The following is a 144179-nucleotide window of genomic DNA, read 5'->3' as shown; positions in this document are numbered from 1 at the left end:
AAGGATCCCCACCCCACCCACCCCACAGCCCCAGACCAGACAGCAAACAAACAGGACACAATTAAAGAACCAACCAGAAAATCCCATAAACTCCCCTGGGAACACACCCCTCCCGCTGACCCAGTGTGGGACGTCTGAGCGGGGAACGACCTCAGCCCACAGCTCTGAAGTCAGATACACCAGGCAAGGGCCTCTCGGGACACGCTCCAAAGGATGACGCCAAAGGAGTTCTAGACAGTGCTTTTCCACCCAAAGACTTCCGAGTCCCTGATGTCACAGAGCAGGATCCAAAGCCAGCTCAGCTGGTGCTTCCAGGTCTCCTCAGCTCCCAAAGACCGCTTCTGGCCTCAGTCCGGGAGGTTTCCCTGTTACCCAGGGCTCTCCCCAACTCAGGGTCGGACACTGCCAAGCAGCAAGGTCACAAGCTGTCTGCAGGCTGGAGTACGCACCACTGCCTCCAGGCACGGGCCCCACTTCCCCTCTACCTGGGGCTCCCCATTCCGAGACAAGACACTGAGCCCTGAGTACCAAGCCCAGGAATCTTCGCTCAACCACTGCCACCTGGGTACAGGTAGACAGACGCTGCTGCCAAAACAGTCACTTCCTGAAAGGACCATGTCGAGAGCCAGGAGTCCCCGCCAGACCCACTGCATCACCGTGCTGCTCAAAGTCCATCCCACATTTGTCTGCCAAGCTCCATTCCATAAACAGCCAGCCCCTTCCACGGGCATGCCATCTCACAGTTTACGAGCCCCTCGACCTAGATTATCTCATCTGACCCTTACCACAGCCCTGCATGGGCAGCGTCCTGCCCTCATTCTACAGAGAAGGAAGTGACAACACTTCAGAGTCCAGTGACTCGCCTAAGACCCCACAGCTACCAAACCCCCACCACAGGTGTAGATGGAGCCACTTGATAGTAACAGCAGGCGTGCCTGCCACCTGCCAGGCACTGTGCTCCACACTGAACATCCATGACTGCTTCTAACGTCCTGGTGCAGTCTGCTCAGGCTGCTATCACAAGAGAGCATAGACTGGGTGTCTTAAACAACAGACAACAATATCTCCCAGTCAAGAGGCTGGGAGTCTGAGATCAGGGAGGCGCATGGTCAGTGTCTAGTGAGGGCTCTCTTACTGATTTGCAGATGGCCACCTTCTGGATGTGTCCTCACGTGGCAGAGAAAGATGGAAGAGAGAGAGAAGGCTCTCTAATGTCTCTTCTTATACAGGCACTAATCTCATCATGGTTCCTCTCCAGGTAGAGCAAGAGTAACTCTGCCTGCCAATACAGGAGATACAGTTTCGAACCCTGGGTCGGGAAGATCCCCTGGAATAGGAACTGGCAACCACTCCAGTATTCTAGCCAGGAAAATTCCATGGACAGAGTATCCCGGTGGGCTCCAGTCCACAGGATCACAAACAGTCGAACCCAATTGAGCACACACACACACAGTCTCATTATGAAGACCCCATCTGCATGATCTCATCCAAACCTAATTTAGGTGAGGCTCTATCACCACCACACTGGGAGATCAGAGCTTCAGCACATGAATTAGAGAGGGGACACAATTCAGTGCATAGCATGCCTACCACAACCCATGTCTACTAAAGAGGACACTGAAGCAGAGAAAGATTGAGTCATCTGCCAAAGGTCACTCAGCTAGGAGAAGAGTTGGCAGTCAAGTCTGGGCCTCCCTGACCCAGAGCCAGCACTCAGAGCTGGTGCTGCCTCTATCAGGTGATGGCATAGCCCAGCTTCATGCTGACCCATGACCTTGGCCCCACCAGTGTCCAACACTTCCCCAAACATTCTGGAATGCCTACAGAGTACAAGGCACTCGACCTGGAGAAGCCAACACACGATGGAGAACTCAGATGCTCTTGCTCTTGGTACCTATCCCAAGCCACGCCCACTCTCATTTCCCCCTCGCAAGAGTCCTGCGCTCATAGAGTCCACCCTCCTCACCTTCAGGTTAGGAAACTGAGACTCGGAGGAAGGGGCGTGAGTGGGAAAATGCAAGGCTCGGTGGCTCCAAAGCTGTGGGTTTCTTCCCAAGATATCATCTCTGAAGTGCTGACTTCCTGGCCCAGACAGCCTGCCAGGGGAGAATGGCATGGAGAACCAAAAGAGCCCAGGCTTGGCTGCACCACGTGTTACCGCCTGGAGCACAGAGTGAGATGTGACCCCAGAGTGGGTGGAGGGCTCACATCAGGGAGGAGTTTTGTTTCTCTTATTTGTTTTTTAAAAATTGAGGCATCTTTTACTTTTAATAAGCATAAAATCTTTTTAGTTAAAAAAAAAATAAATAAGCATTATTAGTAATACTTGGGAGAGTGAAAAAGCTGGCTTAAAACTCAACATTCAAAAGACTAAGATCATGCCCTCATGGTCCCATTATTTCATGGCAAATAGTGGGGAAACAATGGAAACAGGGAGAGACTTTATTTTCTTGGGCTCCAAAATCACTGCAGATGGTGACTGCAGCGATGAGATTAAAAGACACTTGTTCCTTGGAAGAAAAGCCATGACAAACCTAGACAATGTATTAAAAAGCAGAGACATTACTTTGCTGACAAAGGTCCGTCTAGTCAAAGCTACTGTTTTTCCAGTAGTCATGTATGAATGTGAGAGCTGGACCATAAAGAAGGCTAAGTGCCAAAGAATTGATGCTTTTAAACTGTAGTGTTGGAGAAGACTCTTGAGAGTCCCTTCGATTGCAAGGATATCAAACCAGTCAATCCTACAGGAGATCAGTCCTGAATATTCATTGGAAGGACTCATGCTGAAGCTGAAACTCCAATTCTTTGGCCACTGATGGGGAAAGTTGACTCATTAGAAAAGACACTAATGCTGGGAAAGATTGAAGGCAGAAGGAGAAAGGGATGACAGAGGATGACATGGTTGGATGGTATCACCGACTCAATGGACATGAGTTTGAGCAAGCTCCAGGAGATGGGAAGGGAAGCCTGGCGTGCTGCAGTCCATGGGGTCACAAAGAGTGGGATACAACTGAGTGACTTAACAACAAAATTAACACTTTTAATGTGTATTATTGGTGGCTTCAGTATATTTGCAGAGCTGTGCACCCATCACCTCCATCTAATTTCAGAACATTTCCATCAGCCCAAAAAGAAACTCATACCTATTAACAATCACTCCCTATTTTCCCTTCCCTTAAACCCCAGGCAACCACTCATCTATACATTCTATCTTTATATATTTGCTTATTGTGGGCATTTCCTATAAAGGGAATCATATAATATGGGGTCTTTTTTGTCTGGCTTCTTTAACTTATCAGAACATTTTCAAGGTTCATCCATGTTGTAGCATAATCAGTATTTCAACCCTTTTTATGGCTGAGTAACAAGCTAGTAAAGTAATGCTCAAAATTCTCCAAGCCAGGCTTCAGCAATACGTGAACCGTGAACTTCCTGATGTTTAAGCTGATTTTAGAAAAGGCAGAGGAACCAGAGATCAAATTGCCAACATCCGCTGGATCATGGAAAAAGCAAGAGAGTTCCAGAAAAACATCTATTTCTGCTTTATTGACTATGCAAAGCCTTTCACTGTGTGGATCACAATAAACTGTGGAAAATTCTGAAAGAGATGGGAATACCAGACCACCTGACCTGCTTCCTGAGAAACCTGTATGCAGGTCAGGAAGCAACAGTTAGAACTGGACATGGAACAATAGACTGGTTCCAAATAGGAAAAGGAGTATGTCAAGGCTGTATATTATCACCCTGCTTATTTAACTTATATACAGAGTACCTCATGAGAAACGCCGGACTGGAAGAAACACAAGCTGGAATCAAGATTGCAGGGAGAAATATCAATAACCTCAAATACGCAGATGACACCACCCTTATGGCAGAAAGTGAAGAGGAACTCAAAAGCCCCTTGATGAAAGTGAAAGTGGAGAGTGAAAAAGTTGGCTTAAAGCTCAACATTCAAGAAAACAAAGATCATGGCATCTGGTCCCATCACTTCATGGGAAATAGATGGGGAAACAGTGGAAACAGTGTCAGACTTTATTTTGGGGGGCTCCAAAATCACTGCAGATGGTGACTGCAGCCATGAAATTAAAAGACGCTTTCTCCTTGGAAGGAAAGTTATGTCCAACCTAGATAGCATATTAAAAAGCAGAGACATTACTTTGCCAACAAAGGTTTGTCTAGTCAAGGCTATGGTTTTTCCTGTGGTCATGTATGGATGTGAGAGTTGGACTGTGAAGAAGGCTGAGCGCAGAAGAATTGATGCTTTTGAACTGTGGTGCTGGAGAAGACTCTTGAGAGTCCCTTGGACTGCAAGGAGATCCAACCAGTCCATTCTGAAGGAGATCAGCCCTGGGATTTCTTTGAAGGAAATGATGCTGAAGCTGAAACTCCAGTACTTTGGCCACCTCATGGGAAGAGTTGACTCATTGGAAAAGACCTGATGCTGGGAAATATTGAAGGCAGGAGGAGAAGGGGACGACAGAGGATGAGATGGCTGGATGGCATCACTGACTCGATGGACGTGAGTCTGAGTGAACTCTGGGAGTTGGTGATGGACAGGGAGGCCTGGCATGCTACAATTCATGGAGTTGCAAAGAGTCGGACACGACTGAGTGACTGAAATGAACTGAACTGAACATTTCTTTGCATGGACAGACAACATTTTGCTTGTCCATCCACCAGGCAGAGGACATCTGAGGTAGCTTCTGCTTTGGGGCTATAATGAATAATATTGCTATTAACATTCATGTACAAGTTTTGTGTAGATGCATGTCTTCAATTCTGCTGGGTCCTAAGGTCAATCTATGTTAAACTTTGGAGGAACTGCAGACTCTTTTTCACAGCACCATTTTCCATTCCCACCACACCAGGGTATAGGACTCTGGTTTTTCCACATCCTCCTTGACACTTGTCAGCATCTGTCTCTTTTATCAGAGCCATCCTGGGGGTATGCCATGGCACCTCATTGTGGTTAGGCAAGGCTGTGGACTCCTGACTCAGGGATAGTCCTCTTCTCCCAAAAAGAACAACTCTGGGGATGATCAGAGCCTCCTGAAGTCTGCTCCACATCCTCTCCCTCCAGTTCCACACCCCCCTCTCCTGCCAAAAGTCACACTTACTGAGAGAGATCACAGTGTGCCATGTACTGTCCTAAGCCCTCCTATTATCCCCATTTTACAGACACAAAAACTGAGGCACAGAAAGAAGTGATTGCCCAAGCTGGTAACTGGTGGAATTGAGATTCAGAGCTAGGAGTCTGGCTCCAGAGATCTGGCTGGCTCTTAACCAGCAGGATCTTCTATCTCCTCAGTCAAAAAAGACAGCTGGGAACACCCTTGGCTTGAAAACTGAAGGACTGCACCACTACCAGCACTCACCGCTACCAGAAAGCTCAGCTCCCTTCCAGTCAGCCTAGCGCCCCAGCCCCTGACACAATTCCCAGTACAGGAAATGCTTACAGGAGACGGGCAGGCAGGCTTCATCCATTTCCCGCTCCCTGCATTCGCTCCTGGAGCTCTGCTTCTACCTCAAATTCCTCCCCACGGCCTTCCATCGTGGGCAACAGGGTGCTAAAGGGTCAAGATAGGACAGGCGCTCAACCTCCGACCTGGCTCCAAGGTCACCACACCTCCCCTCATCAGGGTGTCTCTCCAAGGGGATGTCTAGCCTCTCTCCTCCCCTGAAAAATGGGCTAACAATAGTACCCACGTCACAGGTTCACAGGTACGGTGAAGACTGCGCTAACACTGAGTGAGAGCTTAGAAAAGGGCCAGGCTCAGGATGAATGTACAGTAACCATTGGCTCCCACAAGGGAGGCTTCCCTTGCACCAGCCTCCTCTCCGAAGCGTGGGGAGCAGTCTGGCGGAGGGTGGCAGGGCCTCCCAACTGTAGTAGGAACAGAGGGGAGGGAGATGGACCCCGAACCACCTGGCGGTGGGCCAGCCTTCTTCTCGCCGCTCCCCACCCCAAGTCACACTCACAGCCCAGACGAGGGCACCCTGCTGCTAGCAACCCCAGGCAACCCAGTGGTGCAAGGGGGTTGCTGCTCCCCACTTGGCAGTCTGCCCTAAACAACTGATAAGGAACAACTGGGTCAGTGAGGGACTGTGGGCCTTGGGACTTCAGCCATAGAAGATTCTGGCCATGTTCTCTGCGTGGCCATAAAACTCTAAGCAAAGTGCCAGTCCTGACCAGTCTGCTCAAGCCCTCCCATGGGGATCCTGCCCTCAGGAGCCCAGGCGGTCCACAGGGCTCATGGGAGAAGAGGAACTGGAGACGGAACGTCCCGCATCGGGGGGGCTCCTGCACCCAAGACGCATCGTGGCATTGAAGGTCTAGTCTCCCAACAGACGTTCTCTGGCTTTGAAGTCAGCTAGACCCAGATTCACACTCCTGCTCTGCTGCTCACCAACACGGGCAAGTCACCTCACCACTGTCAGATTCAGCCACGTTCAACGTAAAAAGTAATTCCATATAAACCGGTGCAGCTACTATGGAAAACAGTATGGAGGCTCCTTAGAAAACTAAAAGTCAATCAGCAATCCCACTGTTGGGCATACAGCCAGAAAAAGCTATAATTTGAAAAGATACACGCACGCCAATGTTCGTAGCAGCACTATTTACAATTGCCAAGATATAGAAGTAATCTAAATGTCCATCAGCAGATGAATGGATAGAGAAGATGTGGTCTATATACAATGGAATACTATTTGGTCATTAAAAAGAATGATACAATGCCATTTGCAGCATCATAGGTAGACCTAGAGATTATCATACTGAGTTAGAAAGACATATATCTATGATATCACTTAGATGTGGAATTTAAATATGACACAAGCGAACATATTTATGAAACAGAATCAGACTCACAGACATAGAAAACAAACTTATGGTTACCAAAGGGGAATGTGGATTCGGGAAGGATAAATTAGGTGTTCGAGATTAGCAGATAGAAACTACTCTACATAAAATAAACAACAAGGTCCTGCTGTATAAAACAGGAAACTACATTTAATATCTTATAATAAACCATAATAGAAAAAAAAAATTCATTTCATCGCTCCTGGCAAGGTCCTCACGGGAACTGATGTTACTGTGCATTTACCCTGTGCCCTGCATGTTCTGAGCTCTATGCATTAGTTCACTTTACCTTCACCACCACCCTACGAAGTAGACACCGTTAGGATCCCCACTTTATAGAGGAGAAAACAAGACAGAGATGTGTACAGGAGATGCATATGCAGGGCACCTGGAACTGGCCGTGGCATCCAGAGCCGCTCAAAGTATGAATCCTTTCTCTTTGAATGGATGGGGGCAGGCCTTGGGGTCCCTGAGACCAACAGGACAGCCCTTGCCCCAAGGAGTCCACACATCAAACTGGTCCCCACACAGCCCTCAACACAAACCTCCCGATCCCAGGCATCCAGAGCCAGGGGTGGTGCTGTGGATTCTGCCTGCCCAGGGGAAGGCTCCCCAGTTCCCCATCGGGCTGCTGGATGCTCCGATCACTGTCTCAGGCCCTCTGCAGCCTCTGATCCTACGACCACGGCCAGGGAGACCCAGGGCAGGGAAGGCACTCCGGATCCCTCCAAACCACACACGTTTAAAGCCTCTTAGATTTTCCGATTTTAATCAAGCCTAGCCCCGAGCAACATTCTACAATAAGGAGGGATTTGTTTAGCTTGTTCTGAGAATCATCGTTACCTACTAAAGAAACAAAATCCTTTGCCACCCCCCCACCCCACCCCGCCAGCCCAGTCTCACTTGTGCATTTAAGACCATTCATGGCCTTTAAAAATCCTTCTCCACCCACTTGTTAGAAATGCCTGCTCACAACCAAGGCTGCAAATCTTGGGCCTTCTCCCAGGATCGATGTGCCATAAGGACACCCTATGCAACAACTCCTTTACCTGGGCCCACCTGCTCACTGTCCTCAGCACTACTTTTAACCCATTGGAACAGATCTGCGGCAGAAATAAAGCAGATATTACCAATCCTATTTACTGATGGAGAAATCAAGGCACAGAGAGGGGAAGTAACTTGCCCAAGGACACACAGAGTTAGCAGCCATACACAGAGTTTTTAATTCAGTGGACTCACCATCTTGCACCACTCAGTCACATCACCCTAAACCTGGGTGAGTGGGTGGACTATGGTGAAGAAGGGGGAGGGGAAAGGATGAGAAAAGAGGAGGTGGGAAGGGAGAGCTCATTGAGGATGGAGAGAACCAGAGGAGCCTCCTGCTTAATGAGCCATTCCAACTCCAGTAGTGCAGGGCCCCTCCAAGAGGGGGCTTCAGAGTGGGGATGGAGCAGGCCTGACCTGCAGTGGGACAGGTCTCAGGTTAGCTCCTGGCTCTGTGGGACCTCGTAGCCCCCAAATCTTGAGCAACTCATTTCCCCCCATACCCCACCCCCCAGCACCGCCTCATAGTGAGAGAGATGACAGTAGCCCTGGGGGAGTGCTGTCAAGTCAAAGGAGAGGCTGCTCTCTGTAACTTTCCATGGGAAGCACAATCACTGTTATCATTATTTTATTTATAGGGTCTGCAGTTTTCCAAGGGCTCTCATAAGCACTGTCTCTTGGGAGGCAGAAGGGGGATTCTCGGCCCGATTCTGCAGATGAGTAAAAGGAGGCCAGGGGAGGGGAATGAGCAGGGGGAGCTTGCACTTACACCCACTCCCTGCACACACCTAATGGCACTGGGCAATGAAGGAAGGAGGCTTTGGCTCCTTGGGGCTTTCCTAGGTCCCTGCTGCCTCCTGGGAAGATCTGCAGATTCTAACTTGGTGTCGGCCCCAGTTCAGAACCTTCATATCTACTGTGGCATCTGACTCCCATAACAACTATTTATCCTACGAGGATACTGAGGCCCAGAGGGAGAAAGCGACCTGCCCAAGATGCCCAGCTGGCCAGTGACAAGGCCAGGGGGTGAATCCAATCTGGCAGATTTCAGAGCCAGCCTCCCCACCACTCCACAGATCCCTGCCTTACCCCTTCCTTGAGATGAAAATCAGATGTCCAGTCTCCAGGGAGAGGGCAGATGAGGGTCCATAAAGGCTTTTGCACAGAGAGGAAGTCAATGTTTCCAAGAGCAAGCTTTTCTATTGTGGGAAGTGGAGAGGGGCTGGCATTTGTCCTTCTCTCCTCCTTGTCAGTCTCTGCTCCTATAAAGCAGCTAAGCTAGTTAGAGGTCTTAAGAAGAAATTTTAAATATGAAAAATATCCAATCCTACTCTCAGTCATTCTCAGGCCACCTGCCATCAGGTGTCCCAAAAAGGGAAAAAAAAAAACAAGTGAGTCTCCTGGCTGTGCTCAGCCCCATAGGTCAGTAGCACCCCAACCCCCACCCCATCCCTTCTGAGGCAGAAGCAGGGAAGGAGCAACGGAGGGAGGAGGAGAGGAGGAGGGAGATGGGGGTAGGGAACGCCTTCCATCCCAAGCTGTTTCCACTTTTTATATTTACCCAAATCCTTTAATTGACCTCCATGGAAAGACTCCCGATTAGGCTAATCCTGCCTACCGAGCTTTCCCATTAATGCTCCTGGGAAGTCTCAGGAAGGCCAAGGGAATACCCCACGTGCCGGCACAGGAGTCAGCAGGCGGGCCCTGGCTGGCCATCGGCTGCCCAGCACAGCCCCGTCACAGCAGCATCCGGGAAGGCTTTGGAACCTGAAGGCCTGTACTCTGGCTGCAGTATCCTACTGGCAGTGACCTTGATAAGTCATCCTCGCAGTGCACCTCCATTGATAACACTGGCTCGTGGACTATGGAGCACAGACAATGATGGTATTACTGGCCCCGCTTTACAGGGGAAGCAACCGAGGCTTAGTGACATAGAATGGCAGAGCTAAGACCTGAAAGTGGTCCCTGCAGGCTGCAGCCAACATCCTCCATGCCATGCCTTTCGGATGCCCCTCAGGAAGGCAACAGCATCAGAGTTGTGAGGTTCAGCTAGACTGCAGGAAAGCATTTCTACAAGAACGCCTGGCACACAGTAGGTGCTCCAAAAAGGATCGCTCTTTCCTTTCCTTCTTCCCCAGTTGGTTGAGAGTAAGAAGGACTTGTCAAGACCTTTTTTTTTCTGACCCCTAGGTGGGAAATCCCCACACACGGGTCCCACCCTTGCCAAAGGACTGCTACCTTCTGCATTTCCTGCAGCCAGCTGAGGGGCAACTCCACCATCCAGACCCCATCAGAGACTGCCTCCTCCTCTCTGAACCTGGCCTTTCAAAGGGGCTTTTCATTTATCGGACTTTAATGTCTCACATGATTTAATCGGAAACACGTGCCTTGTAAATATCATCTGTCATGTTCCATTAGGTTCACAGAGAAAAGTACAAGTCAATAAACAAAGGTTGCAGCATAAATCTACCTTGAACACATAATACCTCAAATAAGAAAATCAAAACATGTGTGGCCTCTGACCCATGGAGTTTCACAAGCGGGAACTCTGGGTAGAGTCAGGAACATTTCTAAATGTTCGTAATTAATAGGGAGATTGGAGTTGGTCCTGGGCATAATATAAGTGCACGCAGGGCCCTTCACAAAAGATTCTGCGTCTGCAGCACCTGTTAGATCACAAAGCACCTCTCAGATCAGATCAGATCAGTCGCTCAGTCGTGTCCGACTCTTTGCCACCCCATGAATCGCAGCACGCCAGGCTTCCCTGTCCATCACCAACTCCCGGAGTTCACTCAGACTCACATCCATCGAGTCAGTGATGCCATCCAACCATCTCATCCTCTGTCATCCCCTTCTCCTCCTGCCCCCAATCCCTCCCAGCATCAGAGTCTTTTCCAATGAGTCAACTCTTCCCATGAGGTGGCCAAAGTACTGGAGTTTCAGCTTTAGCATCATTCCTTCCAAAGAAATCCCAGGGCTGATCTCCTTCAGAATGGACTGGTTGGATCTCCTTGCACCTCTAGTTGGACCAAATACTGTCTATCTCCACTGCAAAAAGACTCTCAGAGACAAAAAGCTTTTTTTTTTTTTTTTTTTTTTGAGGAAGGAGCGTTACTCCCCATTTTTCTCATAGGGAAGATACAGGAGAGGATGGTAGGGTAAAAACCTTCCCCCTTCCCTCTCAGTCTCCTTCCTCCCTGGCACTCTCCCAGTCTGTTTTGAGAGCCCTGAAATGGAGACAGGGAAAGAGGACGAGGCTTGGTGAGTCAAACAGCCTTGGATTTGAGCCCCAGCTCTCACTTAGGGCCAAGTGACCTCTGCCAGCATCTTGTCTGACCCTCATCTAATAAGAAAGCAGTTAATTACAATATGTTCTGTTCCAGGGTTCCTGCTATTAAAGATATCAAAATCATGTATTGACTTTTTCCCTCAAAAATAAACAAAGAAGCATTTGCCATCTTCAAAGATGATGTCCACAGGATGAAGACAGAGCTCTGAGACCCTTAACACATGCCCCACTCAGGGCTGGTGCTTCCAGACACACATGTCTGTCCATCCAGCAGTAGACTTCCCTGAAGCTTTGAAAGGAAAGCAAAGGCTCAAAGTGGCCTTGATACAAAGGTTGCAGCATAAATCTACCTTGATACAGTAGGAAGCCTCCATTTTCTCATCTGCAAAATGGGGGCAGCACCTCCTCCCTTACAAGATTGTTACAAGGATTATTACTCGAAATGGTATATTCAAGAATGCCACCATAAAACATGACATAACTATGTCTCCCCTACTAATTAAATGCATAGATCTCAAAGCCATGGTTCAAAAGACTTTATAGCTCATCTCATCCCACCCCTTCATTTTGTGATTCTAGGCCAGGAATTCAGACTGGGCAATGCTCTGGCTTCAACCGGCTAATTTAGTGAACTGAATGCTGGCTCCAGGCATTGAATGGTCCCTCATCTGCATATTTCAGCAGATCCCCCAATACTGTGAACTCCCAGGCTGAACTCTGGCTTCCCTTCCCTGGGAGGTCCTCCTCAACTATCCCTCTGACCACCTGGAGTCCCTGCTGTACAGGCGCACTCCAGTTTGGAACACAGCCCACACCCACAGAGTCTTGGAGTCTCATCTTTGTCCAGACTTGTCTCACTACCAACTAGACTAGCAACTCCCCGAGGGAGCCTCGCCCACACCCGGCACGCGGAGGCACTCACTGCAATTTATTACTCCTTCACTGTCTGTCTCCTTCACTAGAATGCAAGCTCCACGAGGTCAAGGATTGTCTGTCTTGTTCACCACAGTATCCCAAGAGTCTCAGAGACTATCAGGTACACAGTAGGCATTTAACAACTGCTGAACATGTAGATCTGTTGAATAAATGAGAGCAGGATCCCTGTCTTGTGCTTCTATGTATTACAGAATATCAGAGTTGGAAAAGCAAATCTGAGTTTAAAAAGCAAATCTGAGTAATTCTATTGACACAGGGAATTTATCAGGCTAGTTTTCCAGAATCTAATACAGTGCCTCATACATAAATAATGAGATCATGCAAATATATTTGTTGATGGTATAAAGGTGAATGAGTTAGTATGTGGTTGGGTGGCCGAGTGGGAAGCAGGATAGTTGGGTAGTTGGTGGCAGTTAGATGGCTTCATGGTGGATTATACAGATGGGTGGATGAGTAGGCAGGTGGGTGGATAGATGGTAAGATGAGTGGACACATGAGTGAGTAAATGGGTGAATGGGTAAACAGACAAGTAGGTGGAAGGGAGAGGAAAGGTGGAAGGAAGACTCACTCAGATTTACTGTCTCATGTGATTCATCTTTAAAGGAAGGTCAAGGAGTTTATGGTCTTCTTTGATGTCAAAGACAGAAAGCCACACCCACCTCCAGTGATTCCTCACAGAGGCAAGTCTGATTCATCCCATGCCATCTAGCGCAGAGAAAGAGCATGGCACGTGACAGGCCTTGGTAAATGTTGGCCAATCAGTGACTAGCTGGGTGGATACAAATACTAACGGGTATTCATACAAAGAGGTGGATGTGGGGCTAGGTGGGCAAAAGAACAATGGATACCTGAAAGCCTTACTGTCAGCAGACAGACACAGAGGCACACAGGGGCACCCACAGATGTATAGAAGGATGGAAGGGGAGTCCTTGGACAGAGAACAGAGAGGCTGGACAGGAGCACCTTCTTCCTGAAGCACCGAAGAGCCCTGGGTCCTGGCCCTCTGTGCAGCCAAGACACACAAATGCCAGGCCTATCCACCTCCAGGGGGCGCTCTGAATCATACCCAGCCAGAAGGTTTCTGTCTGACCCAACACTAAAGGAAATAAACAGCCCCACAGCTTCCCAGGTGGCACTAGTGGCAAAGAACCCGCCTACCAATGCAGGAGACATAAGAGACGGGGGTTCGATCCCTGGGTCAGGAAGATCTCCTGGAGAAGGAAATGGCAACCCAGTCCAGTATTCTTGCCTGGAGAATCCCATGGACAGAGAAGCCTGGCAGGCTACAGTCCATGGGGTTGCCAAGAGTCGGACACAACTGAAGTGACTTAGCACACAGGCATGCACCGCCTTGTACATGCCACACGCACAAGCTATGTGTGGCCGCAGAGGTTGTGCAGTCTCATGAACGTGGAGCCCGGGCAAGCTGTGAGATACGGCGACCCTGATCAGACCACAGTTCAAGTCCTCTCACGTGCTTTATCTCATCTTCCCAACAAGCCTGCAGGCCAGACGGTCTGAGACAAATGAAGAAACCAAAATTCAACAAGGGGAAGGCACTCGCCCAGGCAGGGTCGGGCAGTGAGAGAACCATTTGCTGACTCCAAGTCCCATGCTCGGTCGCTGATACCTACTTTCCAGGCTCTGTCTCACCCCTCCTGGGGACAACACCACCTATTTCACAGGGAGGATGAGAGGTTCAAGACGAGCTCTCCTCTACAAGCAAGAGCCTAGAACAGTCACTCCCCCTCCTCTGCCTGCCAGGCTCCTCGAAGAACTCCCTGAGTGGGCTCTGCAGGGTCCCTGTGCCCAGGCGGCAGCGCTCGGACACAGAGGCTTCATGCTCGTGCAAACGCGGTGCCTCCCCGCAGACCCCCAGCACATGTGGGAAGCCAGTGCCAGGAACCCTCCCACGCATGTGAATGTTCCTAAACAGAGTAATTAGAGCACTGTTTAGGTAACTTTTACACAGGCCCCCTAATCAGAATCACATGTGGAATGGAGTCGGCGATGGTGGCCGAGTTGGAGGAGGCTGGTCAGTCTCCCCGCTGCACAACCGCCACCCTTTCTGTGTTTCTCTGACTGCACACGCTCCCCCCTCCCCCACCTCCCACCCCAGGACTGAAACGACCCACACACTTGTAGAAACCAGGGCCAAGCCACCCACCAGCAAGCAGCTCTGCAGTCACTGCCTGACATACCCAAAGCCAGACTCAGAACGGACCTTCGAGAGCCTCTCCTAGAACGTGACTGGTGAGGACGCTAAGAAGGGGCTCACTCACCCAAGGCCACGCAAAGAGCCCAGGGATCACCACACTGGTGTGATCATCCCCAAACCCAGGTCTGACCAGGTCCTCCCCCTGCTCAAAAGCCTCTGTGACGTCCCATCACCTCTAGGATAAAGTTCACAACATCTCTCTGCCTGTCCTCCAGGTGGGCAGAGCAGCAGGCCCTGGAATCAGCCGCATATCAGTTCAGAGCCCAGCTCTGTCTCTCAAGCCCCTTGTCGTTAGGCAAACGACATTACCTCTCAGATCCCTAGTTTCCCATGTGTTAAGTGTAGGTTACAATAGGGAAATGAACTATCATTAAGCCAATGGGAAGCTCTTAGCTGTACGCCTGGCCTGTAGCATGACCTTATTAAGCAGTAGTCATTATAAGCAAACAAATTCCCAGAAGAGTCTGAGAGCTGTGGAGTCTGAAACCCATGATTTCTCATCCCATCCCTCATCTTACTTGCTGTGTGATCTTAAACCAGTTACTTGGTATCTCTGGGCTTCAGTCTCCCCATTCATCTTATAAAAAAACAGGATCTGATGATCCCTAAAATCCTGTGGGTCTGGCAGTTACCAGCAAGTTAGCAAGCATGGCCCCAGCTCCATCCTCTTCTTTAGTGGACTGTGTAAGGCCCAGCACACCTTGAGTCCATCTTCCATTTATAGTTTCATTCAGGCCACTTTCAGCCAATTTCCTGCAACAGTGAATTCCTCCCCATTGCCCAACACACAGGCTCTCTCCCATCAGCCCTTAACACACTTTTGGCTGGTGTATGGACCTTCAGCTTTGGTGCACATGAATCACCTGGAATCTTGTTAGAAAGCAGACTTTGGTTAGGCAGGTCTGGAGTGGGACTGAGATTCTGAATTTCTATGAAGCTCCTAGATGCCCATGCTGCTGGTCGGCAAAGCACACCTTGAGAATCAAGCCTTCTCCCTGCTCACCACCTAGTAAAGCGATGCCTCACCCCTCAAAGCCTACTCAAGCAAGCCCTCTGCTGAGATACCTATACGCACAGCAGGATTCATAAAGCCCCAGCGGCAATGCTCATGACAAACAGCTTCCCTATCCATGTCCCCTGGTGCCCAGCACAGAATGTCAGGATGTGCACAAAGGGAGAGGCAGGAGAGTCCCCCAACTTTGTGCATAAGGTCATGGGCAGCAGGGTCGTTCTCAGACGTTCCCACTGGAGCCAGTTTCTGGGCAGTTCAAGCACAGAGAAGAGCTTCCATGGCCGTGGGCCACCACATGGATTCTTTTCGGACATAATTTGTCAAAGAAGCACTTTTCAGAAATAGCAGATAGCAGGAGCCTAAATTTGAGTATGGACCCAGGAAGGCAGCACCAGAGAGAAGGAAGGAAAAAGCACAGAATGTGGCGCAGAGAGAAGCCTGGATAGAAAGACATAGAAGGATGCAGAGAGAAAGAAAAAGGGAAAGTCAGAAATAGAGACAGTATAGAGACACCAACAAGTGGGGAAACAGAGATAGAAACAGAAAGAAGAGGCGACCGAGTACATAGAGAGACAGAGAGCACACGCTCGGAAGCAGGAGAGAAGAGAAAGTGGGGAGAAGAGAATTTTGAACAGCGGGACACGGCCTCTAAGATTATAACTAATTTATCCCCAAAAGACATGAAAGCTCAGGCTGTATGACAGCCTCCCCACAAAAGGGCACCTGGTCCCCTGAGGGCCTCAGCCTCTTCACGCTGAGATGGGCTTTGGGGTGTGTGGCTGGATGGGGCAAGTCCTAAGATCTCCCCATTTCCCTCTACCTTCCCCTATCCTCCTCCTTCCACATAAAGGAAGAAAGAAACTGAAACAGCAATTTGAATTTTTTTTTTGGTTTATAAACAAAGTTCAAAACTAGTAGGAAACTGAGCCAAGCCTAAGAAAACAGAGGCATCACAAACTCCACAAATTACCAGCAAGTCATTCATCTTCTCCAGGTCTCAGCTTCTTCAGATGCAAAATCACCAGGATCCTCACAGGAGTGTTGAAGATTAAATGAGCTTTGTAAACATGAACATTCCCTTAGGAGAGCACGCTCTAGGTGCTTCATAAATGGTCACTGCATTTGAACAGCAGGATGAGTTATACAAACGCCCTCTTTTTTAGGTTTGTTTTTTTTTTTTTTTTTTTTTCAGTCTTTTCCTACCCTGTTTCTCCCCTAAGCTTCACAGGATCCCAGACACGGTTTATCACCCATTTCACAGAAGAGAAAACTAAGAGACCTTACATGGCTCAAGACAGTATGGAAATTCAGGTCCACAATGGTCCACCACCTTTTCTACTCTACCAGCTGCAGGCAGCATCAAAACCAAGGCCTACACAAGATGAACAAGAAATGCAGTTTTTTTCCTACAAAAAATGGCCATGCCTCTGCAGAAGCTGTGCCAGGCCCCATGCAGAGATGGGCCCAGAGCTGGATGGAGCATGGTCCTGCAACCGCCCCCTGCCCCCACCCATCCTGGAGACAGCCATCACAATGTAACCACTGTCCAGATGGACAGGAGTGGCAAGAGGGCCACCTGTGCTAAGCCCTGTGAGACCCCTGCTTCTGGTGGAGTCTTCATTCTGGAGAGCAAAGGATGACCCTGAACTAGAAAACACTGAGTAATAACAAGTGCTCTGATGAAAACCCAAGAGGAAAATAAAACAAATGAACTGGGTGATCAGGGAAGGCCTCTCTGGAAGGTGACCCTTAAGTAGACACCTGGGTCTGCCGTGCAAAGATGAGCTAGAAAAGCAAGCCAGGCATCAAGAACAGGCCATGCAAAGGCCCCAACAAGAGGACAAGCTTACCATGTCCAGGACAGAAAGCTCAGTGTGGTCAGCGTGAGCTAAGAGAGGCAGAGCGGACGGAGAGGATGAGGCCAGATGTCACGTCAGCCTCATGAGCCTGGACAGGAGAACAGAATGGAGGGCTTTAAACAGAGAAGTTCGGTGGCGTGATTTGCATTTTAACTCCAGCTTGCACAGACTACAGAAGGGTGAGTAGCAGGAGGTAGCCCAGTGAGGGAACTGCTGCAATTCCCAGGAGAGCAGTGCCGGGGAGTGGCACAGACAAAGTGGTGGAGAGGCAGGGCTGAGCCCGGAGCCCAGCGACACTGGAACTTGGGCATTGCTGGTGGAGAGGCCGGCAAGGGCAACGAGAAGGGGCAGCCAGTGACCAGGACTGGTCACTGCACTGATGCTGCTGCGCAGGCAGTAAGAGGGAGACAGACACAGAGGTTAGCTGAGGCCACGGGAGCCTTGACACGAGCAGTCTGCAGACAGAGGAGGACAGAGACTGGGAGGTGATGAAAGAAAGGCTGTAAACCGAGGCGACTCCTTCTGGAAGTTTACACCTCAGCAGAAGCAGAGAAGTGAAGCTGCAGCAGGAGGGAGTGTGAGCTCAAGGAAGCCACATTGGCTCTGCTTTTAGGCTGGAAGATTCTGGAGCAGTTTTATATGCTGATGGGAATGAGCTCCAGAGAGGGGAAAGTTCACACTGCAGGAGAGGGAATGCAGGAGCGATGTCTCAGAGGAAAATGAGAGAGTGGGATGAGAAGAACAAGACAAAGATGGTTTGGCTTTGACAAATGCAGGGACACCTGTGTGCACACAGCAAGAAGCAGTGGGCAGCCAGGCTGTGGAGGTGATCCACTAGAGCTGACCTCAGATATGGATCAGATGGCTCAACATGGCCATCTCTGCTGGCATGTCAACAGGCAGGCCCAGATGGTCCTGTTTGAAGCAGGCTTGGAGCCTGACATGAGAGCTGCTTGGAAAGGAGGGAGTGTAAGATGGATTCTAAGTCGGGCAAGGAGGGCAGGGCGCACACCAGGGCAACAGGTAGAGAAAAGGCAATAAAATTAGTAGAAGAGATGGCTTCCCAGGGTCAGATCACTGTCACAAGCACGGGAGAAAAGCCCCAAGCTGACAGAATGAACCCAAACGAGGACAGACGGAAATCCACAAACAAAAAACAGGAACACCGAGGATAGAAGAAAAGATGTGTTAGATACTGCATCCATAACCAAAGACAAAATACAAGAAAAGGAACCTTTGGAGACCAAGAAAGTGCTTCTGCAAATTAAAAGTAACAAAAATCTTAAAATAATGTGGGAAAGTCAAGGACATTCTCAGAAAACTGAACAAAAAGACAAAGAGCTAGATATGAAAGAAAGATAAGAAAATTGGAGGATCAATACAGAAAGCCAAACATGCAACTAATGGGATTTCCAGGAAAAGAAAAAGATAAACGGTACAGGGAAAAATTCCAGGAACTGCTACATAAAAATGTCTAGAACTGAAGGCCATGGATCTCCAGAAACAAAGGACACAGCAAGCACTCACTTCAATTAATGGGGGAAAAAACCCACATCAAGTCACACCACTGGAAACTTTCAGAATACCAGGGATGAAGTGAATATCTTGAAAGCCAGAAAACAGACTGGAGATGGGGAAGGGACCCATGTGGGGTTTCAGGCATCACTATGACATTGGCTGCTCGACAGCAATGAGGGGAGCTGAGAGACAATGGGACCGTATCATAGAAGTTGGCTCATAGATTGGCTCTGAGATGGCCAGAGTTCAAATTTCAGCCAGGCCACTTACTAGCTGTGTGACCACGGTCAAATTACTTAACCTCACTGGGTCTCAGCTTCCTTGTCTGTAAAACAAGCATAACATTCAACGAGTTGTTGTGAGTATAAATTAACTGATGTAATGCACAGAGAACTATGCCTGGCACATGGTAATAAGCATTAAAAGGTTAGTTATTATTATTAAACTTCCCCAGCCAAACTATTAATCAGGAATGAGACACTTCTCAGACAAATACCCTTACTTACCTTTCTCACAAAGTGGCTGGAGGATGGACTCCTACAAATTATGAGGCTAAACTAAGAGAAAAGGAAATACAATGCAAAGGACATTTGACTTTCTTTTGTGTGCTCAGCATCTGAACAGTTTTCTTCTACTGGGAAAATCACTCCCTTTATAAGGCAAAAAAAATAAAAAATAAAAAACCCACTTCAGCCCAACACACATACATGAGCTGAAAACGTCAGATGCCTCACAGATCTTGTGTTTACAGTGTCACACTATCATGACCACACTTGAAAACAGCAGTTCCCCTAACTCCCTTCCCTGCTTTTTCTCCAAAGTATGGACCATCATTTGGTAAACGTTATATCTGATTGTTTATTTGATCACTGTATTTCCCTCCTCTGAAATGAAAGTGCAGAGCTTTTTGCCTGGTCTCCCAGCATCTAGAGGGGTGCCGAGCATGTGCTCAATGAAAACATGTTGAGTGCAAAGATGTGCCTCCCCAGCCACCCTTGCAGATGAGGCATGGGCACGTGCCCAAGGCTCTGTCCACCTGAAATATCCACCAAGGAGGACGGCTCAAAGCTACCTGCACTGGCAAAAACAGGGATTCAGTGAGAGCCAGTGACCGAGGACAGTGGCTCAGCTGCCAGAGTCTGGCACCCACTGTTTTCACTGCAAGCCCTGTGGCAGAATCTGGGGTAAGGTTCTGGCTCATCAGATGGTGAAGAATCTGCCTGCAATGCAGAAGACTCAGGTTCGTTCCCTGGGTCGGGAAGATCCCCTGAAAGAGGAAAGGGCAACTCACTGCAGTATTCTTGCCTAGAGAATTCCATGGACAGAGGAGACTGGTGGGCTACGGTCCCTGGGGTCCCAAAGAGTGGGACACAATGGGCGACTAACACACTTCTTGGCTATGTAGCTTCCAAACCATAATTAGAAATTCTGAGAGTCACCCAGCATCCTTTTAATAAAATCTCTTCTCTGCTTAAATCAGCCAGAGAATGTGATACGTGTGTGGGGCAGAAATTAGGGATTCCTACAGCATCAGTTTTAGAAAAGGCAGAGGAACCAGAGATCAAATTGCCAACATCCGCTGGATCATGGAAAAAGCAAGAGAGTTCCAGAAAAACATCTATTTCTGCTTTATTGACTATGCCAAAGCCTTTCACTGTGTGGATCACAATAAACTGTGGAAAATTCTGAAAGAGATGGGAATACCAGACCACCTGACCTGCCTCTTGAGAAATCTGTATGCAGGTCAGGAAGCAACAGTTAGAACTGGACATGGAACAACAGAGTGGTTCCAAATAGGAAAGGGAGTACGTCAAGGCTGTATATTGTCACCCTGCTTATTTAACTTATATGCAGAGTACATCACGAGAAACGCTGGACTGGAAGAAACACAAGCTGGAATCAAGATTGCCGGGAGAAATATCAATCACCTCAGATATGCAGATGACACCACCCTTATGGCAGAAAGTGAAGAGGAACTCAAAAGCCTCTTGATGAAAGTGAAAGAGGAGAGTGAAAAAGTTGGCTTAAAGCTCAACATTCAGAAAACTAAGATCATGGCATCCGGTCCCATCACTTCATGGGAAATTGATGGGTAAACAGTGGAAACAGTGTCAGACTTTATTTTTCTGGGCTCCAAAATCACTGCAGATGGTGACTGCAGCCATGAAATTAAAAGACGTTTACTCCTTGGAAGGAAAGTTATGTCCAACCTAGATAGCATATTGAAAGCAGAGACATTACTTTGCCAACAAAGGTCTGTCTAGTCAAGGCTATGGTTTTTCCTGTGGTCATGTATGGATGTGAGAGTTGGACTGTGAAGAAGACTGAGCGCAGAAGAATTGATGCTTTTGAACTGTGGTGCTGGAGAAGACTCTTGAGAGTCCCTTGGACTGCAAGGAGATCCAACCAGTCCATTCTGAAGGAGATCAGCCCTGGGATTTCTTTGGAAGGAATGATGCTAAAGCTGAAACTCCAGTACTTTGGCCACCTCATGCGAAGAGTTGACTCATTGGAAAAGACTCTGATGCTGGGAGGGATTGGGGGCAGGAGGAGGAGGGGACGACAGAGGATGAGATGGCTGGATGGCATCACTGACTCGATGGACGTGAGTCTGAGTGAACTCTGGGAGTTGGTGATGGACAGGGAGGCCTGGTGTGCTTCGATTCATGGAGTCGCAAAGAGTCGGACACGACTGAGCGACTGAACTGAACTGAACTGAACAGCATCAGTGAGACTTGTAGGAGGTCAGCAGTTACAAGAGAAATGCTCCCTACTTCTTTCAGTGCAGCAGAAATGGCACCAAGATAACCTCACACATTTGAGCATTTAGGAAAGTATGACTGACAGATGCCTGACAAACTGATGGAACATTTAGGAGAAAATGATGATAGATAAATACAAAACTAAGCAACTTTTTAAATGATTAAAAAAAAAGATTTCCCTATTTAACCCCAGGAAAACCAAACATTATACCACAAAGAAAAAGTTTCCACGGTGCATGCAAAAGTGGACTTCAGATGGCACTACAGAAACAATACTACCTTCATGCCACCCCATCCCCTCTGGCCCTTTTAAAACCCAATCAACAGAGGACCTCCCTGGTGGTCCAGTATTTAAGACTTCATCTTCCAATGCAGGGGCTACAGGTTTGATCCCTGGTCAGGGAGCTAGGATCCTACATGCCTCATGGCCAGAAAAACAAAATGTAATACAGAAACAGTATTGCAACAAATTCAATAAAGACTTTAAAAATAGTCTACATAAAAAAAAAATTTAGAAAAAACAAAAACAATCTGCAGACCTGTTTGTTCCTCATCCCCACTCCCTACTCCTCTGAAGTCTCTAGAAGTTACCTTAACTTTTTGGATCATTCTTAGATCATAAAACATTTTCCAGACACTTTTAGTCCCAAGAACAGTCTCATCTTAGTAATTAAGATGTCCCGTCCAGATTAATAATCCAAACCCTGAACTTCTTCATTTACAGCCAAGCTCCTCCCGTCGCCTCGCTTGGGCCTGTCTCGGCTGGGGGCCCTGAGCAAGGTAGAAGGGCAATAAGGTAGCCTTCCTTTGTCCACAGGAATGGCAGGAAGGGGCTCAATTATCAGGTACCAAAAGAGCTCTCTGGACATAGGTGTTCAGTGCCCACGTCCACGGGTTAGCGGGAGAGCACTCCACTGTTCCCATGGAACACCGCCAGTCTCATCTCTGCCTGGCAAGAAGCCCTCTTGGGCAGGGTGGGTCAGTCTGAAAAGGACCCCTGGAACACAACCCTCTGCCCATCACAAGAACAGCGCAGCCTCCCCCTTCACTCTGCTACTGGGCAGGGCCTCCAACCACAGCTTTCATCTCCCAACACCTTCAGGCACAGAGAAGCACGTTTGTCCTCTGAGTGGGCCTCTCAGAGCCCTTCTTACCTGAGTTGTATGAGGAGAAACTAACTCCCTCCCTGCCCACTTCTCCAAGAAAATGTGCTCTCTCACATCTCAACCCTTCGACAGCCTCAAAGTGGGTACCAGGGAAGAATCTCCAAACCAAGTTAAGTTTAGGTACCTGAAGTCCTGCTCCAGAAGGTAGAAGCAGACAGCAGTATTATCAGTACTTACTGTCCTGGGGCTCAGCCAAAACCAAGGGAGCAAAACCCCCACAGTGGCCTCCAGCTCCCCACAGTCCCACCTGTGCATGGGCTGCCCCACTGCAACCAGACACGCTGCAACCAGAGTGGGCGGGAGGAGACAGCCAGTGCAAGCGGATGAAAACTGGGTGGAGGGGGAGCTTCAAGAGAACTAGGTCCTCAGCCACCACACAAGAAGCCAGCCGACAGTGAGTACAGCTGATCTAGAAGCATCAGCCTAGGCTACCATCAAAAGTCCACAAACAATAAAGGCTGGAGTAAGTGTGGAGAGAAGGGAACCCTCCCACACTGACGGTGGGAATGTAAATTGGTACAGCCACTATGGAGAACAGCATGAAAGTTCTTTAAGTAACTAAAAATAGAGCTACCTTTTGACCCTGCAATCCCACTCCCTGACATATATTCAGAGAAAAACATGATCCAAAAAGATACAGCACCCAGCGTTCACTGCAGCACTGTTACAACAGCTAAGACAAGTTGTTGATGTTGTTCAGTTGCTAAGCCACGTATGACTCTTCGACCCCATGGATTGCAGCACACCAGTTTCCTCTGTCCTTCATGATCTCCTGGAGTTTGCTCAAACTCATGTCCATTGAACCGGTGATGCTATCTAACTATCTCAGCCTCTGCTGCCCTCTTCTCCTATTGCCCTCTATCTTTCCCAGCATCAGGGTCTTTTCCAGCCAATCAGCTCTTCACACCAGGTAGCCAAAGTACTGGAGCTTCAGCTTCAGCATGAGCCCTTCCAGTGAATATTCAGGGCTGATTTCCTTTGGGACTGACTGGTTTGATCTCCTTGCAGTCCAAGGGACTCTCAAGAGTCTTTTCCAGCACCACAATTTGAAAGAATCAGTTCTTCAGCACCCACCCTTCTTTATGGTCCAGTTCTCACATCGTACAGAACCAACCTAAATGTTCATTGACGGAGGAATGAATAAAGAAGATGTGATACATATATACAATGGAACATTAGTCCTTCATTGACAAGAATGAAATAACGCCATTTGCAGCAACATGGATGGACCTAGAGATTGTCATACTGAATGAAGTGAGTCAGACTGAGAAGGAGAAATATCGTATGAAATCCTTTATATGTGGAATCTAAAAAGAAATGATACAAATGAACTTACTTACAAAACAGAAAGAAACTCACAGACTTGAACAAATTTATGGTTGGTGGGGGAGGGGAGGGATACCATAAGGGATAGTTGAGGAGTTTTGGAATGGACATGTACACACTGCTATGTTTAAAATGGATAGACCAAGGACCTTCGTAGAGCACATGGAACTCTGCTCAATGATGTGTGGCAGCCTGGATGGGAGGGGAGTTCAGGGGAGAATGGATATTTTTGTATGTGTGGCTGAGTCCTTTCACCGTTCATCTGAAACTATCACAACATTGTTAATTGGCTACCCCCAATACAAAAGAAAAACTAGGGAAAAAAAAAAAAAAAGAGTGAAGTTGGTGAGCCTCTAACTTGAGCCAAAGTCTCAGTGGAGTCTGAATTTAGTGGGAATATCATTACCAGTTAAAAAAAAAAAAAAAAAAAGGAAAGAAATAGCAGCCTAAGTCTCACTTAAAGGCTAAATAGAGCATAGCAGTTAAGGCTTCACCTCTCACTGTTATGTAACCCTGAACAAATCACTCCCTCCTCTGGATCTGTTTCTTCATCTGCAAGTCCGGGGAACAGCAGTAACTCCTTCACGGGGTTGTTGGGAGAATCAAAGGAATAATGCTTGTAATGCGCTCAGAGCATCACTGGACCATGGTAATAAGCACCATGTTTAGCTATTATTGTTTTTATTTTTGCAACCGAGACAAATGGAAGGAAATACTAGAAAATGAAAACTAAGTAAGTTGAAGTCAGGGCCCCTGTGGTGCAAGCTCAAGGAGCACTGTCCACGTAGATGGGGGTGAGTGGTGCCCCCTGGAGGTGGCCATCCCCACAGCTCTGGAGGAAGGCAGCTAGCTGCCTTTCAGCAATGCAACGAGGAAGGCAAGGGACTGACTCCCTGTGGAGTCTGAGAGTATTAGATGGTTTAAAAACTATGTTAGTATTATTTTGCTGAAAATAAAAATTCATTTTCAGGATGTTAATAAAACAAGCTCCCCAAAATAGTAATAAGAAAAGCAATTAAGGAAATAAAGGAAAATCTTGGAATTAGGATTATATAAAATTTTTAAATTTTTGTTTCAAAATCATCATTAAAAAAAGTTCCCTAAACAGCAGGCTCATAAAAATATTAGCAACAAATATGAAGAAAATATTAACTTATTGAGCTAATTTATTGAGCACTTTAAAATATGTAAGGTTTTTAATTTTACAAATAAAATATTTAGACCCCAACATACTTGCAACAACTTGCAAAAGAGGAGCTATGGACTATAAATCAATACACAGTATATATTCCACTACACCAACAATCAAATAAATGTAAATGAAACTATAACCAGATGTCACTTCCACCTTCCAATTTGGAAATTACTTCCAAAACAATGGTGAAGATAAAGAGAAGTAAGTTCTCTAAGACACTGCACGCAGCTGTGAAAATCCATGCACCTTCAAAAGAGCTATTTGGTAATATGTGGGTCAAATATTACTAGCCTTTGACTCAGTCATTTTCAATTTGGGAATCTATCCTAAGAAAAAGGCAGCTGCGACCGGTGCACTAAGCGCAGTCGGGAAGCTGAAGTTGAACGGTTCTATGAAGACCTACAAGACCTTTTAGAACTAACACCCAAAAAAGATGTCCTTTTCATTATAGGGGACTGGAATGCAAAAGTAGGAAGTCAAGAAACACCTGGAGTAACAGGCAAATTTGGCCTTGGAACACGGAATGAAGCACGGCAAAGACTAATAGAGTTTTGCCAAGAAAATGCACTGCTCATAACAAACACCCTCTTCCAACAACACAAGAGAAGACTCTATACATGGACATCACCAGATGGTCAACACCAAAATCAGACTGATTATATTATTTGCAGCCAAAGATGGAGAAGCTCTATACAGTCAGCAAAAACAAGACCAGGAGCTGACTGTGGCTCAGACCATGAACTCCTTATTGCCAAATTCAGACTTAAATTGAAGAAAGTAGGGAAAACCACGAGACCATTCAGATCATAATCCCTTATGATTATACAGTGGAAGTGAGAAATAGATTTAAGGGCCTAGATCTGATAGAGTGCCTGATGAACTATGGAATGAGGTTCGTGACACTGTACAGGAGACAGGGATCAAGACCATCCCCATGGAAAAGAAATGCGAAAAAGCAAAATGGCTGTCTGGGGAGGCCTTACAAATAGCTGTGAAAAGAAGAGAAGCGAAAAGCAAAGGAGAAAAGGAAAGATATAAACATCTGAATGCAGAGTTCCAAAGTATAGCAAGAAGAGATAAGAAAGCCTTCTTCAGCGATCAATGCAAAGATATATAGGAAAACAACAGAATGGGAAAGACTAGAGATCTCTTCAAGAAAATCAGAGATACCAAAGGAACATTTCATGCAAAGATGGGCTTGATAAAGGACAGAAATGGTATAGACCTAACAGAAGCAGAAGATATTAAGAAGAGATGGCAAGAATACACAGAAGAACTGCACAAAAAAGATCTCCACAACCCAGATAATCACAATGGTGTGATCACTCACCTAGAGCCAGACATCCTGGAACATGAAGTCAAGTGGGCCTTAGAAAGCATCACTACGAACAAAGCTAGTGGAGGTGATAGAATTCCAGTTGAACTATTCCAAATCCTGAAAGATGATTCTGTGAAAGTGCTGCACTTAATATGCCAGCAAATTTGGAAAACTCAGCAGTGGCCACAGGACTGGAAAAGGTCCGTTTTCATTCCAATCCCATAGAAAGGCAATGCCTAAGAATACTCAAACTACCACACAATTGCACTCATCTCACACGCTAGTAAAGTAATGCTCAAAATTCTCCAAGCAAGGCCTCAGCAATATGTGAACCGTGAACTTCCAGATGTTCAAGCTGGTTTTAGAAAAGGCAGAGGAACCAGAGATCAGATTGCCAACATCCGCTGGATCATGGAAAAAGCAAGAGAGTTCCAGAAAAACATCTACTTCTGCTTTATTGACTATGCCAAAGCCTTTCACTGTGTGGATCACAATAAACTGTGGAAAATTCTGAAAGAGATGGGAATACCAGACCACCTGATCTGCCTCTTGAGAAATCTGTATGCAGGTCAGGAAGCAACAGTTAGAACTGGACATGGAACAACAGACTGGTTCCAAATAGGAAAAGGAGTACGTCAAGGCTGTATATTGTCACCCTGCTTATTTAACTTATATGCAGAGTACATCACGAGAAACGCTGGACTGGAAGAAACAAAAGCTGGAATCAAGATTGCCGGGAGGAATATCAATCACCTCAGATATGCAGATGACACCACCCTTATGGCAGAAAGTGAAGAGGAACTCAAAAGCCTCTTGATGAAAGTGAAAGTGGAGAGTGAAAAAGTTGGCTTAAAGCTCAACATTCAGAAAACTAAGATCATGGCATCCGGTCCCATCACTTCATGGGAAATAGACGGGGAAACAGTGGAAACAGTGTCAGACTTTATTTTTCTGGGCTCCAAAATCACTGCAGATGGTGACTGCAGCCATGAAATTAAAAGACGCTTACTCCTTGGAAGGAAAGTTATGACCAACCTAGATAGCATATTGAAAGCAGAGACATTACTTTGCCAACAAAGGTCCGTCTAGTCAAGGGTATGGTTTTTCCTGTGGTCATGTATGGATGTGAGAGTTGGACTGTGAAGAAGACTGAGCGCAGAAGAATTGATGCTTTTGAACTGTGGTGTTGGAGAAGACTCTTGAGAGTCCCTTGGACTGCAAGGAGATCCAACCAGTCCATTCTGAAGGAGATCAGCCCTGGGATTTCTTTGGAAGGAATGATGCTAAAGCTGAAACTCCAATACTTTGGCCACCTCATGGGAAGAGTTGACTCATTAGAAAAGACTCTGATGCTGGGAGGGATTGGGGGCAAGAGGAGAAGGGGACGACAGAGGATGAGATGGCTGGATGGCATCGCTGATTCGATGGATGTGAGTCTGAGTGAACTCCGGGAGTTGGTGATGGACAGGGAGGCCTGGTGTGCTTGGATTCATGGGGTCGCAAAGAGTTGGACACGACTGAGGGACTGATCTGATCTGATCCTAAGAAAACAATCAGAGATGCAAATGAAGATTAAAGCATAAAAATAGTAACCGCAGCATTATCTATACTAAGGGAAAAGATGAAAAATTCTAAGCATCACGCACATGCAAGTAATATATATATATATATATATGTATTTGTTTGTACCCACATCAACTATCTCCGAGAGGCTAAATAAAAATGCGTAGGGTAGGGGGTATTACTTGGAGAAGGCAATGGCACCGCACTCCAGTACTCTTGCCTGGAAAATCCCATGGGTGGAGGAGCCTTGTAGGCTGCAGTCCATGGGGTCGCTGGGAGTCGGACACGACTGAGCGACTTCACTTTCACTTTTCACTTTCCTGCATTGGAGAGGGAAATGGCAACCCACTCCAGTGCTCTTGCCTGGAGAATCCCAGGGACGGCGGAGCCTGGTGGGCTGCCGTCTATGGGGTCGCACAAAGGTGGACACAACTGAAGCCACTTAGCAGCAGCAGCAGCAGCAGCAGGGGGTATTACTAGTTGTTTCAGCAAAGGGAACTGGGGGTGGGGGAAGAAGAGGAAGGCTTTTCCTAAGAACCCTTTTTGGGTCTTCTGAGTTTTGAACTATTTTCATGTTCTGCAAATTCAAAATAATTTAAAAACTGTAATAAAATACAATACATTTTTGAATGTTTACAAGAAATTTTAATAGCTTGGGAAAGTTTTATTATGTTACTAATAGAATGTTAAGTTTAAAAATAAGTACATAAGACTTTATATTCAGAATGATACCAATGATAATAAAATTATTAATACAGAGATAAGTATAGAAAAAAGACTGAAAAGAAATATACTAAAACATAAATGGTGATCACAGCCCAGGGTAGGATTATTTTCATCTTTAAATGTTTTTAGGGACCTCCCTGGCAGTCCAGTGGTTAAGACTTCATGCTTCCAATGCAGGGGGTGCAGGCTTGATCCCTGGTCCGGGAGCTAAAATCCTACATGCCTCCCAGCCAAAAAAAAAAAAAAAAAACATAAAAGGGAAGCAATATTCTACCAAATTCAATAAAGATTTTTAAATGGTCCACATAAAAAAAATCTTTAAAAATTAAATAATGTTTTTTATGGTGGTCCATTTAGAGTTTTGCCAAGAAAATGCACTGCTCATAACAAACACCCTCTTCCAAAAACACAAGAGAAGACTATATACATGGACATCACCAGATGGTCAACACTGAAATCAGATTGATTATATTCTTTGCAGCCAAAGATGCAGAAGCTCTATATAGTCAGCAAAAACAAGACCAGGAGCTGACTGTGGCTCAGACCATGAACTCCTTATTGCCAAATTCAGACTTAAATTGAAGAAAGTAGGGAAAACCACGAGACCATTCAGGTATGACCTAAATCAAATCCCTTATGATTATACAGTGGAAGTGAGAAATAGATTTAAGGGCCTAGATCTGATAGATAGAGTGCCTGATGAGCTATGGAATGAGGTTCATGACATTGTACAGGAGACAGGGATCAAGACCATCCCCATGGAAAAGAAATGCAAAAAAGCAAAATGGCTGTCTGGGGAGGCCTTACAAATAGCTGTGAAAAGAAGAGAAGCGAAAAGCAAAGGAGAAAAGGAAAGATATAAACATCTGAATGCAGAGTTCCAAAGTATAGCAAGAAGAGATAAGAAAGCCTTCTTCAATGATCAATGCAAAGAAATAGAGAAAAACAACAGAATGGGAAAGACTAGGGATCTCTTCAAGATAATCAGAGATACCAAAGGAACATTTCATGCAAAGATGGGCTCGATAAAGGACAGAAATGGTATGGACCTAACAGAAGCAGAAGATATTAAGAAGAGATGGCAAGAATACACAGAAGAACTGTACAAAAAAGATCTTCACAACCCAGATAATCACGATGGTGTGATCACTGACCTAGAGCCAGACATCCTGGAACGTGAAGTCAAGTGGGCCTTAGAAAGCATCACTACAAACAAAGCTAGGGGAGGTGATGGAATTCCAGTTGAGCTATTCCAAATCCTGAAAGATGATGCTGTGAAAGTGCTGCACTCAATATGCCAGCAAATTTGGAAAACTCAGCAGTGGCCACAGGACTGGAAAAGGTCCGTTTTCATTCCAATCCCATAGAAAGGCAATGCCTAAGAATGCTCAAACTACCACACAATTGCACTCATCTCACACGCTAGTAAAGTAATGCTCAAAATTCTCCAAGCCAGGCTTCAGCAATATGTGAACCGTGAACTTCCTGATGTTCAAGCTGGTTTTAGAAAAGGCAGAGGAACCAGAGATCAGATTGCCAACATCCGCTGGATCATGGAAAAAGCAAGAGAGTTCCAGAAAAACATCTACTTCTGCTTTATTGACTATGCCAAAGCCTTTCACTGTGTGGATCACAATAAACTGTGGAAAATTCTGAAAGAGATGGGAATACCAGACCACCTGATCTGCCTCTTGAGAAATCTGTATGCAGGTCAGGAAGCAACAGTTAGAACTGGACATGGAACAACACACTGGTTCCAAATAGGAAAGGGAGTACGTCAAGGCTGTATATTGTCACCCTGTTTATTTAACTTATATGCAGAGAACATCATGAGAAACGCTGGACTGGAAGAAACAAAAGCTGGAATCAAGACTGCCAGGAGAAATATCAATCACCTCAGATATGCAGATGACACCACCCTTATGGCAGAAAGTGAAGAGGAACTCAAAAGCCTCTTGATGAAAGTGAAAGTGGAGAGTGAAAAAGTTAGCTTAAAGCTCAACATTCAGAAAACTAAGATCATGGCATCCAGTCCCATCACTTCATGGGAAATAGATGGGGAAACAGTGGAAACAGTGTCAGACTTTATTTTTCTGGGCTCCAAAATCACTGCAGATGGTGACTGCAGCCATGAAATTAAAAGACGCTTACTCCTTGGAAGGAAAGTTATGACCAACCTAGATAGCATATTGAAAAGCAGAGACATACTTTGCCAACAAAGGTCCGTCTAGTCAAGGCTATGGTTTTTCCTGTGGTCATGTATGGATGTGAGAGTTGGACTGTGAAGAAGGCTTAGCGCCGAAGAATTGATACTTTTGAACTGTGGTGTTGGAGAAGACTCTTGAGAGTCCCTTGGACTGCAAGGAGATCCAACCAGTCCATTCTGAAGGAGATCAGCCCTGGGATTTCTTTGGAAGGAATGATGCTAAAGCTGAAATTCCAGTACTTTGGCCACCTCATGGGAAGAGTTGACTCATTAGAAAAGACTCTGATGCTGGGAGGGATTGGGGGCAAGAGGAGAAGGGGACGACAGAGGATGAGATGGTTGGATGGCATCACTGACTCAATGGACGTGAGTCTGAGTGAACTCCGGGAGTTGGTGATGGACAGGGATGCCTGGTGTGCTGGGATTCATGGGGTGGCAAAGAGTCGGACACGACTGAGCGACTGATCTGATCTGATGGTGGTCCACTGGTAAAGAATCTACCTGTCAATGCAGGAGACACAGGAGACTGGGGTTCAGTCCCTGGGTGGGGGAAGATCCCCTGGTGTAGGCAACAGCAACCCACTCCAGTATTCTTGCTGGGAAATCCCAAGGACAGAGGAGCCTGGTAAGCTACAGTCCATGGGATCACAGAGAGTCAGATCCAACTGAGTGACTGAGCATGTATGCACACATCTTATAATTTCCAAATTTTCTACAATAAGTATACACTTCTGACACAAGTGAGAAAAATAAAAATTATTAAATTACCTTTAAAAGGTATCTTTAAATCTATATCTGTATCTTTACCACTTCAGCCACTTCCCAAAGAAGGATGAGGAGTAAGATCAAGTAATTGGCTGGAAGTTAATGAGAGCTGGACTGTAAAAAAAATGTTGGAGTGCCAAAGAATTGATGCTGTAGAACTGTGGTGCTGGAGAAGTCTCCTGAGAGTCCCTTGGACAGCAAGGAGATCAAACCAGTCAATCTTAAGGGAAATCAATCCAGAACGTTCATTCATTGGGAGGACTGATGCTCAAGCTGAAATTCCAGTATTTTGGTCATCTGATGCAAACAGCTGATTCATTGAAAAAATCCCTGATGCTGGGAAAGATTGAGGGCAGAAGCAGAAGGGACTGGTCATCAGAGGATGAGATGGCTAGATGGCATCAGCAATGCAATGGACATGAAATTGGGCAAACTTCAGGAGATGTTGAGAGACTGAAAGGCCTGGGGTGCTACAGTATATGAGGTTGAAAAGAGTCGGACGCGACTGGGCGACTGAGCAACAACAGGGGTGATTCCTATCTAAACATCTATACAAGATGTCATCAGGGGGCCATGTGCATGATTCCAGCTTCAGAGGTGTACTTGCATGAACCACCTGCCCTCTCTGGACTGCTTCCTGGGGAATCAGCAGAACACACCCACTACAGACGGGCCATTCAAACACTACTTTTCCAGGAAGGCTGCCCTGATCTCTCTCTTGTCAGTGCTAGCCTGTGAGCTCTCTGAGAGCCAGCAGACCCTAGGATTCATGTCTGCATCCTCAGTAGGAGCCAGGCCTGGTAACCAACATGCTGGCCCCACCTCCAAGCTGTTACGTTCATCTGCCTGTCCTCTTGACTGGATGCTCCCAAAGCTGATGCTGAGCTTGGGTTATACCCACTTCTCCAGAGTCTAACAGAGAACCTAGCATATGATAGGGTTCTAGGAAATGTTTGCTGAACAAATGAATAAATTAAAGAAAGATACTCTAAACTAGCACTATCCAACCGAACTTTCTCTGGTGATGGAAATGTCCTATATTTGCTGTCCAATAGGGTAGCCACTGGGCTTACCAGGTGGCCATAGTGAAAAAGAACCTGCCTGCCAATGCAGGAGACACAAGAGATGAGGGTTTGATTCCTGGGTGGGGAAGATCCCCTGGAGGAGGGCATGGTAACCCACCCTAGTATTCTTGCCTGGAGAAGTCCATGGACAGAGGAGCCTGGTAGGCTACAGTCCATGGGGTCACAAAGAGTTGGACACGACTGAACGACTAAGCACGCAGCACACACACATGGTAGCCACTAGCCACACGGGTAGTGAAAGCCACTGAGCACTGAAATGTTGCCAGTAGTCTCTTTTATTTAATTGTAAATTAATTTAAATAGCCATAAATTCTTCCATACGAATGCTTACATACAGGATAATTATAAGATTACAGAGATGATCCATTTTAAAAAAGAGAGATGACCCAACATCTTATAGCACTCAAAAGATGATCATGGCAAGATACTGAAAATGAGGAGGGGGAAGAGAAAGAAGGTCCCCAACCACCTCCAAGCCTGCACCTACCTGGCTGATATCACACAACGGGAACCTACTTGTCTCCATAGCTCCCTGGCCAACAGCTCTACTGTATTCTGGGTACAAAGCAGCCAGAGTCATTGAGAGAATAAAAGACTGAGATGAGTGAGAAGGGAAGGGTGTGGGTCTGGGAGAGGAAAGACTCTGAAGGGGTTGCAAAAGGTAAACTCTGGCCTTTTTTATCGCCAGAGATAAGAAGAGAGGGTATTCCCTCCAAGAAAAAGCTTATGCAAGAAGGGACTAGCAACAGGTGCAGGAAAAGAGCTAGCAAAGGTGTCCCCAACCCCAGGACTGGGTAATCCGTGTGGCTCCACCACCAGTGTCCAGAGCAGAAGGCTGCTCTGCACACCCATGTTCCCGCCCGTCCTCAGATTCTCACACTAGGCTTGCAAGGGAGCTAGCTAGCAAATATTTCCATCTTTTAAGCTGGCAAACCAAGGTTCTGTGAGATCATCCAAGGTCGCAGGTCTCAGACTGTCTGGAGCTCAGAAGTCTGCTGAGGACAGTGAGCCAGATGATGAGTTGGTGAAGTCACACAGATGAGGACTGGAGACCTGGCCAGGCTGGGAGGGAACCTGCACACACTGTCGTCTTGCCCTGCTGACTTCGAGCTCAGTGCAGGTAAGGGCTCTGTGTGTTAGACCACGATGGTGTCCCAGGGCCCAATCAATACCTGGGACATAGTAGCCATTCAATATACTGATGAACAGACAAAGCAACAACCAAACCGGGATTACAGCCCATCTGTTTTCAGGATACTTTGTCACCTGTGTGGGTGCTCAGTCGTATCTGACTCCTTGTGACCCCATGGACTGTAGCCCACCAAGGTCCTCTGTCCATGGGATTCTTCAAGCAAGAATATTGGAGTGGGTTGCCATGCCCTCCTCAAGGGGATCTTCCCGACCCAGGGATTGAACTCACATTTCCTCCGTCTCCTGCATTGGCAGGCAGATTCTTTGCCATCAAGCCACCTGGATAAAGCCAATACTTCATTCCCTGTGCACCTGACAATTGGCCAGACAGAGATCACTGTCCAAGGCTCAGACATACAGAGCCACTCTGGGTTGCTGTCCTGAAAATCTGCTTGGGGAATTGCCCAGGAAGCCACATGTTGACTGCAGAAGGACAGATTAATTCCTCTGGGGACCTGCATTCATTCTCTTCTCTGGTCCACACTCCTCCTGCAAGTCGGAGATGCAGTTATTACAGACCCTGCTCCACAGAGCTCACAGTCTCGTTGGGGAGGAAGCATCCATAAAAGCTGACTATTCAATGGGAGAAAACTGACAAAGGGCAGCAGAAGATGAAGGAGAGAAACAGTAATTCTGGCTGGAGGAGGCAGTTTCTCAACTGTGATGAATGGGGAAGATTGGAGCCAAGGCATTCAAGTTTAGAGGACCTGGGGGAAGGTCCAGAGAGGAGGCAAGGTGTGAGAAAGGGCAGGGTCTTGGAGTCAGGCCTGCAGCTACCACTCAACAGCTCTAGAATTTTGGGCAGGTCATTCAGCCTTAGTTTTTCTCATCTGTAAAATGGGGGTGATGATACTTCACAAGGAGTAAGTGGCTTCACAGAATATCTGCTCAAGCGGGGCCCAACAAATTGAAGCCTCCCCAGGGCTGAAGAGCCCCACCAGTGTGGGGATGTGGGAGGAGAAAAGGGGCACCATCTTAAGTGTAAGAGGTAGAAGCAAGGGAATTCAGCTGGATATTAGAGTTTGAAGGCAACTCCCAACCCAACTAACCAGGGACAGGGGGAGGGAGGTCTGTACCTCCTGACCCACCCCAGAAACACCCACTCCTGCCAGATACCAGAGCCACTGCAGCTTGAATGAATGTTCTGGACTGACCCCAGGGCCGGGACTTGTCAGATAATTGTGCTGATGCAGCCCACGCCCACCTGGGCAAGGGAGGTGGACAGCTCCTAACCTTCCTCCAACCCTAAGTGAAGTCAAGATGCCAGCCAGTCAGATCTGTGAACTCCCGCACTGAGATTAGGTCTCAGTCTCTGAAACCCTGAAGTCCTTGTTCTTTAATTTTTCCAAATAAATAAATAAATAGAAAGAAAGAAAGAACAAAATCAGGGCTTCCTTGGCGGTTCAGTGGCTAGGTTAAGACTCCAAGCTCCCAACACAGGGGCCCTGGTTTCGATCCCTGGCCAGGGAACTAGATCCCGCAACTAAGACCCAGCACAGCCAAACAAGTAAATGAATAAAATATTTTTTAAAAAAAGAAAGAAAGAAAGAACAAAACATCAAAATAAGGGGGTGGGGTACTGAGACATAGAGGAGAAACACCATCAGACCAAGTCAGGCTTGGGGACCTAGGCCCAGCTCTGCCACTCAGTAAGAGCAAAAATAACAGCTCACCTTTGTCACATACCTACTACGTGCCAGCCCCTGAGCTAGGTGCTCTACAGACTCATTACTTAATCCTCACCTTAATCCCCTCATCAACTCTATGAGATAGACTTTATCTTCATTTCACAAATGAAGAAAATGGGGGCTCAGAGTCCAGTGAACTTGCCCAAGGTCCAGCAAATGGTATAGTTGAGGTCTGAACTCAGTTCTGACTCCAAAAGCCATGTGACCACCTTTGTGCAAGTCATATGACCTCTCTGAACCTTAGTCTTCCCATCTGTTCATAGGGGGATGGAATGAATAATAACGATTTGGGCAGAGCTCTACAGTTTACAAGCTCAAACCACTACAGTACCCAGAGAGGAGCCAGGAAGCCAACACAATCCCTGCGGTCCATCTAAGCCTGTCGTGGAGTGGGGATCAGGGTGTATACAGCCATCTCCACCCCAGCAGGGCAACTGAGTGCTGGCTCCTGGTTCTCATTTCCAAGGTTCTTCTTCATCTTAGAGAAATCTGAGTCAGATGTGTTGCAACCACCAATAACTGCTCTTTAAACCTCAGGATGGGAGAAGGCAATGGCACCCCACTCCAGTACTCTTGCCTAGAAAATCCCATGGATGGAGGAGCCTGGTAGGCTGCAGTCCATGGGGTCGCTAGAGTCGGACATGGCTAAGCGACTTCACTTTCACTTTTCACTTTCATGCATTGGAGAAGGAAATGGCAACCCACTCCAGTGTTCTTGCCTGGAGAATCCCAGGGACAGAGGAGCCTGGTGGACTGCCGTCTATGGGGTCGCACAGAGTCGGACACGACTGAAGCGACTTAGCAGCAGCAGCAGCAAACCACAGGATGAGACACTCTTGAAAGCACCTGGGACTCTGCTTAGAAGGGAGGGCAGGTATGTGGCAGGGAGTGCCTACAATCCAGGCCAGTCACTGCAGGACAGCATTTGGCCCCTTACTCTTCTACCTGACACCACTCCGCCTGGCCACAGCCTACAAGGGTCTGTGACCATGGAAGCCAACTCCTCCCAGAAAGGAGAGGAAAGGGAGGCCCAGACAGAGGAGAAGACTTGCCCAACAAATGTGACCCAGAAGAGCAGCGCAGATCTCACAGTGAAAAGCCCCAAGACCGTGTGGAAAGAAAACAGGGCTGTTTCTGCATGTGAGAACTCCTTGTACACCTACTGGAGTTTCGCATGTGCCAAGAGCTTACTATATGTTCAAACTTGTAGGAGAAACAAAGACATCAAACTTCTCCTTTCATGGTGACAAGCTCCTTGAGGGCAGAGACTGGACTGGACTCCATTCCCAAACTTCCTTGACATCCACTTTGATCCAGGCCCTGTGCTAGGCACAGGGGTGCAGGAATAATGAGACTCTGCCCTGCCCTCAAGGACACAGTAGGTAAATAGAAAATTGCCACAGGACATGTCCTGTGCTACAGATGAAGGAAGGAGAGGGTTGTGGGTGCCAGAGGCCTAGCATCACCAGGCTGTGGGAGAACAGGAAAGCTTCCAGAAAGAGGTGGCATCTGAGCTGCGTCTTAAGATTAAGTAGGAGTCAGACCAGTGAAAAGGAAGGGAAGGAAGGCCCTTCCAGGAGATTTGGTTTATCAAACGTTTGCATAACAGCAATAACAATAAAATTCCAACATTAATTGAGCATCTGACCATGTGCCAGTCTCTGTATTTAAGCACTTTTACATATACAAGTATTAACTCATTTCATTCACATAAAAATCTTTTGAGACCATTACAACTATTATTCCCATTTTACAGATAAGAATATTGAGACCCAAAGAGCTTAATAACTTGCCCAAGATCCCCAAGTTGGTACCTAAAACCAGAGTTCAAACCTAGTGGTCTGGTTCTACATTACAGCCCCAACCAGCACCCTATATCCTTCTCAGATACGTATTTGTGAGACAAGGTGCTAGACATAAGGCTACAAAGATAGATATTTGAATATTAACTATTTTATATTCTAAAAATGATTTAAAGAGGCACACAAATGAATAAAAATAAGCTCACAGTGTGTAAGGACAGAAGGACACATAAAGAGAAAATTCCAGATTCGAAGCTTCATAAAGAAAAGTCTGATGCTGCTGCTGCTGCTAAGTCGCTTCAGTCATGTCCGACTCTGTGTGACCCCATAGACGGTAGCCCACTAGGCTCCTCTGTCCCTGGGATTCTCCAGGCAAGAACACTGGAGTGGGTGGCCATTTCCTTCTCCAATGCATGAAAGTGAAGTCTCTCAGTTGTGTCCGACTCTTAGCGACCCCATGGACTGCAGCCCACCAGGCTCCTCCATCCATGGGATTTTCCAGGCAAGAGTACTGGAGTGGGGTGCCATTGCCTTCTCCGCAGCTCCTCGATCTGCTGCTGCTAAGTCACTTCAGTCGTGTCCGACTCTGTGCGACCCCATAGACGACAGCCCACCAGGCTCCCCCGTCCCTGGGATTCTCCAGGCAAGAACACTGGAGTGGGTTGTCATTTCCTTCTCCAACGCATGAAAGTGAAAAGTGAAAGTGAAGTCGCTCAGTCGTGTCCGACTCTTAGCGACCCCATGGACTGGAGCCTACCAGGCTCCTCCGTCCATGGGATTTTCCAGGCAAGAGTACTGGAGTGGGGTGCCATTGCCTTCTCTGCTGATGCTGCTGAAGGACAAGCAAATAAGACGTTAGGAAGAGATGGTAAACTTCCTGGTGGTCTGGTGGTTAAGAATCCGCCTTCCAATGCAGGGGATGCAAGTTCAATCCCTGGTCAGGGAACTGAGGTCCCACAAGCCTCAGGGCAGCTAAGTGTGAGTATTGCAACTACCGAGCTCACAGACCACAAGTAGAGAGTCCGTGCGCCACAAAAGGTTCCCCTGATGCAATGAAGCAACAAAGACCCGATGCAGCCAAATGAATTAATTTAAAAATAAATAAATTCATTTCCTTTAAAAAAAAAAAAAAAGGAAGAGATGGAACTGGATTGGCCGGAAGGCTTTGAACACCAGACCAAGGTGCTCAGATTTTTCCTTCAGTCAACTAGCTGCTAATCTATAAGCCATGGAGAAGGCAATGGTACCCCACTCCAGTACTCTTACCTGGAAAATTCCATGGACTGAGGAGCCTGGTAGTCTACAGTCCATGGGGTCGCAAAGAGTCGGACACGACTGAGCGACTTTACTTACTTAATCTACAAGCCAAGATATAATTTCAGGGAAGACCGTGAAAGCATGTGCCAAAGACTATCTCTAGAACAAACCGATATCACTACAGATATGTGAGTGGTTGATAAAATACAAATCTCTTTAAAATAGCCCTTAAAACTAGTAACCTCCAGGTATCTTTTCCACCAGTAGATAAAAAATATAACAGCTATCATAGGGGATAGATTTTTGTCCTTATGTTCAGAAAACTTGGGATACCCTGCTGTCAGGGATGGGAAGTAACAAGAAGGCTTTAAGCAAGGAACTCTTTGGGGATTGAAGGTCTGGGAATTTTGCCCTCCACCCACACCTATACCTCCACCTCTCCAGGCTAGAAATCAACCATCTGAAGTCCCAAAGATGAGCTGAGCCCAGCCAAAAGCCCCAATGCAGAGACATTCTCACAAAGAGAGCTACGTAAGTACAAATGACTGTTTGATCAATCATTTGGCCTCAGCGTGGGATTTGGTTAGAATTAAAGCCATCTGGTTGGGAGGGGGAGGAGACAAGCAGGCGGGAAAATGACCCACCCCCTCCCCCCAAAAAGCATTGTTAAAATATAACGGGGGAAAAACAGTAAAGTCCCTGCTGTTATTTCAGCCTAAGCCACTTAATCCTTCAGCACATAAAGCAACTTATTTTATGACCTTTTCTCTTTAAAAAGTAAATCAGAAGACGCTGCCTTGAATTCAGATATCTCTGAAACACACTACTCATCCCTCCCAGTGAAATATCCTGTTTCATAAACCTTCTTCGAGATACTTGAAACTGCAGATCACTAAATGCCTAGCTTTAGGCATCTGACATTCCAGAGAATTAATATTTAAACTTATTATAGGAAAAAAGAATTGAGTTTGGTTGAAGCATGAAATATTTAATAGTGTCTCCAAATTAGAAACCCTATTTTGTTTCGCGTTGGAAATGCCAACGTTATTACCTGGGCTTTGCACTCAAATTAGATAAAATGCACGGGCGGTCTTGAGATTAAACACACAATTACAGCCGTTCTCTCCAGAGAGAAGGGGAGCGAGACAGGTTTGGGGAGTGGAAGCGATTGGGTTTCATTTTTACGATACACTTAAAATTATATTATCATTCTCTGCCTGGAGGGTTGGACTTGAGAGGGTTGAAGCTACTTAACCACTGAAAACTGTGTCAAGATCGGTGAATCCACAGAGCCCGATTCACAGGCTGGTGAAGCCGTCTATGTCTTGGAACAGGCCCACTGCTGGGCAAAACCCCGGGGAACTTTCTCTACTCACTAGGACAAAAGTATTAAGTGGTTTGGGATAAAAATTAAGCTTCAATTGACACAGTGGATCCTGGCAGCCTCTGCCGGCACGTGTAATTTATTTACAGGGTTGGAAAGTCGGCAAAATACATCATCAACTCTTATACAAACTTCTATTAGGTATTAAATACCCAAGCCTCAGAGAAGTAATTCATATAGTCCAACAACGTTCCAAAATAAACCCAATCTCCAGCCCTCCGGAGAGCTTAAAACAGCAAATGGGATCTGTGTTTTTAAAGCTGAGTTTATAATACTCCCTGGTTTCTTGCTAAAGCTTTGCCATCAAACCTGTTACTTAAAAACAAAAGCAACAACATCTAAGAGAGTAATCCGGTTGCTAAAAAAGACATAAATAGGAAGAGGCTGAGACACAGGCAACCAGGCCATCCTTGACACCTCTTCCGGCTCTCGCTTTCAGACGCGGGGTCAACATCTAAAGGCAAAGGAGCTTTGGGCAAGCCGAAAGCCTCCTACAATTTCCACTTCAGAAAAAATATGACCCCTTGAGAATGTCCACATTCACATATATTCTCACAAACACATACACACCCCCGTGCAAGGCCACAGACCCAAGCCAGCAGTGGGACCTCCTCCTTCCAGAGAGGGGCATTTGACTCATTCATCATTTGACACAAAAGACCCATTTCCCACAAACTCTAGTTCGCTCTGATCCCTGGCTTGCTCTCCCCCACAAGCCTTTCTTCATCCCACCAGGCGTTTAATAAGAAATAATTAGTTAATAGATCTCCAGCCATCATGCCCAGTGAAGCATGCATTCTACACACCAAGTGTAGTGGGATCATGAGGAATTCTCTTCAAACAGAAGTCTTCATTACCAGCAGAAGGGGGATCACAGCCAGGGCCTGGGCAACAGAGCTCCCACCGTATGACAGGCTCAAATGGGGACTCGAACCTGCAGTAACCAGTGGGGTGTGTGTATGCTGCTTCTGAGAGGGGTCTGCTTCCAGGGCCTCCAGTCTCAGGCTCCTTGCCTGAGGACCCCCATGTCACAACTGGGAACCACTGTCCTTTCCCCATTTCTGCAGCAGAGAGTAGTGGGGAGAGCCCCAGTGGAGGCAGAGTCTCCCCTTAAAGTCACACCTCAGCCTGTGAGCTGAGACTGCAGTCTGCCCAAGGACTGGTTGTCTGTACCTGCCTGTGGCCTTCCACTGCTGTCCCCCAGGGTTCAGAGACACACGCTAGAGCCACTGCGACTCTTAGCTGCTGCATGGGTTTTAAAAGCTGTAGTTGAGAGCTCTGTGCTCTAGAGTAGCAGTCCCCGACCTTTCCGGCACCAGGGACCTGTCTCGTGGAAGATGATTTTTCCACGGACCAGGAGAAACGCGGGGTGGTTTGGCGATGATTCAAGCGCATCACATTTATTGTGCATATTATTCTATTATTACATCAGCTCCACCTCAGATCATCAGGTGTTAGATCCCGGAGGCTGAGGATCCCTGCTTCAGGGCGAAAGCGCCGGCTTTGCTGTCAGACAGAGCTGGGTTCAAATCCCAGGCTCTACTATCTACTTTCTGTGCAGTGAGTCACTGCAAATTTAATACGGAGCTCACTGTTTAGACAAATTGCTCAACTTTTCCAAGCCTCATTTCCCTGATCTGTAAATTCAGAACAATGCCTCCTTTTCTCATAGGGTTATTGGGCTTTATTAAATGCAATGACAGCTACGAACTGCTTGACCTGGCACAGAGTAGGTGCTCAGTAAAGGTTAGTTGACATCTCTTCCTCTTCTGGTTCCTTCTGTAGTCAGCTTCAGGAGTCAAGAGTTCCAAGAAGAGGTCAAGTTGAGAACCAGACCTTTTTCTGTACTCTATATCCTTCCGAACTGCCCCAGCCGAGTTCACAAGGAATCCTTGAGCAACGGAGCAGGAAGGGACTACAGGTCATCCCAACCAAGTGCTTCCCATTTTACAGATGGGGAAACCAAGGCTCAGAGCCAAGGGCTGGGCCCACATGCATTGAGTCTGTACAATGGTGTGTGTGTTTGCTCCAGACAGGGCTAACCATAACCACCAAAAAAATTCAGGCCATACAGGAAATGCATTATTCAGTGAACGGACTGAAGGCTCCTCTCAGTGCATCTGACTCAAATGCTGACTTTAAAAACACAGCTCGTAATGCTAACACAATCCGCCTCGACCCACCGGAAACCTTCGGAAGGAATAACCCTTTAGAGTTAAGGGGATGACGGAGAAAAGAAGAAAACAGATGCTTCAAGTGACTTTAAACTAAAAGACCACTGGGTCAGGGTTGTATTTTTTCCACCCCATCCCATCCCAGGCCTCTGTTTTCTTTCAGTTTCTTATAAGGCTTTAGGACACCAAAGCAGCCACAAAACTTCCCCCCCACCCCACTCTTTCTGCTTCCCTTAACTCAGTAACTCAGCTATCAGTCCCGGACTTTGCTTCTAATGCTGAAAGCATTTTTTTTTTTCATTGTAAACTATTAAGTCGGGCAGCGGCTGTTGATAAACAAGAAGTCCGTTTTTAAACTGCTAGAATCATTAGCACAGGGAAGGCGAGCAGCACAAATATTTCAGGAGTTTGCTCTTTTTTCCTGGCCCTAGTATCACAGCTGGGCTTTCTGCATGTTGCAGTTGAATTTTTTAAAGCCCAGGGCAGAATTTGTTTCATTTCTTCTCCCCCTTGAACTGAATGTCTTTGTTTCTTTAAACACAAAAAATAAACTACCCCCTACCAGAAGAAACAACACAAGTCTTCAGGTCCAAATTAACTGCAACTAAAATCTGTATTAGGAAAAAAAATTAGCAAACCACACAGTCTAATTTAACTTTGAATATAATCATAGATATAAGGTGAAGTTGTTGAAGTACAACCATATCAGCTTCAAAACAGAGAATTCTTTTCTAGGAAAATTGAGAGAAAGAAGGGAAATTATCCTCCCTATGCAAAAGTCCCAGTTAGTGACTGGTCCATTTACAAATAAAGTTGGTATTTATTTGTTTGGTTTTTTTTTTTCCTATTCCTATCCAAAAAAGGATGGAAAACCCCATTCCAAACTTTAGTTTCTCCCCTTTTCTAGGATGTTTGCCAAACTCCACAAAATAAAACCGAAGAAAATGATGATAATTATGCAACATTCAGAACAAAGAACATAAGAATATATTTTTTTAAATGATTCATTGTGCACTTATGCCTGTAATGGGATTTTAACGCACTGTAAAAATAAGCGTGCTGGCTCACTTAGCTTCTCACGCAACTGTAACGCAGGGAGATGAAGAACTTAAAGATGGGGTGAGTTTTGGGTGTTTTCTGAAGGAGAAGATGTGTGAAGGAAAACCATGGTGTATAAAGAAACACGTTTTTTAATCAGAGGTGGAGCAACACAGCCTATGGATATAATTCCGCAGCTAAGGCAGTCCTGAGACCTCAGCCCAGCCTAAGCACTACAGGTAAACGAGTCCGCAATAAGGAAGCCTAAGTTACGATCTCACGTGCTGGTTCCCTTTCCATTTTGCACGCCGGGTCTTAGCAGCTTCTACAGAGCTTGGGAGGCAAAAAGGGAAGAGAAATTCTAGCCACCCAAGATTCTTTGGGAATCTTTGGGAGTTGTATTTCCACTACATGTCTATAAAAGATTTGTCGGATACATAATTCTTATGACTGTAGACGCAACATGTTCCTATCTTATTTGTGTACCCACACACATACATGTTTCTCTTTGTCTCACTGAGCCTGACATTTGGCCAGCAGGTTTTTCTCCCCCTTATTTGAAACCTCAAGCACTGAAGAAATTTGGATCTGATTATTTCCGGATCGCAGGACCAGCACTTTAAAATGGATGAAATGCAAGCAAATTGCCCACTAGAGCCGGAGGGGGTAAATGCTTTCAAAATAACTCATACCTTTCTATTATGGATGTGCTGGCCTCTCCAAAATCTCCCCAGAACATCACAGTGGCTTTTGATTCAAATGAAGAAACTCTACAAGGTAATGCCAACCAAAACCGTTATGTCTTTACTCTCCACCTCCAGTCCCTAATGCGCCTGCTCACAACCTACAACTGCAGTCCTTCTTTGTTTTCATTTTTAAAGAAAAAATACATATACTTTTTCTTTAAGTTACAAGATTGACTGCTTTGGGAATTTTTAGCCACAGTATGATAGCTGTTAACTAACGGCAGGGTCCACATTTGTCATGATCATCAGCCTCCTTTTTATTTGCTAGGATGTGTCCAGTCTCAGCACACAGTGAAAAGGGTCCAGTGAGTTGCTGAGAATTATCTGGTTTGGTCTGAGAGCAGCAATTCTGGTCAAACAGAATCATTTGGTAAACTAAGAAGTTTTCTAACGATGGCACAGATACTCGTTACCAAATTCCGAAGATTCGAGACAGAAGAAATACCAACAGCAAAAATAGTTTAAATTCTCTGGGAACGCTTGGGAAGCCGTCATGAACGCCAGCTCTCAGCCACCAACACACACACATATAAGGCACTAGTTGTGGAATGGGAAGCCTTAGAAACTGCCACTTACTGTCTGTAGCCTTAAGCACATCCTTGAACCTGAATGTCTTCATCAATAAAATGGGAATCACAGTAGTAAGAGCCAGAATCTGCCTGCAGATACAAACTGCAAAGAGCTTTTACATCTGTCCCCTCAGAACAGCCCACAAGGTAGGCAGGGCTCAGCTGGCATGAAGGCTGATGAAAGAACGTGTGCGGGACACACGCTGAAAACTGTGAAGCCCTGTGCCCAGAGAGCAAGCTTCACCAAGTCAGCGGCACAGAGCTGACCGCCTCCATAAAGTCCAGATGTTTACCTTCTTTCCTTGTCAGAACTTCCACAAGCGGAGTGTTGGGTGTTTAATAAAAAGAAAGAAAAAGCGCAGCATCTGGTAATTTGGCCTTTTCAGCTGTTTGGAATCTGGATAAACGGGACTCTGCCATAAACAGATCGTGATTCTTATTGTAAATGATGACAATGTTAGTCCATGACGTTGCACCATCCCCAGGGCCTCCTGACTCCAGATCTGGAAATGCAGAGGACCCTGACATTTACGGATAAGCTGCTGGGTTCGAGAGCTCACGCTCCGCCTCAGTTTAGGGTCTGTCCGAGAAACAAGAAGGCAGAGCATCTGAAACCTGATTCCAAACCAAGCAATACTGTCGTCTCTCCGCTCACCAGGGAAGCACTGGCCACAAAAGACCTGAAGCTTGGCTCCTCTCAGCTTCTCTGGCTAGGACACCAGTTAAAAGTCGTGAAAGTCAACAATTAAAAAAAAATCAAACCTTTCTCCCTCCTCGCCCTACCCTCTTTGTCTCAAATAGAGCTGACCATAACAGTGCCCTACACGAATTAATAAACGCAAACCCTTCTTCCTTTTTAGTTTATATTCTTACAACTGTTTCATTTTCCCTTGGGAAGGAAGTATTATTACCTCTCGTGCAAATGAAAAACCAGCGGTTGAGAACGTTAAACACATCACAAGAGCCATCTCCAAAATAACCAGGCACTGAGGTGGCCCTTTGACACCGTATATCACTAATACTCTCCTCAGTCTTTCTGTCTCACGGTAGATTTACAAATGAGGAAACTAAGGCTCAGAGAAGGAAATAACTTCCCCTAGTCCCACGGATCCTAGGTGGCAGGGTCTTAAAATTTCCAGCATGGTCAATAAATATTTTTCAGTTGGTATTCTTGTCTTCTGTTTCCAGTAAGCCTGAGACTTGGAGCTAGACACCAAATATTCAAAGGGTTATAAGGCCTAGGGAGTATCTGTGTGGGAACAGGGGCAGCAAGAAGGTTTCTTTTATGGCCTGTTTGAGAAGGTTGCCCAGCTCTGATTTTCTCTCAGGCCACTGTGTAGCTTGACTACAGGGGAAAAAATTGCCTAGAAAGACAGAAGCCGAGTCAGAAGCCTCTTCAAGCCTAGGTCCATAAGCTATGGGCTGGCCAGAGACCCCCACCCAGCAGGCCTCAGTTTCCTCATCTTTTAAATGGGTATAACAAATCTGACCCCCCCACCAGCCTCACTGGAGGCTGTGAAGAAAACAGAAGCCTCTTACAAAAAGCTTAATCAGTACAACCATCTTAAGGTACAAAGAAAGAGGTGCTTCCTCCCATTCTTTTACCCTCCTCTGCCCTTTCCAAACACAATTCTGATTTAAAGATCTCATATTTTAGACATTGGGGGCATGCGGATAAAAATAATTGGGGTTTAGGAGAATGGACGTCAGAAGATTGTACATAACTAATGCATACACATGAAAAGTCTCTAACCACAGCTTTGGATGTCAGAAAGTTGCACACAACGAAAGCATCCACATGAAAGGTCTCTAACCAGGGCTTGGAACAAAGGCTATGTTTGGGAGAGCAATTTATTAGGTCTGCAGAGAACTGAGGTCTTCAGTTGACAGCTATTTTTTTTTTAAACACAAAATGTTGCAAGAGGGTATCTATTTAAGGGAGGATTGTCTACAGGAGGGGGGCAAGTGAGGGAGCTCCAGGCTGCAAATATTACTCATGTCTTGCTGCACAGCCTTCCTCTCTTCCTAGTAAAAGGGAATCTCATGTGCCTATTCCAACAATAATACGCTAAAGCGTTTTCCTCTATATCCTTTACAAATGACCTCTATCTCTTGGAGAAGAGACTGAATTTAAAACAACAGACAAGAAATAGTGCTCTCCTACAAAGTTAGGTATTTTCATTAAAAAGCAAAAAGTATTTATGTTTATTTCACTTTACCAGTCTTTGAATTAGAGAGATTTTTTTTTTTTTACCCTAAAGGCGCTCTCATCCCTAAAAGTAAGCCACCCTACCATTTCTAACTTGCCAACTGATGCTAAAGTAATGATGCCTATAAAGCCATTAAACAAACTTTTTGTCTTCCTTAAGAATCAGCTAGAAATAGAACCAAGAGGTCCCAAACAATGAAATAATAAAAAACCAAAGCTTTGCTTTTTCCCAGGGAAAAAAAGTAGATGAGGGGAAAGATACAGTGCCTCAACAATTTCCCCAATTTCTGGTTAATTATCTGTCAGTGTGAAACTTATAAATAATGGCTCAATAATAATTAACTGTGATGAGAAGAACATGCTCATGAGAATCCAGCCTCATCACTGACTTTGACCCATTAATTATACTGGAGCCTGCACCTTATACCCACCAGCCTCACTGGGTAGAGGACGGGTATTACAAACTAACTTTTGACCAAAGACTATGCTTTTGAAGCATCAAGTACATAACAGCCATTGTTAAAGTCAGGACTTCACTCAGGCTAGACTACAGATTCATAAAATTTTCCATCAGGAATCCAGAAATCAGCTGGTATAATTAATTCCTTACTTGACAGATCGGGAAACTGAGGTCCCAAAAAGGGGAGAGGGGGCTGGCTGAAGGCTTCTGGTTTTTGTTACTGAGGAAGACTGGAATACTTCAAAGTATGCGTTAGCAGGTTCAGAGACAGACATACTCGAGTTGATACTCATCCTAATTTATAATAAGGATTTGACAAATTTCACACAACTTTTATCAGAAACATACAGAAGCAAAATTATGTAATCTGAGCTTTCTAAACACACATCTCCCCCCCAGATAGGCTTACTGAATTTAAATTAGGTGCTTCCTAAACAGTCACCGTTTCAGAATGACAAGCGAGTCCCAAACAACTTGAGAGAAAACTGATGAACTCTGGAGAAAGTTCTACCAAGTGCTTGGGAAGATTCCTACAAAGGCCTGCCGTGGAATCAGACTACCCAAATCTCTCCACGCCCGTGGCCAGGCACGTCGGCGGGGACATACTTACCCTTCCCGGCGGCAGTGGCGGAGGCCTTGGACGGACCGTAGTCTCGGGGACTCCGGGGCCGGAGGAAGTCGTGGGCGCGCGGTGGCGCGGGAGGCCGGGGCAGCAAGTCACGCGGAACCCCCTCCCCGCAGCTCCCGCCGCTCACGGTGACCCTGAAGGCCATGTGCGGGCCGAGGCCAGCGGGCCCCCGGCCGGGACCTGGAGCGCCGGGGGCCTCCTTCGGCCTCTTGTCTGAGTGCGCCTCTGCCACTTCGCAGTGCATGGCGCCGGGGCGGGGCGCACCGCTGGGGGTCTCGCCGGGCTTCTGCGGAGGGGAGAAAGCACAGGCGCGTCAGAATGAGCGGAGCGATCTCCTTCTGGTCCAGGGGGCGATGTTTGAGCAGGTCACCATCCCTCCGTTTATTCCACCTTAGCGCCACCACACTCACCCTAACGTGACAAACCTACCTGATCCACGGAAAAGTCCCCTCCAGGGCGCAGGAACATCTAGCATGTCCTTCCCCGACTAGTGGAAGGCCAGCTACCCAATCTGCCGCCATCCAGTCCTCTTTGGACGAAGGGGAAACTGAGGCCTGGAGAAGGGAGAGCGCCTATGCGCGTCACCCAGTGGGACACGGAGCTGACGGCAGAGATTCCCGGAGCAGGGTACTGGCAAAGCCGCGGAGACTACTCGGAATGGGTCACGGGCTGCACACCTTGCCTCGTGGGCGCTCTGGGATCCGGCTGAGCGCAGGGACAGCCGACTACGCACCCGCAGGCCCGTGGACAGACCCTCTGAGATACCACCACCACACAAGCTGCGAAAATGGGAGTCGGGGGATGTGTTCTCACTCCCGCAACGTGAACCCATACACGCACCGAGACGCACACTCACACGCGCAGCGGAGAAAACGAACCGATCGCGCGTGCAAACCTGCAAAAAGTCGACAGCCCGTGCACTCCCGCTCCCACGCACACCAAACACACCCCGCAAATGCACACTCGGGGACAAGACGTGCCATACATTCTACTTTCACTCACCAGCTCAGACTCTCAGCAACACTAGTAGCTGCAGTCTCACGCTCACCACGCGCGAGCGCTGGGTGCCCCTCCACAGAGCCTTGGGCCTTCCATCATCCCTCCTGGAAAACGGACCTGGGGCCCCAAACTCTCCCTTCCCCTCGTGCTCCCCGCGCAATCTCCAAACTCCCCAATTCACCATCCTGGGACACCAGCCTTGGCTGTCGGCCGGGCGCCCTCCCCCTTCCCGGGCCGCGGGCCGCACCCCCTCTCACCTCGCCCCCACTCACCTCGCAGCGGCTGCTGCAGCTCGCTCACGGGGCGCACGGCTCGGCGCGCCTCCACTGGCGCGGCAGCCCCAGCGGCCGCAGCTTCCAGCGGGGCGGTATCCCGGAGGTGGGGGCGGGGCCTCAGCCTGCCTGACAGCCTCTCCAGCCACTAACGCGCTGCGGCCGCCCCGCCGAGGCCAATCGCGGCGCGAAGGCGGGGCCTCCACGGCTGCGGGCCAGGGCCAGCCGCGCGCGAGGCAGGCCGGAGTGTTTGACAGGCGGCGGCCGGTGGCGCTGGGTGCTGCTCGGGCCCCGCTCCGCCCGCTGCCTATCAGGGATAGCCCGCCGGGCGGCGCCGCGGGCTGCAGAGCCTGGGCTCTGTAGTCGGGGCTGGGCCGGCGAGTGGGGCGAGAGGCACTCCGTATCAGGAGAGCCGAATCAACCTGTCTCTTCGCATCTCCGAAGCTGAGGCAAGACCCTTCGTCCCTCGTCCAGCGTCAGTTTTCTCCAGGTCAAATGGGACCCGCCAAGCCTGCTAAAGTGGAGGCAGTGGAAGTAAAAGTGCTTTCAAAGTTTCCTTGCAGAATACGACCTGCTCCCACAGATTTCTCAGCGGGTCAGCAGCGAAGTTGGGACCCCAATCCAGGACTTTCAGACTACTTTTCTTAAGTTTCTGTTTCTGTGGTGTTTTTCACCTAAAAGAAACCAGACTAGAGTGTCTCCTTCCAAAGTTAAAGGATAAACAAAAATAGATATCCGGATCCCAACTAGAAAATACCCCCAAGTGAATCTGTGAATCTGTCTGGGAGCAGGGTCCCTGAACCTCGATTTTTAGCGAGCCCCCAGGAGATCCTGGGCTGGAGAATGCCACAGACAGAAGAGCCTGGTGGGCTACAGTCCATGTAGTCCATCAGGACCTGGGACCTGGTTCCCCTGAAGTCCGGCTTCCCTCACAGACAGCAGTGTTGCAGCAAGTCCTGCCCAGTGTGTAGAAAGTAGAGGAAGAACAAGACCTCTGGGCAACTGGAAGCAGTGGCTCAGTTCCCATCTCCGAACCTCAGTTTCCCCCTGGGTAAAATGGGGTTAATTCCCCGTGTCAGGTCTATCTAAGGTTACCGGAGGCTCCAGCCAGGCCTCTGAGATGGTGTCTATATTTCATGTCCGCTTGCCTCACTCCTCATTGTTTGTTGGTGATCTGGACCCACTTCAAGAACCCTGCCTGGCTCTTCACTCTTTGAAGAAAGGTGTCTGTCTGGTCTCTTTGGCCTTGGTCTCAAATTTAAAAATGTTTATGGAGCCCCTTCCTACTACACACCCAGATCAGGTCTCACAGCATAGGATTCTACACAGGGTAAGAGACCTCAAACAGCATCCCTGAATTCTTAGAAAACCAGGACATTAGAATTACCGAATCCTAAAATCTGATTTCCTGTCATTGATTAAATATAGCATCTTACAATTAGCAATAATGGCAGGAAGGACCTTGGAAATTTTGTTAGGCCCACCTCCACATTCAGAGGAGAGAAGATGTGACTGGCCCATAGCAGTATGGTGGGGTGTGGCAGAACTGGCTCTGGAACCCAGGCTTCCTGACTCCCACTCCAGCACTCTTCCTCCTGTGCCAGCCATGAGGTCTCTCGTAGACACAGTACGTCAGCCAGCCCCGCCCAACACGCACAGTCCAAGGGCCATGGGCTGCATAGGGCACCCCAAAGGTTTTGCCTCTATCCAGGGATTTGGAGTTGGGGGTTTCTGCTACTTTTATGGCAAGAGAGAAAGGGGTAGAAGGGAGTCAGAGTAGCTCACCAATCCCTCCAATACACCACCAGATGCTCCTTCCCCATTCCCTCACTCTTCTGAAGTGCCAGGGCCAGCTTTGGCACCCATAGGCCATGTGGCTTTTAGTAAATCAGAATCTCATTCTGGACCTCAGTTTCTCCCTCAAAAAGCTGGAGGGTTGGAAAAAGATTCCTGGCCTTTCCCGTTCTGCCCTTTGGTGAGGCCAGGAACCAGGAACTGAGTCCTTTGCTTCTCTCCTTACCACAGACACACACACAGAACACTGCACACTTAGTCAGAACTCAGAAAATATTTGCTGAAGAAGTCACTTAACCAACTGGCACTTCAGGCAAAGACTTCAGTTTTTCAAGATGCAGCAACAATTCATTTAGTGATTCTTTGCTGAGCACCTACTGCTGATCCAGTTTCCATGCCTGAGATGGGGACATAGAGATCCTGCCTGTCCCTCAGTGAATTCACAGCTCCACCCCACCAGGACAGACGTGAAGTCTGGCAAAGTAATGAGAAGGTTAATCTACTCAATAGAACAGACCACTTAAATGTAGTATGTGGCAGGACCTCTTTGGGGATATACTGAATCCAGGGGGTATATGCTTGGTTTTTCTTTCCTAGAAGGAAATACAAGAAAGTGTTAACAGGGGTTACGGGAATGGAGGACTGGGGGGTGGGGTGGGCTGGGCTGGGGTGGGGTATGGTGGGAAGCCTGTACTTTACATTTTATACTTCTCTGAACTGTTAATTTTTTCTAACAATATATATTCTCCTCTCTCCCTTTCAACAGGGGTTATTTAAGAGTAGTAGGATTACAGATTTTAATGTTTTTCTTTATACTTTTAGTTTGAAAATAAAATTTGTTAATATTTTAATTGTCAAGAGCAAAACAAATAAAATTCACTTCTCCCTTTTGCTGGCCAGGCAACAATGTGTGCTTTTTTACAGGGCCAATGTTCCTGCTCAACACACAGACTGTCTACTAGGTAATTCCTTCTGTATCCATCTGCCAAAACAAACATTATTTTTTCTTCTCTGACTTTGTTCCCCCCTCCTCTCCCACACTCCCATATCTGATCTGCCATGATTACACCTAATAGCCCACCTCCTCTCCATCCTTCTTCCTCACTGATACATCTCTTACCAACTCTTCTTCCTGCCTCTAGCCTTATCTTCTTCCCAATCATTCATTTTCCACATATTGGTCTCCCTGTAAATCTCTAAAATATACATCTGACCATGTCACTTCCCTGTTTAAGCCTCATTAACAGCTCCCAGTGGCCATCTAAACAAAGTCAAACCATTTTCTCACAGCACCTCTTAGCTCTCTCCCATATTTCAAACACCTTAGAATATTTTACATCTCCTAGAACACAGGACATACGTTCATGCCTTCATAGCTTTGTATATTGTGCTTCCTATGCTAACACTTTCCCTTTGGTCCACCTTCATACTCCTTCCTGTGAATCATTTAATACTCAGGTCAAGTGTCACTTTTCTGCAGAAGACTTCCTTGAATCCTCTAGCTAAAATTATTTTCTTCTTGCACATTCTCACAGCAATCTCTGCTTCATTCTATCTTAGAACTTGTTATGCTGCTTTATAATAACCCATCAGTCTCTCCCTCTAGACTGAGAGCTTTGTAAACCTCTTTGGCCTTTGTAACTCCAGAACCTAAAACAGATTCAGGCAGAGTCAGCATGTTGATTGAATTATTAAAGAATGACGACTACTTCCTTTACTTACCTTCATTTCTAGCTAAGTGCTTCTTCACCCTACTGTGACCTCCCCCCTCAGCATGTTTATCCAGGGGGTATAAGCATATACTCAGCAAAAATAGAGAGTTGTATGTCTAGGGTCTCCTGTGTCCTGGAGACAGGAGGAAGGATAAGGAATAGAGGTGGCAGCTGTTACCCTGCTTACCCTGCCTCTAGCTCTTGCAGCAAGGGAAGAACTAACATTTACTGGGGAAACTACCGTGTGCCAGGCCCTATGGCTGACAGTCTCCATACATAATCCATTCAATCCTGGTGACTCTGAGAAAAGGAGAAGAACCTTCATCTTATATAGGTGAAAAATAAAAGCTCGAAATTAAGTGACTTGCCAAAGTTCTCACAGTCAAAAGTCTCCACCTCCCATACATCTATGGCCAATGATTTTGTACATGAATGCCAAGACCACTCATTGAGAAAAGAATAATCTCTTTAACAAATGGTGCTACATAAATGGATATCTACATGCCAAAGAATGAAGCTGGATTCCTATCTCAAACCATATGCCAAAAGTGACTTAAAATGGATCAACATCCTAAATATAAGAGCTAAAACCATAAAAGACTTAGAAGAAAACATAGGGGTAATCTTTGTGACCTTGGATTTGGCAGTGGATTCTTAGGTGTTAAACCAAAAACACAAACAACAAAAGAAAAAATAGATAAATTGGACTTCAACAAAATTAAAAACTTTTGTGTATCAAAGAACATCATGAAGCTAGTCAAAAGACAACTTTTAGAATGGGAGAAAAATATTTGCAAATCATACTACTAAGAGTCTAGTATCCAGAATATGTAAAGAACTCCTACAACTCAACAACAAAAACAACCCAGTCCAAAAAATGGGCAAAGGACCTGCTGATCATCTATATATATATATATATATATATATATAGATGATCATCTATATATCTTCTCTCCAAAGAAGATATATAGATGACCAAGTACACACATGAAAAGATGCTCAATATTGTTAGTTATTGCATGCATGTGTGCTCAGTCGCTTCAGTTGTGTCCGACTCCTTGCAACCCTGTAGACTGTAGCCTGCCAGCCTCCTATGACCATGTGATTCTCCAGGCAGGAATACTGGAGTGGGTTGCCATGCCCTTCTCTGGTGGCTCAGATGGTAAAGCTTCTGGCTGCAATGCAGGAAACCTGGGTTTGATCCCTGGGTCAGGAAGATCCCCTGGAGATCTTCCTTCTAGAAGGAAATGGCAACCCACTCCAGCATTCTTGCCTGAAAAATCCCATGATCAGAGGAGCCTGATAGGTTACAGTCCTTGGGACCGCAAAGAGTCAGACACAACTAAGAAACTTCACTTTCACTTTCACTTTCCTCTGGGGAAACTTCCCAACACAGGGAACAAACCTGCATCTCCTGAATTGAGATGCGGTTGAATTCTTTACCACTGAGCAACCAGGGAAGCGACAGTTAGTCATTAGGGAAATGCAAATCAAAACCACAATGAGATATCACTTTGCATCTATTAGGATAACTATAATTTTAAAAGTTAAGGGAAAAAAAAGGACAGAAAATAACAAGCATTGGCAAGGATGTGAGAAAGTGGAGCACTCACAAATTAGCCACTGTGGAAAACAGTTTGACAATTCCTCAAAAAATTAAACATGGAAATTACTATATGACCCAGCAATTCTACTTCTAGGTATATGCCCAAAAGAAAATTATTGTGAAAACAAGCCAACTGTTCATCAGTGATGAATGTATAAACAAATTGTGGGGGAAAATATTATATTTATATATAAAGGATGAAATACTAACACATACTACAGCGTGGATAAACCTCAAAATCATTATGCTAAGTGAAAGAAGCCAGACACAAAAGGCCACCTATTGTATGAGTCCACTTATATGAAATATCCAGAATAGGTAAATTCATAGAGACAGAAGGCAGAGTAGTGGTTGACAGAGGCTAAGGGGAGGGACCAGTGAGTAGTATTTGCTTAATGGGTACAGGTTCCTTTCAAGGTAACGAAACTGTTCGCACCAGGTAGAGGTGGTGGTCACACAGCACTGTGAATGTACTAAATGTCCCTGAATCGTTCTAAATGGCTACTTTCATGTTATATGAATTTCACTGCAATAAAAATGTTTAGTTTAATTAAATTTAAAAGATTGTCTGCCTGCATCCAAAGCCTGAACTTTTCACCGCATTTCAAGCCTCTCATTAGGAGCAGACCATAGAAGGGCTCCTATAATGGTTGTGGCTCTGGCGTTACCAAGCCGAGGGACACAAGCAAGTCGTCATCCCTGCTTCCTCAATACTACACCTGTCAAACAAAGGTGACAGTACCTGACCCACCAAGGCTACTGTGAAAACCAAGAGGTGGAAAAAGATAAAATCAACTGGAAAATGAGAGGTAATGATGATGATTAATGAAATTCTCAACCTCTCCTACCATTTCTAGAATCCGTCCTTTTTCTTGTTTTTAATTGTGATGGTGAAGTGAAGTAAAAGTCTCTCAGTTGTGTCCAACTCTTAGCAACCCCATGGACTATACAGGCCGTGGAATTCTCCAGGCCAGAATACAAGAACACTGGAGTGGGTAGCCGTTCCCTTCTCCAGGGGATCTTCCCAACCTAGGGATCAAACCCAGGTCTCCCGCATTGCAGGCAGATTCTTTACCAGCTGAGCCACAAGGGAAGCCCCACTTTGACTGTGCTGGGTCTTGACGGCAGGGTACAGGCACTTCACTGTGGCACTTAGACTTCTCGTTGTTGTGCATGGGCTTTTCTAGTTTTAGCAACAGCTTTGTTTTGTGGCTTGTCTTGTTGTGGTTCATGGGCTTAGCTTCCCCGAGGCATGTGGAATCTTAGTTCCCCGACCAGGGAATCAAACCCATGTCCCCTGCATTGCAAGGCAGATTCTTAATCAATGGTCCACCATGGAAGTCCCTAGAATCCCTAGAATCATCTTATAACTTGAAGATGCTATTTTAAAAACCACATCAAACAAACAAAAACCTGGAGAATCCCAATATTTCCATATTGGGATTCCATATTCCATATTGTCACAAAGGGCCAAAGGTGATGTTTTATATATAAACTTATATATGGTTAGAGAATAAGAAACAACTTAAACTAGGAATAGAAATAAACTTCCTTAACTAGACAAGCGCATCAGCAAAAACAAAGCCTATAGCTACCATTACACTTCGGGCTTCCCAGGTGGTGCCAGTGGCACCCACCTGCCAGCACAGGGACACGGGTTTGATCCCTGGGTCGGGAAGATCTCCTAGAGGAGGGCATGGGAATCCACTCCAGTATTCTTGCCTGAAGAATCCCATGGACAGAGGAGCCTAGAGGGCTACAGTCCACAGAGTCACAAAGAGTTGAACGCAACTGAAGTGACTTAGCACATAGCACAACATCACGCTTAGTGGTAGAGACTGAATGCTTTCCCCCTAAGATCAAAAACACAGTAAAGATATCCATCTTCACTCTTCCTATTCAACATCATACTGGAAGTCCTAACAAGTGTAGTAAGGCAAGAAAAAAAAAAATATATATATATATATATAAAAAGGCATACAGGTTGGAAAGGAAAGATTAAAACTGTTGGCTGGCAACCTGATTATCTACATAAATTCCATGGGATCTACCAAAACAAATTCCTCCTAGAACTAATAAATGAGCTCACTGAGGTTGCAGGATATAAGATTAATATATAAAAATCCATTGTATTTATAAACACTGGTATTTATTAAACAATTAGAAATGAAAATTTTAAAATACTGTTTATAATAGCACTGAAATTATATACTTAGATATTAATCTAACAAATATTCATGCAGAATCTGCTAAAAACTATGAAACTGATTAAAGAAGTCAAAGAAATAAGTAAATAAAGAGGTATATTATGTTCATGGTTTGGAAGATTCAATATTGTGAAGATGTCAACTCTCCCCAATTTAATCTGTAGATTCAACATAACTTGAATCGAGATCCTAGCAGGATTTTTAAATAGAAATCAACAAACTGATTCTAAAACTTATTTGGAAAGGAACTAGAATAGCCAAAAAATTGAAAAAGAAGAACAAAGTCTGAGGACTCACTATTTGATTCTAAAATTCACTATGTGAAGTCGCTCAGTCGTGTCCAGCTCTTTGCGACCCCATGGACTGTAGCCTACCAGGCTAATGCTACATCAAGACAGTATGATATTGGCAAAAAAAATTATATACATAGGTCAATGGAACAGAATACTCATATTCTGTGGAACCCACATATGGCCATATGCTTTTGCAAAGGTACAAAAGCAATTCACTGAAGAAATAGTAGTCTTTTAACAAACAGTGCTAGAACTGCCACACATACATATGTAAAAAAATAGACCTCAACCTATGTTTCACACACTATGCAAAATTTAACCACAAATGGACAAAAATGCAAAGCTATCACTTCTAGAAAAAAACTAAAGTAATTAGATAATGATGTCAAAAGCACAGTCCATAAAATAAAAATTTATTAGATAGGATTTCATCAAATATTTAAAATTTTATTCTGTAAAAGATACTGGCTGTTAAAAGAATGAAAAGACAAGTCACAGACCAGGAGAAAATTTTTGCAAATTATTTATCCAACAAATGACTTGTACTCAGAATAAAGACCTCTTACAACTTAATAAAAAGAAAGCAACCAGATTTTCTAAATGAGCAAAAGATTTGAACAAATATTTCACCAAAGAAGACATGATGATGTAAAGTAAATCATGAAAAAATGCTCAGAACTAGGGAACTCAAAGTATAAGCACACTGAGATGCCAATACACATCTTTAGAATGATTAAAATTAAAAAGTAAAACAATAAACCATCTCAAATGCTGGCAAGGGCTGGATGCAAAATCAATGAAGGACTTTAGGTTGGAGACTGACATGACCAGGTCTGTTCTGAAAATATTCTAGTTGTTTTGTGGAAATGCATTGAGAAAGGAGCAAGTGCAAAACACAAATCAGGAGATAATCCCAAGGAGAGATGCTGACAAGCCAGGGGTTGGTGGAGATGGGGCGAGGTGGCTGGAATGCAGCATCACTGAGGAAGGAAATTTGACAAGCCTGGTAATGGGAACGAAGAGAAAGGAGAGACTGTTTGGAAGAAGAGCAGTTTTAGAGTTTGGAACTTCCCCTGGGTGGCCCTGGAGAATTCAATGGCTACCCACTCCAGTATTCTTGCCTGGAGAATTCCATAGACAGAGAAGTCTGGCTGGCTACAGTCCATGGGGTCGCAAAGAGTGAGACGTGACTGAACAACAAACTTTCACTTTTCTTTCACTGGGTGGCCCAAGGCATTCGTCATCCTTAAGGGTGGCTCCTGGAAGCAAAGATGCCACAATTAACAGGCCGTTAAGTTATACCCTTTCCTCTTTCATCATGATGTGACTGCTTTTCCATAAAAAGTTGGTTTTCAGCACATCACTGTATTTATAAGAAACAGAATCATCCAATATAAAATGTGCATCAAAGGATGCTAATGAGGACAGTCAGAACTGACAGCTTGAAAAGTCGTGAGGGACAGTATGGGCTGTCCATTGAGGAGAGGGGGCCTGTTATTTATGGAAGTGCAGGATACCAGAGTACTTTACAGAAGCTTCTTTTATAATAATTACTGTAGATCACACTACATATATAAATTAAATGCAGATAACAACCTATGAAGAAAGTGGTATAGTTCCTATTAAAGATGAGGAAAATGAGACCCAAATAGGTTAAGTGACTTGCCCAAGGTTTCAACTAGCAAGTGGCAGATTCGGGGTTCAGCCCTAGGACTGCTTAATCCTAAATATAGTGGTCTTTTCATCCTGCCACTGTACCTCATCTCCAATTGAACTGGAACGTTCTCTTTGCCTGACCTTTATTTTCCTTTCATTCAGAATGCCTTTGTGGCTGAGCACCCCCACCCGAATCCATTCAGATGCCCAAGGCTCACCACAGACGGCCCCTCCTCCACATAACCTGCTTCCCCTCCGAGGGGCCCCGGCACACAAGGCACTTTCAGGGCGCTGCCACTACCACCACCGGGAAGCCCGCCTTACAACACGAAAGGGGCAGTGAAGTGAAACTTGCTCAGTCGTGTCCATCTTTTGGCGACCCCGTGGACTATTCTCCAGGCCAGAATACTTGAGTGGGTAGCCTTTCCCTTCTCCAGGGGATCTTCCCAACCCAGGGATCAAACCCAGGTCTCCCGGGTTGCAGGCTGATTCTTTACCAGCTAAGCCACAAGGGAAGCCCAAAAATACTGGAGTGGGTAGCCTATCCCTTCTCTAGAGGATCTTCCCAACCCAGGAATCGAACCAGGGTCTCCTGCATTGCAGGTGGATTCTTTACCAACTGAGTCTATGAAGGAAGCCTTTATTACATACCTATTTCCAGTTATAAACTATAGCACCCTTGAAGGCACAGACTTTATATATGTATGAGAGATGATCAGTGGTGTGTGGATTTGAACACATGTACTAAATTATCCGAACAGGTCCAAAAGTTGGCAAATGAGGCTACAACAAAAATATATATATGGAGTAAGGAACAAGATAGTCGATTATTCACATTTTTATAATAAATATTTTTATTTAATTTATTAAAGTAAATATCAAGTTCATCTGTGCACATGAGTATTATGCAATTCATATGCTTTTTGAGCTAGTATTAAAATCATCTATAGGAAGAAAGCATTCTGAAAAATAGAATAGAACTGTATCTGTGAATAAGTTTTAAATGAATCAATGACAAAAATCACTTTAAGACATTTGATAGACATCTTCTTACCATAATATTTTCTTCTAAGTCTTATTTCTTTGTGAAAACTATACTTACCTTACTACGTGACAAAGTCAAAGACTCATGCAAAGTTACAGTTAGAAGGGAAGTTAAAAATCATTCAGTCCAATTCTTTTATTTTAGTGATGAAATCTTAGTTCAAAGTCACATGGCTAGATGATGCCAGATTAGAACTTGCTCCTTCCAAAATCAAACTTCAAACTCTGGAGAAGAGACTGCTGGCACTCTATATTAATATTCATCCAGAGCCCCAGTAACAAAACCCCAGTTTTATCGAGAAGTTACACACAACCTCTAAAGGACATTTCCCAGACTCCATTGCAGCCAGATACACCCAGATACAGACTATGCTTCAGCCAATGAGATGCAAGGGTAAATGTGTGGACTTTTAGGAAGCCTCTTTGAAAGGGAGGGGATACAACATTCTCACTTCTCTTCTTCCTTCTTGTTGCCTGGAATACAGATATAATGGCTGTAGTTTTAGCAGCCATTTGAAACCATGAGGATGAGGATCACACCTTGGGGCTAACCAACAAAAGAGCTAGAATGAGCCTGAATCCCCAGTAACCTCAGGAAGTCTTCCCAAGACAGCCTATTTCTGGATCTTCTTTTATGTGAAAAAAATAAATGAGTAAATGTCTGTGTTACTTAGACCACCATTATTTTGAGTTTTTCAGTTATATGCAGCCAAACTTAACTAGCCCATCTTACTTAGCCCACTGTCAACCCATTCCTCTCTCATCTCAGCAAATAGAAATTTCAGTCTACCAACTGCTCAGGCCAAAAGCCTTGGAGTCAGTATTACTGACTTGTTTTCTTTCATACCCTACAACCATCCCACCAGCAATTCTCATCAACTCTTTCTTCACAATAGACCTAGACCTGTCTGTTTTTCGTGGCTTTCACTGCTATCACTCTGGGCCCATCACTACAGTTGACCCTTGAACAACACAGGACTCAGGGGCCCACACCCTCTGTGCACAGAGAGCCCTGCATCACACGTCACAGTCTACTTTCTGTGTCTATGGTTCCACATCCACAGATTCGACCAACCCCTAATCATGTGGTGCTATAGTACAGATTTACTGAAAACAATCTGCATGTAAGAAGATCCACTCACTCTCTTAGTTTTCCTCCAGCCTCTCTGGCAACTCCTACCCCCTCTTATATCTGTATCTTCTATTCAGCCTTAAATGCTGGCTGAGATCTTTCTCCCTCTCCAGCTGTCCATATCCTCAAAGGCAAGGTCATCCACCCGTTTCCTCCAAGCTGTCATCAGTATCTAGAGGATCATCATCAAGAATTCCAAAGTTAGAATATGGAAAAGAAGATATATATTGATGCATAACTGAGTCACTTCGCTGTACAGAAGAAATCAACACAACATTGTGAATCTACTCAACTTCAGTAAATTTTTTTAAAATAGCAAAAACAATTTTAAAAAAGGACCCGCGCAAGTTTGAACCCGTTGTTCAAGGCTTAACTGCATCTCTTTCGTCTGGTTTACAGCAGTAGCCTCCTAACTAGTCTCCCTGTTTCCATTCTTACCTGCCACCCCCTCCCCTCAGTCTGTTTTCCTCAGAAGAGCCAGATTTAATTTTTTTCAAACATAAGTGGCCCCATGTTACTCCTTTGCTCAGGACTTTTCAGTGGCTGCCCTTGACGCAGACAGAGCATGAGCAAAGTCCTTGTTGTCTTCCAGCCCTGACATGATCTGGTCCCCTCCTCTGTCTCTGACTTCAGCTCCCACTCTTGCCCGCACCCACTGAACCCTGCCCCCAGGTCCTCTTTGCTCTTCCTTTAACGTATCAGCCATGCTCTGGTCTCCAGGATCATAGCTTGCAGGAACTCTTCCCCCAGATATCCACACATCATCTCTCTTACCTCATTCAGGCCTCTGGCCAAGCATCCCCTTATCAGGAGGGCATCCCCTCTCCACCCTACCTAAAATAGAATCCCACCCGCTGTCTACTGTCTGCTGTCCCCCTGCATACTCGCCACCATGTGATGTTTGTTTACAGTCATTGTCTACATCCCCCACTGGAGCCTCAGTGTTTCTACTCTGAGCAACCTGCCATCCACGTGGAAATTTGTTAAATATTTCCCCGCAACAAAAATAAGCAGCTCCATCTTATTGGTTAATTAAGAGGATCTATAAGGGTAATATGGCTTTCTGTTCTAATAGTAATAACAATTATTATTATTATAGTTAACAGCAACTACAAAACGTTAAAAATTTTGCAATAAGAATGATGGGCAGAAGTGCGTGGGGCCAGTTTGTAAGACTGACTCCAGAACTAACTGTCCTTGTAGCAGAAGACCCAAAGCCTCTTCTTACTGTTCTCATGTGACCTCTTCAGTAAGAACAGGGGCGGGGAGGGGGGTCAAAATGACCACTCACGATCTAGGGATGAACACAGCTGTCCTCATAACTCGCCAGCTTTATGGAAAATCCGGATGACTTACTAATGTTTTTTAAAACATGAGTAAATAAAAGTCCATTAAAACAGATTTATCTTTTCATTCACAAACAGCTTATTTCTCGTCAAAGTTAGGAAGTTTTCCGTTAGACTTATAAATTGAAATTAGAAATCTTTTGGGTAAACTACTCACCAAATAAGCCTTAAGCTTGGGACATTTTTGGAGACAATGTACTACTAATATTTGTTTTTCCTGTGGAGAAGGAGCAAAGGCTGACAGAACATCACAGTTCCCATCTTCAAAGACCAAGAAGCCAAGTTTAGCTTCTTGAAGAACATTTGCAAGGAAAAACAGCAAACTATTTCTGAGGCTTTGCCTCAAAAATACACACTTCTTTCATACGTTCTTGATGACTGGTGCTTCGAGCTGCTAAAATATTCCTTCTTTGAAGAAAAAATACAGATCCCAAGAAAATTAAGAGTCTGGTTTTGAAGACAAGAGCTCCTTGCCTCTGAATCCCATCTCCTTGATGGGATCCCATCTCCATTTCCCCTCATCTCAGCCTCCCCTTCTGGGGCAAGCATCACAGCTACCCCAGAAGACAGATGGCTGTTAAAAGATAAGAGTAGAGAGTGTGGAGCACCTCCTAGGGGTTCAGTAAATGTTATCACTCTATAAGCAAAATAATCCACGGAAGTCCACACAAGCCATCAGCACTTTTAAACATAATACATTTTAAAAATTTATTTTTTTTAGAACGTTAGGAAAATACAGAAAATTTTGAATAGACAATCTCCCTCAAACAAAAAAGAAGTGGTGTGGACTACAGATAATTTTCCTCTAACAACTTTGAAACAGTGACCTCTGCTGGCCAGTGGAAAACATGAGCTTTCCAACCAAGTCTGGCGAGTGAGCAAGGGTTGAGTCAGCCAGGCTTGGTCCCTCTCCCCGGAACAAAAACCAGGTGTTGCGTTACAAGGGACAGAAATCGTCACAAGGGTTACCACGATGTAATTGGGATGTTAACAAAATTAAAGGCCGGCCTTTCCATTTGCTCATCTGCCCAGAAGTTTCTTTTTTTCAAACCCCGTGGTCTCCTATTTTTAAAATGTCATAATTGCATGCAAATGTTACAGCCGAAAAACAACGCAAGGGGCATTAAAAATCAATCTTCCATGTAAGCCTCAGATTTTCCAGCATGATGATCCAAAAGCAGAAGTGGTGACAAATGTGTAAAAAACAGAGTGAAAAAGTCAGAATGCATCATTAAGAATATTACAACAAAAGGAGGGAAAGAAACTTTGGGAACACATGCCTGATTCAGCTGGGGTAAGCAGCCAACTACAAAGAAGGATTTTTTTTTAAATCTACAAACCTTTTATAGATATGACCCAGAAATCCAATTAGGAAGCAGTCATGACCCTTTCCTTCAGGCAGAAATATGCTTGATGGAGGCTGCCGCCCAAGAGTCTGTTGCTGCTGCTGCTGCTGCTGCTAAGTTGCTCCAGTCGTGTCCGACTCTGTGTGACCCCATAGACGGCAGCCCACCAGGCTCCGCCATCCCTGGGATTCTCCAGGCAAGAACACTGGAGTCGGTTGCCATTTCCTTCTCCAGTGCATAAAAGTGAAAACTGAAAGTGAAGTCACTCAGTCGTGTCTGACTCCTAGAGACCCCATGGACTGCAGCCTACCAGGCTCCTCCGTCCATGGGATTTGCCAGGCAAGAGTACTGGAGTGGGGTGCCACTGCCTTCTCCTGTTGGCTGGGATATTTAGACATCAAACAAACTCCTACCTCTTAAGGTATGAAATAAAACAGAGGTTGCAAACTGGCTATGTGGTTTAATTTGGCACTTACTCCATCTTTTTTAAATTAATTATTTACCAAAACTTTAAAAATGGAGATTTCACAGCAAAATCTGAATTTCTTAAAAACAAATGAGATCTAGACATACCAGGCAAACATTTGCCCATAGCAATAATCAACTGGGGCCAAACAGCAGTAGTTGCTCCTCTTTTATTAATTTTTAATGCAGTATAGTTGTTTTACAGTGGTGTTAGTTTCTGCTGTACAGCAAGTGAATCAGTTATACATATATCTCTTTTTAGATTTCCTTTCTGTTTAGGAATCATAGAGCACTGAATTCCCTGTGCTATACAGTAGGTTTTTTTTTTTTTTTTTAATTTTTAAACTTTACATAATTGTATTAGTTTTGCCAAATATCAAAATGAATCCGCCACAGGTATACATGTGTTCCCCATCCTGAACCCTCCTCCCTCCTCCCTCCCCATACCATCCCTCTGGGTTGTCCCAGTGCACTAGCCCCAAGCATTCTTATTAGTTACCTATTTTATATATAGTGCGGGTATATGTCAAACCCAATCTCCCAATTCACCCTACCCTCCACTTCCCCTCTTTGTAACCCTTAAGGTTTTTTTTTCTACATCTGTGACTATTTCTGCTTTGCAAATAAGTTCATCTGTATCACTCTTCTAGATTCCACATATAAACAAATGATGTTATACAATATTTGCCTTTCTCTCTCTGACTTCATTCTTTTTTTATTTGTTTTTGGTCATGCCATGCAGCATGCAAGATCTTAGTTCCCTGACCAGAGATCAAACCCATGCCCTCTGCAGTGGAAGCACAGAGTCTTAACCACTGGACCACCAGGGAAGTCCCTTACTTCACTCTGTATGACAATCTCTTGGTCCATCTATGTCATTGAGAATGGTATTATTTCATACCCTTTTATGGCTGAATATAATCCCACTCGTGGGCATACATCCAGAGAAAACCATAATTTGAAAGGATGCTCACTGAAGCACTATGTATAATACCCAAGGACATAGAAACAACCGAAATGTCCGTTGACAGAGGAATGGATAAAGCAGATGTGGTGCGCACATACAATGGAATATTACTCAGGAGTCGCTCCTGTAGATGGGGCATGTGCTGTTTGCTGCGTTCCCCATCCTGACAGCCTTACTCATCACTTTATCCGTCTGGCTTTTTGTAAGTTTAAGATTGAGACCCCAGGTTTCTGACCTCCCTAAGGCACTGAGGATGACCTGAATTCAGTTAAAACAATTATCAACCATGTGCAAGGTACTTCAACAGACACTTGGTTTATAAAAAGACATGAATCTTGGAACTCAAAGAACTCATAGATCATTTCCAGTAAGGCCAAGTAAACTCATTAATATGTCATGTGTGTTGAAAAGGTATAGAAGTGGTAAAGAGAAGTGATTAAATTCATTTTCTAACTTTTTGAGATGTGACTCAGCCCACTGATGTTCAACCATTCTTCTTTCCTAATATGTGCATTTAAGGGTTTAAATTTCCTTCTAAGCATTGCATTAGCTGTATCTTATAAGTTTCGGCATGTATTCTTATTATCATTTTTTAAGAATCATTTTTCTAATTCCCACCTGTGTGATTTTGAAGTGTATTTCTTAATTTCCAAACATATGGAGTATTCTTTTTTATTTTGGAAATGAAGACCCAGGTTCAATCCTGGAATGGCTACCCATTCCAGTATTCCTGCCTAGAGAATTCTATGGACAGAGGAGACGGGCAAGCTACAATCCATGGAATCACAAAGAGTCAGACAAGACTGAGCAATTAACACTTTCACTTTCATGGACTATTCTATTGGGTTGGCCCAAAAGTTCATTTAGGTTTTTCTGTAAGATAGTATGAAAAACCTGAACAAACTTTTTGACCAACCCAATAATTGTCATTTCAGTGGATATTTACCTTACTTGCCTTACAAATATAATCGAAATCATTTTAATCCTTTGAAATGTGTTGAAACTTGCTTCACAGGTCAACAAGTAGCCATATTTGTAAATGTTCAACGTGAGCTTGAAGAACATGCCTGTTCTTTAACTGTCAGTTGCAGTATTTTATATGTGCCCATTAGGTCAAGTTTGCTGACTGCATCATTCAAATATTCCACATCCTTACTGATTGCTAAAATCTACTTAAGCGTGTGTGCTCAGTTGTGTCTGACTCCTTGCGATTCCATGGACTGTAGCCTGCCAGGTTCCTTTGTCTATGGGATTTTCCAAGCAACAATACTGGAGTAGGTTGCCATTTCCTACTCAAGGGGATCTTCCCCACTCAGGACCTACGTCTCATGCGTCTTCTGCAATGGCAGGAGGATTCTTTACCACTAGCGCCACCTGGGAAGTTTATTCTCTGTTATTGAGAGAGCTATGTAAAGGATTTTGTTATAATTGTGGATTTATTTCTCCTTGTAAGTGGTTCTGTCCATTTCTGTTTTGTGTATTTTTTATTAAAGTACACATGAAGCACATAAATCTTCCATATCCACTTCAATAAAAAATTTTTTTCAATGAATTTTTTGTGTACACATCCATATAATCCAAATCAAGATAGAGAACATTTCCAGGACCTCATAACATTTCCTTATGCTCCTCTAAGTCAATATGCTGCCCCTCTCTCCATTACGATTCTGACTGATGAGGATAAGGTCAAGTTTTTACTTGGATTTGAAAAGCATAAAAATGTAATCATACAGTATATTCCCTTGTGTCTGGCCTCTGTTGCTTACTACTGTGTCTATGAGCCTCATTCATGTTGTAATACAAAGCAGTAAGCCCTTCTTTTGCTTGCTATGTAAAACTGCATTGTAAAAGTGTAGCATAATTTATTCATTCTACTGCTGATAGTTGAATTGTCTCCACTTTGTGACTATTGTGAAAAAATCCTGTTTAAGTATCCTTGTAAACTTTCGGTGAGCACATGGACTTACTTTTCTTGGGCACATGCCAATTAAGGGGATTGAGTCTAAGGTTGGCATGTTTAGCTTTAGTTTAGACAGTGTGCATTTGTTCACTCCTTCCAGCAATTATGAGTTTTATTTGTTCCACATCCTCATCAAGTCTGTCACTGTCAGTCTTTTTAATCTGATAGGTGTATAGTGGTTTCAATTTGTATTTCCCTAATAGGAAATGGCAACCCACTCCAGTTTTCTTACTTGGAAAATCCCATGGTATTTTCAGAGGAGCCTGGCTGGCTATGCAGTCCATGGGGTTGCCGAGTTGAACATAACTGAGCACGCACACAGGCACAATAATCAATGGTGCTGAACACCTACCTCCTCTCCTAAGCCATTTCAGTACCCTCACTTCTGAAGTGCTGTTCATCTTTTTCCCATATTGTCTTAATATACTTTGAGGCTATGTTACTAGGTGCATTAACATTTAGAATTGTTATCTTTCCATGAATTGAATCTTTTATTTTGAAATGACCCTCTTTATCGCTAGTAAGGCTTTTTGCCTTATACATTGTCAAAAATTAACGCCAAGTATACCAGCTTTCTTTTAACGTCTGCATGTTTATCTTTCCTATTTTTTTATTTTCAATATATCTTTCTTTAAATGTGGCTTTTGTTGACAGCTAACAATTTTGGCTTTGTTTGATGATGCTTGTTTTATGAGTAGTGCATTAGTCCATTTATATGTAATTACTGATGTCTTGGATTTAAATCTACAACTTACTATGTACATTTTCTTTGTCCTACCTACTTCAGATGTCTTTTTCCCTCCTACTTACTTTTGTTCATTTTTTGTTACTTCATTTTTTCCGTCTTAGTTTGAAACTCTAACTATTCTTTTACAGGTTATCCTTAAGTTGCAATGCACTCCTTTAATGTATCAAAGTCACCATATCAAAGTCCACTTTTACTCTATTCCCAATGTAAAGACCTTGTGCTTAGTCACTTGGTCACATCCAACTCTTTGCAACCCCATGGACTGTACCCGGCTAGGCTCCTCTTGTCTATGGGGATTCTCCAGGCAAGAATACTAGAGTGGGTTGCCATTCCCTCCTCCAGAGGATCTTTCCAACGAAGGGATAGAACCCAGGCCTCCTGCATTGCAGACGGATTCTTTACCATCTGAGCCACCAGGGAAGTAAAATAAGTAAAGTCGCTCAGGCGTGTCCGACTCTTTGAGACCCCATGGACTGTAGCCTACCATGCTCCTCAGTCCATGGAATTTTCCAGGCAAGAGTACTGGAGTGGGTTGCCATTTCCTTCTTCAGGGGATCTTCCCAACCCAGGGGTGGAACCCAGGTCTCCCGCTCTGCAGGCAGACGGTTTACTCATCTGAGCCACCTGGGAAGACCTTAAGATATTTGAAATCCCCAAATCTGACTTATATACCATTATGTTGAGCACTTTAATTCTCTGTATATTTAAAACTCCATCAAGACAGTATTATTTAATATGTCAATATATTTATCTTTTTTGTTTCTTAATTTCTTCCTGCTTCTCTACCCTTTCTTCTGCCTGAAAAAAAAAACCAAAATGAACAAAAAAAAACAAAAACTACCTTTATAAATTAAGTTCCTTTTAGTGTGTCCTACTGATGAAATTTCTCAGCTTTTGTATGTAAATGTTTTTAATTTCCCCATTATTTTTGTAGATTAATGCTGGATATGGAGTTCTAACTTTCAGCACTTTGAAATTTCCATCCCATTCTCTTGTTTTTGTTGAAATGTTAGCTGTCTGGCTGTTGCTTGTTTGAATGTGGTCTTTTTTCACTTCTGGCTACTTTGAACACTTGATTTTTAGCACTTTTACTATGATGTACCTCAGTGCCCAGGCTTCCCAAGAGGCTCACTGGTAAAGAATCTGCCTGCCAATGCAGGAGACTTGGGTTTGATCACTGGGTCGGGAAGATCCCATGGAATAGGAAATGTCAACACACTCCAATATCCTTGCCTGGAAAATTCCTTGGGCAGAGGACCCTGGTGAGCCACAGTCCATGGGGTCACAAAGAGTCAGACATGACTGAGTACACACCCCCCTCAGTGTGTCCTCTTACTTTCCATGCTTTATTCTGAATAATTTCTTCTGAATGATCTTCTAAGTCAGTTTTTTCCAGCTATATCTATCTGCAGGTAAACCTATGCTTTGACTTAATTTAGTTATTCTATTTTTCTGTTCTAAACTATCTGCTTTTTCAAATTATCTGTGTGTGTATGTGTAGTTTCTACTCCATATACATGGTAGTTTCTAGTTCTCTAAAGAATTAAAGGTTTTTTTAAAATCTTAATGAGCACAGTAATCATAATTCTTTTAAAATCTTTATCTGATAATTCTAAGATCTGGAGTCCTCATGGGTCTATCCTATTGTCTATTGCTTTTGTTATTCTCATTCCTGTTGTCTCTTCCTGTGCCTGGTTATTTTTGTCTGTAGACATTATATTTGAAAACTCATTTGTAGAAATAATTGAGACCTAGGATGTTGTTTTTCTCCAGAGAGGATTTATGATGGCTTCTCCCAGGAGCTAGAAGCACTGGCAAACAGAGATGACTGCAGTTCAACTTAATGAGGATTCTAACTCAACTACAGTTCATGCAATCTACTTCCTCCTCACCCTTTCTTCTAGGTTTGCAGCCCTTTGGGGTTCCAACACAAAGCAAGGGGACTTACCAGCCCCTTTTTGCAGGTCCTTAACCCCAAATTCTGTCCCCTATGCTGGGAAACTGACCCTATCTGCCACTTATCCTGATCAACAAAGCTAAGTTCTCAGAAGCCATGCTGGTGATCAAGGCTAATTTCTTTCAAACAGGAATTTGGTTGGCATTCAGAAAGAGCTGGTCAGTTTCTATCTGTTATAAGTAAACTCAGGAGTTACAGGGCAGACAGGAAGAGTAGTAGAAAGCCACTAGACAGAGAAAGAATAAAGCTTTGATGCACAAAGAAGAACCATTTACAGATCCTGAGAGCTTTCCAGGTTCTTCATGGGGCCCAGAAGCAAATCTATACTTGTGCTCACCAAGACATTCCTGTGCCTTTAGGTCAACTCCCTGCCTTATGGGCTTCCCTTATAGCTCAGTTGGTAAAGAATCCACCTGCAATGCAGGAGACCCTGGTTCGATTCCTGGGTCAGGAAGATCCTATCAGGAATACTCCAGTATTCTTGGGCTTCTCTTGTGGCTCAACTGGTAAAGAATCCACCTGCAATGTGGGAGACCAGGGTTCGATCCCTGGGTTGGTAAGATCCCCTGGAGAAGGAAAAGTCTACCCAATCCAGTGTTCTGGCCTGGAGAATTCCATGGACTATATGGTCCATGGGGTTGCAGAGTCGGACACAACTGACTTTCACTTTCCCTGCCTTATGCTTCAGCTAAGTTGGGGATTGTGTCCTTGCAACAAAGAATCATAATATAGCAGGAGAGGGACTAGTGTTTAATATTTTTTCAAGACCACAGATCACTTTATAGATGAGAGATAAAAAGGATAAATCAATTGAGTTAATATCTCAGGACTTCCCTGGTGATCCAATGGTTAAGACTCCATGCTACCAATGCAGGGGGTGCAGGTTTGATCCCTAGTCAGGGAACTAGGGTCTCACAAGCCATGTGGTACAGCCAAAAAGAAAGCCAACATCTTTTCAAAAGGCTATCAAGTAAAAACCTGTGATTCAGAGGTCATCTCCCAATGTTTCTCTGCCACAGACATCCATCCACAGGTCTTCCAGAAATACTTTACCATCAGGATCACGTGCAAGGCCCACTCAACAGTATCTGGTAAGAGATATGTTTGCACAGGAAGAACATGAGCGATTAAAGACAAGGTAGAGCCATACAGCTCCTGAAAAATAATGCAAGAAACAAGTGGGCAGCACCAGAACACCTGGAGAGATGCTGCATTCTGGGCAGGCTAGGAACAGAATAGACACTCAACAATGAGACAGCACATAGCAAGACACACCAATTCCGCAAAGCAGCAGAAAAAGCAGAAAAAATAAGGGTTACCTCCACTTACTGCTTCCACACAAAGTAGTGATCTCTTTCTGTACTATCAGTGCCTATCACAAGGCCTGGTACACAGCAGGCAGTTAGTAAATGCTGAATGAGTAGATGGGAGAATTAATAGCATCTTACAAAAACAGGTCTACAATGCTTTGTCTTAAACTCCTAAGGCCCGAAGCTTTGAATACAGGACTTTAGAAAGGTAATAAAGATGCATATTACATAACACTCCCATAGGGTCTGGGACAGCACCTACATCATCACACCACAGTGAATGTAAACACAGTCATAGTGCAAGGAGTAAATGAAGTCTACAAATAGCCTCGTAGCAGTCAAGGTCAGATTTAGCTGCCAAATATGTTTTGTCACCAAACTTAACAATAAAAAAATCCTCTGGAATTCAGAATTGTAGATAAGGTCTGCTAACGATGAAATTAAAAAGTAATCCCAAAAACGACTGCTAATTTTCGCTTATCGTGAAACTATTGTTCATGTAATAGGTAAGTTTACTGATTAGACACAGTTGAAGAAAATGATTTGTAAGATAGGTCAGAAGGAACTACACAGAATAAAGCATGGAAAGTCAAAATAATTAAAAGTAAGAAGACAGTACACTGAGAAGGTGTATCTGGAATCCTGGAAGGAAAGAGTGCTCATAATCTGTAAGGGGAAGCAGATTTGTAATCAGTTAAGTTACAATTCAATGTGATAAGGTCCAAAAAAGAATGACAAAGCATTGAAAAAACACACCGAACTCTACCTGGGAGTATGATGGAAGGCTAAGCTCATTGTGAAAAATGCTAAGTTTGCCAAGACAGAAATTCAAGTGAAGGCTAGGTGCAAGAGAGCAACTCTGGGCAAATCCCTGCTGAAAACTCAAAATAAGCATAGAAACACCAGAGTATTTCTCAGCATTCCTGCATTACCTATGGGACCTAACCATATTCTTCACGCTTTCCAACAAATCAATCAGATGTAAGAACTCCACCTTATAGCAATCATTGTTCATATGCTTCTGAAAGAATACCAAATATGAGAAAACTCAATAGGGCAGTGGTTTTCAAAATGTGATCTCCTGACTAGCATAGTGTCTGGACACTTTAAAAATTCTTGGGCTCCACCTCAGACTTTAAAGACACTTTGCTCCTTGGAAAAAAAGCTACGGCAAACCTAGACAGCATATTAAAAAGCAGGGACATCACTTTGCCAACAAAGGTCCATATAGTCAAAGCTATGGTTTTCCAGTAGTCATGTACAGATGTGAGAGTTCCATAAAGAAGGCTGAGTGCCGAAGAATTGATGTTCTGTGATCAACTGGTGCTGGAGAAGACTCCTGAGAGTCCTTTGGACAGCAAGGGGATCAAACCAATTAATCCTAAAGGAAATCAACCCTGAATATTCATTGGAAGGACTGATGCTGAAGCTCCAATACTCTGGCCACCTGATTCAAAGAGCAGACTCCCTGGAAAAGACCCTGATGCTGCACAAGACTGAAGGCCAAAGGAGAAGAGGGTGGCAAAGGATGAGATGGTTAGATAATATAACCGAGTCAATGGACATGAATTTGGGCAAACTCTGGCAGACAGTGAAGGACAAGGAAGCCTGGTGTCCTGTAGTCCATGGGGTTGCAGACTTAGACACAGCTTATTGACTGAACACTTCAGACTTACTAAAATCTGAAGCTCTGGAAAGGGGGCCCAGATTTCTGTGTCTTAACAAGTTTTCCATGTGGTTCTGATGCATGCTAAACCTGACAACTCCTGAGCTAAGATAAACCCTTTTCACAGTGTGATTCTGAGATCACTGCTTGGAATTGGCTACAAACTACACCTCTTGGAAACTAGTCCAGACCTCCTGAAGCAGAATCTGTACTAAGTGGAGCCCAGACTCTGTACCTCTAATGAGCACTCCCTGTGAGTCAATGCTTGTGAACCCAAGTTTCCAATGCCACTGCATTTGATTATAAACTTCTAGAGGTCAGGACTGCCTTGTTCACAGGTCAATTTGTTTCCAGTAGCTGGGCCGAAAGAGGCATTAGGTGAATATTTTTGGATGATTAGCTAGCTCCACATTAAAGCACCAGTCACTACAGCAACTCCCAAAGCTGCTTAGGGCCATGATTGAGAACTCTTAAGGTAGTGACGTGCTGTGTGCCCCACCTCCCCCTCGAAACAATGATTTTGCTCATTTTAGAATGGTGGTCAGCAGCTTTTTAAGAATAGCTAGATTATTAACTGATGAACTAAAGTCATCTTTGTTTTAAGCTATTTGGTTCTAAAGAAAGATAACTATGGATTGGATAGCAAACAGGGCAAGTTGAGGGCCTTAGTTATAGTACCTCAACTACCCTGAGGAGAAGTTCGGGCTAATTTAAGTAAAGTTGACAGACATAACTTTTAGCCTGGGGGAATATGATCCATTTAGAAACACTATTCTGGCAAGAAAAGAAACCTCTATTAAGAAACGGCTTTCAGCACCTGCATCCTCGAAGAAAGAGGCTTTTAGAATTTAGGCTCCTCAGAGTTACCATTACAGATCACCCACCAGATGAGTCCAGTCAGAGGCAAAAGCTGATTTCTCAAGGCATGTTTCAGGTTTTATAAGTATCGGGTCTCAGATTGATTAAAATGGCTAACGCAACACATACACATATACACCAGAAATTAAAATAACTGATCTCACAGATACGCATATTTCAATTAATAGTCCCATTTCTAAAAACTGTCAATTTATTTTTCTACCCAATTCAGTATCAGTGATATACAAAAGGATATAAACAGATTATCATATTTACAGGATGACAGAGAACAAATACCAAGGAACAAACCCAGCAAAGTAACAAACTGTTGCTTATCCATGTCCACTCAACTATACAAGTTTTGTGTTGTTTTTTTTTTTAATTCTAGGACACTTTCCCAGTTCTCTAGGAAAGAAGTTACGTGGATTTATACCTTCCATAAGGGTCAAGAAAACATTACAAGAGCTGATACAATCACGTTTTGTACTGACAGTCAGAAAACACTTTTAAGGAACACCCTCTAATTTTCAGGCCAATGTCAACAGTATCAGTGGGTTCACAGGCAGGATGTGACTTCATCAAAGGAAATGCTTCTCTCCTCCTGGTGGGCTTCCTAAGATCCTCCTTCCTGCAGACAGGTGAAGGAGCTAGCTCTCTTCCCTCTTTCCTAACAGGTGATCAAGGCGTACCCTACTCCAACAGACGGGGTGTAGGTTATCGACACAATGAGGAAAAGGAACTGATTTTTAAATACAATCCAGATTTGGGGAGGCAGTTCCAAATTTCCACCAGGCAGACACTATGTGAACTGTATTGAGTACAAGACATGTTATCTTCAGAAAAAATAGGGATGAACACCTCAGAAATTTTCACATTGCTCATCAAATATAGTTTGCCCAAAGCATATGGGAGATGACCAAAAAAAAAAAAAAACTTAAAACAAAGCCATTTTATCTCAATAAGTCAGAGTTTAAATTCTTTATTTAAGCATAAGGTTAAGCGTCCTTTTCTCCCAAAATGCCTCAAACAGGGGCAGCACAGAGAATGGAATATAAAAAGCTCAATGACTAAAACATGGAACTCAACGGTTTCTGGTCATCTGTAAGTAGCTTCTACACTCAAAATTCAACTTTTACATTCAAAAAACTCCACTTCAACTCCACTTCAGATGCCAAAAAAAAAAAAAAGGCAATAGCCTACATACTCCAAACACTTGACAACTGGGAAGCTGTCTCATAAAGGCCAGAAGGATTCATTTATAATTTGGCATGTGCTGGCTGAAGGGGCAACAAATAAATCAAGATATAATACATCAAGTAATCAGACAAATGGTAGACGTATACACCACAATAAAGATTCATATACAGTCCTGCGCTGACTTTAAAGAAAAAATTAGGGGACACTAGAGGGAAAAGATAAGGGGAAAAGGATTATAAGGAAGTATTTCAGTCCAAAGCTAGTCCAGTGAATGTCTACCAGTAGGATTTCCAATCTTTCATCTCCAAAGTTGATCTAGTAAATTATAAAATTACCTACTCACTTTCAGGACATACAACATACTCCTAAGTACACTAATCCCTCTGACATTTTGGTTTCACTTGCTACCTGATGACTAAGTTGTTTCTGGGTGTAAAGATGTTCCTAATATATTTTAACCAGCCAGTTAACAAAGCAAAGGTTGCTCCCCTGTGAGGACAATAAGCTTTACAAAATAATTCGATCTAATGAAGATGGGGAGAGTGGGGGAAAAAAAAGGAAAGTTTCCTGGTTTTCTTGCAAAACTTTTTCTCTCACTTGAAAAACCTGGCAATCACTTAATGTTTTGTTCCAGAAAAAGAAAGCAAAAACTAGCTGAGAAAATACCCATACACATTGTTTACTAGCATGATACAAAATAAATTCATAGATGTCGGTCAATTATCTTTTGAAAACCAAATGTGAATGTTTCATCTTGTAACTTAAGAGCTGAATTTTTCCACATTCCTTTACATAGAGTTAGCATCTGTAAATTGAGACTTCTTTTTGACAATCATGCAAATTTAATTTGTCTCCAAAAACAAAAACACAACCTAACAGATTAACAAAATATGTCCTTTAGACAGCATTTTCTGTGACTTTTTCTCCACTGTTACTCTTTTTATCCTTTAGTAAACAGAAACTACTCCAAAAAAGTTTATGCATTTTGAGTTTACAGAGAGCTAAACTCTCAGACCGATTAGGAAGGAAGACTAGATCAAGTTGGCCTGTTTTACCTTCTGAACTGCCTCTACTCCTCTCAAAAGTAAATTCTAAACATTTTCTAGTTCTTATTATTAAGCTGCATAAGCTACAAACATTTCTACTGCCATAGAGGCTTCTGTAAAATTGAATAAAGATTTTATTATGCCACACACACAAAAAGCAATCAGTACAGAAAAGGCAGTTTTCGGTTTTTCTGTTGAGAATTTCTTTCCATGATTTCTCCCATTAAAGTATAGTTTTCAAAGCAACCACCACGACAAAGGAAGCATCTAATTAGTCCATTTTCTTCTGATCCAAGAATGCTGAACATTTACTGTCCCATCTGTAGTTGTATCAGCAGTGTAATGAACACAGTTTATATTACTTAACTATTCTTTGAACTCCAAGAACTGCTGAAGTCTCTTCTGATGTTCTGCAGATGCTGGCACAGCACTAAATGAGACATAAATTCAAAGCATAAGCTTTATTTTACATTAAGCATATTAAGTGAACCACAGAGCAGAGAGTCAATATTTTTCAAAACAATTAAAAATGAATAGAAATCTTCACTTATTTAGTACTTCTGAAAAAAGCTGGATGAAAACCCTCCTTAATCTATGGAGAGGAGGGCGTGCATGGAGCAACAGCTTCTACTTTTAAAAGCCCAGAGAAAATTAAGGCTGACAACTGAAGGCATCAACTGTAACCTGCTCTGCTGTGGAACCTGCTGTGCAGAGTTTCAGGCTGTGCAGTAGATTTTTCTGGATTTTATTATTTTATTTAAACCAGATTCCAACATTATCTTTGAGTTGTGGAGTATATAAATTGCTTTCAATATAAAATCCTTTAAACTAAGATGTTTGGATAAAATACAATAGACTCCACTAATCGTTTTCAAAGGTAACAGCTTGGTGGTTTAGATTTACTTTTCCCTTTGAACGTAAGTTATGTCTTGGATGGGGAAATTGAGTTCTCTTCCCACCCTCACCCCTACAAAAATACATTACCTTGACAAAAGTGGGGCAAATATACACTGAAACTAGTATGAAGCTTTCTTTTAAACTTTTAGGCAGAAATTAATACAATGAAAGATTCCAGTTTTCTAGTTGTTGATACAACTGTATCCTGACTGAATAATAATGGAGAAGAGAATGGCAACCCACTCCAGTATTCTGGCCAGAGAATTCCATGGGCTGTATAGTCCATGGGGTCACAAAGAGTCAGACACGACTGAGCAACTTTCACACACTGAGTAATAAAATTCCAGTGTCTGAAGGTCGCCACTTTTAAAAGTGTCAAAAGGCTTATTATAATAATTTTGCTACAAATTATCCTAAAACACCTTACACATTTTATATATCTGCTTTCTTAAACCATGTAGCTGCCACTAACTGAACCATCTCAAGTATACTTTACTATTCAGAATAGACTTTCTCTCCGTGCCAGGGAGGCTGTCATCTCTAACTAAATGGCTCTGAATTTTTTCAAACACCAAGTCTTCTCATGATTTTCTTTTGATTTTTATTCTCATGATTCCCCTCTGCCAGCAGGCACTGTATTTCTCTCACTGTTGTTAATACTCAACTCTAATAGTAGTCTTCCTCTCAAATTTTAATGTTATTGGTTGGAAAGTCAGTAAATCAAACTTGTCTAAATTAAGAGTAAACAGATATTAAATGAAGGTCTCCAATGTGTAACTGGTCTGTGTTAGTTTTCACACCTCAAGTGTTTACTTCATTTATAGCTGGTTCTCAGAGGTGAAGCTCTGGGGAATGAATAAACCAGGTATTAACAGGGGCTTCCCTGTTGGCTCAGTTGGTAAAGAATTCGCCTGCAATGCAGGAGACCCTGGTTTGATTCCTGGGTCAAGAAGATCCACTGGAGAAGGGATAGGCTACCCATGCCAGTATTCTTGGGCTTCCCTTGGGGCTCAGCCGGTAAAGAATCCGCCTACAATGCGGGAGACCTGGGTTCGATCCCTGGGTTGGGAAGATCCCCTGGAGAAGGGAAAGGCTACCCACTGCAATATTCTGGCCTGGAGAATTCCATGGACTGTAGAGTCCATGGGGTTGCAAAGAGTCGAACATGAATGAGTGACTTTCACTTTCATACAATAATAATAGTTGTTGTCACAATAATATATAATGTATGTGGGCTTTACATATGTATGATCCTATTTTATCTCTATTAACAGCAAATGAAATAAAATGGGACAAATAATATACCTTTTTCATGGCAGGAAAAACAGTATCAGAATGGTTTTCAGAGGTCTGCATATAGAATTCTAGGGTCCAAAAGATTTAGAGTCTAATTTCTGGTTCTACAACTTACTACCTGCATAAGTTACTACCTGGAAGTTACTTAAATTAATAGATAACTTGTCCACAACTACAACAGACAGTAGTGTACTCAGACATATATCCAAATGTTTTAATTCCAAATCTAATGCTTCTACTATTACCATTCTGTCAAATATTTGCACAAAATAGTCTTTACTGGCCTCATCAATTTTAGTATATATATAATATATGGCTCTACTCAGAGAAAAGAAACTAAGGCAGAGTTTCATTCTTACAGTTTTTTTAATAATCATCTACTTTGCTTATGGAAGAAATCTATTTTCCCCTTTTCTTCCTGTTTTGGTTGTATCATGAATATATATCAATCATCATCTGTATTTCATTATCTGAATTCACTGAGAATTTTCTAAGAGTACCTTACATCTTGTACCTTACATTTATACCTTAAACCTTACAGTTTACATCTTGGAGGGAGTCTAGTGTTGTATAGGGTAAGAAGGTGGAATCTTAAGAACAAGAAAGACCTAATTTCAGCTTTATGTTCTAACACTGACTTGACGGTGCTATCAGGCATGTTCTTAAGCTCTTTGAGTCTCAGTTTCTATATTATACAATTATGATAACCTCTATACCTCACAGGCTCTTTGAGAAGAATAAATGAAAAGTGCTAAGTATATTGTCTAGAATAGCACTGTCCAAAAGAACTTTCTGCAATGATGGAAATGTTTTATACCTAAGCTGTCCAGTATAGTAGCCAGTAGCCATGTGTCATTATTGAGGACTTGAAAGGTGGCCAATGTAACTGACAGATTGGATTTTCAATTTTATTTGACTTAATTTAAATTTAAATAGCAACACGTGGCTATCGTATTAGAGACTGCAGATCTAGACAGCACTCAATGATTCTTTTTTTCTGGTTTGTTTTTAAACAAATGAATAAACTTCTTAAGGACAGAGGGTTATCTACAGCTTTTCTGTATTCCCACACAGAACCAAAGTGTTCCATAAACTTGTTGCTGTGGCTACCTTAGGTATGTATATAGTATGTTTTATGTATTTGCCTTACGGAAGTAAAAGGAAATACACTACTGTTTCTAAAAGCAGCTAGTTTGAAGAAGTTCTAAACTATTAATTGCATACAGAAAAAAACAGAGCAATCTTATATCTTTTAAAATTTATTTACAATTATGATAAACGTAGTTAGTAAAGTAGTATCCCTTACATTGCCTAGCTAGATTATTTCATGAAAAGAAAGCAGTAAACATCAATGAAACTAAATATACACAGGCTTGGCATTTGTGGTTTTCTTTCTGGTTCCGTTTCTGAAGGTGTTATGATCTGTTGCTGTTTTTCCAGCATGATTCACAAAGCACCAAGGACTCATTTATGGAATACTCTGCTCACCCCAAGTCTTGGTTTGCTAACCAAGATGTAATAACAGAATTATTTTTAATATGCCTTTCTGGAGAGTATTCATTTTGCCTTTTTTCTCCCTTAAGGTTATTTTAGGAATTTAAGAAAACAATATATAATTATATTTGCTGCTTTTATAACTTTCTATCCTCTTTTTTTTATCCATCTGAAAGAAGGTCCCAAAGCTTATACAATAGGCCAATTTTTAAAATATTAAATCTAATATTAAATCTATTGTAAACAGATTAAATCTAATAGATTTAAATCTAATATTAAATCACAAACATTAAATATAAATCTAAGCTGTTACTTCCCAGTAAGAATCAAGAAGTTCCCAAAAAAACACTTTCAATTTATGAGCCTTAATTCTCATGCCTGTTTCTCAGGGGAAGTCTTGAAAGTGAATAGAAGAGGTAAACTTACTTCAGATGTTCACCAAATGTGGTAGTTATCCTATAGATGGCTGTTTTCAGTGATGCTCTAAATGCAAATCTTAATGTTTTATAGGAAGTGTCCACCAGGCTTCCTGAAATCCGAGGTGGCTTACTGGAAGCATGAGGAAGCTTGAAATACTTGTCAACTGACTATATCAAGAAAAAAAGGAAACACATTAGTTCAGACTATCAAAAAAGCCAACTCAGTGCAAGGATTAAAGAGATTTCATTTCATATAGATAGATACAGAGATAACACATAGACATACAATAAGGTATTTCTTTTGGATCACACTCAAACAGTTTGAAAAACAGTGCAGTCAAGGTTCTGCCACTTTAGCAGTTACCAGGGAAAAGTCTACAACCATCCTCTAAAAAGCAGTTATATACTTTTACAGCTTTGAAAAATCAAAAGTGGGAAGTGAAACACAAATGTCCTACTCTGCTTACGATGCATGACAGGTAAGAATACCTTTATTATGAATCTCAGTCTGAAAAAAGATCAAACTTTATACTTTATGTAAGTAAGGTTATTTACAAAACTAGCTTATCTTCCTTTTCAATTCTAGATTGTAGAGCATCTATGTGCAAGAATAGGTAGGGAGAGAGAATTCACAAGTGAAAGTGATTCATTTACATACTTGACAATGTAAGAAAAAGATTTAAGTATAACTTTCAAAAGCCAAAGGTAAATATTATAATTTTAAATGCTGGGGAGCCCAAGAATATTGGCGTGGGTAGCCTATCCCTTCTCCAGCAGATCTTCCCGACCCAGGAATCAAACCAGGGTCTCCTGTATTGCAGGTGGATTCTTTACCAACTGAGCTATCAGGGAAGCCCCTTTAAATGCTATAACTATATTAAGAGAAGGGAGAAGAGAAGATTGAGAAGAATAACTGTGTTAATCTACTGTAGCAAGTATAATATCTAAGGTGACAAGAAGCAATAGCATAAGTCTATTATCTATAGTTATGGATGTAAGCACCAAAAAAGTACCTAAGACTCGAGGTAAAATGATTTCTGCCATCATGTTTTTAATTTCAAGAGTTCTTTTATGTCAATTAAATGATCCTTTTTATTTCAACATCCTATTTTTGTTTCCAGGATTCAATACCCTCTTTTATTTCTGAGGATTTTTGTGGTTTTTGTTATATTTTGGAGTTTATTTTTGCTTTAGAGTTTCTTTTCCCTCTGTACTCCACTTAGTCTCTTATCATCTGTATTGAAGATTTCCCTTGAAACATACTGATCCTTGGCTCAAGACTGAGACTATATAGGACCTTCTAAAGAGCTGGACCAAAAGCTCTGAGTACTAGAAATTACTGATAACAACTTTGAGTACATGATTGGGGATTACCGACAACAGGCTTCACAACAGGTGATGTGCATGGACTTTTCTCGGGGTGGGGGGGGGGGGGTGGTGTACGGGGCGGGGAGGGTGAGTGCCAACTCAGTAACTTTAGGTCTTTCTTCTTGGTTTGATCAGAGTTCCCAAAGAAGAGTCTTCCAGTACCCTCTCTGGAAGGCCTGGTTCCCAGTGCTCAGGGAAGCTGAGCAGGTAACAGAGCTAAGCTTCTAGTAGAGTGCCTGCAACTATGAACTCTCCCAGTCCTGACAGCCAGTGCTGCACTCTCTCTACAGGATGAAACTTAACTTCTGGAATGAGGGAGAAGCACCTCGGAGAATCTAGGGCTCTAGCTGGGTTTCAACAGGGCTCACACAGCCTCCTTGTTTTGGCGTCTGTCCCTCAGGCCTTGGCCCCAGAGGTGCTTGGCGCTCACCCCACTGCCTCCTTCGCAGGTGCCTCTGACTGCTAAGTTAGTTATCTCAACCATCTGCTCTCCAGCTTTGAAAACTCTGTTGCTGTTGTCTCCTCTCCTATTTATGGATTTATGTCTTTTTAAAAGACTTTCACTATAGTTTAGCAGAGTTTAGGGGGAAGGAACAAGATTTGATGCGTGTGTTCAGTCTGTCACAATAACTGCAAGTCCAAGAATTCATTCTTTCAACAGAAACTTGTAAGAGGGATGCCCGAGACTGGGGCATGCTTGAGATACTTTTAGGCAGTATGGAAGATAGTATTCAGTGACATACTTAAGTAACATTAAGTAACACTGAACCACAATGGAAACATTACTTCCTTTTCAATTTTCTTATAAACCTTAATTAGGTATACTAGCAAAATAGTCATCATCATTTTCACCTGGGTTCAGCGGACCCTTTTTACAGTCTTTTTACAAAAAATTTACAGAAATAAGAATGACAGGATAATGTAAAATACTTTTAAAGCAATATAAATAAGATTATAAACATAGTTTCCAGGTTTCAAAGATATAAACATCTGAAGTATGAAATGTGTTTTGAATGCAACTAGCTGCTTATCAGCTATCATGAACAAACCTGGAACATATCCATCCTATAATACTGATTTCAAATTGAAGATATATCTCCAACAGACTCTAGCTTATCATTATTTCTGGTTCTTTTTCTTGCATCTGCACCATCAAAACACAATACTTGAAAAAACTTTTGACAGTTCATAATTTTGTTGCAAAGTTCAGCCATTTTTTTGGTACCCCAACTGTGCAAAACATTTTCATTCTTAGGTTTATAAAGATGAACTGAAATGATCAATCACATATAAAATTATTTTATACATGTGACTTTTTTTCATTTCAACATCAACTATTTCCTTCCAATCACTTTTGAATACACCTTTGTATACCTTCAGTATGCATCCATTTAAGAATCATATAAATTTCTAGAGTGCCATGTCTCTGCATGCATTGTCCACTTTATCTAAATAATTATTTAACAATTTTCTCCTTTTTACCATCACTGGTGGAAAATCTTTTAAATCTGAATTAGCAACTGTATTCATTGAAAGCTTAAAAAAAACTATAAAGATGTTTGTTCAGACTATTTATATACCTTTTCTTGAAAGATGATGCAATACTATATGATTTCATCATCTTCTGTTTGTTACTGGTCTTTTTACCACAATTGGGGTAACTGATGAGTAATGATGAAATAATTCCTAGGATGATCAAATAGCAAACTGTTTCAAGACACTGGAAATGTAAAATCACTAGGATTCCATAATACATCTCAGATTTTAAAAGGGTCGAAAGGGTAATTGTAAAGGAATGAATTTTGTTTTCTCTTTGTTCTTTAGAAGAACTCTAAGAAAGAATAAAAGTCATAAAATACCAATCCCTACAAATAATTCGAATAGCTCAAAAAAATAAATGCCAAAACTTAAATTGGGTCCAACAGACCCTAATGTATAAAAGTTACATTGGGGAAGAAAGTCTCAGTATGGAGATAATGTGTCCTTAACACATTTCTAATCCTCTCTAATTTCCCTTCACAACAAAAGGACAAGAAGGCTTCAGGTTCAGGGACTTCAGCAAAAAGAATTACTTAAAATTACTGTCTTTTCTCTTTCATTGTCTTCTCAATACTGAAATCCAAAAAGCCCTGATCTGACAATAAAACCTAACCTAAACTGACATAGGTTATTTATATTCTTTATTCCACTTGCTATGACTATTCAGATATTTCACTGGAGAAAAGCCTTACTGTATCTGATTAAGGGGCTTCTACCTCAGATAGCAATAGCAGTGTTACATAATGTATGATTGTGTATACCATGTAACATTTTGAAAAATCTTAAAATATCTAAATTTTGAAACAATTTGAGGGTTTTGAGATAAGGAATGGTAGACCTATATCTATTCATAGCAAGTCAAACTAGCTTCCCTTTTACAACAGTGATACTGTTTCCTTTTAAATAAATTTAACTTAAAATACTAAGTAAATAATAGTTCATTTAGGTGGTTCAGTTCAGTTCAGTTCAGTTGCTCAGTCATGTCCGACTCTTTGCGACCCCATGTATCGCAGCATGCCAGGCCTCCCGGTCCATCACCAACTCCCGGAGTTCACTCAAACTCACATCCATCAAGTCGGTGATCCATTTGAGTCACCAGCCATCTCATCCTCTGGAGAAATATCAATAACCTCAGATATGCAGATGACACCACCCTTATAGCAGAAAGTGAAGAGGAACTAAAAAGTGTCTTGATGAAAGTGAAGGAGAAGAGTGAAAAAGCTGGCTTAAAGCTCAACATTCAGAAAACGAAGATCATGGCATCTGGTCCCATCACTTCATGGGAAATAGATAGGGAAACAGTGGAAACAGTGTCAGACTTTATTTTTTGGGGGGCTCCAAAATCACTGCAGATGGTGACTGCAGCCATGAAATTAAAAGACACTTACTCCTTGGAAGAAAAGTTATGACCAACCTAGATAGCATATTGAAAAGCACAGACATTACTTTGCCAACAAAGGTCCGTCTAGTCAAGGCTATGGTTTTTCCAGTGATCACGTATGGATGTGAGAGTTGGACTGTGAAGAAAGCTGAGCACCGAAGAATTGATGTTTTTGAACTGTGGTGTTGGAGAAGACTCTTGAGAGTCCCTTGGACTGCAAGGAGATCCAACCAGTCCATTCTAAAGGAGATCAGCCCTGAGTGTTCTTTGAAAGGAATGATGCTAAAGCTGAAACTCCAGTACTTTGGTCACCTCATACAAAGAGCTGACTCATTGGAAAAGATTCTGATGCTAGGAGGGATTGGGGGCAGAAGGAGAAGGGGACGACTTGGATGCAGTCTCAAAAACGACAGAATGATCTCTGTTCATTTCCAAGGCAAACCATTCAATATCACAGTAATCCAAGTCTATGCCCCAACCAGTAATGCTGAAGAAGCTGAAGTTGAACGGTTCTATGAAGACCTACAAGACCTTTTAGAACTAACACCCAAAAAAGATGTCCTTTTCATTGTAGGGGACTGGAATGCAAAAGTAGGAAGTCAAGAAACACCTGGAGTAACAGGCAAATTTGGCCTTGGAATATGGAATGAAGCAGGGCAAAGGCTAATAGAGTTCTGCCAAGAGAACGCACTGGTCATAGCAAACACCCTCTTCCAACAACAGAAGAGAAGACTCTACACATGGACATCACCAGATGGTCAACACCAAAATCAGATTGATTTAGGTGGTATATGACTAAAATAATGACAATAGTGGATGCTAATCAACAGTTAAGGCAAAAACTATGATGGTAGTATATGAATAACTTGAACCTAGAGAACACTGGTTTACAGTATTTAATGATAGGCCCCATGGTTACCAGAACTGAAGTATCCACTTAATCAGCTACGAGATTAAACAAGTATCTATTGAGCACTCATTTTATGCATTGGTTCCTGCACGTAAGACTCAGATCACACAATTGGAATCTCAAATATCTAGTTAAGAATTATCCCAAACAATGAAAAGAGTTAAGTGGTGAGTACAATACACCACTGAACAATATAAATACACTCTGGGAAAAATAAATTCTATGAAGGCCTCACTTTGGCCCTAAAAGAAGCCTAAAGAGGGGCTGTACTATGGAAACAGGCACTTTTTGCCCATTTATATTTATACGCAGTAGCATATGCACAAAGGCCACATAAACAGAAAACTCCAGTTGCTCTTTCCTGATTATTTATCTATCAACGTCATCAACAGAAGTCTGCCATGCAGAGCCTTCAAAGTCCCTGGTCTCAATGATCCTACTATAACCTAGTTAAAAAGGGTTCTGCTCCACTAAAGCCAGAATCCAAAACAAATGTTAAGGATAAGAGTGGACTTTGTTACTGGAAATCATGACTATAGATCAGAGTTTCTCAAACTGAGCACTACTGACATTCTGGACTGGGCGGTTCTTTCCTGTGGGGCCTGACCTGTGCAGTGCAGGCTGTTCAGCAGCGTCCCTGGCCTCTACACAACATATGCCATAGCATCCCCCACTGTGACAATCAAACTGTTTGCAGACACTACCAAATACCTCCTGGGGAACAAAATCATCCCTGGTTGAGAACCACTGCTACAGAATAATAACAGTATCAGATGATGATAATGACAGCTAAATTTATCAACTGCAGTTATTTTGTGTCAGGAACTCAGTTAATTGTGATATATATATATATCATCTCATTTAAATAATAATTTGCTAACAAAGCCATGTCTCATAACCACTTGTTTCATTTAATTGTTTATAATAATAGTATATGCTATTTATTGCATATATTATACTTGCCAAGAACCATTTTAAACTCTTCACAGATATTATTTCTAACCCTCATAATATTCCTGCAAGATACTATTTTCATTTCATAAATGAAGATCCTGCTCTCAGAAAACTTTAATAAACTGCTCTAGTCACTCAGAGAGCAGTGGAGCCTTGGGCATCTGTCTGACACTGTCACCCAGACTACTTGCTTACGGTACTGACAGCAGTACTTTCTTTTTAACCTTTAAAAATCTTTTCTCCTGTACAAGAATTCTGTCATACAGCATGGTAACAGTGACAACAAGGTAATAAGAGCTAACTAACATTTGCTGAGCGCTTAACATAAGCTAGAGTTTCCCAGGTGGCACAGTGGTAAAGAATCCGCCTGCAATGCAGAAGACATGGGTTTGATCCCTGAGTCGGGAAGATCCCCGGGAGAAGGAAATTGCAACCCACTTCAGTATTTTCACCTGGGAAATCCTACGGACAGAGAAGCCTGGAGGGCTTCAGTCCATGTGGTCGCAAAAGGTCGGACACAACTCAGCGACTACAACAACCACAGCAATAGCATGGCCTAGGCACCCTGAGTGCTTTAGTACGAGCTAGGATTTAAACACAGGGAGCTCTGCCCCTAGATCTCACACTTTGGCTCTTCTAACCTGCTACAGTCGATATTAAGAAAGGAAGTTAAGAAATACATGTTCTGCCAAGCCCTCGCAGAGGTGATCCGATATGGTAGAAAGGAAAGAACTTGGGGTGTGAAAGCCTGGTTTACAAATTCACTCGACCATTTACTGACCACGATCTTGAGTAAGTCATACCAACAGATATAGATATAGTTTTTTTGAGAGAGATTCAATCATGCAAAATAAACTTTATTCTAACTTTATGGGATTTTTACAAAAATTAAAGAAAGAACATTTCTTGTGGATTCTACAGAAATAAAACATAAAAACTGAAAATATATAATATATAAATTATATATCCTGCTAAGTCACTTCAGTCGTGTCCGACTCTGTGTGACCCCATAGACAGCCCACCAGGCTCTCCTGCCCCTGGGATTCTCCAGGCAAGAATACTGGCGAGGGTTGCCATTTCCTTCTCCAATGCATGAAAGTGAAAAGTGAAGTCGCTCAGTTGTATCTGACTCTTAGCAACCCCATGGACTACAGCCTACCAGGCTCCTCCATCCATGGGATTTTCCAGGCAAGAGTACTGGAGTGGGGTGCCATTGCCTTCTCCGATATAAATTATATATATACATATAATATATATACACACATATTATATATATAATATATTAATATATTTATAATAATATACTATTAATATATATTAATAATATATAATTATATAAGTATTATTAATATAATATATTAATATACAATTATTATATATTGTATACAATATAGTATATATTAATATATAATATACTATATATAAATATAAATATTATATATATATAGAGAGAGAGAGAGAGAAATAAAAAATACGATTCTAGAGAAACAAAAACAGTTTGACTTGTGGAAGAATACTGGTCAAGGGTCTCTGGATCTGGATCTTCAAACTCAAGAGTTCTGGCCCTCAAGAACATTCCTTTCCTCCTCTTCGTTCTTCCGTCTAACTTCTGTGTCACTTCCTAAGGGAAGCCTTTCATGACTTCACACCCTTCCTTTTAATCTCCTATTCACAAGACTAGTTAGACTTGCCTGTTTTATGTGCTTTAATCACCCTGCATTTTTGTACATTGCGGCACTTATAATTATACTTACTTGTATGACTTCCTATTTTACTTTCTGTTACTTATTTGTATGACCTTCTCTTTGAGGTTACAAAGTGTTGGACACGTCTGAGCAACTACCACTTTCACTTTTCAAGCTTCTGGAGGGCAGGAACCATGTTTGTCTTTTCTTATTCTGTATCTCAGCACACGCTGAACTGTTTGATAATTAGTATTTATTGAATATATGAATAGTATAAAGGTCAACTTCAAATTTCCAAGTATATCGAAATTTGGCCTTCAGGTGATAAGGCAAAAAATATAATAGATAGAGCTGATATCCTATATCAAGGTGACAGTGACTCTTCAAAGACTAGAAGGCTTTCTGAAAAGTTTAAAACATACTTTCAAATATGAAAAAGTGGTTGACGGTTAAACAATGTGACTGTACTTAATGACACAGAACTATACACAAAAAGACAGCGAAAATGTTAAGTGTATTTTAAATTTTATATGTGTATTTTAACACAATTAAAAAAAATTTTTTTTAATTAAACAAACCATTCTACCATTTTGGTCCCCAAACTTTTACATATAAGGATCCTTTTTAAAGACTATATATATACACACACACATTTAGACAGATAGATAGCTATGTAGTAGAATTCCATGGGACAGTAACTGTTCTCCATCCACTAATGTAGGAAATAACTCCATGAACTCAATAATGCTTTTAAATGACTATGTATTTCAATTAACCAAAACAGTATATAGAAACCTCTAAAAAATAGTGGTAACTATGTCAGACAAACATTAATTATTCAGATGGCAGCAATGCATGTATGGATTCATGAACCCACTGTAATACTTGGATCTCCCAGGATGGCTTGGCTCACTATTATTAGGAACAACTGTCCTAGGATACCCATCCCTCCACTCCTTGCCCTCTGAAAGGTTTGAAGAATGAAAGGCTTCCCCTTTTCTTTCATATTTTGTCTTTAATGATTCAGTAAAATGGCTGAAGTGATTGACAGTGAAAAGTAAAGCAAAAGAACAAAATAGTTACATATAACTGTTCCTTGTGTTTGTGTGTGTGCTCAGCTGTGTCCAACTCTTTCCAACCCTATGGACTGTAGCACACCCAGCTCCTCTGTCCAGGGAATCTTCCAGGCAAGAATACTGGAGTGGGTTGCCATCTGCTACTCCAGGGGATCTTCCCGACCCAGGGATCAAACCTGAGTCTCCTGCATTGCAGGCAGATCCTTTATCACTGAGTCAACTGGGAAGCCCCACACACAACTGTTCCTCAGTAGATCCAGAAGCCTGTATTTTATAACTTGCCTTAAATTACAGAGATATTTAGAACTTATTTTTGTTATTAAGAACAAGAATCCCTTCTACATCAAAGAATATAAAGCCAAAAACATACAACAGGACTCATATGAGTCACATAACATCCCTGTCTTACAAAATGAAGGGGCTTGTGACTATTATAATTAACTCACATCAGAACTGTCATTTAATTCAGGCCCCAGAACAGAAGCCTTCACCCATCAAACCTACCATGAAGCTATCCAGCAATCATCCAACAAGCATTTAATAAATAAGTACCTATTATTTGCCAGGTACGAGGTCAGAGGCTAGGAATACAGAAATAAGACAAGGTCCGTGACTCTACTCGTGTCTGACTCATTGCAACCCCATGGACTATACATCAGCCTCCTCTATCCATGGAATTCTCCAGGCAAAAATACTGAAGTGGGTTGCCATTTCCTTCTCCAGGGGAATCTTCCTGACCCAGGAATCAAACCCGGTCTCCTGCACTGCAGGCAGATTATTTACCAGTTGAGCCACCGGGGAAGCCCCCTACTCTGACTAGAGACGATAAAAGTAAACAGACAATGGAAATGCAGTGTAATAAAACGATGAAATGGGGGTTACAGGCGGAGCCAGAGAAAACGAGAAAAATGTGTTCTATGCAAAGAAAGAGAGAAGAGGCATCACGTACAGAGTTAGAGTTAGGTTAAGAAAATAAAATATACTTGGGGCAGGGGTGAAGGAAATAGAATAGTCCGTGGTGGTTATGAATCTAGAGGGCTTATGGGAACAACTGGACAGTGGCTGAAGTCAGAATGCAGGGTCCCTGTTAAGTCCAGGGAGCAAAAGGCCATAGTAATAATTCAGGTCAGGAATGCCAAGAGCCTGAAGTGAGGCTGAAGTAGGAGGGATGGGCAAGAGAAAGGGTAGGCGGTCAGTATGGGATTGATCCCTTAGAGTTTTGCCACGTGGGTGCAACTGAAGGACCTGGCAACTAGGAGGTGAGGGAACTGGTAACAAAACGGCTGAAGTGACAGATTATAAGGTGTAACCTGGATAAGGAACAACGTATGTGTAGCTAGGGGGGAGCTGAAAAACAAAGGAAGTGAAAATATCAGCAAAGACAAAGAGAGTGTACAGAAGAAGCAAAGGCATAAAAGGCTGTGCATGGGGGAGACAGGGGCTCTTATATAGCCCACAGATCTATGGATAGAATTCAGGGGCCATGAATTTTGGGCTAAAAATGACATGTTTATCTTTACTACACTCTAATTAAAATTTAGCAATTCTTTCAATTATGAAACAGTAAATCACAATAGCATTAGTAGTTCCTCTAACTTTGCCACCAACAGAAATCATCAATATTTTCATCACACTAGCGTAATTATCTTTAAATACCATTCATCTTATCATGACTTCAAAATGATGAGTTAGACCCACTGATGCTCACTCACTCAGTCTGACCCTTTGTGACGCCATGGACTATAGCCTGACAGGCTCCTCTGTCCACAGAATTCTCCAGGCAAGAATACTGGAGTGGGTTGCCATTTCCTTCTCTATAGACCCACTGATAGACCTTGTTGTTTAATGTATTAATGTATCACAAACTTAATACTTTCAAAATTATCTTCTAATATAACTGATTTCCTTTCTAATCTGAAAGGCTTCATATTTAATGTATTTATTTTTCCCATTATTCTGGGAAAAAGTCCATGGGCCTCATCAGACTGCTAAAGGGATCTCTGGCACAAAAACATTCAAGGACTCTGGCTTAGAGGCTAGAATCCTAGACTTTTAAGCTTTGCAAGTGGAGAATACACAGGCCGATGAAGCCTGGCTGACAGTCAAAGGCTGAGACTGATGAGTGTGTGAAAGACGGGCGACAGAACACTCTGACATAAATCGCAGCAATATTTTTTCAGTCTGTCTCCCAGAATAATGGAAATATAAACAAAAATAAATAAATGGGACGTACTTAAACTAAAAAGCTTTTGCACAGCAAAAGAAACAATAAACAAAATGAAAGACAATCCACAGATTGGGAGAAAACATTTCCAAATGATGAGACCAATAAGGGATTAGTCTCCAAAATTTACAAACAGCTCATGATGCTTAACAGCATCAAAACAAACAACCCACTCAAAACATGGGCAGAAGACCTAAATAGACATTTCTTCAAAGAAGACATACAGATGGGCAAGAGGTACATGAAAAGATGTTCAATCCAGCTAATTACTAGAGAAACGCAAATCAAAACTACAGTGAGATACCACCTCACACCAGTCACAGTGACTATCATCAAAAATCCACAAACATTAAATGCTGGAAAGGGTGTGGAAAAACGGGAACGCTCCTAACTGTAGGTGAGAACATAAATTGGTATAGCCACTCTGGAGAACCGTATGGAGATTCCTTAAAAAACTAAAACTAGAGCTACCATATGACCCTGCAATCCCACTCCTGGACACATATCCGGAGAACAACACAATCCGAAAAGATACATGCACCCGGTGTTCACCACAGCACTCTTTACAACAGTCAAGACATGGAAGCAGCCTCAATGTTCATCGACAGAGGAATGGATAAAGATGGTGTACACATCACTGAGCCATTAAAAAGAATGAAACAATGCCATTTGCAGCAATATGGATGGACCTAGAGACTTACTTATTGAGTGAAGTAAGTCAGAAAGAGAAGAAATACCATATGACATCCCTTATATGTGGAATCTAAAATGAAATGATACAAATGAACTTACTTACAAGAGAGACTCAAGAGACTTTGAAAATGAGCTTATGGTTGCCCAAAGAGAAGGGGAAGGGGAAGGGAAAATTAGGGAGTTTGGGGTGGACATGTACACACTGCTATAGTTAAAATGGATAACCAACAAGGACCCACTGTATAGCACATGGGACTCTGCTCAGTGTTGTGTGGCAGCCTGGATGGGAGGAGAGTCGGGGAGAATGGATACATGTACATGTCTGGCTGAGTCCCTGTGCTGTTCACCTGAAACTAGCACAGCATTGTTAATCGGCTATTCCCCAAACAAAGTAAAAAGTTCTAAAAAAGTAAAGTGAGAAAGTCAAAGTGTGGGATAAATATCCATGTGGACACTGACTCCCTCACGACACTCAACCTTGGGATATGGGGTAGAAAGACTGTAAGGTGGTTTGCAAAATCTGATGACTGTAGAGCATGACCGAAAGAGTGACTGTGATGTTGTCTTGGGGAGAAGAGATGCCACAAGCCTCGCACAAAGAGGGGTTTTTGTTCCATTTACCGCTTCCCAAACTCTCAAAAATATACCTTTGCCTCTTTCTCCTCTGCCCCTCAAAAGTATTTTCAGTTCAGCTCCATACCTTCCTAATCAAAAGTAAGAATGACTACAACCAAATAAACAAATTTGCTTTCCTTATCATGCCTAGCCATAATCAACTATGAAGAATTACGAGTTTTGATAGTGAAGAGGTGAGAAGAAAGTAATTTTGGTGCAGAATACCTCTAGGGCACTGTGATCTTTGTGAAATCAACTGTTTCAACCAGCATTTTTTAAAAAATGAAATAGAGTGGAAAACATTAGAATGAAGCACAAAATAAAAGGTAAGCATTGTTGTAAGAATCTTTTATTTGTTACACACACACACATCCCACCTCTATATTCTGAGTCTAATGTACTACATATCATAGTCTAAAAAGTTTGAAAGTTACAGTTCTAAAAGTAGAGCCATTCTCTATGAAGAGAACCCTATGTAAAAAGAAAAGCCCAGCAGAAGACAGTAGACAAGTTCAGAGACTGGATCTGCAGCTTTCCCTGAGGTCTATTCCACTGCTAATGCCTGCAGTGAGATCACATCACATCCCAGCTCCGCCACTAAGATGTGTGTGAGATCTGAGGTAAGCCGCTGCACTACCAAGCCCCTTTCATGTGTAAGACAGGGCCGAAACATCTCCACTTTACTTCACAAGGTAGACCTGAAGTTCAAAAAAATAATGATATGAAATCACTCTGTAGACTAGGGAACATTGTACTGTTGTTTTATTTTAAACTACACAACCAGAGTGATTAAAAAAAAAAAAAGCTATGCTATGAATACCAAAGATACACCCATAATCATGGTTACCCTAATGTGTAGTTAGATAAGCCAAACAGTAGAAGTTGTGGAAATAGTAGAAAATTCTTTCTTTACAGTAAGGTAGTTGGGAAGTGAACCCAAATAATAAAGCTATCCACGGGTATATACATGTCTCAAATAACATACATGAGAAAGTAGGCACAAAGAGGACAAAGTGAAGGAAAAAAATCACTGGTTCTGAAGGGTAAGACATTCTAAGAGGTAAAATGAATTGAGATTTGAAGAAAGGAAGAGCAAAGCTTGTTTTCTCTCATATCTTAAATTGCTTCCCAAGACCCAAAGATGCACCAGTTGTTATCCCTCAAACCCAGTTCAGAAATACTTCCTCCAGAAAACCTGTACACCCAAGCCCCTACCTTTAAATGCCCCCAGCCCTTAGTGTTTATACACCTCATCTGACACAGAACTAATAATACAAGGCAGTGAAAACATATCACCCAACAGGAAGTCAGGAAAGGCAGCCTAATGAAAAACAAGAAGCATATGTTTTATTTTTCTTCCTTTAAGCCTAGGACTAAACAGACCTGTTAGTTTAAAACGATGCACCCAGCCTCGTAGCAGGAATCCACTGGTCCCAGCTCTATCTTCTTAAGCCTCTAGTCGATAAGTAACTTCTTATTTACACAAGTAACTTAACTACAGGTCACTTTCAGGAGCTACAAATTATGTAAGGATGCAAACCTATAGTAATGAACAGAATTCCAACATCCTAAATAATCTGATTAATACCAGAGGTATGTCCTACAGGTTTAATATACCTTCTCTGTTACAATAAAATTAACACTTACAAATGAATTAAAAGTCTGTCTTCCTAGTCTATCTTAGACTGTAAGTACCTGACGGTAAGAACAGTACCACTGTTTTGACTTCCAACATGTTTTTCGTTACTCAATGTGAAATGTAAGAAACAAACAGAAAAAGCTAGGCAGGGGAGAAGACAGGACCTCTACTTCCGCCCAACCCATATATTGCCTACCTCTTGCAGCGTCAACAAAGTATTAAGAATAGCTGGTAGTGTGGTCTGGACTACGCCAAATCTATCTTCTGTAAATGATGCTGCTACTAAGTGAGACAAACCTCAAGGGGAAAAGAAGAAACAAGTTAAAAGTGAATCAAAATTAGGCAAATCCACTTGCAATACATCTATTTGAGGATGAATTAATATTCTGAATGTATAGAAGTCTAAATAAAAAAGGGAGTAATAGAATAGAAAAAGAGGCAAAAGGGATGGAAAAGGTACTCAACTGCAATAGTCTTAAATAAGATGAATCTGACTTATGTTCTAAAAGAAAAAAGTTCTTTTAAATAATACTGTGTTTGGCAGTGATAAAGGCTAAGAAAACAAAGCCTGATAAGGGGACAAAGTAAGGATACTTTTCATAGGGTGGTCAGGAAAGGCCTCTCTGAGGAAGTATCATGTAAACATTGAGAAGGTAGTATCTGTAAGATGAAAAGAAATAGTTAACAACTAAACCTAAGCTAAATATGTTTAAATATATTAAGCAAGTTACACCAACATAAGGCGATGGTTAAAAAACAATCTATTAATTGCAATTTTTTTGAAGTAAAGAAAGACGCAAGAACCCCAGGCTCAGTTTCTCCAGTTACATACAAGGAAAAGCTCTAAACTGAAATAAACCTAAATAAGAAAAATTTATCTATATAAAACAAACACATAAAATGTATCTGAAAATTCAAAGATTGAGATCAAAGTCCAGAACTGATCTTTCATTAAATACCTCAATATTTAATGAATAAATAAATCATTGCTACAGCTCACTGAGACTACTTACCTTCTAATGCCCAAATATGCATTTGGGCATCTGAAAACACAGCCTGAATGGAGGCCTCTGGGTGCTGAAAGACGACAAAACATTTAAGTCAGTTGCCCAGAAATTATCATTTCATCTAATCAATGATGTAGACTAAAATAATAAAAAATTCACAGCTGCTCTTAAGAGCTAAGACCTGAAATTCTTACACATTATGATTTAACTGCAATAAAACACTCTGCTACAACTTACTGTGTGACCCCGGCCAAGTATCTAAATCTCTATGTACCTCAGTTTCTCATTTAAAATAAGTTATGTTCCCTCAACCCACCTCAGAGGATTAACATAGAGATCATTCAAGAGAATGGTTGCATGCATGCTCAGTTATTCAGTCGTGTCCATCTCTTTGCGACTCCAGGGAGTGTAGCCCACCAGGCTCCTCTGTCCATGGGATTTTCTAGGCAAGAATATTGGAGTGGGTTGCCATTTCCTTCTCCAAGGGATTGAACCCACCTCTTCTGCATTGCAGGCAGATTCTGTACCACTGAGCCCCCAAGGAAGCCCAAAGAGAATGGTTACGAATGCTTTAAAAAAAAAAAAAAGTACTGCCTAAGTAAGTACATACTACCTCTCCTAAAGTGTATACCTTCAACCCCACTACAAAGAAAAACCACCCAACAGTCTTTAATACAGCAAGGTATTGTGATGTGGAACAACTGGCCTGTGTAAGTGGCTATCATAATACAGCCAATGAAGCCCATTCACAACAATAGCAAGTTACATTTCCCTACGTTAAGCAGCAGTGTCTACAACTCCTTATCACACAGATCCACCTGCAAAATCAGAATCTAAGGTAGCATTCACTTCCAAGGAAAAAGGAGATCTCATTCAGCTTCTGCTCTGCCACTTACTTGCTATGTGCCCTCAGGCTAGCTACCTGACCCCTCTAAGCCTCAAGCTTCCTTCTCTGTAAAATGAGGCCAAAAAGACACCTCACAGGAATGCTGTCAGAATTAAATGAGGGGACAGTTTTCCCAGTAGTCGTGTACAGATGTCAGAGCTAGACCATAAAGAAGGCTGAGCATCAAAGAATTGATGCTTTTGAAATTGTGGTACTAGAGAAGACTCTTGAGAGTCCCTTAGATAGCAAGGAGATCAAACCAGTCAGTCCTAAAGGAAATCAACCCTGAATATTCACTGGAAGGACTGATGTTGAAGCTCTAATACTTTGGCCACCTGATGCGAAGAGTCAACTCACTGGTAAAGACCCTGATGCTGGGAAAGATTGAGGGCAGGAGGAGAAGTGTGTGACAGAGGATGAGATGGTTGGATGGCATCACCAACTCAATGGATGAATTTGAGCAAACTCCGGAAGAAAGTGAAGGACACGGAAGCCTGGCATGCTGCAATCCATGAGGGTGGCAAAGAGTCAGACACAACTTAGCAAGTGAAAGGAGCATGGCACACAAAAGACAAAAGCTAAGTTTTCTTCCCATCCTTCTGAAACAACGCTCTGAATTAAAACTTCAGACAACTCCTCTTTCTCTTGGCAGAAGATGAGACACCTTTCTCAGGGGTCTGATGGTTTTCCCAGGGCTCTAATGGAGAGCCTACAGATTATTTCTGGCAAACATTCTTGCTAGTTGCATGGATATTCCCTGCTACCACAGTGAAAAAAGTTTCAAGAACTTGAAAGGATTCTTTGTGTATGTATCTATATTCTACCAGAGTTACTCAGATCTCTCTCCCCACCAGAGTAGGATCCTCAAAGAATAAAATGAGGAATGTTTGCCAATACAGACTTTCACTTCAAGGCATTAATACGAGTGCACTATTAATTAATAATGCAGTATCTGCAAAAACAGAGAAGCTAGATTAAAATAATTAAAACAAAAATTCTTTCCCCTACACATGGGCAAAGGTTTTCCTCATCAAAGGATTAACTGACACACAACAGCTGTAGCAGTGAAAACAGGAATGAATCCTTAGCTTTTACCTCTGAGATTTACTCTCCTACAGCAGCTGGGGCAGCTGACAGACAAGCTGGAAAGTCATTTAGTTTGTGGCCTAAATTATAACTTTAATCCAACACCAGTTTAACACCTGCAGTCTAACCCAGTTATCTCTCTTCTGAACACCAAACTGGCCACAATGATGTCAGCAGGACAATGAGCCATGAAGGATAGCCACAGATTTGCTCACTTTGCAGGAAGGGGCCACATCTTGGCACAAAGCTGCCTGCAGCCAAGAGACCCAGAAGGCCACTAGAGCCCAGCCTCGGGAAATCACTGATGGAGATGCCTGTCTAGGTCAGGTACTGTTTAAAGGGAGGTTTAGTGAAGCATGATGCCAAGCTGTTTGGCTTGCTAGGATCAAACTAAATATTGCAAAGTCTAATCCTATTTGCTACTTCATTTCTTATTTTGTTTTCTCTCCCCCCACTCCCAATGTTATAACTACATATTCTTACCTTACTGAAAAAATACATTATCAGCACTCGTTTTGATAAGAAATTCTTAACCTGAGATGGAAAAAAAGGGAAGAATTATCACATGAACAGTTCAATGCTACTCAAATATAATATTACACATTTCCAGGTTCTTCCAGACACTAACTTAAATGAAACACATCACGCTTTACAAAGAAAGGTAAGGTAAACCACGTAAGTAAATACCTTTGTACTATAAATTGGATAACCAAGACAGGTCATCTAATCTAAACTGCACTCCCATGTACACATGTCTAGCCTTCAAATGAGAGCCCTGTCATAATCAAAAAATAGTTCTGGTGACATTTCCTAAAACCATATTCTTTCTCAATTCTCTATAACTGTCCTACCCTTTAACCTCTTAATATTAATGCCAAAAAAAAGAGCATGTTTCATCTACCAAAAAAAAAAAAGAAATAGATCTTAAGACAGAAGTAGTTTTCTACTAGTTGATACTTACAAGGAAAATAATTTTCTCAGTATTAAGTTAAAAGCTACATAAGCCAACTGAGCTGAAAGTGAATTCATGACACAGCAGTACTTACACACATGGAGCCACAGGTGATGCTGACGTTCTGTAAAATGCCTTCAGTTCTGCCCTCTCTATTAACTGAGCATTCTATCAACAAACATGTTGTTACTTCTCCCATCTGAAGAAATAAAACCCTTCCCTGACCTCTCAACTTCCCCCAGCTATTAGCCCATTTCTCTGGTCCCCTTACAGTCAATCTCCTTGAAAGATGTAGCTTCTCTGTGTCTTCCAATTCCTCTCCCGGCCTCTCTGGGACCCATGCCAGTCAGGTATTTGTTGCTACTACTCCACCCAATAGCTCTTGTCAAGGACTCAATGACCTCCATATTCCTAGCACACCAGTTCGTTTTTAGTTTGAACCTCATGCTTTTTTTCAGACATAGCAGCATCTTTTCTTTTCAGCAGCATCTGACACTTCTGTCTGAAACGCCCTTTTCTTGGTTCTTTCTCACCTTAATGATGCTCGGTCTCCTTTGCTATTCCTCATCTGCCAGACATTGTCATCAAACGGTTCCAGTTCTTGCATCTCTTTTCTTCTATATCTACACTCTCCAATAATTTTCATGGAGTCTCATGGCTTTCATGCTCTGATGACTTCCAAAATTGCAATTCTAACCTGGACTTTCCCCTAGATTCCAGATACATGTCTAATATCTTATTCAGTATTATCACTGGATTGTCTAGTATCTCAAAATTGCTATGTCTAAAATCAGACTCATGATTTCCCTACCTCGTCTCTATCAAATCTCTTTTCCAGAATCATCAGAAAGTTGCAACTCAATAAACTGCAACTACATTGTTTCAGATCCTTGGGCCAAAAGCTTCACAATCAACACTGATTCTTTCACACCACAACTAAACCATAAGCAAATCCTATCATACCTATCTTCAAAATACACCCCGACTTTGATCACATTTTACAGTCTCCACCACCATCACTCAGGTCACAGATATCATTATCCAGATACCGTCATCAGGTCACCAGATTACTTGAACAGCTTTACTACTGTCTCTCTGCTTCCACTCCTGCCCCCTGAGGATCTAGTCTCAACACAGCAGTACTTTCAAAATGTAAGGTTACATCATGTCATTCTTGCGGGTAAAACCATGCAGTAGTCATCCATCTCATTCAGAGAAAATTTCAGTCTTTACAACAGCTAATGAGCCTGACAAGCTGTTCCAGGTGCCTGCTACCTCATCTCACCACCCAGAACTATAATACACGTGCTCGCTCAGCTATCTGCCCTCAGTTCAGTTCATTCACTCAGTCGTGTCTGACTCTTTGCGACCCCATGAATCGCAGCATGCCAGGCCTCCCTGTCCATCACCAACTCCTGGAGTCTACCCAAACCCATGTCCATTGAGTTGGTGATGCCATCTGGCCATCTCATCCTCTGTCGTCCCCTTCTCCTCCTGCGCCCAATCCCTCCCAGCATCAGAGTCTTTTCCAATGAGTCAACTCTTTGCATGAGGTGACCAAAGTACTGGAGTTTCAGCTTCAGCATCAGTCCTTCCAATGAACACCCAGGACTGATCTCCTTTAGGATAGACTGGTTGGATCTCCTTGCATTCCAAGGGACTCTCAAGAGTCTTCTCCAACACCACAGTTCAAAAGCATCAATTCTTCGGCGCTCAGCTTTCTTCACAGTCCAACTCTCACATCCATACATGACCACTGGAAAAACCATAGCCTTGACTAGGCGGACCTTTGTTGGCAAAGTAATATCTCTGCTTTTGAATATGCCATCTAGGTTGGTCATAACTTTCCTTCCAAGGAGTAAGCCTCTTTTAATTTCATGGCTGCAATCACCATCTGCAGTGATTTTGGAGCCCAAAAAATTAAAGTCTGACACTGTTTCCACTGTTTCCCCATCTATTTGCCATGAAGCAATGGGACCAGATGCCATGATCTTAGTTTTCTGAATGCTGAGCTTTAAGCCAACTTTTTCACTCTCCTCCTTCACTTTCATCAAGAGGCTTTTTAGTTCCTCTTCACTTTCTGCCATAAGGGTGGTGTCATCTGCATATCTGAGGTTATTGATATTTCTCCCAACAACGTAAACATACAGTCAGGGACTTTTGTTTGCTGTTTTCCCAGTATCTAAAAACACACCCAGTATATATGAAGAAATCAATAAATATCTCTTAAATGAAAGAATTCATAGATAAAAGGCACTGACTGCATTAGGTTAAGCCGTATGAACTTGTAATTTGTATAACTCAAAACCAAATACTAGTAATTTCATATGGGTCAATTTGATATATGAAGCATCCCCAAAGTTTTATTTATTCCTGATGGCTTACTTATATGAGATCCTTGATGTTCTCAATGCTATCAGATCAGATCAGATCAGTCGCTCAGTCGTGTCCGACTCTTTGCGACCCCATGAATCGCAGCTATATGTAAATACAAACCCTATACCCATGTCATCCTACCTGTTCACGTTTATTCTGAATCCATGAATAAATCACGTTGGGCTGTCTCACTGTCTTACCCTCAGCACTAACAGAGGTAGATGGAGAAGGATTAGAAAATTCAGTCATTTGCTGATCTACAAAAAAAAAAAAAAACACACACCAAGAAGGCAAAAACTTAGGCTATATGATTCTCTGCAACTATGACATTTCAAATTTTAGAAAATAAATGGTCCTCACCAGAAGCTGAAGTCCATAATCTTGGCCCTCTTCTTGTGAGCTGAGGACTCTGAGGTGACCCATAGCTTGTGTTTACATCAAAAATTCCAGCCATCCGGTTCACTACACTAGAGCCAAATGGGGTGCCCAGGGGACTTGCAACATCAGGAGTAGATAATTTTGAGGAGAACAGTGATGTCTTAATTAATGATGGCATTGAAGGCCGAGGCATCTGGCTAGATTTGGGGGTCTGAAACGCAGTTTCTTCTGTAAAAGAACAGATCCAGTGCTGAGAAGAGGCAATCTGATCGAAGTAGGCTAGAGTGGAGGTTCTCAAATTCTACACACCTCAATTCTTTGCTTAACTCATTTAACCAAGGCTCAGTAGATTGCTTCCACCTAGGTTTACAATTTCAACACCTAGATTTTACTACTGCAACTTGGTGACCACTTAAGGAGCTTTATACATCTTTTTCTGTCAGACTGGTTCAGCCTCTCTCGGTTTTTTACCCTAAACAGGTATCTTCATCTTCCAGGTCAATTTCTCCAACTCTAAGCTGCACTGAATGAACTTATATTGTATATTTTATTTTTAAATGGCAACAATTTTATTGCATTAGTATACGCCCTGGGTTACTGTATATTCTTACTGTAACCATTACTTGGACTGTAACCATTACTTGGCTAATCAAATCTATAGTGTGAAAATGTACAGAGCGCTAACCTTATCCCATTTTCCCCAGAGTTCTTTAAAGTTAACAAAAGTCACACCAGTGATTAACTTGTCCAGGATTTCTACACATCTGTTCTGTAAACAGCTTCTTCAAAAATTATCTTATAACTCTACCAATTATACAGTCTCTTGTACAAAAATAATATCTTTCTGCCACTCCAGCACAAAGCACAAAGACAATAAATTATACTAGTATTCTACCTTTTTAATAAAACTGGCATAAGACACTAAACATTTATAAGAACCAAATTTTTACTACATGACTTTTTAAGGGTAAACGACAATAAGAAATAGCTAAAGAATCAATTTAAAAATTAAAACTGGTGGGGTTTTTTGTTTTTTAATATTTTTAATTCTATTTATTCATTTGACTTCGCCAAGTCTTTGTTCCCACACTCAGGATCTTTGACCTTCATTGCAGCATGTGGGATCTACTTCCCCAACCAGGGATTGAACCTGAGCCCCCTAAATTGGGAGCACAGTCCTAGTCACTGGACCACCAAGGAAGTCCCAAGATCAGTGCTTTCAAGTTTTGTAATTACGCTTTCAAGTTTTGTAATTATTCCTCAAACTAAAGGCAAATTCTGACTGATGGGATATGACAACAATGTAAAGAAATGACTAATCCATATTTGCTCAGACCCAGGATCCCCCCAACTCAGAACTACAATGATCTTTCTAAAATCCTAATTTAATAAAACTATAACTATTCAAATTCTCTAATGGCTCCACATCTTTACAGGACCAACTTTATTTTTTTTTTTTCAGTGTCTATAATCAACTTTATTTTAATATAATCTAAACACATATCATTTAGAAAATACCAAGAAAAATTTATGTACAAGAGTTGATGCTATCGCATTTGGACAAAGCTGGCAAGTTCCTGCTACGAGCATATCCCAGGAGATAGCACTGAAGAAACCTAATATATTGGAGTAGATGTTGTGGCATTTGGCCCACAGTTTGATAGCCCTCAGGGTTAACCTGAAGTTGTCAATGTTTGATACTAGATGTAAAACATCTCGTAAAACCATTTCATTGATTTGCAACAAAATCAAAACCCTGCAATCATTAAGACTTCTTATATATATCTAAATTTTTAAGCAGACTGTCATGTTTTAAGTCCAAGTTTCCTGGAATAGTCTGCAGTGCTAATCTTGCAAACAAAATATCAATCTCTATTCCATCAAACAGTTTGATAACTTGGTACAAATGCCTCTTCAACAGCTCTTAAATCTTTTACTTCTCCCTGTAATTTCAACTTATCATAGAATGAGGTGAAAAAGTCACTTCAATCAACATGTCTTGGTGCAACACACAATGCATCAATATTGGCAGTTTTTTGTATGTACACCTAATCTGCAAGATCCAGAGGTAAACATTTTCCCATCAGCATGTTCAATTAGAGATTGTGGAAGATTATTGCTTTCACCGATTTCTCGTATCCAGTCTTTTACCTGGTTAATTTTCCCAAAATTAAAATCCTGCACTGAAGTTCCTCTTTCTCTTCAAAAATCCCAAAGGGCTTCAGAGTCTCCACTAGTTTCTGTGTAAGAAGGCAGTTAGTCTCCTTGGGGACTGCTAAGCAGAGGGAGAAGCAATGCCATAGTGCTTCTGTGGCGGGTGTGTTTGCTGCGATCCCTGCTTTGTAACTGGAAACAGCTTTGTCTCAGCGCCGGCACCGCCCAGTCACACTCCACCCCACTTGCCTGCAACGGCAGCCAGGCATACTCTGGGCAGGATCCACTGATGTGGGAAGGAGGGGCCTTGGCTGCCTCAGCCCTGGTCCAACCTCACTCCTGCTCTGGCATAGAGTATTTTATTTTAAAATAAAAGTTTTAAGTTTAAAATTTTCTAGTTGCCTTTTTACTAGAGGCACTATAATGTATCATTCAATCTGGAACACTTAAAAAATTATAAATAACTCACATATACATAAAATATAGACAACTTAAGTGCATAGGTTGTGAATATTTACATATGGATGGATGTATCTAAGTAACTGACACCCAAATGGTAAGTTCACCTAATTATGCTGAAACAAGAGGCATAATCAGGACTGATTGCTTCCCTGTGAACAGATTCTTTGGGGCAAGAATATTGTCAGTGATACATTGTATCATGTCAGGAAACACATTTTTGCTTGTACCACGCCTGGTGACAATAAGGTTGAATATCTGCTTAAGGTGTATATGACCAAATTTCAACTGTTGCCTATAAGACCCATTTTGTTCAATGTAGAGATTTACCTGAGGCATTTTCAAGCAAATTAATTCCATTCAGTGACTTAGTATTTTTAAAATGTCCCCATTTCCTTTATCCTCTGCTCCCTTAGGGCTGGGCATCTTTGGAAAGATAGTCACTTCTGCTTCTGTTTCCCATCAGTTCACAGGCTTTCTTTTTCGTGCAACCTTGTAAGCACGCTGTGCACCCTGGAAGCAGGAAGCATGGAAAGAGTGGAGCGGCCCAGAGTTCTGCTGTCTAAAGTCACCATGGAGTTGATTGTAGTCACTTCTCTATCATTAATTATAATCATAGCTGTACCCTTTTACTGGTATTATGATCTCACTGCAGGCTTTTTGTTAATAAATTATTCCTGTGTACACACTCAGGGCACAGCATATTGTCCTCCAGGTGTGGGGGTGGAAAGTCACCAGACGGTATCAGGAAGAATGCAGACACCCTCCTTCGTTTTCCAGGCACCCAGGCCTGCCCAGCATGAAACTGTAAACGAACCCAGCCTTCTGTGTTAGCTGGGAGACTTCTCCTGTGGACCACGCACCACTGGACCTCACAAGTCTCTTGTGATCGTACTGACTCCATCTTCACGGCCCTGGCTGTCATTCTGCTCCAGGCGGCAAACACAGCTTCTGAGTTGGGGGCAGAAGTTGATACAACTGCCTCAGGAGGCAGAGGAGCTCCCTCAAGGGCAGGTGGCCCTGGTGCAGGAGGAGCAGCCCCTTCAGAAGACATTCTCTCAACAGAGCATTCCAGTGGTAGTTCCCCCTTTTCTATCTTTATCCTTTTCGATAGTGACAGGATCCTGGCCTCCTGTGCGGTGGCAGGAATTTTTTTTTGATGAGGGTAAGTATATTCACAGAGTCGTTTATATCCATCTAGTTTCGGGCCTTTGGTGCTCAGTTTTAACTGCTGGCACCAAGCACGAATGACGTCCCTATGGACCAGGTTGACTGGCGGCAGGACAGCAGGTAGAGGGGGGATGGGGATCCGCGTCGGTGCCTTCGGAGGTTTCACACCGTCACAACGTTGTGACATGTCTCCTGGACCGCAGGCTGTGCTATTTTTTGTATCTCTTTTTCTTTTGGTCCCCTGTGCTGAATTTTTTGCTATCTCTGCTTCACCAGAAGTTTCCTGTCCCTTTTCAGCTTCTACTGATGTAGGTCTGCAACTCATACGTTCTTCAGATTTCTCTGTGGAGTCGTTCTCCTTGTTTCTGCCCTCCATGCTCAGAAAGGTCAAGGTTGATAAAATGAAGACTCTCCTTACTTCTCTACAGGACCAACTTTAAACTCCTCCTTCCATTATCAAGCATCATCCTGCTCATTCAGACTTCTTTTTAATAGTTACACTGTCTTGTCATCGTTTGTGTGCCTCCCACTAAAAGGTCAGGCCCAAGAATGTTTCTGCATCTTTGATTCTCTGGTAGTGCTTGGTACGTGGCAGTCATTCAATAAATACTTGTTGAATAAATAAATGCTAATCTGAATGTTGACATCTGAAACACAGTAGAATCTTTTAAAACCTGACATTCATGAACTTATCTAAATCACTTTTCTTCTGCAATCTCTTTGTTTGTGCTCTATGAAGCCAGCAGAATAATGAAATCAAAATCAGAGATATGTTTCCTTTGGCCCATATTGTAATTTTTTTACATATCAAGATTAGTTGTTAATGTTTAAAAAGTGGTAGATTTCCCTCAAAACTTCTTCAGCTGTCTGTTTAAAAGAAAAAAAGAAAAAGACCAGAAGTTCAGATTGTTGTTGTTGTTCAGTCACTCAGTCCTATCTAACTCTTTGCGACCCCATGGACTGCAGTACACCAGTCCATCACCATCTCCCGGAGTTTGCTCAAACATGTGACCATCGAGTCGGTGATGCCATCCAACGATCTCATCCTCTGTTGTCCCCTTCTCCTCCTGTCTTCAATTTTTCCCAGCATCAGGGTCTTTTCTAATGAGTCGGCTCTTCAAATCAGCTAGCCAAAGTATTGGAGCTTCAGCATCAGTCCTTCCAATGAATATTCAGGACTGATTTCCTTTAGGATTGACTGGTTTGATCTCCATGCTGTCTAAAGGACTCTAAAGACTCTTCTCCAACACCACAGTTCGAAAGCATCAATTCTTCAGCGCTCAGCCTTCTTTATGGTTCAACTCTCACATCTATACATGACTACTGGAAAATAGCTTTGACTATAAGGACCTTTGTCAGCAAAGTAATGTCTCTGCTTTTTAATATGCTATGTTTGTCATAGCTTTTCTTCCAAGGAGCAAGTGTCTTTTAATTTTATGGCTGCAGTCACCATCTGCAGTGATTCTGGAGCCCAAGAAAATAAAGTTCATCACTGTTACCATTGTTTCCCCATCTATTTGCCATGAAGTGATGGGACCGGATGCCATGATCTTAGTTTTTTGAATGTTGAGTTTTAAGCCAGCTTTTTCACTCTCCTCTTTCACCTTCATCAAGTGGCTCTTTAATTCCTCTTCACTTTCTGCCATACGTGTGGTGTCATCAGCATATCTGAGGTTATTGATATTTCTCCTGGCAATCTTGATTCCAGCTTATGCTTTATCCAGACTGGCATTTCACATTATGTACTCTGCATAGAAGTTAAATAAGCAGGGTGACAATATACAGCTTTGACGTACTCCTTTCCCAATTTGGAACCAGTCTGTTGTTCCTGGTTCTAACTGCTGCTTCTTGACCCACATCCAGATTTCTCAGGAGACAGGTAAGGTGGTCCGGTATCCCCATCTCTTTAAGAATTTTCCACAGTTTGTTGTGATCCACAGTCAAAGGCTTTAGAATAGTCAATGAAGCAGAAGTAGATGTTTTTCTGGAATTCTCATGCTTTTTCTGTGATCCAGCAGATTTTGGCAATTTGATCTCTGGTTTCTCTGCCTTTTCTAAACCCAACTTGTGTATCTGGAAGTTCTTGATTCACATACTGTTGAAGCCTAGCTTGAAGGATTTTGAGTATTACCTTGCTAGCATGTGAAATGAGTACAATTGTGCGGTAGTTTGAACATTCTCTGGCATTCTTCCTTTGGGATTGGAATGAAAACTGACCTTTTCCAGTCCTGTGGCCACTGCTGAGTTTTCCAAATGTGCGGGCATATTGAGTGCAGCACTTTCACAGCATCATCTTTCATGATTTGAAATAGCTCAGCTGGAATCCCATCACCTCCACTAGCTTTGTTCATAGTGATGTTTCCTATGGCCCACTTGACTTTGTCTGGCTCTAGATGAGTAATTACACCATCACAGTTATCTGGGCTGTTAAGATTTTTTTTTATAGTTCTATATATTCTTGCCACCTTGTCTTAATATCCTCTGCTTCTGTTAGGTCCATACCACTTCTGTCTTTTATCATGCCCATCCTTGCATGAAATGTTCCCTTGATATCTGCAATTTTCCTGAAGAGATCTCTAGTCTTTCCCATTCTACTGTTTTCCTGTATTTCTTTGCACTGTTGACTTAGGAAAGTTTTCTTACCTCTCTTTGCTATTCTGTGGAACTCTGCATTCAGAAGGGTATTTCTTTCCTTTTCTCCTTTGCCTTTTGCTTCTCTTTTCTCAGTTATTGGTAAGGCCTCCTTAGACAATCATTTTGCATTTTTACATTTCTTCTTCTTGGGGATGGTTTTGATAACTGCCTCCTGTACAATGTTACAAACCTCCAGTATCAGAAGTTCAGATATTGGGCCCAAATTCTCACATGGGAACCATGGATCAAAGCTAACCCATAGTTTTCCATTTCAGATGAAGCCTATGCCCCCAAGTGTACCATGGTCCTCACCCAGCTAATTCTGCCCATTTTCTTTAAATGCCTGGCTCCCAAGGCATCAGAATATTAAGTCTTTTCCTCAGTCTTACATTCCTAAGTATCACCTACTTAAGGTGTTTTGTGAAATAGCATAGGTTCCTCCACCTCTACTTCTTCCTCTCAGCTTTCATCTTTCGAACATTTAGCTACCTTAAAACAATGAATGTGACACCCCTATCCCTAAATCACTGAGTCACTTCAGTTGCTTCTCTCTGGCACTCCAGCAATTTTTTACCTCTGGGATACTGCAATCAGAACAGCATCCACTACTGCTTGTAAAGATTCACTTGACTCTGTTTTAGGCTAAACTGAAGTCTGCTGTTTAATGATCAAATGTGTTAACCTTTTAACACTACCACCATCTACAATGATACTCAGGTGGCCTTCTTGGTTCAGTACAATATCCCATATATTGGATCAATTCTGCCTAAAAATATATACTTCACACTTACATACAATCTAATCCTTAGATTAACTACTGTTATCCTTCTTAGGAAATAGAATGTAAGTGCTTTCCCCTCTCTTAGTAGTGTAAGGATTTACCTGGAGAATTCAATTTCTTAGCTTCCACTGGGTACGATGAAGACATCACTCTCCCATTCGTAGCAGCAGCTTCTTGGTAGAGCACAAGTTTCTGAGTCATATCATTTAAAAGATTCAAACACTCTCTTGAAATAGCTGTCCAATTGTGGGGATGTCCACCTAAGAGGTCCAAATACCAGCTTTTAAAATGAAGATAATCTTATAGAATCCTCTCAAAATGGGGAGAAATATCAATGAGAAATGCCTGTTACACTTTGTAGTGGGGCCCACTTTTCTACTATGAAGCCATTATTTATACTCAAGCCATCTAGTAACAGAAATTCGATAAATATTTGGGTGAAATAATTTTCCTAAGTCTACAAAACAAAACTCTCAAATTGACTGCTAAAATAAAGCCAAACACAGGAACACGATTTGAGTGAAACAGACCCAGGTTACTTCACTAGCAATACTGGTCAGACCAAAGACTAAGACACTGAGCATGTCTAATGAGATGCACCCCATGGCCCCCAGTGACCTTTAAACTGCTGTGGCTGACCTACTGTGCCTCCTTACATTTTCATTTGCAAAAGAGCCCCTATTTGCTATTGTATCTACAGAAGTGACACATTATTTGATAGTGATCATACTTTATACTTAGAGGGTTTATGAATCTGCTATCCTACTAATTTAAACTACTGTGATCCACACTCTTAATTCCTTTCTCACTATCTTTTGATTTCTAAAACCTTTTATCTCCTATAGTTGTCATGTAAAAATCAACTGCGCTTCACTGTGTGTTCAGAACAGCAGAGGAATCCACTAAAAACTGGTTTCTCCATCCTGGGTGCCAAATAAATCATTCTCTCTTCGCTTAGGTCCCTCCTTAAATCTTTCCCTCTATTCACAGCTCAAAAGAGAAATACCACTTAACCTGAAAACAAACACAATATTTCAACAATAGGCCCCAGGATGTTTTATTCTGCTGTAACTTAGGACCACAAAGGAACTATTTCATGGTCCAATTACATTTTTTTCTTTCAGTTTTGAGACATAATTGACACACAGCATTATATCAGGTTTAAGGTATATACAGCCTAATGATTTGACTTCCATACATCATGAAATGATAATCACAGTAAGTTTAGCAAACATCAATCATCTCTGACAGATACAAATTAAACAAATAGAAAATAACCCTTTTCCTTGTGATGAAAACTCTTAGGATTTACACTCAATATCTTTCATATATAATATATAGCAGTGTTAATTATATTTATCATATTGCACATACATCCCTAGTACTTATTTATCTTATAACTGAGAGTTTGTGCTTTTTGATTGCCTTCATCTAATTCTCTCTCCTCCACCCTTCACCTCTGGTAACCATAAATCTGATCTCTATTTCTCTGCCCAGTTAATAATATGTCCTTTGACAGAGAGCAGGCCACCCTGTTACAGTTAACTTGAATATCTGGTGAAAACATTTAGTGTATAGGGAATTCTTAAGTAAACCTAAGCCTACTAGAAAAGAATTGCTACAGTTAATTTTCACAGCATCAGCAGTAGATTGTTTTTCATACTGGGAAAGATTAGGGCAAAAGGAGAAGAGGGCGACAGAGGATGAGACGGTTAGATGGCATCACCAACTCAAAGGACATGAGTTTGAGCAAACTCAGGGAGATAGTGAAGGACAGGCAAGCCTGATGTGCTGCAGTTCATGGGGTGGCAGAGAGTCAGATATGACTTGGCGACTGAACAACATAAAAGGAGAGAGGTATATTTTTATATTTTTTTATAACTGGATTTTATTACCACATAGCATATAACTATAGGTTTATTTTATAATGTGGGAATTGACAAGTTTGGCCAAATAATGAAGAGCTTAATAGTGAGAGAGAAAGCCACCCAGTTCTGTCCCTACTGGTGCTGGGCTGGAAGGTTTTCCTTCTAACAACTAGACAGAGCATTACTGGCACAGCTGCAACCTTGAGGAGCTTGGCAAGTTACAACAGAGAAGTGTTCCAGAGTTGCCAAGAGCCTCCTTGGACGGATCACCATCAAACCTAGTTCCTTTTCACACTGCTTTTTTACAGGGAGGCAAAGAAGCATGGCCGGAATAGGGAGCTCCACACTTAAGAGTCAAGTGACAGAATTTATTAATTCCAACTCTTGACATTAACTTTATTAAGTCACTTAATCTCTCTTGAGACTTAGGTCCTCCATGAGAGAATCAGACCACTTGATTTTTAAGACCCTTTGTAGCATTAAAACTTCTGGGATTCTTAAACTGTACCTTTCTGCTCTAAAACTGTCAGCCTACCTCCAATTTCTTGAGGTGAAGGGAAGAGGGGGGCGGAAGGAAATAACATAAAAGTTGAAAAATACTTTCCCTAGAAACATAATTTTTAACCACAACAATGTGAACACTTAGGTGTATTAGATTCAAATCGATTCTTTAACAGACTCACTGATGTGTGATGTTTTAATAAATACATCTCACTCAGCAAAAATTTTAAGTAGATTGCTTTCTGCACATACATACTCAATTCCTATTAGGTCTATTACTTTTAGCAATACCTGGTTGGCTAAGGCTAAAAACTTCTTGTCTTCGTGAAGGAGAATATTGAGAAAGCAACATCAGGTCCTGCAGGGCCAAATACTGAAAGGAAAGAAAATACACATTATTTAATTTTTTTACCCTCTATATAAAATCTTATTTATGAATGGGGCTCAACACTACATATCTAAGGGGAAATTAGCTGAGATTTTTCATGAAGGGAAGACTTTTCAGAACCACAACTTTTCCTTCAAGACTTTCACTTTCCCTCCGTAGGCTACCCTAGGCACTATGGGCTCCAGCTACCAAGGAACTACAGAAAGGAAATGTGTTCCTTTCCACCTTGTGGTGGGAAACATAGAATGTCACTTCCTCCTGGAACTTCCCTGGCCTCCCTGACACACAGCTCTCAACCGCTGTACTCATGGTAATTTATATTAAGTGCCTACTTAACTTGTCTCACCTGGTACCAGCCACCAAGCTGTGAGGCAGGGACAACACCTTGCTCACTACCACATCCAAGGGTAGTACCCAGCATGCAGCAGATACACAACATACTCTGTGCTTCTTTATGTTAGATCTTCATTTTGTTCCCTGACAAACCACTTCACTCATCATTCAAGACACCAACCCTTCTGTGAAGGTTTCTTGTTTGGGTCCCAAGCAGAGTAAGTGGTTCCCGTTGCACTTACCACAGTAAATTTTCCTTATTTTGTGTATCAGCCTTATCTAGTAGGTTGTGCTTTGTCTTATTCATCATTACACCCTAAGCAACTAGCAGCGACTGACATGTGCCCAATAATTACAGATCTGTTAAATAACCAAATGAGTATCTGATATTTTTGTTTATCTAATAAACTAATCATAATTGATATTTAAGGGTAATTAGAACCTCGGTGGGTCATTTTCTTATTAGTTTACAACTTTTCTATAGTATAATCCAAACTCTAGGTTCTACTTTCATTCTTTTTTAAGTACTATGAACTTTTAACAAGATCACATATATTATAGTTCTACTTTAAAATTTCAAAATCAAAATAATTTATTCTCACTTAGGTTGATTTAGAAACATGTTACAAATTCTTTAGACTTTTGATTAAAATTTGTTTCAGATTATCATTATTCAAACTTTAAGAGAGTTCATTAACTATGTACTCTCTGTTTGATCATAACAAACTTTCTATGATCATAATAGTCAATGATACTCATGAAAATATTTCCTAATCCAGTGACTAAAAAAAGTGTTTTGTTTTGCTACCATGAGGAATTTCTGAAAAACCAATGTCTATCGTTATATAGCATTATATTTCATACTTGAAATATTTTTCTATCTCTCCTAAACACAGAAATAGTCTAGCTTATACACATACATTGCAATATATATTTGCATTTTAGTCACTTGGAATGAAAGCTGGAAAAAGTAATAACATTCAATGTAGCATGTAGGTGATTTTTACAATACTTTTTACAGTATTAGAATATTCTAGACCTTCAAAAAATATAAATATGTTAAATACTAAGATCATTCCGTAAGATAAGTTAGAGATGACTGTGTAAATACACAAAATGCATAGCTCTGGTACCTTTATGATGAGGGGAGGATTGCTGTTTAAAACTTTCGGGAGGCATTCATCTGAGTCTTCTGAAAATGGTGGTTGAACAGGGAAAAGATGAGCCTATCAAATATAATTAAATATAAAGACTATGCAATGTCTTGTTTTCATGACAAATTACATTCAGTATATTAGCACTAATGACATTCAGTATATTTAGTACTATTTGGAATTCATTATAAAGAAGACAAGACAACCAAATTTAACATCTTTAGTGTTCCTTACAAAAACAGCTAGCATTAAAATTATATATACTCAAATACACTACCGTCTAAAATGTTACTTTCCCAAAATTACTGGATCCCTGGCTTCCAATAATAGAAACAAATTTAAGAAACAAAAATTCTCTGAAGCCACTGAAGGATACAAATCTACAGAAATGGTAAAATAAAACAGAAACACTCATTTTCCAAGACGAATATTTGAATGATGAAGACAATGCTATTCCTATTCATTTAAAATCATTTCTTCAATATAAATTCTAAAATTTCCTTCAAAGATACGTATTTTTATTGCCTTATATTTAAATATTTTAATAGTACCTATATCAATAGCATATAAAATTAATTAAAAATGCAGGCCAATCTAGTATACGCTCAATAGAGAAATGGAAACTTTCCGAAGAGAATTACACTAGAGATAACTCATAGCAAGTTTAACTAACTGTTCATTCAGTTTAGTTTTCTAACATTAAGAATAAATACTAATACTTTTCCTCAGGAAAAAACAAAAACAAAAACCACTATAATTAAATGATGGTTATAACTGACACATTTCTTGTGAAGTCGCAGGAAAAAACCAAAACCCAACTCACAAAATGGCTTTGGGCACAACAACATGCTGATGAGTGTGCTACCAAAAATAAAACTCTGCGGTCCAAAACAGAGAAGTACTGACAGAAACTCAATACTAACCTCTGTGGCATAGATTTTGAAGAGTAGCCATGAGACGTACCAAGTCATCAGGACAAAGACACCACACAGCCAGACATGGTAGAGCAACGAGAGATTCAAGAGGCCACTCACAGTGTCAAGAGGCCTATGAAACTGCCTATGAAAACAGAAATCACTACTTAATCCTGTGGGAAGACTATAATCTAAGCATTTGAGAGACCTGGGGCCCCAAACTGAGAAGCAAATCCTGTTTCTAAACAATAATGATGACAAATTCCTCTTCTTTTGTACTCTATACAGTTCTCTCACTAATACTTTCTTATAAAGAACACAAGGGAGCCTTGAGGGAAGAGTAGACCTAAACCAGCTCTCAGTTTCTGGCATTTCAAATCCTCAATGTCATTTTCTATGACAGAAGAAGACTCCCCAAGAGGCTGGGTAAAATTTAGTAGTGTTGTTTTGTAGCTTGATACTTAAAAACCGTTCAACAAGATTAGCACCTCTCCTGGACCAGATTTCAACTCCATCTGTATATGCATAAACAGTTTCCTAATAGTTAAGGGCACAAAGTTCTATCTAAAAATAACAAACTCTACTTTTAAAACAATTTAAGAAACTTTGTTAGAATGCTAAATAAAGAGAACACAGGCAATCTTACCAAAACCTTGAACAGCTCAATTTGCAACATCATCATAATTCTACAAACAAGACACTTAGCAACTGTGAAAATAGGACTGGAACTTCTGACTCTGCTGTTTGTAAATGCTGTGATTTTGCTAATCCCTAGACCTAACCTACCCTCAGTTTCCTCATCCACATGGTGGCATAATCTCTTCCTTCTATCTCTTAGGGCTTTTAGGAAATTTAAAACAGTTTATGTTAGGAGTGCCCAGCATAGTACTTGACACTCCTTGGGGCTGGGAGAGGGAAGGGGGTAAATAATTGTTTTTTCTGCTTTTAAATAAACATTACTGAGGACCTGGCCAACGTTAAGACCAGAATACCATACGCTGCCATGGAAGCAGAACATTTTTTAAGGGAAAAGAGAAAAAAAGTATTATGTTAAATTTCTATCAAATATCATTCTTTTTCTATTTGACCAAGTTTAAAATCTGGGCTAACATAATAAGTGACCTGCCCATTTGGTTTCATATCTAGTGATTAAGCAGACGACCATAGTAAATTTTACCAAGAAATGCTTACAAGTTAGGAAATGAAATCTACAGTGCAGAAATCATACTATCTCAAACATTCATAAATGTCAATATTCTCACTTCTCAAAAGTGGTAGTAGTTAAGGGGCCTCCCTGGTGATCCAGTGGCTAAGATTCCATGCTCCCAATGCAGGGGCCCAGGTTTGATTCCTGGTCAGGGAGCCAGATCTCACATGCCACAACTAAGACCTGGCACAGTCAAATAAGTAAAGAAATATTTTTTAAAAAGACAATGGAAGTGTTATTTTTTTTTAAGTGGTAGTAATTAAGATCATACAAAAAGTATGACGGTGGAATAACCAATAATTAAAAGAACAAATAGTAAGAGAGAAGTTTGTATTGTTTTGCCAAATAAAAATTAAAGCTTTACCTACGTGCAAAGTTGCACGTGGAAACAACTGGGACAGTAAAGCCCAGTGCTGTCACTCCACCGCTACTCAGGAACTTCAGCTGGCGACATGACACAACTCACATCTGGCTTCCTCACAGGCAAAATTAAGAGTAAAACCACAGTATGGTGCTTGTCTACTATAACATAGCACAGAATGATTATTGAGGAGAGAAACAAGAGAGGTATGCCTATAGAACCCAAGTCCACTTATACAAAAGCTATACCTAACAAAAAAGGAATTATCACTGCTTATTTTGGGGGAAAGGAACTGGGTGACTAGAAACTGGGTCCAACAGAGTCACTGTATACCCTTTTATATACCATTGGGATTTTAAATTATGTTAACTATAAATATACATTCAAAAATGAATACAATTCTTTTAATAATATTTTTTTGGCCATGCTGCATGTGGGATCTTAGTTCCCCAACCAGGGATCGAACCCATGCCCTCTGCATTGGAAACATGAACCCGTAACCACTGGATTGCCAGGGAAGCCTCTGAATACAATTTTTCTTTATGTAAAGGCTAAATTTAAAGTAGCAAACAACTAAAAGGATGGAAACAATTAAGATAATTAAAATTAGACTTTTCATGTGACACTTACTCATCTACCTGAAGGTCCATGGCAGTGCTAATCCAAGCTTTGGGAATATGACCTGAGAGGGGGAAGAAAAAAAATACCATGCTATAATCATATAAAATTAACAAAATAAACCATCATGCTTTGGAATATGAGATTGATGAGATGACCAAGTAGACACAAAGACCTCAGTCAAAATGCTAGAGTTGGATTAGGAATGGGCAGGAAAAGAGAGTAATTTCTAGACAGTCCTTGCTTTTCACAGGTTCAACATATACATATTTCAATTACTATAGTTTAATTAAATAACACCAGCTCTCAACAACACAATGCAAATTTCAGTTACTGGCATCAGCTGTATCCAACTGAATATAGTACTCTAGTTTTTCAGTAGTACACAAATCAGCATATAGACAACAGCTGGACATTCTTTTTTTCAAAGTCTGTTAGTGATTAGTCACATCTCTTATTCAGTTCTGGCACAGACAGCAAAGCATATAGTTGTGTTGCCTCCTTATCTCCCATGATAAATGCTCATGACATTTTACAAAAACGAAAAACTGAAAGAGGAAACTGGACAAAAAGACTAAAGTGCAACAAAGAAAGGAAAAGTGTTAATACTGAAAATAAAATCTGAATGAAACACAACTGGAATTACAGAAGAATTAGCTGACCATGGATATACTGAAACAGCTGCTATGTCAGCCCAAAGGGTACCAGCCAAGCTGACTGCAGTAGGTTAATAAAAAACAATAAAGTGTTAACATTAAAATGACAACAATCCATTTTTCTACATGCTTTTAATAATTAACTAAAGATTTTTAACAGCAGACAACACAATGGCCTATACACAAATAGAACAATTTTATAAAATTATTCCACAGAAAAAAGTAGGACCAGGAAATGTTCAGAAACAGTCTGAAAAGAGTATTTATTTTAGAATGCTGGATTTTGTTTGTATTAATGTGTTGCTATTTGCATTAAAGTCTTCCATTCAACTTGTACTGTTCATTATACTAAATAAGTTGCATCTTTGTGCTTAAAATTCACGTTAGTATATTCTATAGTATTTCTTTGTGTGTATGATCAGTTGCTCAGTCATGTCCAACTCTTCGCAACCCCACAGACTGTAGCCCACCAGGCTCCTCTGTCCATGGAATTTTCCAGGCAAAAGAATACTAGAGTGGGTTGCCCTTTCCTACTCCAGGGAATCTTCCCAACCCAGGGATCAAATCAGAATCTCTTGCGCCTTCCTGAACTGGCAGGTGGATTCTGAACCACTGCACAACCTGTGAAGCCCCATAATATTCCTTAAGCAACAAGAGATTTCTGTCATATTAGTTATTGTTGTTCAGTCACTAAGTCATGTTCGACTCTTACAACCATGAACTGCGGCACGCCAGACTTTCCTGTCCTTCACTATCTCTGGAGTTTGCTCAAACTCATGTCCATTGAGTTGGTACTGCCATCCAACCATGTCATCCTCTGTTGCCCCCTTCTCCCCCTGCCCTCAGTCTTCCCCAGAATCAGGATCTTTCCCAATGAGTTGGCTCTTCACATCAGATGGCCCAAAGTACTGGAGCTTCAGCATCAGTTCTTCCAGTGAATATTCAGGGTTTATTTCCTTTAGGATTGAACTCGTCTATTAGTAGCAAGTTACAAAAATGTTATAAAAAGGAATATGTTACTATAATGACCAAATGATATACAATATTTTCTTTTTTAAAGAATACATTTTTTATGAGATAAAAACACATAAAACTTCTCATCATTAAAAAAGAAAAAAAATTTACCATCGTAACCATTTTTAAGTTTATAAATACTGTATGGTGCCTTGTCATACAACAGATCTCCAGATCTGTTTTACCTTGTAAAACTGAAATTCTATATCCATTGAAGAGAAGCAAAAAACAAGGAAGAAAGGGAAAGATATACCCAAACAAATACAGAGTTCCACAGAATAGCAAGGAGAGGTAAGAAAACCTTCTTAAATGAATAATGCAAAGTAGTAGAAGAAAACAGCAGAATGGGAAAGACTAGAGATCTTTTCAGGAAAATTGCAGATATCAAGGGAACACTTGCAAGAATGGGCATGATAAAGAACAGAAAAGGTAAGGACTTGACAGAAGCAGAAGAGATTAAGAAGAGGTGGCAAGAATACAAAGAAGAACTATACAAAAAAGGTCTTCAGTTCAGTTCAGTTCAGTCGCTCAGTCATGTGACCCGCAAAACCATGATGGTGTGATCACTCACCTAGAGCCAGACAGCCTGGAGTATAAAGTCAAATGCGCCTAAGGAAGCATTACTTTGAACAAAGCTAGAAGAGGTGATGGAATTCCAGCTGAGCTATTTAAATCCCTAGATGATTCTGTTAAAGTGCTTCAGTCAATATGCCAGCAAATTTGGAAAACTCAGCAGTGGTCACAGGACTGGAAAAGGTCAGTTTTCATTCCAATCCCAAAGAAAGGCAATGCCAAAGCATGTTCAAACTACCACAAAGTTGCACTCATTTCACATGCTAGTAAGGATATGCTCAAAATCCTTCAAGTTAGGTTTCAACAGTACATGAATCAAGAACTTCCAGATGTATAAGCTGGGTTTAGAAAAGGCAGAGGAACCAGAGATCAAGTTACCAACATTCATTGGATCATAGAGAAAGCAAAGGAAATTCAGAAAAATATCTACTTCTGCTTCACTGACTATGCTAAAGCCTCTGTGTGGATCACAACAAACTGTAGAGAATTCTTAAAGAGATAGGAATACCAGATCACCTTACCTGTCTCCTGAGAAACCTGTCTCCTGACCTCCTGTATGCGGGTCAAGAAGCAACAGTTAGAACCCTACATGGAACAACAGACTGGTTCCAAATTGGGAAAGGAGCTGTATACTGTCACCCTGCTTATCTAACTTCAATGAAGAGTACATCATGGAAAATGCTGGGCTGAATAAACCATAAGTAGAATCAAGATTGCTGGGAGAAATATCCACAACTTCAGATATGCAGATAATACCACTCTAATGGCAGAAAGTGAAGAGAAACTAAAGAGCTTCTTGATGAGGGTGAAAGAGGAGAATGAAAAAGTTGGCTTAAAACTCAACATTCAAGAAACTAAGATCATAGTATCCTGTCCCATCACTTCATAGCAAATAGAAGGGGAAAAAGTGGAAGCAGTGACAGATTTTATTTTCTTAGACTCCAAAATCACTGCAGACAGTGACTGCAGCCATGAAGTTAAAAGATGCTTGCTTCTTGGAAGGAAAACTATGACAAACCTAGAAAAACCTAGATTAAAAAGCAAAGACATCACTTTGCTGACAAAGGTCCATATAGTCAAAACTATGGTTTTCCCAGTAATCATGCACAGATGTGAGAGTTGGACCAGAAAGAAGGCTGAGCACCAAAGAATTGATGCGTTTGAACTGCAGTGCTGGAGAAGACTCTGAAGAGTCCCTTGGACAGTAAGGAGATCAAACCAGTCAATTCTAAAGGAAATCAACCCTGAATATTTATTGGAAGAACTGATGCTAAAGCTCCAAAACTCAGGCCACTTGATGTGAAGTGCTGACTCACTGGAAAAGACCGTGATACTGGGAAAGACAGAAGGCAAAAGAAGGTGGCATTGGATGAGACAGTTGGATGGCATCATGGCATCACCAACTCAGTGGACATTTGAGCAAATTCCCAGAGACAGTGAAGGAGAGGGAAGCCTGGCATGCTACAGTCCACTGGGTTGCAAAAAGTTGAACACAGCTTAGCAAATGAACAACTTTATCCACTGAACAACTCCGCTTTCTCCCCTCCCTCCAGCCCCTGACAACCACTATTCTACTCTGTTTCTAACAGTTTGACTACTTTAGATACCTCATTAAGTGGGATAATGTAGTCATTTTGTGCCTGTCTTATTTCACTTAGTATAATGTCCTTAACGTTCATCCATGTTGTAGTATGTGACAAGATTTCCTTCTTTTTTAAGGCTATTACTGCATTAGATGTATATGCCACATGTCTTTAACAATATTCTCTCTTAACTAAATAGTCTTTGAACTTTTCAATATAAATATAAACATTTAATCTAAACAAGCAATCAGTTGAGCTAATCACACACCTTCTACTGTTACTGTTGTTCAGTCACTAAATTGTGTCCAACTCTACGATGCCATGAACTGCACCACGCCAGGCTTACCTGTCCTTCACCATCTCCCTGAGTTTGCTCAGACTGATCTCCATTGAGTCAGTGAGGCCATCCAACCATCTCATCCTCTGTCACCCTCTTCTCCTCTTGCTCTCAATCTTTCCCAGCATCAGTAGGAAATATATGAATACAATTAAGAATGGCTTTTTAACTGACATTTCCTGAGTTGTGAGCTAATACATACACTGTATCAAAAAGGAGAAATTCTTACCAAGAAAATAATATACAATGCAGAAATTTCTAAGCAGGAACAGTGATTCCACACAACTATGCTTAACTAGCAAGAGCAGAGACCTCCTGAAGCGTAAGAACTTGTATTGCTGTGGAAAAAAAGAAAACCAGAATCAAATGACACATTCAAAGAAAGGTTCTATTTTATTCTAACGCAAGCACACAACAGTTCACACATAAAAAGAGAAAGTTTATTCCAGAGGTAAAAAAAAATCAACTATCTCTGATGTTAAAATATTTAATATTTTCTTATACAACATCTCATTATATGACATCAGAAATGAGAAAATTAACTATCAATCTATTAGGTTGATGCAAAAGTAACCGTGGTTTTGCATTGTTGAACTTTGCTGTTTGATATTGGAATACATTCTTAAATAAATGTGGTTATATTTCAGGTGTATTTCTTGCTTTATTTATTTATTTATTTTTTTGCTTATGACTCATTGCCGCCGCTGCTGCTGCTAAGTCGCTTCAGTCATGTCCGACTCCATGCGACCCCACAGACTGCGGCCCACCAGGCTCCTCCGTCCCTGGGATTCTCCAGGCAAGAATACTGGAGTGGGTTGCCATTTCCTTCTCCAATGCATGAAAGTGAAAAGTGAAAGTGAAGTTGCTCAGTCATGCCTGACTCCTAGCGACCCCATGGACTAGAGCCTACCAGGCTCTTCCATCCATGGGATTTTCCAGGCAAGAGTACTGGAGTGGGGTGCCATTGCCTTCTCCTATGACTCATTACTTGCTGTTTATTTTGTATTTATTTTAGACTAGGGCAATGATGTTAGACAAAAGCAAATCTGAGCAATTTTCTTATTGAAAATGGGTCATAAAGCAGCAGAGACAAATCAAAACATAAACAATGCATTTGGCCCAGGAACTGGTAATGAAGTACAGTGCAGAGGTGGTTCAAGAAGTTTTGCAAAGGAGACAAAAGCCGTGAAGATGAGGAGTGCAGTGGCCAGCCATCAGACGTTGACAACAACCAATTGATAAGAGCACTGAAGCTGATCCTCTTATAACTACACAAGAAGCTGCCAAAGAACTCAAAGTCGATCATTCTATGATCACTTGACATTTGAAGCAAACTGGAAAGGTCAAAAAGCTTGATAACCAGGTGCCTCGTGAGTTGACTGCAAATTCAAAAACCATCATTTTGAAGTGTTGTCTTCTGTTATTCTACACAACAACAAACCATTTCCCAATCGGATTACAACGAGTGACAAAAAGGGGATTTTATACAACCAGCAAAGACTAGCTCAGTGGTTGGACTGCAAAGTAGCTCAAGATACTTCCCAAAGCCAAACTTGCACCCAAAAAAAGTCATGGTCACTGTTTGGTGACTTGCTGCCTGTCTGATCCACTACACCTTTCTGAATCCTGGCGAAACCATTATACCTGAGAAGTATGTTCAGCAAATCGATGAGACCCCCTGAAAACTACAACACAACAGTCAACAGAATGGGTCCAGTTCTTCCCCAAAACATCTGACTGCACGTCACACAACCAACACTTCACAAGTTCAAAGAACCAGGCTACCAAGTTTTGCTTCATTCGTCATATTCACCTGATCTCTCGTCAATCAACCACCACTTCTTAAAGCATCTCGAGAATTTTTTGCAGAGAGAATGCTTCCACAACCAGCAAGAGGCAGAAAATGCTTTCCAAGAATTTGTTAAATCCCAAAGCACAGATTTTTATAGTACAGGAATAAACAAACTTATTTCTCGTTGGCAAAAATGTGTCGCCTGTAATGGTTCCTATTTTGATGAATAAAGATGTGTTTCAGCCTAGTTATAATGGTTTAAAATTCATGGTCTGAAACGGCCATTAGTTTTTCACCAACCTAATATAATAAGGACTATCAAGATGGAGTTAGTATAAAAAAACATAATAATTAACAGCTAACACTTTTTGGACACTTACCACATACCAGGTACTATTCCAAGCACTTTAAATGTATTAATCCATTTAAACCTCACAACAACCGCCTATTATTATTTCCATCTTACAGTTGAGAAAAACAAGGCACAGAGAGGTTAAGTAATTTAACCAATGTTATCAGTTAGCAAAACAAAAATCTGTGATTTTAATGCAGGCTGGCTGGCTTCAGAGCCTGAAACCTTAAAGACAGTATATAATGCCTCTACACTAAAATTTTTCACATGGGCTTTGGAGAAAAACAGGAGGTCATAAAGAAGACACAAGCCTAAGAATCAGGAGACCTGAGCTGTAATACTGCCTTTTTGTGTACAACATTAAGTAAGTCTCATCACCTATCTAATTATCTGAGAGAGAATAAGTCTGAACCAGCTAAACAGTTCCTCAGTGGGTACCTTCCAATGCTAACAATCTAAGAGTAAAGAATCAAGCAAGAAAAAATATGAAAGGTTTTTTCTGAAAAAATTACACTTCTTGTGAAACAAGGGTTGTGTACCCTAAAAATGCCAATGGGAAAAATATTTTTATATTACTGGAGAGGATCTGCAGAAACCTGAAGAACCAAAGATGGACTCCCCAAATTCTGGTCTTCCTTTGTGTTTATAGGGCTGGTCTTCTTTAAGGATTTCAGAAGCAGAAGGACAGCAAAGTCCTTAGGTAGAGGTTTTGTCTTCATACCATATCTGCAGATTCCAACAGTATCTTACAAAAAGCAGCCCAGGTGAAATGAATACTTGGTCACTAACCACACAGCCTGAAGTACCCTGGTTTATTAAAATACTTTCAAAGTCCAAGATGTAGAATTGCACCTATTCCACGCAGTCACGGGGTGCTACCGCTATCTCACCTTCACCTCCCAGTAAGAAGAGCGTAGCTCCTGTACTATCACCACTGCAGCTCTCACCTCAACCGTCACGTACAAGGGTGCAGAGAGGCTACGGCAGCAGTTAGGTGCACAGAGAAAGCTAATATACCCTCTTCTTGCTCCTAAGGTGACATGCTTTTCAATTCCTTGTTGGGTTCTTCTGTGATTTGGCTATGAGCTATCCTTTACCTATTCAAATATTCACTATGTGTCAGGCTCCATAAATCTTATCTCATTTAATAATCTTCCAAATAGTCTTATCGGTGTATAACTTACCAAGCCTATCTTGATATTTATTCATTTCTTTGTACCCTACTCCACACCAGTGTTGTGCTTTTCCCTGTCAGTCATTAACAATCTAATAAGGGCAATAGAACTGAGTTTTGTAGCAGAAGCGAGTTTAAAGAAGAAAAAAAAAACCTAATGGACTAACAGCAAATTGGTTAAAATACTATATTTTTAAAGAGATGTAATTTTTCATATTGTTACATGAAAAAGTAGTTACTGAATAATACGTGCAAAATAAAAGTATTTATGAAAACCCCAACCCATCAAATATATAATATTACAGCCACTATATTTATAAATGTACAATGAAGGGTCTGGAAAAATATACAAGAGTGAATCCAAAATTTTATCAAAAGAAATTACAAAAAATTTAGCAGTCAAATTTTACAAATGCGCATTACATGGTATAAACAATAATTTATCAGTACTGCCAATACTGGACTCCCCTTGTTCACTCCCTTACACATCTGTGATGTTAAACAGGCTTTCACTATCAACAGAAGTCCATGAAGGAGCAAGATACTTGGGAGTAATCTAATTTTTCTCTAGTACTTTCTTTTCTTCATTTTCTATATTCTTAATGATGTTTCAATCAAAGATGATTCACCATCGATATTTCTATGCAGGATTTTGAGATCTTTCTCCTTGTAAAATTCTGAGGTAGCGAAGATGGCACTCTGCTTTTAACTCACCTTCACAGGATGGGAAGAACTTGTAACAGGACTCCTGTCATAGGCTCACAGACAGCAGAGAGGTAAGCGCCACAGTCTTGCCTATGAGCACTATCTCTTTGCAGTAGGTGTATTTTCATCAGATTGTTCTCAAGAATGCAACAGGCATGTGAAAACTTCAGTTAAACCAGGAGAACCCTAATCCATCACACTCTAATATTTACACTCTCGTGGCATATCATTTATCTATACATCCCTCCCCTACACTCTCCCTCCCAGACTGGGTCCTAGCGCGAAGGAACTGGTTCTAACAGTTTTACTCCAAAGCCCAGGATTCAGTATGCCATAGAGCAGGAATGAAGCGAATAACAGCACAGTCAAGAACAGTGGCAGCAGGCTACAGAGAGCCTGGATGGCACTGGAGAAACCCCAACCTACCTTTCTCTCTCCTGCCAGAGGAGGGGACAGCTTCTACCAAATTAGTAGATTTTTAAAAACCTAAGTGAAAGACAGTCTAAACTGTCCCACTCAAACCAATCAAACTGTTTTATTTATTCAGAATGTAACTAACATGTTCTATACTTACTTGTACCTCCTCAAGCTAATGAGATTCTTAGGTTCAAAAAGAAGCTGGCGGCTGCACAGAGGTACTTGGCCTGAGTGTCATCTTCACCCTCCCCCAGCCCTGCTCGGTCACAGCAGCTGCCACTACCTAGCAAGGAGGGAAAGAGTGGAGCAAAGCGGTATTCTGAGAGACGCAGCAGGAAGGGTAACTGCAGCTCCCAGACACTCAAGTCTCATGAAGACAAAGACCTCCTCTCCAAATGGCATTCTGAGCATCTCAGTCCTAAGTTTCACTGATCAAATCTCGAATTAAGCAGATGAGGCCAGTTATATAAAGAATCACCAGGGCAATTTTAACCCAGCCAAATTTTGACATAAGGAAATGCTCAAATGACAGCTTACCTGTATGATGGGAAATGGAAGGTAGTTCATATTGTTAATAAAATACAGGAGGCTATAGCTATAGCCCATAAACGCTCCAGCCAGTAGGAAGAAAAGGTGATACTCATTTAAGCAGGTTGGTACAGCAGGGCTATCTAAGCTGAAAGGGAAAAGTTAGGTTATTAGTTCAATAGCCAGGGACACATCACCATTTAGGCTCAATATTTACTGAAGGCAAAGCTTTGACTTAATTACTTAAGAAATGCCCCAAATTCTAACATAAGGGTGTGTTTCAGGTTAAGTGTGGGCAAAAGATTAACAAAACCCTTTCCCCTGATGCATGAGAATTTGATCTTTACTTAAAACTAAGAAGCATCCTGTGGTTCTGGACCCAAGGCATGACATAAATTTCCTGCTAATCACTTCTCTTAAGAAGCATGGGCTTGGCTGTTACTTTTGCAGAAAAACCTTAATAAATCTTCCCATTTTAAGAACAAAACAAAAAACACAACTCTAGCTCTGCTCATTTGGAAATCTGGTAAGGGTAAGAATGTCTCCTATGACAGTAACCAATGGTGATTTTGAGTTACTGGTAAACTGTATGTGGGCTAGGAAGGACTGTAAATGAAGGCTATATACCTGATAGAGATGCCATAACTTTGGGCTTCTCTCTGTGTTGTCTCTTATAAGGAGACAATCCTTCATGGGAACCCTTTCACTAAAGAACATTTACCACATTAGGATAAAAGCCTGCCCTATATAATAGTAACTGGGGAACAAAAGGAAATCAAGTATTCAGTAGTCATGAACACTGTATAAAAGCAATGGCTAATTGAGGACTTAAAGACTACTCCAGAAATCTTTTTTTATTTTTAAAATCAGAATATCAACTTGGTATTTATATCAATGTCATCTGTTCGAGAACTGTGTTTCAAAATTATAAAACTGCTCTACTGAAGAAGGTAGTTGTAATTATTTAACATTTTTTTTATTCTTCCCATATTATCCTTCCTTCAAACCCCAACCTAAATGCCACCTCCTCCCAGAAGCCATGTATGAATCCCTCCCTGCTTTCTGAACTCCCACAAGTTTTATCTGCACATTTCATTTTCTTCCTGTTACATCCTATTTCTCACACACTTCTATTCCTCTCCTCATATATGCATTTGCACCCATGTCTTCCATCACCTACTGTTCTCAGCCCTGAAGGAGCTTGTAGTCCACATATATATAAATCATTCTAATAAACCCAACAGCGTCTGGCATAGCACCTTGCACAGAATGGCTTAAAAAAAAACTGCTGAATTCAACAAACACAAAACATCAAAATCATCTGATGTATGTATGTGAGAAAGCACTTTTTAACAGAAGTCTGGAAAGTAAAGAATGTCCATAAACTATTAATGTATACAGGTCACCTTTGGATTAATAACTAAACAAGGACCCTTATAAAAAATGTATGGAGTATCACCTCTCGGTACCAGTGCAGGGGACCACAAGGAAGCTGTACTGGCCCTTGGTCATCGCTGTAGCACACCAAGCCATCAACATTCCCATTGCAGCGTGCATAAAGGAGTGCATGAGCTGCTGCGGATGAAGGATCTTTCCTATCAGTGCCAGTCTTGAGCAGGGAATGGAAGGTACGACTGAAAAGAAAACACGAGACTGTGGCTTTAACATCCACGGCATATAAAGCAGGGACCTAAACTCTTCCCTCCCCTCCCTGCATAAACACTCCAAAGGGCAGGAAGAAACCGAGTCAGTATAAAACACAGTACAGAAACCTTCTAAGTTAAAATAACCTAAAAAAAGACTGAGTAAATACAGATACACACAGAAAAAGAAAAACCAAAGAATCTAGAGAGATGAAACCTAAGGATAGTATGATTAACATTTTTCAATTCTTTTTAATTAAGATTTCCGGACTCAAATAGTGCCTACCCTGGCACTTCCCTTACTCCTATATAGGAATAAACAATAATTTTAAGATAGTGCCTGTCTTCCAGCAAGTTGTCCTTATTTCAGCATTTTGAATTGACAATATATAGTTCATCTGGAAAAATAAACCACAAACTAGGTAAATAATGAAAACGCTGAACACTAAAATAAACGCTTGCAAGGTGAACTCGGGTAGGCAAGAGTGGGTAGGAGGTGAGGCATGCTGGCCTTTGAGAACAGCTGGCACAGGGTTCCGTGACCTATCTTTGTACACAGTCTTCTTTTAATTCTGACAGTATTTAATACACACCAAGTATGGTGGAAAACTAATCATAAAGGGAGAGGGCTTAGGTGCTTTACAATTTGGAGAAGAGGATGCTATCACCTTTCCCTCCCTACCAGAAATGCCCACAACACCTATTGACTGTAATTGACTTATACTCTGAACATATACCAAACCTTCTGATGTCACTAAACCTTTTTATATGCTATATCTTTCCCCTAGAAAATCATTTTTCTTCCTTGTCTACTTAATATACTCACCCTTCAAGGCTTGGTTTAAACATCATCTCCTCAGGAAGTTCACCATGCTGGGTAAATGGTGCTCCTATATACTATCCTACTATCCAGTGTATTACCTGGATACACTGGATATCCAGTGTCTCCTATTATCCAGTCTCAACATTAACTGTGACCTCTTGGGGAAAACTGGGACCAAACATTTCTTATCCCTACACAATCCACTGCATAATGAATGTTGAAGGAATGAGCCAAAGTGACTAGTCAGGCTTGAAGAAAGCCTAGATGAAGGCTTCCCAGGCGGTCCAGTGGTTAAGACTTCACGCTTCCACTGCAGAGAGCACAGATTCAGTTCCTAGTTGGAGAACTAAGACCATGCAAGCCATGTAGCACAGGCCCGCCACCCCTCTCCCCACACCAAAAAAGCTAGCTGTGAGTCAAGGGGTTCTACAGATGGCTTGAATAGAAAAAGAGATCCATCAGCAACTAGTGAGGGATTAGAAAAGCAAAGGAAAAGGGTATATTATAAAATCCAGAGAACAATGTGAAATTGTATATATCTAGCCAGGAAGTACTCAAGAGCTAAAAAGAGGAATGAAGTTATAGTGAAAAAAAGAAGTATATGAAAAAGCTTCTCATTTTACCTCAAGGACAGACTTAAGGAATCTGAAAAGGCAGGAAGAGCAAGGAGAGAAATTGAGAAAAAGTAAAACACTCTAAAATCTAGCAGGTGATTCTCCCAAAGCAAAACATATGATATTTTAAATTTTGTTGTTCCAAAATCACAGAATTATAAACTTTAATATTTGAAAAGGACCTCAGAAATCATCTGGTCTTGATCTCCTACTCTATAAAGGAGTTATTTTTATAATATATCTGCTAAATCACAACTTTAATCACTAGCTGTGAACTATTAAAATGTCTAAATTTTTTTAATGTCATAAAATACATATTTAAAAAATTACCATTTTAAGTGTATAGTTTAAAGTACACTCACATTGCTGTGCAACCATCACCACCATCCATCTCCAAACTTCTCCATTCCCCTGAGCCTACTAACTCTGTATCCACTAAACAACTGCCCACTCCCTCCTCCCTCAAGTCCCCGGCAACCATTATTCTACTTCATATCTCCATGAATTCGAGACTACTCTGGTTACCTCATATATGGAAGTGGAATCATCCACTTTGTCCTAAGAGTGCTAATTATTTTTTAAAATCAGAGAAAGTATCAAATAAATTTTACCGTAAGACACTCAAAAGCATATAATTCTGTACACATTTTAAAACTCTGACACAAAATACAGCCTCTGATGTACACATCCACATACAAAACTCACTATGTCTGCTCTTAGTAAAATAAATTCAGGTATTTTAAAGATGGCTAACATTTAAAAACTCACCTGTATAGAACTCCACATTGAAAATACTTATTATTACAATTACCACTGACAGCAGCAGAAGGTAAAAGATAATGTAGGAATTATACAGATCATTGAAAGAAGCTAAAACAAGAGAGAGATGAATTAGTGAGTTCATTCAGACATGCTGTCACATTTAGTATACTGCAAAAAAAGGGGGGCTTGAACCACAACTCTAATTCTAACTTAAAATCTTATCTTTAATATATACCAGAATTTCTTTTAGATGACCCAGATGATAACATCAGACAAATGATACCATATGCAAACATATTTCAAGTGAAACAGAGAAGTACCACATTTAGTACTATACCAACAGTTTCTTTCTAAAATGTAAGTATTTTTCAGATCTCTTCTTAAATGCAATTAGTCCCTATAGCTAAAAAAAGTAACATTTCCAGAAATAGAATAATCTGTAAATCATCCAAATGAACAGAATTAAAAATAAAAATTCACGACATCCCTGTGAAATACTAATACATTCACATTTTAGAGTGTTTTAACAATCAATATTCCATCTAAAAAAATGTGACAGTTTAAAATATGTATATATTATGCCTAAAAACATGAAGAGAAATAAAAATATGGACATATGTTTGTTAAATAGACTAAATGAGACCAATTATTTTTAAAATTTTAATTCATTGACCAAAATTACTGAAAAATTATTAAGCATCCACAAGTAAATTTCTCAAGCATTACACTGAGCTAAAAGAGAGAAAGAACTAATTCATGTGGCTGGAAATAAGAAGGAAGGACTAAATTTTTCTGTAAAGACTTTAGGAAGCAAAAGTTGAAGCAGACAAGTAATATTTGATGAGAAAAATGGCATAAATCAAATCCAATCTGTAGGAAAAGGGACACTAGAGTTAAAGAACCCATGGGCCACGAAATGGCAAGAAGTTTTTTCTGAAGTACCAATCCATAACAACTGGTCATGGCTCTAGATTACAATACTGAATATTCTAAAGCTACAACTAGACATGCATGAGTCACGCAGACACAGGCAAGGTGGTTACAGAAATACCTGCCACCCTGGTACTAGCTTACGGCTTAACTTCATCTGACTGTGAGATTCACCCAAAAAGTGATTGATATCTCTCAATAAAAAACTTAAAATGACTTCAATTCTTTAGCAGCAATCTCTCTCCAAAGGCCATAAGGTAAGCTTTTAACTCTTGGAAAATGGGCATTTCTTCTGAAAAATTAAATTAACAACATACTTCCCACTTTTAAAAGCAAAAGAAATCTATTGTTACCATTTTGGAGTGGAGGGGGGAAAGGAAGAATTTCAAGAATATTGTGCTTTTTAGCCTTAAGCAAGACCTTAAAAGCCTTCAAAATCTACTCTGGGAACATTTCTTTTTTTGAATTCTAGTGTGGCAGAGTGGAAAAAATATAGGCTTTGAAGTCAGAGACCAATATTCAAATCCTAGTTCAGTTACTCACTAGCTGTGTCTCTGCACAGACTTATAACCTGAGTCTCAGGTCCCTCATTGAAGTAGAAATACTACCTCATTCTTATCATACAAGGTTGTATTAATAGGAAGGATAAGAAGTAACATCCTGGGATTTCCCTGGTGGGCCAGTGGTTAAGACTCCACTTCTCCACTGCAAGGGGTGCAAGTTCGATCCCTTGTTGGGGAAGTAAGACCCCCATATGCCATGAGGAGTGGACAAAAAAAAAATAAAAGAATATATTTAAGGTACTTAGCATGGTGCCTAGCACATAGTAGGCAGCAATAATTGGTAGCTATTATTAACATAAAGTAGTTACACTTTGATGAATTTATTAATTTTACTGTCGCCAAGAATTTTGAGAAACATTAGCCTGCTACAATTTTTTCCTTCTTATTAATCAGTTTAACTCTATGTTCCTTAGTCTCCTCCTTTTCTCTTTTTTCATCTTTCTTATCAGCCACAATAAAGAAGTATTCTTAATTTTAGAAAAAATTTTTAAAAGATATGTCATATTTTCTATCTATAATTTTTAAATATGTAAAAGTATTAGTTCACTTCCTTAAAAAGAAAGCTCACAGGTTCACTTCCTCAATAAAGCTGTCAAAGAGAAAAGACCAACAAAATTAAGTTTTTATTAATGTGGTCTCTAGTGATCTTTCTGCTTCTGTGAACAGTCTCTGACAGGTTTTGTGATCTTATTATATAGTGAAAATGCCTATGTTAGGCAGGGAACGGCTTAAGAACCTCAGAATGAATTTTTTTTTTTTTTTTTGCCACTCTCAATACAGAGACTAAAATAAATGTAAACCGTAATGCAATTTTTATGTTGAAAAGTGGGTCCTGTAAATTTGTTATCCCCAAACTGAATATCACTTACCAGACAGCCACTGTATAGGATGAAATAAATCAATGCTGCTGAAGATCACAAATACTGTGGTACAGATGGGCAGCAGCAGCACTGACCAGACAATGCTTGTAACTATCCTCCAGCCCAACACCTGCAATTAAATAAACAAAATCCCTCAATCATGAAGGCAGTTAAACTACTCCAGTTATTTCAGTTATGCAAATCTTATCTTTTCATACAGGATGTTAATCACTAATATTTACACCCAGATTACAGGCCATGCAGCTGTCTATAAACTCCAATGGTCCACTACTATTAACAATATTACATACCACTACAGAATTTTCTCCTATCAGTGAACACTTGCTGTTTTAGTCCAGAGTCAGATGTCACATTAAATATCACACTTTGGGGAGTGAAGTAGGTTTCATTTAGTTTACAATTGTATTTCACAGCAACTTACAGTTGTCTCCCTAGGTTTGATAAACAAGTTAATATCTGAAAGTGTATACATATTACTACTAAAATTCTCCAAGCCAGGCTTCAGCAATATGTAAACCGTGAACTTCCGGATGTTCAAGCTGGTTTTAGAAAAGGCAGAGGAACCAGAGATCAAATTGCCAACATCCACTGGATCATGGAAAAAGCAAGAGAGTTCCAGAAAAACATCAATTTCTGCTTTATTGACTATGCCAAAGCCTTTGACTGTGTGGATCACAATAAACTGTGGCAAATTCTGAAAGAGATGGGAATACCAGACCACCTGACCTGCCTCTTGAGAAATTTATATGCAGGTCAGGAAGCAACAGTCAGAACTGGACATGGAACAACAGACTGGTTCCAAATAGGAAAAGGAGTTCGTCAAGGCTGTATATTGTCACCCTGTTTATTTAACTTATATGCAGCGTACATCATGAGAAACGCTGGACTGGAAGAAACACAAGCTGGAATCAAGATTGCCAGGAGAAATATCAATAACCTCAGATATGCAGATGACACCACCCTTACAGCAGCAAGTGAAGAGGAACTAAAAAGCCTCTTAATAAAGGTGAAAGCAGAAGAGTGAAAAAGTTGGCTTAAAGCTCAACATTCAGAAAACCAAGATCATGGCATCCGGTCCCATCACTTCATGGGAAATAGATGGGGAAACAGTGTCAGACTTTATTTTTCTGGGCTCCAAAATCACTACAGATGGTGACTGCAGCCATGAAATTAAAAGACGCTTACTCCTTGGAAGGAAAGTTATGACCAACCTAGATAGCATATTCAAAAGCAGAGACATTACTTAGCCAACAAAGGTTCGTCTAGTCAAGGCTATGGTTTTTCCTGTGGTCATGTATGGATGTGAGAGTTGGACTGTGAAGAAGGTTGAGTGCTGAAGAATTGATGCTTTTGAACTGTGGTGTTGCAGAAGACTCCTGAGAGTCCCTTGGACTGCAAGGAGAGCCAACCAGTCCATTCTGAAGATCAGCCCTGGGATTTCTTTGGAAGGAATGATGCTAAAGCTGAAACTCCAGTACTTTGGCCACCTCATGTGAAGAGTTGACTCACTGGAAAAGACTCTGATGCTGGGAGGGACTGGGGGCAAGAGAAGGGGACGACAGAGGATGAGATGGCTGGATGGCATCACTGACTCAATGGACATGAGTCTGAGTGAACTCCGGGAGTTGGTGATGGACAGGAAGGCCTGGCGTGCTGCGATTCACGGGGTCGCAAAGAGTCGGACACGACTGAGCGACTGATCTGATCTGATCTGATCTGATACATATTACAGGAATCATGAATATACTGCAACTGTGTTTACAATTATTAGATATGGGCTCCTAACTGGGCACCTACTTCATTGTATTCATGTCTGAATTATCAGTGCCTACCTCGTAAGACATGGGCTTCCCACCTGCCAATGCAGGAAACATAAGAGACACAGGTTCCACCCCTGGATGGGGAAGATCCTCTATAGAAGGGCATGGCAATCCACTCCAGTATTCTTGCCTGGAGAATCCCATGAACAGAGGAGTCTGGTGGGCTACAGTCCATAGGATGGCAAAGAGTCAGACACGACTGAAGCAACTTAACACATACACACACACCTCAAAAGAGACACAAGATTTACTGCTGAATACATAAATACAAGAAAAGATCTTGAGGGATTTTAAGCGCAAAAGTGACAATCAGATTTCTCTCTGGAAGGTAAAACACCCTTGTGTCTGTAAGGTGGCTACACTGAAGATGGATCAGAGGGGACAAGAGGCAGACAGCAGAGAAACAGGAGGCAGCAGACCCCAACAGCCCAAGCCAAAGATTTCTGTCAGTGTCTGAAGGAAGGCGGTGGCAATAAGAAAGCTTAAAAAAGAAAAACTGCAGCCATCTTTCTGATGCACAATCTGCAGGACATCAACAGCTGATAAAGGTTGTAAAGAACAGGCAAGATTTAGTATTAATAACTTGGGATACAAAGAAAATTCTTCAAGAGATGTGAATACCAGACCACTTGACCTGCCTCTTGAGAAATCTGTATACAGGTCAAGAAGCAACAGTTAGAACTGGACATGGAACAACAGACTGGTTCCAAATGGGAAAAGGAGTTCGTTAAGGCTGTATACTGTCACCCTGCTTATTTAAATTATATGCAGAGTACATCATGAGAAATGCTGGGCTGGATGAAGCAAGCACAAGCTGGAATCAAGATTGCCAGGAAAAGTATCAATAACCTCAGATATGCAGATGACACCACCCTTATGGCAGAAAGTGAAGAACTAAAGAGTCTCTTGATGAAAGTGAAAGAGGAAGAGTGAAAAAGCTGGCTTAAAACTCAACATTCAGAAAACTAAAATCATAGCATCTGGTCCCGTCACTTCATGGCAAATAGATGGGCAAACAGTGGCTGACTTTATTTTTTGGGAGGACTCCAAAATCACTGCAGGTGGTGACTGCAGCCATGAAATTAAAAGACGCTTACTCATTGGAAGAAAAGCTATGACCAACCTAGACAGCATATTAAAAAACAGAGACATTACTTTGTCAACAAAGGTCCATCTAGTCAAAGCCATGATTTTTCCAGTGGTCATGTATGGATGTGAGAATTGGACTGTGAAGAAAGCTGAGCGCCGAAGAATTGATGCTTTTGAACTGTGGTGTTGGAGAAGACTCTTGAGAGTCCCTTGGACTGCAAGGAGATCCAACCAGTCCATCCTAAAGGAAATCACTCCTGAGTATTCATTGGAAGGACTGATGCTGAAGCTGAAACTCCAATACTTTGACCACCTGATGGGAAGAACTGACTCATTGGAAAAGACCCTGATGCTGGGAAAGACTGAAGGCAGGAGAAGGGGACGACAGAGGATGAAATGGTTGGATGGCATCACCGACGCAATGGACATGAGTTTGAGTAAACTCCGGGAGTTGGTGATGGACAGGGAGGCCTGGCATGCTGCAGTCCATGGGGTCCCAAAGAGTCGGACGCGACTGAGCCACTGGACTGAACTGAACAAAGTAGATGGCAGTGCTGCCAGGATATAAGCACTGTTCTAACAGGGATCTTACTCCTGTTACTCTTTGCCCGCCACAGAAGGGATGCAGAACTGTTGACTAAACTTCCAGAAGGAAGTACCTCCTCACCTCCGGCCCACAGGGTCCACATTCCTCTAATTTGACAAAATACCCGTCCTGCTTTTACCCAGACCCCAAGTCCAGCTGTTGTCTTTCCGATTCCGGATATTCTTTCCCGCTTCTTATCCCAAGTAGTCAACAAATTAAAGATGTTTGCACTTAGTAGGTACACCTCCCTGACATACAACTCTGTCCCATTCCCCGCCCCAATTCCCATGCAGGTCATCCTTCCCACCATGACCAGCTTCCATTCAGGACCCCTCTCTCACACAGTAACAAGGTTACACTCAGGACGTCCCGCACAGACGCACACCTTGTAACCAACCCTCCTTAGCACGCCCCTCCCTACTATATGTAACTAGCTTCCACTGAGAATGCCCCGCACAACCCCGAAACCACTCACTCGGGTCTCCCCACCTCCCCACGCGCTCCCCACGCTACTAGAGCCAGCCCCTCCCCCGGCCAGCGCGCACGCGCGACCGACCCCCGCAAACCAGCCAGACCCCCGAGCTAACGAGCGCCTGCCACGGTGCGCGCAGCACTCACGCGCCACAGGATGTCCCGCGACCCTCCGGGGCAGGGCCTACTCGCAGCCGTGGCCATGGTGATGGCTGCCCCTACTCTGAGGGGTGCAGGATACAGCGAGCCCGCCCGCCACCGCAGTTCAAAGGGAGGAAGGCCCCCGGAGGGCCCCATTGGGGCTGCCTCAAACGCTGCCTGGGAGAAGCCCGGCCCAGGCCCCAACCCATCCCTTCGAGGCTTCTTCTGGACAGGACCAACGGACCAGAACTGCCGCGCAAACACGTCCCCCAGAGAGGGCTGGGACTCCAGGGCCCGCCCTCTGGAGTCCAAAAGGTCTCTCCGAAGCAGGGTCCAGAGGGGCGCCAGAAACTGGGGGCGGCGCTGCATGCCGGGAATTGTAGTCTTCATGGACCTCTGGGAGCAAGGAGGAGCGTTGCATTCTGGGACTGGAAGTTCCAGAGTACAGCATGCTGGGAGTCGAAGTCTTCCTTGCCGTACCTTGTGGCATCTGGGAATCGTAGTCATTTATAAAGCCGCTACTAGTTGCAGTGTTGACTGATTAGAGTTCCACGATTACAAAGAACTGGCAAAATGATTTGCCTTCGTTTCTTTCGATCTTACTTTATCTGTTGTCTGACAGTGAAATCAAAGGATGCCGTGGCCCTATCCACAAAGATAACTAATTTTACTCAAATGAAGAACTGTCTTTCCCTAGAGAAACCTTTGGTTTCCTGGTTTCTAGTTCCAGCTCTACCACTTGCTCAGAGGAATATCTTGACTCTCCCCGAGCCTATAAAATAAGGATAAAAATAAACAGGGCATCACATGATGTGAGGATGTACTAAAATACTGTACAAATATTCAGTTCAGTTCAGTTCAGTCCAGTCGCTCAGTCGTGTCCGACTCTTTGCGACCCCATGAATTACAGCACGCCAGGCCTCCGGGTCCATCACCAGCTCCCTGAGTTCACGCAAATTCATGTCTAGTGAGTCGGTGATGCCATCCAGCCATCTCATCCTCTGTCGTCCCCTTCTCCTCCTGCCCCCAATCCCTCCCAGCATCAGGGTCTTTTCCAATGAGTCAACTCTTCGCATGAGGTGACCAAAGTATTGGAGTTTCAGCTTCAGCATCAGTCCTTACAATGAACACCCAGGACTGATCTCCTTTAGGATGGACTGGTTGGATCTCCTTGCAGTCCAAGGGACTCTCAAGAGTCTTCTCCAACACCACAGTTCAAAACCATCAATTCTTCGGTGCTCAGCCTTCTTCACAGTCCAACTCTCACATCCATACATGACCACTGGAAAAACCATAGCTTTGACTAGATGGACCTTTGTTGGCAAAGTAATATCTTTGCTTTTCAATATGCTATCTAGGTTGGACATAACTTTCCTTCCAAGGAGTAAGCGTCTTTTAATTTCATGGCTGCAGTCACCATCTGCAGTGAATTTGGATCCCCAAAAAATAGTCTGACACTGTTTCCACTGTTTCCCCATCTATTTCCCATGAAGTGATGGGACCGGATGCTCTGATCTTCGTTTTCTGAATGTTGAGCTTTAAGCCAACTTTTTCACTCTCCACTTTCACTTTCATCAAGAGGCTTTTTAGTTCCTCTTCACTTTCTGCCATAAGGGTGGTATCATCTGCATATCTGAGGTTATTGATATTTCTCCCGGCAATCTTGATTCCAGCTTGTGCTTGTTCCAGCCCAGCGTTTCTCATGATGTACTCTGCGTATAAGTTAAATAAACAGGGTGACAATATACAGCCTTGATGTACTCCTTTTCCTATTTGGAACCAGTCTGTTGTTCCATGTCCAGTTCTAACTGTTGCTTCCTGACCTGCATACAGGTTTCTCAAGAGGCAGGTCAGGTGGTCTGGTATTCCCATCTCTTGCAGAATTTTCCACAGTTTATTGTGATCCACACAGTCAAAGGCTTTGGCATAGTCAATAAAGCAGAAAATGATGTTTTTCTGGAACTCTCTTGTTTTTTTGATGATCCAGCAGATGTTGGCAATTTGATCTCTGGTTCCTCTGCCTTTTCTAAAACCAGCTTGAACATCTGGAAGTTCACAGTTCACGTATTGCTGAAGTCTGACTTGGAGAATTTTAAGCATTACTAGCATGTGAGATGAGTGCAATTGTGCAGTAGTTTGAGCATTCTTTGACATTGCCTTTCTTTGGGATTGGAATGAAAACTGACCTTTTCCAGTCCTGTGGCCACTGCTGAGTTTTCCAAATTTGCTGGCATATTGAGTGCAGCACTTTCACAGTGTCATCTTTCATGATTTGAAATAGCTCAACTGGAATTCCATCACCTCCACTAGCTTTGTTCATGGTGATGCTTCCTAAGGCCCACTTGACTTCACATTCCAGGATGTCTGGCTCTAGGTGAGTGATCACACCATCATGATTGCATAGTAGCTTTCCTAAAGCCCCTGCTTAAGAAAGAGCTAGTACATCTTCTTTGCTCCTTGTTAATCCCTTCCTCCATTCAGCTACATGGAACTTGGATGTATTGCCTGCCATATTGAACCACAGGAAGGAAGTCAGACTCTGCTGCTGCTAAGTCACTTCAGTCGTGTCTGACTCTGTGCGACCCCATAGACGGCAGCCCACCAGGCTCCCCTGTCCCTGGGATTCTCCAGGCAAGAACACTAGAGTGGGTTGCCATTTCCTCCTCCAAACTCTAGACAAAGTTAAATACTGAGCTAAAAGAAAACTTGATTACTTGGAGCAATCATACTATTTGTGGGCTACCTGCCTTTACCTTCTGAAACTAAGGAGCTAGTAGCCTATAGCTGTTGAAACTACCACAAGTGCCCACAACCATCTGCAGTTGCTTTCCAAGCCTTTGTTTCTTCATCAGTAATAAAAAGGTGTTGCAAGATGCTGTATTAGATCAGATTTTGTTTATAAATTATCTGCCACACAGTAGAATTTCAATATATGCTAAGTATGATTAATAAGAAGATTACAGGCTTTGGAGTCAGATAAACATGGGTGTGAACACCTGCTCTGCCACTTAATATCTGTTTCATCTTGGGAAAGTCACTTTATCTTTCTTGGCTTTTGTAAAAAGATTTAAAAGCATCCCTATAGACAACTAAAGCATACCAGAAGGACACGTACACTAAATAGATGAAACTATAACCTAGTCTTCCAAAATGAAATAAAACTAAGAAAATCATATAAAATATGAAAGGATAGCACTAATTAGTACTAGAAAAACTCAGGATTATTACATTGAATGCCAGAAAGAAATAGAAATATAGCAACAATCACTGTAGAAATGGTGGTTGAACTGGGAGGAACTCAAGAGCAAATAAACAGGAGATTAATACCATAAGAAAGGAAGGACTTTTTCAAACAAAAACGATTTTTTTAAAAAGAAATAAATAGAGATGTTAGGCAAAGAAGATCTAATATATGAATAACTGGAGTTCCTGAAGAATCTGGACTCTCATTTTTAACCTCAACTCCCAACAAGGTAAGGGATATGGAAATTACTTTTTGCTAATATTTTTAAGTGAGCTATCATTTTCCTAGAGTTTTCATTTCAAAACCTTCACATTGTATAGTCCTTGGCATCTTATAGCCTGTTATTGGAAGGGGTTGGTGGTAGCAAATAACCCTTCTTTCTCCCCATCTGTAACCTTTTCAGTGTTAAATTCAATCCTTTGAAGAAAGAAGGCTGCTGACTCTTGATAAAATGTGATTAGCTGTTTCCAAAGACAAAATAAAAGACATTTATTTTAAAAGACAGCTCTTTGGACATCCAGAGTCTCTTGTGCAACAGTATTTTGATGAGTCAAGCAAAAAATAAATTTGAAACACATGGATGATATTTCCTAAGGGGGCATGGAAAACATATTCCCCAGGATAAACATAAGTCATTATTATTTTTCTTGTACCAAACTGAAGCCTTGAGGGAGAATTTGAAAGGTTCAGCAAGTTAAAATGAAGCTAAAGCTCCTCCTCCTTCCTTTGATAACCCCTTTCTGGAGCCATGCTGCTAGTCTTGATGGCTGTTTGCTGGGTTCGATTTCAAAGGAAAGAACAAAGAAGGGAGAGGCAGATCCTTGAGGGAAAATCCACACAATACAAACAAAGTATGTAATCCAGGCTTTGGACATGACCTTTTCTTCCTTTTAAACTGGCCTGAGTTGTTTGCAAAATCTGATTTAAACTTCTACCAGTGACACAGAGAGAGTAAAATGGAATTTGTGGGTGAAGGAAGGAGAGGCTACTTGGTGCCTGGTCTCCAAGTATATGAGGAAAGTGAAAGTCGCTCAGTTGTGTCCGACTCTTTGCAACCCCATGGACTATACAGTCCATGGAATTCTTCAGGCCAGAATACTGGAGTCAGTAGCCTTTCCCTTCTCCAGGGGATTTTCCCAACCCAGGGATCAAACTCAGGTCTCCCACATTGCAGGTGGATTCTTTATCAGCTGAGCCACAAGGGAAGCCCAAGAATACTGAAGTGGGTGGCCTATCCCTTCTCCAGTGGGTCTTCCCGACCCGGAAATTGAACCAGGGTCTCCTGCATTGCAGGCAGATTTTTCACCAACTGAGCTATCATGGAAGCCCTATGAGGAAAGACAGGATCAAAAGCAGGATAAGTTCCTGGTAAGCCATAGGTAAAAGCTTTAGAGTCAGACAAATGCATATTTGAATCCTAGCACCTTGGTAATAGGTTAGTGTGAGCAAATCACTCAAGCTCTTAGTGCACAGGTGTCCTCAACTATGAAAAGGAGGATAATAGTGTAGTGTACACTGTCCTTTCTTTCAATCTATCTACCTAGCTAAATGGAGCCCACATTACCCACCTTCAGATAATGTGATAGTCATTAATACTGTTCACCAAGCATTTCAGGTCTCTTGTATTTTAGGCATATAGTAGGATTATACTTGGTGGTCTTCTTTAAAGTTAGGTGTGACCATGTGATACTTCTGGCCAATGAATTATGAGAAGTGGCATGTGTCATTTGTATAAGTGAAAGATTTAATTGTCACTGTGAGACCTTTCAGAGTTCTTCTCCTCTGGCACAGTGACCAACCCTACATGAGAAGTGCTCATTCCAACAACCCAGGGGCCTGGGTGACTGCAATGAACAGCTTCCCTGCCAATCTGTGATGAACTTGTAACATGAGCAAGAAATAAAACTTCATTGTTTTAAACTGCTGAAAGTTTGGAACTTATTTTTTTTTAATTAACTTATTTATATTTGGCTGGGTCTTCCTTCCCCTGAGAGGGCTTTCTCTAGTTGAGGAGAGCTGGGGCTACTCTTCGTTGTGGTGCTCGGGCTTCTCATTGCTGTGGTTTCTCTTTTTGTGGAGCACAGGGCACAGCAGTTGTGGCACATGGGCTTAGTTGCCCCGAGGCATGTGGAATCTTCCCTGACCAGGAATGCAACCCATGTCCCCTTCGTTGGTGGATTCTTAACCACTGGACCATCAGGGAAGTCCAGATTGCTTTATTGTTGTAGAATAATCTAACCTATCCCAAATGATACAAATAGTGAACCAATAAATGCAATTACCTAATGAGCATAGGTTGAGTGGACTGTGCTGGGTCCCAGGCATGAAAATCAGAGTGAAGTTGCTACTGTCAGAGTTGCTTAAACTGGACATGGAATTGCCATGTCTTCCATGAAGCCTTCGCTATTGAATCTCTCCTTCTAAAAATTCCTGTAATTCCAGCATTCAGTGAACACGTGTGGTCTTGAGTAGCACAGAAGAGAAACAGCAAACTTTAGAGCCAGATAATCCTCCTTTCAAGTCCTAGCTTTGCCCCTCCCTTGCTGAGAAGGCTACAGATCTTGCTCTGGTTGAACACTTATTATTGATACCTACTGAATACTGCAAATCATACTATATAAATTTAATTCTCACACTCGCCCTTCAAGATCAGTTTTACATATATAGACACACACACAGTGTGGTCCCAGGCACTTAAGTCTACATACATATATATACAGACTCTTTCTGAGGCAGCCAAGCAGAGGGGAAAGTGAAGCAAGTATTCACACCCACATCTATGTGAAAATTTCAACTCTGTTATACAAATAGTTTTTCACTCTGTGGCTTGTTTGTGTGCTTGCTCACTCTTTTTTTTTTTTTTGGTTTGACTATTTACGAAGGTTTGTACTTTTGTTCTAACCATTTCCTGTTACATTTTTAATCCCCTTTATAGCGGAGGGCAATTATTATCGATTTTTTTCCTCTTATGAGCAATATTATCTAATAACTACTTCTTCCTTCACTTCTTCTCCAGCCTCTGGTTGGAAGCAATATTTTGGTTAATAACTATAAGGCGATCAGCAAGCTTTGTCTGCCTCTTACATATGTTCTCCCCATTCTCTATTTTGTTAGTTTTACTGTATATTAAGACACATAAGCATTAAAAACTATATTCTCTCCCTTATAACCATCACTTATCATTAGTTATACAAGTAAATATATATTTAGTGCTCACCTCCTGTTATGTCAATGTCTCACTAGTCTGGTTGTCTGAAGTATGTTCCCTAGAAGATGCCTCAGAAAGGTCAAGAGAATCATCCCTGTGTTCTTCCATGCTGATAATGTTTTGTCTTTGGCCGTCACACCTGAAAGTCAGTTTGGCTGAATGTAAAATCCTTAGGTCACCCTTCCTTTCTTCAGGTATCTTAGACATACTGTTACTCCGTAGTCTCCTGACATAAAGCACTGTTGTCAAGTCTGATCACAACCTGATTTTCTTTCCCTTATAAGTGAATTTGTCTTTTAGCCTGGATGCCCCAAGTATTTTTTCTTTAAAAAAATCCACTAATTTTACTATGTCTCAGTGTTGATCTGGGTTGATTTCCCCAGGCACAAGGCATGTCCTCACAGTCTGGAGTCTTTTTAATTTGTTTTTAGGGAAGTGTTTTTTATATAGCTTTTTAAAAATGTATTTTTTCTCCTCCATTGTCCCATTATTCTTTCCCCTACATGGACATATATGCTACAAATTTAGATAGTAAGTCTGCCTATATTCTTTATTTGTCATTTTCTCTTGAATACTCAGTTCAGTTTAGTTCAATCGCTCAGTCGTGTCCGACTCTGTGACCTTTGTGACTTTTTGCGACTCTGAATTCTGATTTCTCTTACTCATTCTGCAATTTAAACTTTTTTCTTCTTTCCATTTTTTACTCCCTTAAGGCATTATCTGTTGTGTAAAATCTATGTTAGTCTTATATTCCTTCTTGTTCAGTCTTTACTTGTGAAATGAGTTTTCCCTTTTATTTATAATTATTTCCTGAGTTTGAATACCTAATTTTTGCATTCAATTTCTGACTTGTGCTTGTCTTTCATATCTTGTACTATTTCCTTAATTTACCTTTGCTTATTTTGAAATTACAATTTTTATCTGGTTTTGTGGGTATGTCTTTCTGGAATGCTTTCATTTCATTAAGGATGTTTTTCTGCTCCATGTTCTAATGAGCAGAAAATATGTTCTCATGTTTTCTTATGAGATTTGACTGCAGTCTCTCTGTTGTTCCTTTTTAATATGAAATTAATTTTCCCGCACATTTAGCAGGGAGGAGTGAGTTAGGATAGCTTTGCTACATTCAAGGCTCTACAGCTTCCTTGTCTCTGTTTCCATTAAGTGTTCAAATGAATGGTGGCTTCATACTTTCTAAGATCTTCTGGCCCTGTTCCCCTCCCCTGCTCATTTGGCCCTTCCCTTTCCTTTGTCCCAGATATCCCTGGCCTACCCCTGGAGAAGGAAATGGCAGCCCACTCCAGTATTCTTGCCTGAAAAACCCCATGGACGGCGGAGCCTGGTAGGCTACTGTCCATGGGGTCTCAAAGAGTTGGACACAACTGAGCGACTTCACTTTCACCCTAATTTGTAGCCTGGTCCGTGAAGTTTCTAGTCTGGTATCCTGGAAAGACACTTTGGCTGGTTTTGAGGGTTCACAGCACCTGAGCTACTCCAGCTTCTTCAGTCCTTACTTTGGACCCCTTCTTCTCATCAGCCGCAAACTGCATTGTATAACCCCTCTCTCCCTCAGTTCCAGCTGCTGTTATTCTATTGGTCCTTTGTACTTTCCAGGGAGTACCTGTTGACTATTTTGGGGTTCTCTGATTTTCAGATTTCTCACTCTTGGTTCCCTCTTCTTCTCTCCACAAAAATGCTGATATCATGCAACTCTTTGAGCCAACAGCAGTTTCCACCTACACGAATTTTGGGGTTTGTGGTGCTAGCAGAGAAGGCAATGGCAACCCACTCCAGTACTCTTGCCTGGAAAATGCCATGGAAGGAGGAGCCTGGTAGGCTGCAGTCCATGGAGTCCCGAAGAGTCGGACACAAAGTGAGAGACTTCACTTTCACTTTTCACTTTCATGCATGGAGAAGGAAATGGCAACCTACTCCAATGTTCTTGCCTGGAGAATCCCAGGGATGGTGGAGCCTACTGGGCTGCTGTCTATGGGGTCGCACAGAGTCGGACACGACTGAAGCGACTTAGCAGCAGCATCTTGTTTCCCAGTTTTGTTACAGATGTCCATAAAAATTTTTGGTTTAGCTATCCCAGTTGCTCTATTTTTTGTTTGTTTTGCTTTGTTTTTAATGAGGGAATTCAGGGAGATTTAAAAAATACAACTGCCATCTTCCCAGAATTCTTTTCTCTCAACCCTTTACATGATGCCAACCAGTGAAATCAGACAGACAATGGCAAACCACCATTCATGATCTTTTCTAAAAGTAGAAGATTCTGAGATGTAATAGTTATCAATCTAAAACTCATTCTGGTTTCACTTAGGGTGGCAGTGTGCCCAGCTAAGAAGCACCTCCCAGCCTCCCTTGCAGCTAGGGATGACCATGTAATCCAGTTCTGACCAATAAGATACAAGCATAAGACAGCAGTGGGGCTTTGGAGAAAGCTCACCAAAAGTCAGGTCAACTCAACTGGCCAACCAACCCCTTTTGCCCTTTCCCTTCTTTTCACCTGTCAAAAGCTGAGGTGAGCTGCAAAGAGCTGAGCTGCCAAGTATCTGTGTAAAGTAGTAAAAATGAAACTAACGGTCAATGATTGACTCATTTATTGTGACAGTCTAAGCAAGAGACTAAACAGGAGAAAGTGCTGGCTCCCCAAATGTTCCATTTTTCTCCCTGGCACAGTACCAGGCAAGAGTCAGATGGATTAGTACAGATAATCAGGATTGTCTCACTGCTGAAGGATCCCTAAACAAAAGGCTCCTGCCTTTTTGCATACCCAGAGGCAGGGAGAAGGGAGCAGAGAAGGGCTGAGAGTGGAAAAGTACTACACATTTAGAGTGGAGGAAACATTTCAAGGCCACACACTCGCCCCCTTCCCTCCCCCCACCACCCCACAGCCAGTAAGTTGGTCTCTGCAGAGGCATCTAAGAGAGGCCATGGCTAGGTCCCTCTGCCCCCTGGGCTAAGAAGCCTGGGCTAAGGCTGGGATGATGGTAGAGTGAGGCCAGAGCCCTTGATTGCAGATCCCCTCAGAGGGTGCAGTGCACAGGCTCTGTACCTTCCCATGAAGCTGTGGGTAATGCTATGAATAACTGCCTATGGCTGGGTCTGAAATACGACACATAGGTTTTAGGCTTAGAGCTGGACTCCTCACTTCCTCCACTTTGCTAGAAAAGGAAGCAGGCATATTGGGATCAGATGATGACAAATTCATGCTAAAGCCTGCTGAACAAAAGAAAGAAAATAGAAGGCAGAGTCCCTGATGGCCTCATGGAGCAGCCATGT

At 42.1% G+C, this 144179-nt stretch overlaps 3 protein-coding genes and 1 pseudogene across 7 annotated transcripts in view; all 4 read right to left on the bottom strand.

The window, feature by feature from the left end:
• GLIS1 (GLIS family zinc finger 1) overlaps positions 1–49357 on the bottom strand; it is a 264245-nt gene extending 214888 nt beyond the window's left edge. The window contains exons 1-2 of the mRNA XM_055585833.1: positions 49265–49357; positions 47976–48279 (exon numbers count right to left, since the gene is read on the bottom strand). Coding sequence (XP_055441808.1) covers positions 47976–48237 — 262 coding nt within the window. The 5' untranslated portion in view covers positions 48238–48279; positions 49265–49357. The remainder of the gene's footprint in view (positions 1–47975; positions 48280–49264) is intronic.
• A 24167-nt stretch (positions 49358–73524) lies between these two features.
• NDC1 (NDC1 transmembrane nucleoporin) lies at positions 73525–134911 on the bottom strand. Of its 5 annotated transcripts, none has more exons than XM_055585830.1 (18): positions 134690–134911; positions 130327–130447; positions 127971–128072; positions 125582–125756; positions 124132–124270; positions 119384–119492; positions 115004–115055; positions 112815–112950; positions 111871–111963; positions 110308–110389; positions 107749–107907; positions 100432–100677; positions 100213–100328; positions 97227–97277; positions 94778–94841; positions 93961–94061; positions 79688–79848; positions 73525–76004 (listed from the first exon to the last, which is right to left on the bottom strand). In XM_055585830.1, the coding sequence occupies exons 1-18, from the start codon at positions 134894–134896 to the stop codon at positions 75941–75943; spliced, it is 2178 nt and encodes a 725-aa protein (XP_055441805.1). In that variant the 5' UTR covers positions 134897–134911; the 3' UTR covers positions 73525–75940. The 5 variants fall into 5 exon arrangements, with proteins under 5 accessions (XP_055441805.1, XP_055441802.1, XP_055441803.1 ...); XM_055585827.1 differs by having other exon boundaries at positions 134452–134811; XM_055585828.1 differs by lacking the exon at positions 127971–128072 and having other exon boundaries at positions 134452–134812.
• On the bottom strand, positions 101923–103401 carry LOC129655828 (poly(A) polymerase alpha-like; annotated as a pseudogene).
• Positions 103321–104775, bottom strand: LOC129655429 (developmental pluripotency-associated protein 4-like). The gene has a single exon (XM_055585832.1). It carries the CDS (start codon positions 104606–104608, stop codon positions 103709–103711), a length of 900 nt encoding a protein of 299 aa, XP_055441807.1. The 5' UTR covers positions 104609–104775; the 3' UTR covers positions 103321–103708.
• Positions 134912–144179: the final 9268 nt, after the last annotated feature.

The sequence above is a fragment of the Bubalus kerabau genome, chromosome 6, assembly GCF_029407905.1.
Source record: "Bubalus kerabau isolate K-KA32 ecotype Philippines breed swamp buffalo chromosome 6, PCC_UOA_SB_1v2, whole genome shotgun sequence".
Lineage (NCBI taxonomy): Eukaryota > Metazoa > Chordata > Mammalia > Artiodactyla > Bovidae > Bubalus > Bubalus kerabau.
This window is presented reverse-complemented; position numbering and strand designations above follow the sequence as displayed.

Excerpts from the sequence above, each read along its gene's own strand:
- LOC129655429 (XM_055585832.1), bottom strand. The coding sequence starts at position 104,608 with ATGGAGGGCAGAAACAAGGAGAACGACTCCACAGAGAAATCTGAAGAA.
- NDC1 (XM_055585830.1), bottom strand. The coding sequence starts at position 134,896 with ATGCTGTACTCTGGAACTTCCAGTCCCAGAATGCAACGCTCCTCCTTG. Across the intron at positions 124,271-125,581 it reads CCCTGCACTGGTACCGAGAG|CTTAGATAGCCCTGCTGTAC; the intron begins GTGATACTCCAT and ends TTTCCCTTTCAG. Across the intron at positions 94,062-94,777 it reads GCATATTTGGGCATTAGAAG|GTTTGTCTCACTTAGTAGCA; the intron begins GTAAGTAGTCTC and ends TTTCCCCTTGAG.